Source organism: Pinus tabuliformis, chromosome 1_2 (genome assembly GCF_031772625.1).
Source record: "Pinus tabuliformis cultivar Carrire ecotype Pingquan chromosome 1_2, CPIR1, whole genome shotgun sequence".
In the NCBI taxonomy this organism is placed as follows: Eukaryota; Viridiplantae; Streptophyta; class Pinopsida; order Pinales; family Pinaceae; genus Pinus; species Pinus tabuliformis.
Window position 1 is genome coordinate 124562103 of NC_142298.1, and position 144179 is coordinate 124706281.

Consider the following 144179-nt stretch of genomic DNA (forward strand, 5'->3'; position numbering starts at 1 on the left):
ATAGACTTTGATCACTCACACTGTGATCACTCACACTTTCATCAAAAATAGAAGTCCATCTATTTTTCCCAACTTGATCAATCATCCATAAACATAGACATGATCCATATGTCTAAAAATAGACATAGTATAAAAATAGACTTGCGCCAAAAATAGCCTGCGGGCCCACTTAGTGAAGGCGACTCTTTTCACTAAGCTCCATCATCTTGTTGCAATCTCAACAAGAATTTCTTGTTGCACACTTTTCAACACTCCCTCTCAACAAGAAAGCCTTCCTCTCAAACCCGATCCTGTAACTCTGGAATGTTCTCCATGCAACACATCTGGCCGGTCCACTTGCTCTGTCATCAAAGTCTCTGACTGCTATTGCCTCTGTCGACTGAAAATCTTCATCTCTGTGCTCTTCAGTATCTGACTGCTCTAGCCTCTGTCACTTTGATCTCTGACTGCATCTGTGTTGCTGCTAGTTCTATCTCCTAGCATTGCATCCGCACTGCACCTCCCAACTGACCTCCCTGTTGGGATAGAAACATCCTCTGATGCTGAAGCTCTACCTGCTGCTGACAAGTGCTCCCTCTCTGACATCTGCGCTACTGCAACATCTCCATGCATCTCGCACCATTGCACACCTCTCTGTGCCACCTAGCACTGTGCAAAACACTTGTGCCTCTCGCATTGCTACAGCCTGCTAGCTATGCGCTGTCCTGGGATTCCCTACACTGTCGCTCTCTCTGCCGCTCCATCCGCATCTGTCTCTACCCAATCAGTCAGTTCCTGCTACTACAAATCGGGGCTCCCGTAGCAAGGTCTCATCCAAGAGGTTGGGTACCTCAAGGATCTTGCTCCTCCTCCTTGGGACAATCAATCCACATCACCCCACCTCCTACCTAGAGGTATGGCTGCATGCGATCCCTCAGCCCACCTGGCTTGAAGTTTCCCCCTACTGGAGGTCTCTGGATGAGTAGATGTCTCTACTCGATCTCCTCTCAGCTTCCCCTGTTGTGGCTCCTCCACAATCTCCTGAAGCTGCTGCACCAATCGTGGCTCCTCCACAATCGTCTGAGACTTCTTCTGGCTCTGAATGTTAAGAGGTAATATACACTCCCTCTCAACCACCAAGTCTCCATCAGTTGCCTCGCTCCTCAAGGCTTTGCATGCATCTTGAACCTCAAGAGCATACAGGTTCCTGACCCGTGAACCAATCTCATGACAACGAAAGAATCTCACCTTCGACTTGTCAACCTTCTTCCCATCATTGGAAGAACAAGATTCAGAAAGAGAAACCTTCCCCTTCCCCTTCTTCGCCTTACTCGCTAAGGCACAGTTCTCCTCATCCTACATGGATGAAGAACCGTCTCTAGTGCTCCGTCTAATCTCCTCTTGCACAAGATCTGACCACAGTCTTTCCCATCCTGGCAATTTCTCCCTTCCATTCACTGAGTCCTGGTAGCTATGCCAACTCTTAGGAAGGTCAAGGAGTCCTAGACTCACCATCCTCATCCGATAGTTACCCCCACACTTCCTAGCTCATCTCGGCATTGGGTGAACTTCGTGAGATACTGGGGCATACTGTCTCCATTCTCACACTGAATGTTTCTGTGTTTCACTCTTGCTTTGGAATTAAATTCGAATTCCACCAGCTCAAAACTCAACCGCTTCCGATCTAGAATTCGTGAGAACAAAGTATTTCTTGTACAGAGATCGACTGTATGGGCATTCACCGGATATCTCACCTTTCAAAAGAAGGATGAATCCAGAGGCTACCTGGCCCGATTACAGAGTCTGCCTGAAGAAATAAAATGTAAACACTTCCTGAATAGTAGATCTGATGATCAATCCTCGCTTGATATCCTGTAAAAATCTCTTCTACAAATCAAGTTGCTCCGATACCATGTAGAAACTTTTTCTACAAAGCATCTAGCTCTGATACCATGTAGAAATTTTGAATAATTTAACACATATTCACAGAGATTATCCTGATCATACAATTATAAGCAGAACATGTATAATACATAATCTCCTCTACGTTGATCATCAATTTACAAAAGCAGAAACATTCACAGGCACACATAGAAGCATCAATCAAACTCATAAACACAGTATGTATCCCGGGGAAAGCATCGCGCTAAAAACCCAAACTATCTGTATATTAATGATTGAGTCATGTAACATTACACAGCATAATACTTCTCACAAGTATCTCAACCTCTGTTACACACAATACAGCTCAGATCTGATCTCCAAATCTCTTCCACTGCTTGCCTGCCTCCACTGCTCAATACCTGCTCAAGAACTGATGAGAATGGCTTCCCAAACTCGTTTTTCACCTGCAAAATAGTCACTCACTCTTTGTGGACGTGAGAAAAGGCTAAAATGTGGGCCAAATACGTGAGCAAACTCATTGGCATACTCAATCACTTGATTGTGCAAGATCTGATGCACAACTATAGTCACAACTGATAACAATCTGATTCTCTACCACTTGTCCCTGTTGAACTGAACATGCACTGACATGCAACTGAGTTAACTGATGTATTCTTTAGTTGTATTATGAGTTAATAATTAGTTTAACAACTCATCATTAGTCTATCTGCAGTTAGACTAACTACAACTAGTTTAACTAAGTCAAACTGAACACAACTCCATCAACTGTACCTCCAGTCCACTAAACTCAACTCACTTGAGTTCTAACTGAAGTCATGCATGCAACAACTCAACTGACTCATCAGAAAAGCGTATTTCCTTCTGACAGATGCATGTGCCACCTCTGTAGCTCAAACTGAAGTGCTCCAAGAGAATAAGATCAAGTTTATAGTCCAAATATTATTGTGAGATAATAATATTTGACTTTTCTATTTTTGACAGCCAGTCTAAAAATAGACTTTGATCACTCACACTGTGATCACTCACACTGTGATCACTCACACTTTCATCAAAAATAGAAGTCCATCTATTTTTCCCAACTTGATCAATCATCCATAAACATAGACATGATCCATATGTCTAAAAATAGACATAGTCTAAAAATAGACTTGCGCCAAAAATAGCCTGCGGGCCCACTTAGTGAAGGCGACTCTTTTCACTAAGCTCCATCATCTTGTTGCAATCTCAACAAGAATTTCTTGTTGCACACTTTTCAACATTGCATACTAAAAAATACCCCTAATTTGACTACATATTAGAAAATATCTCTAAAATTCACATTATTTAACCCCCTAACAATACAACCCAATACACCTTCCCAATTCAAAATACCCCTACTTTCACTAGATATTGTAGGGATCCATTTTTTCATTAACATTTTTTATACTCGTTTATATTTTTTCATTAGCTTTGAGCTCCATTTTTTGTACCTACCAATATAAAAGCCCTTTACCCCCTATTATATGCCTAATGTATTATGTCAAATTTCCCTCAATATATATCCCCCAATATGAATGCACGTGGTATGGTATTTCTTTCCCAGTTAAGCCCCCGTGATTCTAATTTACTCTATTTTTATACTTCTTTAACCTAATATTTTTTTTTTTGTAAGCTTGGCAGGACCTTTTCATTCATTCATTTTCATCAAAAGTAGGTTACAAACATAGTCAAGACGTTCAGTGGCCTCAACCTCCCCATTGAGTAACAAGGTCTATTGGCCACCGAACAACATTAAATTTCATCCAAAAAAAAAATATTTTAAGGTTGTCTAACATTGCCTTGTAGGACTGAATGTTTGGAAACCATCTACATCCCAAATATCTATAACATAGAAACCTGATCGACATATACACCATAGAATATTAAACAAAAATAAGTGTAGCCATAAACAAGCAAACTCCTAATCATCAGAGGACTCCACAAGAGTTGGGTCCTTTGCACTTGAACCTAGTAATTCATACTAAGGAATACATGGAATGATTTTTTCAATGTAGCTGAGACGAACATTCTGCTATTGAATTTGGAATTATATGAGTTGAAATTCTTTCTAAATTTCCTGAAAACCTGGATCATATTTGAAAGATCCTTGGCCACAATACTTTTCATCAATGAGTAGAGGTGAACAATTTTCTTCTATTGGGTGGTGTAGCCTCTGGAATGTCCTGGGTCCATAACTAAATCACGCCAGTCTTCCACCTAAACTTTTTCTTCTGCACGCTAGTTGAATTCAGCTTCCCAATTTGAAATCAATTTCCAAACTTCACTTAGAGTACCTGCTTGATAAGAGTGGGTTGCATCTCAGGTGATATGAGTAGCTGATTTATAGCCACATCTTCGTGCTTGATGGTTCGAGGATGGGTTGTTACCTCCTTGCTTCCCCGATATCCTTCCCCAACCACGACCACCTCTGCCCGAAGAACTGAAACCAGGGTTTGTAAATCCATATGTGTTTTCCACCAAATGACAGAGACACCAAAATCCTTAAGCCACATAGAGCAAACCAAAAACCTAGGCCAACCTGTCCGCTTGGAGTCGAGGTACTTACAGTGGCTGTGATGACCTGACACAATAACATAACATAGAAGCAGGGTGCATCTTACGTTAGGCTCAAGCCTACCAAATACCCTGAGGGTCGAATGGGATTGCCAACTTCAACATAAGATACAAAATTAAGGCTCCCCAAGCCCAAGTGAAACCATATATAGAGGCAAGAAAAGGTGGATCTGTCACCCAGGAAAGAAGGCTCCACAGATTGGCTTCCCGAGCCCAATTTAAGAAAAAACCACAAGATAAGTGCAATGAATCAAATACAAGAGGTTCAGGATCCTTCCTATTATCAGAATCAACAATTCAATGAAATATCGAGCATCAATGAATAGACATGCACCAACCAGATAATTCCAAACTCGAGAGATATAATACATTCCTGTGCGGGATAAAATAATTCCAAAGTGGACAGATATAGTCACAGAAAAAGAAGACATCACATAGGACAAGACAACGAAAATTTTCCAATTTTCTAGACAATGGTTCCATTTTCTTCCAAATATCATATTGCAGGACATGCCTTTTAAGATCCGAGAGACAGCAGAGTAATTTTCAGACCACAGTAGGAGAGGAGGAATAAAGAGAATTACATACCCGATAGAAGATGTCATTAAACTGAGGAAACCAACTGTGTCTGATAAATTAACCCACCTGACCTTTCTTTCAAACGAGGATACACTTAACAAGAACCTTTGACCACCACAAAGAACCAAAACCCAACACAAAATTGTTAAACACATAGAGTTGCGAGCCCTTACCACCTCGAGGGAAATATCACATCAGCTCATCGCCTCGCCATTAATAATTACCATGCACACTACCACCCAACACTGATAACCAAGCATCTGAGGGCATGGGTAGAGAAACCCTCCTACCCTTTCATCAATTGACTTACTCATGACAAGGATCCCGAGAATATCCATTAGCTGCATCACACCTCGATCAGGGATTTAACTTAATAATTTAATTTAGTAACATTATTTTAGTTCTTTAATATAAGTTATTAATCCTCATCTCTTTTGTATCAATTTGAACATCCACTAATTTATTATTTATAATATATATAATTAACCCATATATCATTAATACTAATATTAGTATGACCAAAATCTATTATTATTATTATTATTGTCCTTTAGGATGGGTGAAGTGTTGCCCAAAACATGAGACACCTCAATGAGTCTACACAATATTCTAGAAGTTCTCAACATAATAAAAATAAAAGTAAAAAAAAAAATAAAAAAAATTAATAATTATAATTAATAATTATTAATATTATCAATAATTAAATCAACCTAGATCCATATTAACTCTGGGTCTACCAAGCACCGATATAGATCAAATCTCTTTTCACTCTAGAATAGTTTTGTGCCTTAAGAGATTTGATCCCTCTTGACACTTGGTAGATCGAGAGTTAAGATTGATCTAAGTTGGTGTATTATAGAAATGATACTTTATCACTATGTTATAATATGTATTATTATATATTATATAAAACATTTTGTTTTTCTTTTGAGTAAATATTTGTATTACTTTCTAAAAAAGAAATCACATGAAAGAGTTGAAGGTCTTAGATTAGCTAGTCACTAGGGAAATCTGACCATGTCAAAAAATGTATCCATTTAAGAGAGGCAAAAGATAAAAAAAAATCCTAGAGATTCAAAATAAACCATACATATGCTAATATATGGCCCTCCAAGGCCATGAGAGAAAGACAAATAAATAGGAAAGTGAAAAACTAAAAAATAATAACAAAGGAAAAAATGAAGAGGGGTCCAAATCTATTGCTATGACCTGGATCGACTACTTGTTGCTACCTAGTGACAAATGGGTAGTATGCGGGGTGCCCGCTGAAAAATATATGGCATCAATAGATTCGTGATTTCTCTACTTTGATAATTGCTTGTGAGTGTCTTTTTACTTCTTGATTATGATCTTCTCCTTCTTATGTTATTATTGTTTTCTTTTCATAAAGACAAATACCAATGCCTGAACAATAAAGAGACAAGAGACATAATATATAGGCTGCCATCTAGGGCTAAAACCTCTCACTCTTTGAGAGGAAAACCAAAAAAAATATTCTTATAGAAGCTTCAACTGACGAATACAAAGAGCATTGTAAAGACCCTTGACACTAGAGCCCTTCCAAGACCAAGTCACAAGCCTCCTCTTCACACTTAGGTCAATGCTTCTCTTCTTCTTCCTATTCTCGGCTTCCTTCATAATTTCGACCTCTTCTTGTAGGTCTGCAATTTTTTTCTTCACAATAGAAACCCTATATCAACTTTTGATCCTTGAACAATCTCCTTTTAGAGGGAGACTCTTTTCTCTTCTACTCGGCTTCCCTTCAGCGAAGTCTTCACCCAATCTAGATCACCCTTATATGACTGCAATCTTTGGCCTCCCTTTGCAAACTTTAGATCTGTAATATTCACACATGTGAGGGTAGACTAGCCCAAAACAATCCCACAATGATGCCACTATCGTCACTATCCTTTCCTCTTCCTTCGTTGATGTTAAGGCTCCTTCGAAGATGATTTTTCCACTTGGTTATTTCAGACATGCTTGACTGAATTGTTCTCTTCCAAATGAGGTCGAGAAATGCTATATATAGTGGGTTGTCCATGATTATTAGGCTAACATGATCACTGAAATAGGCCGACATCATCTTTCTAGTATTATCCCTTTCATTGTAGGACGACTTGAGTGAGGACTAGTGACAAGGTCTTGGAGGGTGAATTACAAAAAAAAATTGACTTTTAAAATGTGTAACATGCCTTCAATACATGACAATGACTCTTTAGACTTTTATGACTAGATGAAAAAATCCCTAAGGGCTCACAATGGGAGCCTTAACTAAAAATAAAATATCTTTCTCATGAAACCCATGAGGCAAGCATTACAATAATTTTATTTTCTTTCTTCTTTACATCTTTTACATAAAATCACAATTACATGTCATTATGAAGACCAGACCTAGTTACACTTTTCAACACTCCCTCTTAACTAGGGAGGTATTTGGTCATTCTCAATCTGAATAATTTCTCATAAGAAGAATCAGATTAGTAACCCATCTATATAGCATCATATCAACCATCATTGTCACATAGCAAAGCCTTGACTAACAACTCTATCTCTCCACAAGATCTGAGCTCAATGCTGGCGAGACCAATGATTCATAAACACTCTCATCATTGTCTCTCCTAGAACATACGCCACTCGAGTTTTCAGGGTGCGTTCCACCAGGAATATTCTTACCATGGATTCCCTATCTCATCCTCAAAGAGCATCGGATGCGAAATGTTTACCCAATCCTCCATTCTTTCTTCCCATTGAAGACAAGAATGACGTGTCTATATCTCCCTCTCAATTAGGGAGGATAATTTGCTTCCATGTTTCTATCAAGTAATAAAAATTGTTTCCAGGCTCCCTCTAGCTAGGGACCTACAATAGCTTGAAGAGCTCGTTCCTTCGATGTCATGAATTTCTTATTTGTTATGGAGTATTAATATTTTGGGAATTTTTCATCGGGCACAGATTATGCATAAATTTCATCCACGAGTCAGTCATGTCATCATTCCTTTAATCAAATAGTGATCCATCAATCTACATATGGCCTTGCTTCATGTCATTCTACCTTCTTTATGTTCTGTTCTTCGGAAGGATATTACATCATTCTACCTTCTTTATGTTCTGTTCTTTGGATATTACATCATTCTACATTGTTCTCTTGGAGGACATTCACAGTTCTTCCCTTGGAAATCTTGCATAAGATCATCTAGATATGTGTTAAAAAATAACCAATGAACACTTAAATCAAAATTACCTTTGTGATGGTCCTTCATCATGACATATTCTTGATGGCATCAACATCCTAAATATAAGTTGACACATTTCCCAAAGATGTATATTGTCAAGGGTCTCTATCTTTTTCATACTTCCATCAGAGTCTTCATATCTTTCGAGATATGTCATAGTTGAATCTTTCAGTTCCCGAATGTTGATTTCCTTCTTCCATGGTTGCATAGTCTCCAATCTGTTAATCACATCATATTCCATATGAGGACATATTATGTTGATTTCATCTAGTGTGACCCATGTCTTTCTACATCCTTATATAGAAGAAGATACTTTCCCTTTGATCATGCTTCTCAAGATAGAGAAGTGATCCATGTTACCTGCAACCATTCGACATGACTTTATAATATTGAATACACGCATACATACCTCATTTTCCCTTTAGGCCATCTAGGCTTCTTTCAACAACTTCCACGATTTAAAAGAGCTTAAATCCTTGATAAAATTCATCTCTTATGTCATCATATAATCATCCCATTAATTCTACAAGCTAGAGTTCCTGATGAAATACTTGTTTCCTTTCTAGATTGGTGAATCTTCCGATGAATATTTCATCAAAGAATCTTGAGGATCTTGCATATCCCTATCCAAAAAATGTTACCTTTTGAGTGATGTATGATGAGAATTGTCCTGGATGACTTCTTCCTTTTTCCCATAAGTGTCACTTGAGCTTTCAATGAGTTTCCCAAGAGCTATATCCTTCATATTTAACTACCATAGATTTTATGTCAGACATCCTTCATGTTTCATATGGTGATGTCACAAGCTCTTACTTCTAATGTTTCTACCATGATGCCATCTTTTGATATGATGCATCCTATCATATTTACAATGCTTCCTATCTAGATAGATATTATTTACACAACTGAAGAGTACTTAGTGGAGGAGATTATCTCATTCATAGTAGAGATCTCTGACTTCCTCCTTCTTAAGCTTCTTCTTCTTATGTTCTTCCACTTCTTTGGTAATATGGGCTTCTTCCTTATTTCTCTTGTTATTGTCATTCTTAAGTTTAGGCCAAACTCTTTTGTAGCACCCATATTCTTGACATACATAGCACTGAACCTTTTCCATGTTCTTATTTTTCTTTTGGGGACCAAAGTTTCCAAATTTTCCCTTTCTCTTTGCCATAGCAACAAATGCTTGGTTTTGTTCATTTGATCCCACATTAAATTTTTCTTTAATCTGGTTTCTACAATTTTGCAGAGAGACCATAGATCATGGAAAGGATTGGCTTCTTTCTTCCCATAAATACTTGAATTTAGGTTTCCCCATTCCTTTGGTAGTGCATCTAATACTATAGTGTTCATTTATCCTCCAGACATTATTTCACCCAGATCTTGAATTTGATCTCTTATTTCAGAAATCCTCATGATGTATGAGGGTATTCCTTCTTCCTTTGAAATCTTCAATTTGTAGATTTCTTGTCTTAGAGATATAAAATCTCCTATATTACTCACATAAAATAACTCTACCAATTTTATATATATATATATCTTTTGAAGTACTTAATTTTGATACATATGGGATGAGGGAGTCCTTGATGGATTCTATGAGAATCCTTTGATCCCTCACTTCCCATTTCATGAACGTAGCAAGTGCTTGAGAATATTATTTTATAGGTTTGGTGATTTAGCCCTTGATGTGTTCCATGACTTGATTCTCAATAAGGTTTAGATCCATTCTTTTCTTCCATGCAAGAAATTTTGAAGCCCCAACCAATTTGTTGCTCTCCTTGCAAAAAGACATTTTGATAGATTGAGAAGAAGTCATAGATATACTTACTTGAGTAGCATATGCTTTCTCCAATTTCTTCCTCCTTTAATTTGATAGTGATATAGATAGTAGAAGGCTACTTCTTGATATATTTCTTCTTCAAGAGTAATACTTTATCCCTTTGGGAGAGAGATCTGTTGGGTGTGGAGCTTGATTATCTTCTTTATTCATAGGTATCACCGCGTTGGACACCAGTTCATAATGGGGCGACAGTGCCACCCTTCATTTAATCACCATTAGGGGGGTCCAGGGTGGGGCGATGACCATTTTATGATCCCCCTGCTAGCAGGGGTTCGGGGTCAATGCCCCCGAAGCTAAAAATAGATGTAAAATTGCCTTGTAAAATGTTGTAATTTCGTAGTCAATCTGAGCCTTTCATTAGGAAGATGATCTAACGGTATAAGTTATGTTTAATTTAGGGTTTTTTACCCTAGAAGGCAACCCCTCACTATATATGAGGGAATTGTATTACAACTGTGTATATGTGTATTCTGAGCGAGAAAGAGAGAGGATATTGTGTGAGAGAGAAGAGGAAATTACAATGGATCTACTATAGGTTGTATCTCTTCATTTTGTTGGATAATATAAAAGGAAGGACTCACTATTTCTCCATGGATGTAGCCCAAATTGGGTGAACCACGTATATCTATGTCTCTCTTGTTTTATGCATTTTCTGTGTTTGTGTTTCTGCAATATTTTATGTGTTCCATTTCTTTGTAATATATAATTTCCTAACAACTGGTATTAGATCCAAAGGTATATTTGGATGATAAACTCATAGGAGAGAAGGGTTCCTAGTTTGAGTGGGAGAAATGGCAAAAGACGGTAGGTTTAGGGTCAAAAAATTTGACGACAGAAATAACCAGCTATGGAAGATGCAGATGGAAGATTATCTGTATTAGAAATATCTATACCTACCATTGAGCAGAAAGACAAAGAAGCTGATGAGTATGACATACACAAAATGGGATATTCTCTATAGAAAGACACTTGGAACAATACGGTTGTGCCTAGCAGCGTTAGAAGCCTTTAATATTTAAAAGGAAACAACAACATAGGGTCTAATGTCAACATTGGCCAAATTATATGAAAAACCCTTGGCCTCAAATAAGGTATTTCTTATGAAATGTCTATTTAATATGAAGATGTGAAAAGGTGGATTTGTTGCTGATCATTTAAATGAATTTAATACAGTTACTAGCCAATTAAGTTATGTAGGGGTAACTTTTGATGATGAAGTTAGGGCTCTGGTATTTCTGTGCTCATTTCCATAAAGTTGGAATGGTTTATTTATGTCCATTAGTAACTCTATCTCTAGATCTAGTACTTTAAAGTTTAATGATGTTGTCGGTGCAATCCTTAGAGAGGAAATGCGACGGAAAATCTGTGGTGAGACATGAGGTAATTCTTTCACTGCAAAAACTAGGGGAAGAAAAATGGAAAGAGGAAAGAGCCCAGAATACCATAGTGTTGTTGGGAAAAGTATCCAATAGGGAATGACCCTATCCCACTCTAAGGGTGATAGTACCTCAGCAACAACCGAAAGCAAAGCTATTCAAGATTACTTCTTTATGAGATGTAAGAGAGGGGAGAAAGAGATCCACTAACCGTTGTCTTCCGCTAATGTTTGATCCAATCTTCTCTCCTTACTGCTTGCTCCCAGCTCCTTGCTCTTTCACTGGCCCAGCTACACAAAGATCCTGCAAAAGCACAAGAAAGGGAAACTACAAGAAGCATACATCCATAATTGATTCAAGGATTAGAATAAATCAAATATACAAGCATCAATACGCCACAGAGACACATGCATATAGAAGAATCTCAAATGCTTTATTAATGGAAGAAGTAAAGTTTTGAGAGTGTTACAACCATAAAAGGCCCAATCCAGCAACACCTCCCAGCAGAAAGAAATCTCCTCTTCACCTCCTTCAAAGCAATCACCCAATAGTTCTATACTCAAACCAACAGCACTTCCTTACATTCACAAGATTCCAGCCTCCCTAGACCTCTTGAGAGAGCTCTATATATAAGAGATTTGGAGAAAGGATGAGTCAGCTTGAGGCTGGCATGAAGCTGACTAGTGTCCTCTCCCACTTCAGTTATACTTCAGTTCTTGAGTCCACTTGGATTTTCTTGCTTCCATTTGGAGATCTAGATTCTCTTACTCATCACAAGGCGAATTCCCTGATCCAAGTGTCATTTTGGAAGCTTCCTGGGCATTTGACACCTTGCAGAATGACTGTGCCACTTGGCCAATCTCGCCCAGCGCAGGTAGCCTTCATTAGAGTTGACATTCAGCGCAGGTACAGAGTGGAGCAGTTGACATTCAGCGCAGATGCTCAGTGGAGTAGTTGACATGATCCAGAATCAGCTTGTTTTTGAGTGTTTTCAGGTGGAGAACTGATTTTCAGTGTTGTGGTTTGCTGACCTTGTTCCTCTAGGGGTAGGAACAACATGTTTAGGGACTTTGGATCCCTCATATTATCGACATTTCATGCTTCATGCTGTAAGGCACAAAAGTGTCCATAACAGTTGCCCCCAAAAGTATGAGGTCGTTTATCGGGTGAAATGCTTTATCAGGAGGATCCGAATTTCATTCAATTGCTGAGAGGTGCCCTGTAATAAAATACAATACAATACATTATTTTTCATTCTTCTTTCATGATCTAGCTGAGGCGGGCATTCCCATGCTCAGCTTTATAAATTCATTTTGGTACATAGAACAAACGATCGTCTGATGGTAGACTGATAATTCTCTGCTGAAATTATCATCCTTTGAGTAGGATGATCGTCTGCTGCAATGATGTACATATCAAATGTCTTTATATCCTGAATATATATCGTAGCCCAGATGGATGAAACTAGATCCGGGGTCTTCAAACTCGTTCGATCTTCACTCTAAGTACAAGTTGATCCATGTGAGAATTGCGCTGAAGTCGAACATGGAAAGACATCGCTTGATTACCGGTCAATAATGTAAACCGTTAACAAGCGCGAGAGGAATCACCAATAATGACAATGACCCTCAAGGTACTGCAGTACAATTCACGTGGTGTGAATAAAGGACTTGGCGTCGAACACCACGTAAAATCTTCTGGTCGAAGGTCATTAATGTATACCTGTCGCCGAAAGTGAGAAACTTGCCATTGAGGCATGCAAGCTTCAAAGTACTGGGGGGTTTGTTCCTAGATCAACTTCTTGGATAATGAGCTGAAGTCGACAAGAAGCGATCCGTCAAAGGAGGGCCTTAATGAATCCCACATCAGTGACACGGAACGAAGCTAATGATTTTAGTGGAGGTGAAAACAATCTGTGAGATATGATTCAGGGTGGCAATCATGGGTGGATGAAGGATAATGTATGGCAGTGGATGGGACACGGTTGACTCTTTCTGAACACGTCTCTTGAACATATAACGACACTGATGTGATGGATCGGTAGCATTACCCCAAATGTGGATGGTTTGGCGAGGACCATGGTGATGAGACCAGTGAATGAAACAACCCAACCCGATGTGATACGGAGGACAAAGTGTCATGTTCAAGAGCGACTTGCTACCATTAAAGCTTTGAGGTTCTCCCAATTTTTCCCCAGTCATTTCTGACCAGTACCTCTTTATTTTTGTCAAGCTTGAGGAGGATAACATATGCTTGTTCTATAACCTGCCCTTCGGGCAAGCCCATCGCTATGTTTTAACGAGCCTAGCGATAGGGAAACTCATTCTCGTCTAAAGACAAGTTTGTCACTATTTAATCATTTTAACGAGTCTAACGACAAGGAAAACTCGGTCCTTTTCATTTTTAGAGAGTCTGAAAAGGTACAGAAAGTTAACTCCAAAATTCCTTTTTCGTCATCTAACCCCTTAAGTCCAAAAAAATATAAAACAATACAGAAGGGATGAGTTTTCGATTACTTTAACGAGCCGAATAAAACAAGCGCTCGACCTTTTTGTGTAATAATCCCTCAGGTCCAAAAAGATTAAAATCTAGAGGAGGGATAGCTCTTCCGGTCCTTTTAACGAGCTGGAAGGCCAAAACTCGGCAAACTTTTCATATTTTACGAGTCAGATGAAAAGAGCTCAAAGAAGACTCGTCTTTTGAGGAACGAGTGATAAACATGGATAGCAGCAGATTCCAGGTACAGGTTGGAATTTTCCAATCACGGCAGTGTCACAAGGATGGCTAAATGAAATCACTCTTCGCAGCTGTTCCTCAAAATGGGTAAACAATCATATGCGGGTGAACGATCGGCCAAATGGAATGGAGGTGGCAAGTGCAAACATGACCAAGGCTTTTTATGGCTAATAAATTTACGATCACAATGGTTATTTACCGGGATAGGTTCATTTTTTAAATGAGCTTAAACTCTGGAGGAAACTCTTGCTCACGCTTTTCTATTTTTTAACGAGCATAAATTCCACGGTAAAACTGCTCGATCTTATGTTTATTTTTTAACGAGCATGAACTACGTATAAAACTGCTCGGATCTCGCTTTTCTATTTTTTAACGAGCATAAATTCCGCGGTAAAACTGCTCGATATACCAGTCATAAGATAAGAAATGTCTCCTGCAAGATTCCAATTTTTATAGAGCTTGCACCTCACATAAGCTATGCTCCTTCTCATCCTTTCTTTATGCAAGTTCGGAAACGGCTAATCCCAAAAACAGATAAATAACCGCTCCTAGCTTGCACTCCAAAAGGTTTGCATGCCCCCAGGTATAAAGTACAATTTCAAGGCTGCCCCTACTTATCCGATAAAACATTTGTTTTAAAGGGTGAGGCTTGCCTCTTCCTGGTTACCCAAAGATTGTTTTGTTAACACCATCAAACGAAAACACTTCCTCGGCACTGTCTACCGAAGTAGACAATGGTGAATGACCTTTGTTAGACAAGTAACCTTATCAAAAGAATCCTGTTCTAGAACAACCCCTCTTCCTTCCACGGACGGGGTATGGACTAGTCATATTCCTTCGCGGAAATTCTACTTTATACCCAAGGTTTCCTCTGCCCGAAGCAGACCAGGATGCATGCCCCCTAGGCTCCAGTCCCATCTTTCCGAATCACTCGCACTCATCGGGAAGGAGGACTAGGGGGGGAGACATTTCTTGGGTGAAAAGACCATTCAGGGTTGGTATTTGACTATTTGCGATGCGTGATCCTGGAAATGAAAGTTGGTCTACGAGCTTGACCATTCTTCCTTCGTGTGGAAAACACATTACTCTAAAGAGTGAGGAGACTATAGCTCCCATGCAATATATATAGTCTCGTCCAAGGAGTAGGTTATAATCCAAGGGTCCTTGAACGACCATCACGTTCATTTGAACGGTCTTCCCTTTCAATGTAGCAGGCACATTGGGGAGGATCCCTAATGGTCGACTGGTTCCTTTATCAAAACCCGAGAGATTTCTCATCTCAGGCAAAAGCGCCGGGGAACCTAGTGCTTTCCAAGCAATAGAGGAAAGGATACTCACAAATGCCCCTTCATCAATGATAGTTCCAGCCATTACCATTCTATAAATTTGGACTATGATTCTGAATGGTATACTGGCTGGTAACCGAGGTCTGCCTAGTTGGCTCCAATCAAAGGACACAACCAGGTTGCTCGGTGGTGGGACCGAATATACGGCCGGATATGACCCTGACGATGTTCTTTCCTGCGATAAAGGAATGGGCGCATTGCCCTTATGCTCATCAGAGTCGGTGTTGATGAAAAGAATCTGGATGGTGTCATCCTTATTCTCTTCTGTGAGGGTGTCATTTGAAGATGAAACCTCTGAAGGAAGAACCGGGTCAACTGCCGTATCAACCTTTAGACTTTCGTCTGGTCTAGATTCAGTAGGTTCATTTTCAATGACTGACGCTTCAGCTGACCACTTGAGCGGGCCAGCTGTATTTTCAACCAACGAAGGACTTGGCACGAGTTTTTTGTATCCAGGAGGAAGTCTCAATGGTGAAACCGGGCGATCTTCCAAAACTCTCTTCGCTTCGTCTAAGAAGGGACAACGGTGGATGGCGTGATCGCCTTTACACAGTTTGCAGGGGGATCTTATTCCCCCTCTTTGTCTTGAACCTTCACTTTCGCTGGTTGACGGTAAGGATTCAACATGGCTATCAGAGGTTGATGCTCCCGAATTATGCAAACGAGGTGACCAGTCCCTTAGTATCCGGGGAATACAGGGACAATCTCTATGGAAGTGGTCTCCTCTACATATGACACATGGCGATTTAGGCCCGGTCTGTGCTATGTGTGGATTTTTGTCAGATGTCTTTTGCTTGCCCCCAGTCGCCTTAGGCTCCTTCTTCTTCTTCTCCTTCTTCTTCCTCTCCTTCTTCTCCATGGGAGCTTGGCTTTTGCCGGCTCTACTTTGCGAAGATGAAGGATTGGAGGAAGAGTTATAGGAAGTTGAAGGCTGGTGGGCAGCTCTAGACTCATCTAACTGTTGACTCGACTGTTCAGGAACCATGGTGGTCTGAACTACATTAGTTGAGAATAGCCAAATAGGCAGGCCAATTGTCAGTCCTGGAAGCGACAATGTGGCCATGTGGGGCGCACCAACTTCTCCCCAAGAGGAGAATGGACTAGGATTTCCATCATGTGGAATTCCTTGGTTGGGGCGTTCCATGTTCTCAACCTACAGATCAACGCGGGAATAGAAGGTGATTATGTTCCATTTAAAATAAATTTTATAACGACGCTTTAGACACAACTTGCTTTTTCACTTTTTAAGAGTTGAGAAAAAGCTAAAGATGACTCTAGTCTCCTTCGATGTTTTAACGAGCCCGAAGTGACAAATGCTCGGATGGACTTTTTCAGTTATAGAGTTTGAAAAAGGCCAAAAGAAACTGCTCTGGAGTTCTAGGCAGAGGGTGTGCCAAACTTTTCGCAAAACCACAGAATACGTTTTACGGTACGAGTGGTCGATCTTCGTGAATGCTGTGTTCACTGCATTGTGATCAGTAGGGCGGCCGACACGGTTTCCTATTGGATAAAGGCTTTGTTCCTATAGGGGTCTCCCAATATATACGCGACGGTACGTGGGATAACAAGTCCGTATTGATACTTATTGCTTCACCGTGGAGGAATCACCCAACCACTCAACGCTAAGATATCACGTTTAACGACGCCGGAACACGTCTCTAGCTTAGACCTCTATGTGTTTGTGTTATGTTTCAATGCGTTGTTATGTAAATTCAATTTATTTTAAGGTTGATCTTGTTTAGCAGTTTGCCTTTATGGATCACCACGAGATGTATGATAACACTCCTAAATGCAGTCTAAGATGATAAGCAAGCTTTTCAATCTTTCAACTTTGAAAATCTTAACTACTGAGGGAAAAGAAAGATAACATCTTTTCACACAGATCATAGAGCACACACTAATGCACTTTTTCCTAAATCAACATGCAAGCTGTCATAATGCACATGCACAATGCAAGTATTTCTTTTCTCTTTCTTAATGTTTGTGCGACACAAAAAGAAAGCTGTTGTATAACTTTGAATTGAATTTCAAGTGAAAGCAAACAAGCTTGTCCAAAATCAAAAGACACCTTAAGATTTACTTGTTTCGACACTAGAAAGATATAAATTCAAACCATATGACGAAAGAGAAAGCTCAATCAGCTATGAACAGCAAACAAACTAACTCTTAAGATCAAAACGACACTTTATCACAGGTCTAGATCTAAGAGGTCACAGCAAGACTAGTTCACTTTCGTTATAGGAAACTGTAAATGATGTAAGAAATACACAAAGAACAAATACAGTTTCTTCATACAACCGAGGCGGAATAGTGGCAAGGAAAGTTGGTTTCAGATAGGCACATTGACTGGTAACAGGCAGCAAAAACAAGGGTGAAAACAGGGCAAGAAACAGCAGGAAACCCCAGTAGCACAAGGCAAGACTGGTCCAGCGCAGGTGGGACACTGTCTGTTTGACCTTCAGCACAGGTAGCCCCTTCGGGAACTGCGCTGAAATGCAGACAGCCTTCACAGCAGTTGCACTGAAGAACGAAACTTTCGTTTCTCTTGGTTTCCGGGTCACAGATTGCTCAAAAATTCACAGTTTTTGGCCAAATCAGAAGCTATCAGTCAAGGACACACTAAGGGATGACAAGGAGGATGAAAAGCTATCATTAAGAGCTTATTAGAGTCCTTGTGGATTAGCTCTTCAAATCATAAACTTGCCCAGAAACTGAGCTAGAGTAGCTGCCCTCTACTTTGCATTTGAAAGATTCAAATACAGTTCGATTCGGTACTCCCTTTGTTTATGAAATGAATAGCAAAAACACAAACAACCAACAAGATACGATCCCCAGCGGAGTCGCCAATTTGTTGTTGGGAAAAGTATCCAATACGGAATGACCCTATCCCACTCTAAGGGTGATAGTACCTCAGCAACAACCGAAAGCAAAGCTATTCAAGATTACTTCTTTATGAGATGTAAGAGAGGGGAGAAAGAGATCCACTAACCGTTGTCTTCCGCTAATGTTTGATCCAATCTTCTCTCCTTACTGCTTTCTCCCAGCTCCTTGCTCTTTCACTGGCCCAGCTACACAAAGATCCTGCAAAAGCACAAGAAAGGGAAACTACAAGAAGCATACATCCATAATTGATTCAAGGATTAGAATAAATCAAATATACAAGCATCAATACGCCACAAAGACACATGCATATAGAAGAATCTCAAATGCTTTATTAATGGAAGAAGTAAAGTTCTGAGAGTGTTACAACCATAAAAGGCCCAATCCAGCAACACCTCCCAGCAGAAAGAAATCTCCTCTTCACCTCCTTCAAAGCAATCACCCAATAGTTCTATACTCAAACCAACAGCACTTCCTTACATTCACAAGATTCCAGCCTCCGTAGACCTCTTGAGAGAGCTCTATATATAGGAGATTTGGAGAAAGGATGAGTCAGCTTGAGGCTGGCATGAAGCTGACTAGTGTCCTCTCCCACTTCAGTTATACTTCAGTTCTTGAGTCCACTTGGAGTTTCTTGCTTCCACTTGGAGATCTAGATTCTCTTACTCATCACAAGGCGAATTCCCTGATCCAAGTGTCATTTTGGAAGCTTCCTGGGCATTTGACACCTTGCAGAATGACTGTGCCACTTGGCCAATCTCGCCCAGCGTAGGTAGCCTTCATTAGAGTTGACATTCAGCGCAGGTATAGAGTGGAGCAGTTGACATTCAGCGCAGATGCTCAGTGGAGTAGTTGACATGATCCAGAATCAGCTTGTTTTTGAGTGTTTTCAGGTGGAGAACTGATTTTCAGTGCTGTGGTCTGCTGACCTTGTTCCTCTAGGGGTAGGAACAACATGTTTAGGGACTTTGGATCCCTCAGATTATCGACATTTCATGCTTCATGCTGTAAGGCACAAAAATGTCCATAACACATAGTAATTCAAGGAAAGGGAGATCCAAGTCCAGATCGGGGATAGTGTGATGGAAATGCAGGAAGAAAGGACACATGAAGAAAGACTGTAAGTCTAGGAAGGGAAAATAAGGAGACGCACAACAAGAAAACAATGATCAAGTGAATTTCATAGGCGATATGTTGCAATATGCTTTGATTATTTCATTAGAAAATATTATTGATGTCTATGTGGTAGATTCAGGGGCCTCATTCCATGCCACACCTGATAGGAAACGTTTTCACGATTATGTTCAAGGATGTTTTGGACAGGTTCATTTGGGTGATGATAAACCCTGTAAAATCATTGGAATGGGTGAAGTTTTCATAAAATCGCAAAATGAAAACAAATGACTATTGAAAGAGATAAGGCATATTCTAGATCTGAATACAAATCTAACTTCAATAGGGTAGTTGGGAGGTTAAGGATGTGTAACTACTTTTACAGATAAAAAATTGAAGGTCACTAAAGGAGCCCTAGTAATAGCAAACGGAGAAAAGGTTGGTACATTGTATTTATGTAATGATATTTCTAATTATGTTAATTCTTTAACCTCTACAGGAGAAGATACAACATTGTGGAATTATAGGCTCAAGTACATGAGTGATAAGGGGATGCAGATTCTTCACTCAAGAAAATTGTCACCTGGTTTGAAGCATGTTGATATGGAATTATGTGAGAATTGTGTTTATGGAAAACATAAGAGAGTCATATTCCTCAGAGTTGGGAAAGAAAAAAAGAATGAAAAATTAGAGCTTGTGCATACAGATGTATGGGGACATGCTTAGGTAGCATCTCTCCGTGGTTCTCGTTATTATGTTACTTTTATAGATGATGCAACCAAAAAAACCTATATTTATTGTATTCGAAACAAATATGATGTATTTGATACTTTCAAGAAATGGAAAGCTTTGGTTGAGAGTGAGATAGGGAAAAGGTTGAAGTGTCTGAGATCAGATAATGGAGGTGAATATTGCAACAAATAGTTTGATAACTATTGTTCAGAGCATGGGATTCACACAGAGAAGACAGTTCCAGGAACACCACAAGGAAATGGTGTGTCAGAAAGGATGAACATGACAATCATGGAGTGTGCAAGGTGCATGAGATTGCATGCAGGATTACCTTTACAATTTTGGCCAGATGTTGTATATACTATTATTTATCTACTAAACAAAAGGGCTTCAAGTTCCTTGGATGGAGGTATTCCAGAAGAGGCATGAATAGGTAAAATGTAAACTACTCATTTTTAAAGACTATTGGTTGTGAAGCCTTCATCCACATTAATGAAGAAAATAGAACAAATCTTGAGGAAAAATCAAAGAAATGTACCTTTATTAGATATGGTGTTAATGATTTTGGTTATCGCTTATATGATTTTGAAAAGCAAAGATGTCACATTCAATGAAAAGGTTTTGTATAAGGATCAGATATAGGAAAATAAATAGGAAAAAGAAAAAAAGGAATACAGAGCGCTTGATGAGATCACAAAAAAAGTAAAGGTGCCTAAAAATCATCAACAACCAAAACAACAACATGCACCTCAAACATGTGAAAGTGGTGTTAGAATTTCTACCAGGATAAGTAGACACCCGAAATGATACTCTCCTTCATTATATTATGTATTTTTTATTGATTCTGGTGAACCAGAATATTATGAAGAAGCAGTGTAGGTACAAACCAGGAAGAAGTGGGAGCTATCCATGAAATAAGAGATGGAATCCTTGGTACATAACTAGACTTGGGACTTCGTCAGATTGCCAGTAGGTAAAAAAACATTGTACAATAAATGGGTTTACAGGTTGAAGGAAGAATATGGAGGTAGAAAAAGGTATAAAGCTAGACTCGTGGTGAAGGGGTTTTCATAGAAAAAAGGTATACACTTTGATGAGATATTTTCTCTTGTTGTTAAAATGAATTCAATCAGAACTATTTTAAGTCTAGTAGCAACAAAAGATTTTCATCTCTAGCAATTATATGTAAATACGACCTTTCTCCATGGGGATTTGGAGGAAGGCATATATATGCAGAAACCACAAGGATATGAGGTCAGTGGGAAGGAGAAATTATTGTGAAGGTTGAAGAAGAGCTTGTATGGCTTAAAAAAGGATCCAAGGTAGTGGTATCTAAAATTTGACAGGTTTATGTCTGAACAAGGTTATACTAAATGTCACTCTAATCATTTTGTTTATCTCAAAAGGAAAAATGATGGAAAATATATTATATTTTTATTGTATGTAGATGACATTCTTGTTGCAAGTTCTAACATGCAGGAAATAAATGTGTTCAAAGGAAAATTGGTAAATTCATTTGCAATGAAGGATTTGGGTGTTGCAAAACAAATCCTTGGTATGAGAATAACTAGAGACAGGAAAAATCACAAATTAACATTGTCTGAGAGTGAGTACATACAAAAGGTGTTGAAAAGATTAAATACGCATAATGCAAAACCAATTACTACGCCTTTGGCTAGTCATTTCAAACTAAGTAAGGAGATGTGTCCCAAGGCTCAGGAAGAGATGGCTTATATGTCTAAAGTTCCATATGCATCAGCAGTTGAAAGCTTAATGTATGCAATGGTCTGCAAAAGGCCTAATATTGCACATGCAGTGGGAGTTGTAATTAGGTACATGAAAAATCCTGGAAAAGAACATTGGATGGTAGTGAATTAGATTCTCAAGTATTTGAGAGGTATCACATATCAAGCATTATACTTTAGTGGTTCAAACATTGCTCTATAGGGATATGTTGATGCAGATATGGAAGGTGATAGACATAACAGAAGGAGTACCACAGGGTATGTGTTTACTGTAGTTGGAACAACTGTCAGTTGGGTTTCAAAATTTCAAAGTGTCATTGCACTCTCAACTACGGAAGCAAAGTATGTTTCTACTATAGAGGCTAGTAAAGAAATGATTTGGTTACAAAGGTTTATGGATGAATTGGGTAAGAAGCATGAATTGGGGAGGTTATACAGTGATAGCCAGAGTTCCATACGCCTTGCAAATAACTCAACATTTCATTATAAGAATAAACATATACAACTTAAGAACCATTTCATGCGGTAAGTTTTGGAAGAAGGACATTTGAAGCTCAAAAAGATACACACTAGCCAGAATCCTACAGATATGTTAACAAAAGTTGTAACCTGGGAGAAATTGAGATTCTGCTAATTTTCAATTGGTCTTAAAGTATGATGATGAAGATAAGAAACATCCAAGTACAAAGTGGATGCATTTTCTATCAAATGAATAAGTGGTGGAGTTTCTATCATCAGTCTCCAAGTGGGAGATTGTTAGGTTTAGAGCCTAATTATCTTCTTTATTCAGAGCTATTTTCACATTGGATCCCATTTCGTAATGGGGTGACAACGTCACCTATACTTTCATACCCATTAGCGGGGTGATGGAAAATTTACGAGCTCCCCCTTGGAAGGGGCTTGGGGGTAGCGTTGCCGAAGCTAAAAATAGATCTAAAATTGCCTTTTAAAATCTTGTAATTTCGTAGTCAATCTGAGCCGTTCATTAGGCTTATGATCTGAAGGTAGAATTTATGTTTAATTTAGGGTTTTTTTCCCTAGAAGGAAACCCCTCACTATATATGAGGGAATTGTATTGTAGTTTTGTATATGGGTATTCTGAGTGAGAAAGAGAGAGGAAATTGTGTGAGAGCGAAGAGGAAATTACAACGGATCTGTTGTAGGTTGTATCTCTTCATTTTGCTAGATAATATAGAAGGAAGGACTAGTTGTTTCTCCATGGACGTGACCCAAATTGGGTGAACCACATATATCTGTGTCTCTCTTGCTTTGTGCATTTTCTGTTTTTTTTTCTGCAATATTTTATGTGTTCCATTGGTCTGTAATATATGATTTCCTAACAAGATCACTTTGATGGAGTTATTCAAAGGTTAAAGCTTTGCTTTAATGAGAGAGAGCTTGCTTGACAACCCCTTTTGAGGATGATGACAATGTTCTTTGATATAGCCTTATTTAGTCTTTGAAAAATCTTCTACTCCTTCAATGATGGTTTAGTGATGATCTTGAAAATGCTTCTAGGGTTCTTGGTCTTCCTTTCAGCTTCCTCCTTGACAATGATCTCGAGACTTTCACTAAAGTAGATTTCTTCAATATAGGGGTTTGGTATAATGTAGATCTTTGAACTTTCATTTTTCTATTCTTCGACTGTATTTGATCCCTTTCTTGAAACTCGATACTTGTGTGTCTCTTTGATTAGATTCCCCTTCTTGACTCTATTGCCTTACTTCCAAAACCATGTTTAAAAATATAGGGCATCAATAGTTAGGTGATTTCTCTAATTTGATAATTTCTTGTGAGTGCCCTTTTACTTATTGATTATGATCTTCTCTTTCTTATTTTATTATTGTGCTCTTTTCATTAAGACAATTACCAATGCATGAACAATAAAGAGGCAAGAGACACAATATATAGGTTGTCAACCACGGCCAAAACCTCTCACTCTTTGAGTCTAGGAAAACCCAAACAAATTCTTCTTATAGAAACTTCAATTGACAAATACCAAGACCATGACAAAGACCATTGACACTAGAGCCCTTCCAAGTCCAAGTCACAAGCCTCCTCTTCACCCTTAGGTCAACATTGATCTTCTTCTTCCTCTTCTTGGCTTCTTGCAGAATTTTTTCCTCTTATTTAAGGTCTGCAACTTTTTTCTTCACAACAGAAACCCTAGATCAACTTTTGATCCTTGAATAGTCTCCTTTTAGAGGGAGTCTCTTTTCACTTCTACTCGACTTCCCTTCAACGAAGTCTTCACACAATCTAGATCACCCTTATATGACTGCAATCTTTGGCCTCCCTTTGCAAACTTTGGATCTGCAATCTTCGCACGTGTGAGGGTAGACTAGCCCAAAAATAGTCCCACAATGATTTCACTATCTTCACTATCCCTTCCTCTTCCTTCACTGATGTTAAGGCTCCTTCTAAGATGATTTTCACACTTGATTATTTTAGACTTGCTTGACCAAATTGTTCTCTTCCAAATGAGGCTGAGCACTACTATATATAGTGGTTTTTCCATGATTATTAGGTCTACATGATCCCTAGAATAGGCCAACATCATCTTTCTAGTATTATCCCTTTCATTGTAGGCTGAATTGAGTGAGGACTAGTGACAAGGTTTTGGAGGGTGAATTTAAAAAAGAAAATTGACTTTTACAATGTGTAAGATGCCTTCAATACATGACAATGACTCTTTAGACTTTTATGACTAGATCAAAAAATCCCTAAGGGCTCACAATGGGAGCCTTAACTAAGAATAAAATATTTTTCTCATGAAACCCATGAGGCAAGCATTACAATAATTTTAGTTTTTTCTTCTTTACATATTTTACATAAAATCACAATTACATGTCATTATGAAGACTGAATCTAGTTACACTTTTCAACGCTGCCTCTTAACTAGGGAGTTATTCATAATGGTACTTGGTCATTCTCAATCTAAATAATTTCTCATAAGAATGATCAGATTGGTGACCCATCTGTATAACATCATATCAACTATAATTTTCACATAGAAATGCCTTGAATAAAAACTCTATCTCTCCACAAGATCTGAGCTCAATGTTGGAAAGACTAATGATTCATAGATACTCTCATCATTGTCTCTCTTGGAACATACCCCACCCAAGTTCTCAGGGTGTGTTCCACTAGCACTTTAGTTATCATGGATTCCCAATCCTCAAATATTATCTATCCTCTACAACTAATCTTGTCTTGAATTCCCTATCTCTTCCTCTAAGAGAATAAGATGCTAGATGTTTACCCAATCCTCCATTCTTTCTTCCAAGTGAAGACAAGAATGATGTGTCTATTTTTGGACAGTTGGCATTGTTTGGATAGTCAGTGGCCTAGTGAAGGCATCTGCAAGTGTGTTGGAGTTAATGTCAAACTCATGCTCAGGAGATGTGTTGGGAAGTTGGCATTGCCTAATTATTGGCAAGAGTGTTGGCCTTGATGTCAACCACACTAGCTCAAATGCTTGGTGCAACAAATGTTGGTAGTGGTGGCCCAGGAGGAATCTCATCGTTGTTGTAGGCTTTACGAACAGAGTCATCATAGTGGTAGGCTTATTGGAGAATCCATAAAATGGTGATTAAAGTGATTGATGAGGAGGAAGTCCATGGTAGCTGCAAGATTCATGTAGAGGATCACCTTTGTGGTTGTGATTTCAGCTATCTAGAGAGTCAAGGCACAGAAAAATGGCAGAGATTTTGGAGCCATCTTAGAGGTAGATGATGGGATCAAAGCATACAATGGATCCCATCCATTGGAAAGTGTTTTGTAATATATTTCCAATGATATGTGGAAGTCAAAAAATGGATTCCTGGTTCAAATGTTATGGCTTGTCAATGATCAAGGACTTGAAGTCCTAAGAAGGCTGGAATATACAAGGTCTAGCATATCGAAGATCAAAAGATTGACACATCAACATATCAATGTATCAGTTATTGGAGGTCAGTATATCAATGCATCGGTGATCAAAGGCCATCATATTGGCGGATCTATGATTGAAGGTCAATGTATCGGTGCATCAGGAGATCAAAACCATGGATATTGGTGTATCGACATGACACATTGGAATGTTAGAGGTCAGCATATCAGTGAAATCAAAATATCGGAGGTCATTGGAGTAAACTGTGTCATAGTTTGGAAGATATAGAAATCTTGGAGATTGGCTTATCAGAACATCGACATATCAGAGATCGCAATATCAGAAATATGTCAAGTGAGGAACCTTTAAAAATTTGTGATATTGATAAGTGCCAATAAGCCTTTAAAAATGACAAGGAATGTCAAAAGAAAATTAACAAAGGATTTTGGTGTAAAACCAAGGTTGGTGGGTCCTCCTCTCTCTCCTCTAGCATGACACATGGAAGGATGCGATTGGCTCTGATAAGGACACATGGAAGCATGTGATTGGCTCTGAGAAGGACAAATGGTAGGATCTGATTGGCTCTGATAAGGGACAAGTGACAGTTGATGTCAGCATGACATGGCAGTGCAACACGACACGTGGCAAGCATAATCAACCTTATTATGTAGGCTAATGGGCCAGAACCTGGTCACACATTTCACCACTAAGGACTTGCCATGTGGAGTGATGACATCAGATTAGATGTTAGTGATCAGAGGTTGAAGAAATTGAAACTCTATAATAGTTTGAGTATCGAAAACTTACGATATAGAACGATTTTGATATTTGGCTAGCACATGGCCACAAGAGTTTAAAGAAGCAAGGGTGTAGATCATTTCACAAAGGGAGAATGGCCACTGGAAGGACGCTAAAAGTTTAGCACCTTAATGCTAAGCAGAAGGTCATAGGAAGTGGTCCTATGGTGAGAAGTGAATTGTGAGGCTAAGCAAAATGAGATAAGAAATCAGAGGATTATGATATCAGAACTTCAGAACAGTTGGTTATTGAAAATTTTCTAATAGAGGGAGCTTCCGATATTAGGTAGGCTCTTGATCATGTAAATCCATAGAGCCAAGCGCATAGAGTGGTAGAAAAGGAATATTAGCCCCCAATAGGAACATTACACTACTGTGAAGTTGTGATGTGGAATTTATCTAATAGCACAGTACAGAGAGATAAAGGCGTATGGGTCGAAAACTGTGAGTTGAATGCAAAAATAAAGGAGTTGGTCTCACGAGTAATGTGACTATCAAAGATCACTGGGTCAAGGAATTAAGGACCATGATCTTTGGGAAGGAGTGTTGGGTCTACCTTGAGGTCATCTGAGAATTAATTTCTCAGCATAGAGCTCCATGCACTCAAGCGATGAAGCATTGCAAGGTCGATCATTGTTTTTGCACTTGTGACAAGAAACAAACAAGAGATGCAACAATGACAAGGAAGGCCATGCCTAAGTATAGTTGAGAAGCCATGTAAAAGGAAAATAAAGCCATGTGAAACCATGAATAAGCATGGAGAGCCTCAGTGATAGGAGATCTATTCACAGAGAGGATTGTTCCTAGTGGAGTGCACAGGTGGACTGAGAATTCATTCTCGGTATGGAGAAACTGTCAAGTTCCCTCTCTCATGGTTAATACAGAGGTAGAGGCAAAGTCATATGCAACAACATAATGGTAGAGCCATGCCAAGGTACACTCACATAGTTTGAATACATGACAGAGTGGCAACATCAATCAGGGGGAAGTAGAGGAACAAAACCCAAGAGCTCATATGTGCAAAGGGGGGGAAGCAACATATTTGCTAGAGAGATAAGCATAAAATATCTGAGTGTGTGCACTATTGTGTAAGGCTGAGTGAAATCCTATTCTGCAGAGAGAGGCCAAGAGTGCCTATGTAGAGGTAAGAGGCCCCGAGAGTTGCATTGTTGTGAGAAAGGTGGAAGTTGCATGTGTGGTGTGTTAGGCAGAAGTTGCATGTGCACTCTATGTAAGGCGAAAGTTGTCTATGCAATGTGTGAGAAAGGCCAAAGTTTCTTGTGTTGTGTGAACAAGGTCATAGTTTCCTATGCTATATGAGAAAGGTCGAAGGTTCCTGTGTAGTAAAATAAGGTTGAGAGTTGTGTGTGTGCTATGGAGAGAAAGAGGTCAAGAGCTAAGTGCATGTTGATGAAGAGAAGAGACAAAGCTTCATGGAGAGGATGAGTGACTGTTGTTGAGAAGATTAGTGGGCTACTGTAGAGTGAGAAGAGTGACTAGATAACGAAGTTGTTATCAGGTAGACTAGCTACCAAATTACATAGAAAATTCAATTCCTATTTGAGTGTGGGTTGGTTCCGGCTTATAGGAAGTTGGTGCCTCCATCTCTGATGGGTTCTTGAGAAAGCTTCGGGGTTGGTGCCTGTTGGATAGTGGAGGCTTCGCGTAATGGTTTTTGGGCTTAAAGCCTATAAATTAGGGAAATAATATTGTAAATATCCAAAATACGTGGAGCATGAAATGTAATAGGTAGATTCAAATGGTTGTCTGCCCAAAAATAATATAGAATAATAAGAAGTAAGTCAGCCTGCCCATGGTCTGCGGACCATGGGAATGTATAAATAGAACAAGGTCCTAAGGATAGAAGGCAGTTAGCTTTTGGAAGAGATCTGATGTGTCATGGTTTTATGCGAGTAGTTGTGCTCTGAGTCTGTATGTCCGAGTCGAAGGTGTAGGGGTAGAGGCTCTGCAGCTGTGTGCACGGAGACCAAATAGTGTCTGCAGCTATGTACGCAGACCCCTGTAGCTGTGTGCGGAGGGTTGGAAGCGAATTGTACTGATCAAGAATATCAATAAAGATAAGTTGGTTCCAAAATACTGTGTTGATTCTGAAACATTGTGGATTTGTTTGCATGGGTTTTGTAAATTTATGACTGTTTTAAAGAGTTATGTTTGAGTACTCTGGGTCTTATTATTAAATGTTTACTTACAGACTATAACAAGAAGATCAGTTCTGTAATAATCGCATTAATAAGAATGTGTGTCTATGAGGATCTACGTGGAAGCCCGATAGTAGTACAGAGTGGCACAAGGTTGCATACGGTTCACAACCCCACCAGACTACATCCAGACATCCCAAGGGTGCATAAACCTTGTTCCAGCACCCTCCCATACTACCTCGAGTGAGACTTCAGTCCGCGCTCTGTGGACTATTGCCGAAAGGGCCAGTAGTGTGGGATTTGTTGTGCTAATACACTTCTAAAATCTGGGTCACACCCCAACAAGCCAACAAATGGTTCCATTGCCGGGACTGGGATCTGCCTGAGGGATGTCTGATGTCGGAAGTTTTAGAGCCTACGAGGAAAGAAATTGAGGATTTGTTGGGTCAAAAGCGGTACAAGTTCATAGCAGGCCCTAGCACACCCGCGCATAGCCCAAAGGTTAAACATGATGAATGTGATTGAGTTACCAGTATTCAAAGGAATAGGGAGCGAAGATCCATAAAAGTTTTGGTTCGCAATAAGGGTAGTATGGGAAGTGCACAGAGATACTGATGATAAAATCAAAAAGGCTACTCTGGTTAGCGCACTGCAGGACTCCGCATTGACATAGTATATAAAGTACTCAAGCAATCATCTGAATGCGGGAACAGTAGAGATCTGGGATGCATTGAAAAAATATTTTAGCCATCCAGAATTAGAAATGCAGTTGATCATCGGGTTCAAGGAAATCGCAATATTTCCTATTGAAACTCTATGGGCTTTGGATCAGAGATTGAAGAGTACAATATGCGAGGCTAACATGACGCTGACGGATGCACAACACTACGCATGGTTTGTGGCATCATTGACACCATATATGAGGACAACACTGTCACAACAAAAGATCTCAACCCAAGATGAAGCATTGGAAACAACGATGAGGTTGCATGAAACTCTAATACAGGATACGAGGTTGGGAGTTCGTCAAATCCATGTGAAAATACAAAACATGTGTTTAGAAATGCATAGTTTAAGACAAGAAAAGGAACCCTAGCCAGAAGCACAGGAGGAAGTGTGGTGTATAATATGTAGAAGCCAGGGTCACGATAAGGATCACTATTCAATCTTTGTGAACTATGTGGCAATGGGGGCACCAACACTGTTGCGACCAGAGGCACAAACAGGGCCAAGCACAGCACCCTCGCTCTGGTGCACAATCTGTCAGGTGGGAGGAAAGCACAACATGGACAACTGTCACCTACTACCAAAATTTACTCTGACCCCCAGCAACTATTTTGTACTTTTTGCAAATCGGTGGGCCACAAGGAATGAGACTACCGTAGTTATGAATTATTGATGGGACGATAACCTGCCTATATGATGCAGAATGAAGCGCGAGGTCAGGATGCAACCATGACAATAATGCGGGGTGATTTCCAGGGACATGGACGAGGATGGGGAGGAATGGGGCCATGGAGGGGTCACTGGCAGCTAATCTGTTACAACTACGGAGGACCAAGGCACTATGTGCGTGATTGTACGAACCCAACTAGAATCTTGTGCCCCTACTACAAGTAGTTTGATCATGAGATGATAGATTCCCCATACTGATAGCACAGATACGTGAGAAAAGGGAAGCACAACCCATAGTGATGTAGAATGTCCAAATGATGAGGGTTGAACCATGTGAAGAGGACCCCAATATAAACATTGTATTGAGGAGTGGCACAACTACAAGGGAAGATAAGGGGAAATTAACTGAGGTAGGCCCTGGGGTTCACAAAACCCCTACAAAGCAGCATGAGTTCGAGCAGGGGAAGGAGACTTCTAAGGAAGCTCAAGAGAGCTTCACAGAAGTCTCTACTCCAGGTAGTAGGAATCCAATTGAGCCAGGGATGGACCCCTCTATGCTTACTACCTTTTTAGAGACATGTATGAAGTTGCTATGTGACAATAGAGCAGTTAAAGAACTGCAAGAACTAATCACGAGGTGTGCAGGATCATGGGAGCCACGCGTTGTCCACAAACTGGGAAAACATGCTCTGTGCACTCGGCGGGAGATGCGAATGACAGTGAAAATCGGTGAGTATGAGATGGATCAGGTCATTCTAGATTTGGGGTCGGATGCAAATGTGTTGCCTAAGCAGATGTGGGAATGCATGGGCAGGCCCACACTACAGTGGTCTCCTATTCAACTCTAGATGGCTAATCAACAAAATATCTTACCAATGGGAAGACTGCGAGGGGTGACAGTGGATATTGAAGGCATCAGCACATAGACAGACTTTGAAGTAATAGCAATTTTCGATGACAAAAATCCATACCCTGCATTATTATGGATACACTGGGCCATGGATATGAATGGGGTCATCAATCTAAAGAACCAAAAGATGATATTTGAGAAGAATTCCCTACGCATAGTCATTCCGTTAGACCCGAATGAAGGAGTGCACTACACTAAACCCATTTGCGACGAGGAAATTGACGAAGAATTGGACCATATCTACAAGAAAACAACGGGAGATCAGGATTGGGTCAATCCAACCGCAGAAGAAAGAATATCGTGGGAGCGTTAAGGCCTGAATTTCAGATTTAGATGAAGAATATGAACGATGGCATAACCAGTTGAACGCAGTGACCACATTAAATTGCAATATGATGAAAAAGTCATTGTGTTGTGTAAAAGCTTAGGATCGAGAACTGCTGATGTATGATGGATTGGCTGAGGTAGACGAATTCCTAATCAAGTTTGAGTGTGCGGTACTAGAACACTAGCGGTTTGATGCATTAAAATGGGCATTGCTTGCAATGCCTACACGGTTTTGGGGAACACATGAAGGAACCTTTGGAGATTGGCGCAACTGCAGGTGGATGATGCAGATAAGATTTCGGAAGCTGGAATTACGACTAATTGAGAAATACGATGGATGTGAAAACCTGCACATGCACCTCACCAAATGGACTAAAGCCTATGGGGAAGAGCCCCAGCCAGAGTGGGTACACTTATTTTATCATACCCTGGATGTCATCCTGAGGAATTGGTATACTGAGATAGAACTTTGACATGGCACAGGCGAATGGGATATCTTGTGTGAAGGGTTTTTGTTAACGTTCCTCTTTGAAGATCAATGGATGGATACTATGGACGACGCGTTGTAGGTCGTGAAGGCCACTATTTTCAAAATACCACTGGAACCAAAAGAAATAGTGCAGCCAGAGTGGTCGCGACAGTTGAGCCAGGCCTTGGAATGTTACAATGTACAGGTAGAAGATGATGAAGACAACCCTAGAAACATAAATATTACGGAAACAGAGGGTTGTCGCGAGGTTTTCGGACCAACAATGAGGATCCAGACATCATCACGCCACTAAAAATGAAACATGTAAACACTAGAATGGAGGAAGATTCAAAGTATGCAATGCTTGGGGACTATTGGGACGATGCCACGGTGGAAAAGGTCATCGAATTACTTCGAGAATATCAAGACTTATTCCCGACTAAACTCACGAAGTTAAAAGGAATCCTCATCGACCTCGGAATGATGAAGATAACCCTGAAACTAGATGCGAAGCCAGTCAATCAGCGGCCTTATCAACTGAATCCAAAATACAAAGAAAAGGTCCACGAAGAGTTGGAAAAAATGCTTGTAGCAGGAATAATTGAACCAGTGGAGGAATCCAACTGGGTAAGTCCTATGGTTGTGCAGGAGAAAAAATAGAAAGGTGAAATTCACATCTACGTGGATCTCAAGAAGCTTAATGATGCATGTGTTAATGATCTGTTTCCAATGCCATTTACAGAAGAGGTACTGGAAAATGTAGGTGGACAGGAAGCCTACTCCTTCACAGACAGTTTCTCGGGGTACCACCAGATCAAGATCACACCAGAGGACAGGAGTAAAACAACTTTCGCCACTAAATGGGGTTGTTTTCAGTACACGATGATGCCCTTTGGACTGAAGAATGCATCGGTGATATTCTCGCGCATCATGGTAGCTGCATTCAAGTAATTTATACATAAGTTCTTGGAAGTATATCTTGATGACTAGACATTTTTAGGGTTAGTCAAGAAACATATCGTGAGCTTACGGCTAATGTTGGATACTTGTCGACGACACCAAATTGAGTTGAATCTCAAAAAGTGTACTTTCCTTGTCCCCTTCGAGAACTTGCTCGGCCATATGGTCTGTAAGCAAGGCCTTACGGTGGATCCGTTGAAGATTGTTGTCATACTCAATCTGCAAGCGCCGTGAAGTGTCAAACAACTGTGTGCTATGCTAGGACACACTGGTTATTATCGGAAGTTCATAGAAAGCTATGGATAGATCACGGAACCAATGGAACATTTGTTGAAAAAGGATGCTACTTATTGTTGGAATGAGGAATGCATCAAAAGTCTGGAAACGCTCAAGGAAAAGATGGCATCAGCTCCCATACTGGTCTTCCCAAAATGGGACATCAAATTTCATGTGCACAATTATTCGTCATGTATCGTGTTCGGCGTGGTACTCACACAGGAAGGAACAGAGGGATTCAATCACTCGATCGCGTTCGCAAGTTGACGATTGTCAAAATCTGAGAAGAACTACTCCACTACTCAGCGTGAAGGATTAGCGATGGTATACGCACTCCAAAAGTATTTTCACTACCTGCTCAGAGGACACTTTAACATGTATATTGATCACTCGGTGCTCAAACACTTAGTGAATAAGCTTGTGTTGGGGGGGCGTATTTTTTGGTGGCTGCTATTGTTTCAAGAATATGATTTTGAAGTGATCGTAAAGCCTGAACATCTAAATGCAGGCCTAGATCACCTGTCCAGAATTGAGAACGGCGAAGAACCCACAAAATTAGAGGAAGGACTACCTGATGCACAACTCTATCTAGTGCGCATCGCAGACGGCCACTTTGAGGATATAATCCACTTCTTAACCACAGGAACTATGCTGCAGGATATTTCGTTCAACAGAAGAAAGAATTGGTGATATGTGCAACAAACTTTACTGTTATTGGAGGGCATCTCTACAAAATGGGCAATGACGAAATACTACGCAGATATGTACTTGAATTCGAGCGAGGCCAAATCCTAGCCGAAGCACATGGGGGGGGTTGCTAGAGGACATTATGCGGGCCGTACCACAGCACAAAAGATTCTTCATGCCGGATTATGGTGGCTAACTCTCCATCAAGACTCGAAAGCATACTATCGGGTCTATGACATATGTCAATGGACTGGGAAACCATCGCGGAGGGATGAAATTCCACTCAAGCCACATATGACGCTCCAACCATTTGAGAAATGGGTGATCGATTTTGTGGGGCCTATAACACCTCCAGGAAAAACGGGGGTGCACTATATCATCACCGCGATAGAATACCAAACCCGATGTGTGAAAGCACAGCCAGTCAAAGACTGCACGGCCGCTACAGTTGCGAAATTCTTGTTAGAGAATGTGTTAACACGATTTTGATGTTCGAAAATTCTAATGAGCAACCATGGAACGCATTTCCTAAATGAGACTATCAGCGTGCTTACTGAGGAATTTCATATATACCATCAATAGAGCATGTCATACCATCCACAAGAAAATGGGACTGTTGAAGTGTTCAACAAAATTTTGGAGACTGCATTGACAAAGGTATGTAATGTGTAGTGAAACGATTGGGATTTCGCATCTCTGTTGTGCTATGGGAATACTGAAAAACATACAAGAAGTTGATAGGCCAAACACCTTTCCGGTTAATTTACGACAAGGAAGTTGTCATGCCAATGGAATACATTGTACCTAGTTTACGAATAGCAGTGGCGATAAGCATGGCAGACCTTGGAGCTTTGGAAGAAAGGATCACGCAACTAGAGGAACTTGATGAGGAGTGGTTTCTAGAAGGATTCCATTTGCAAGTACAGAAGCAACAGGAAAAATCTTGGCATGATCACCATATCAAGATGCGCACATTCAAAGAAAATTATCTAGTATTACTATATGACAGCAAGTTTGAGAAATTCCCTGGAAAATTTCGAATGGATTGGTTGGGACCCTCTGCAGTCAAAGAAGTCACAGATGGAGGCGTGGTCCAGCTTTCCAAGTTGAATGGGGAGCATTTCCCAGGTAGAATAAATGGCAGTCACCTGGTGCTCTACATGAGTGGGCCAACTGCCTGACTAACCGACCATAGGACAGTCTCACCTCTCCAGGTAGTTGAAAGAGAGGGCAGGATGTTAAAGCAGTCTGTGGGGGAGTTGCGTGACAATCAGGGGCCACGCAGAATTGGTATGAGGTTGAAGTTGCACATAAGGGGCCGCATTGTTGCATGGACAAGCAGAGAGGTGAGCGTTGCTGACACTATTCATGACAAGGTGTCAGAGTTATGGCAAAAGGGAGCGGGCGGCAGGAAATTAAGAGACGGGGTACAAGCCGGATCTGGAATGCTCTACTGCAGGCTTAACGTTATGGCACCAGAAAAGGAGGGAATTGATGAATTGGAATTTCGAAATGCTTAGAAATCATAGGGGGGCATCCGCCCAATGACCTGCGCTTTTGAGAAAAGTAAGCTATTGTGCTGTCCCGCCGCTATGGAATTGTTCATTATCTATGCTCAAGGAGTAAGCCCGAGGGTTGTGATATGGTCAATAAAGATGCAGGAATTTCTGAATAGTATGGTGCTGACGGCTGCGAGCACCACGCAAAGTTTAGCACCGACAGTAGGAGATGTGCCGGAAATTCTTAGACATGAAGCAGAACTAGTCCAGATGCTTCTACCTAACCCATGGGATGGCCGGCGAACCATAAAAGATATAGGAAAGACTGTAAAAACAGAGACAAGTGGTGGAATTGTAGTTAACAATTCGTCGTTGATGCATTTTGAGGATTGTGATATCGTGGACAGCAAGCACGAATCTTACAAAATTGAAACACAAGTTGCAGCAGACAGTGCATATAGCAGACAAGAAATTAGAAATTTGCTGCGTTGGCACAAAGAGTCCCCGTATGCGGCAATCCAGCTTGAGCTAAAATCCTATGCGGGGGTGCTCTGTGTTAACCGAGCAGAGCAAAATGAGCATCATAAGTTGGGTGACTTACAGGATTCAATGACGCGGGAGCTAGAATAAGGGCTATAGGAGACAAAGAGGGAGCAGCAGAATGACGTGCATCACTCACAGGGATGGTGGACCGGGAAGCCTAGGCAGCGTGTATCGTCGCACCAATGAGTGACTCAAGACGAGTCATGATGATTGTGTTGGGGGCCTATTGGGTGGAGCACGAAATATATTAGGTAGAGTCAAAGGTTTGTCTGCCCAAAAATAATATAGAATAATAGGAAGTAAGTCGACCTACCCATGGTCCGCGGACCATGGGAATGTATAAATAGAACAAGGCCCTAAGGATAGAAGGAAATTATTTTTTGGAAGAGATCTGATGTGTCAAGGGTTTGTGCAAGTAGTTGTGCTCTGAGTCTGTACATCAAGGTTAAAAGTGTAGTGGTAGAGGCTTCGTAGCTGTGTGTGCAGAGGCCGGATAGAGTTTGCAACTGTGTGCGCGGACCCCTGCAGCTGTGTGCGGAAGGATGGAAGCGAATTGTACTGATCAAGAATATTAATAAAGATAAGTTGGTTCTGAAATACTGTGTTGATTCTGAAACATTGTGGATTTGTTTTCATTCTGGTTTACGCATAGGTTTTATAAATTTATGATTGTTTTAAAGAGTTATGGTTGCATACTCTGGGTCTTATTATTAAATGTTTGCTTAAATACTGTAACAAGAAGATCAATTCTATAATAATCTCATTAATAAGAAAGTGCGTCTGCGCAGATCTACATGGAAGACCGATAGCAGTACAGAGTGGCACGAGGCCACATACGGTTCGCGACCCCTCCAGACCACATCCAGACATCCCAAGGGTGCGGAAACCTAGTTCCAGCACCCTCCCATACTACCTCAGGTGAGACTTCAGTCCGCGCTCCACGGACTGTTGCCGAAAGGGCTAGTAGTGTGGGATTTGTTTGGCTAATACACTTCTAAAACCTGGGTCAAGCCCCAACAAGCCAACAGTGCCTCCTGCAAGTTGGCTTGCAAAAACTGAAGAATTTTCAAGTTGGTTCTTGCAAAAAATCCATGAGGTCGGTGCCTCACATGGTGCTTCTAGTAAGCTCAACAAGTGTCTACAAAAATAGGGAGTTTGTGCTTCCTACTAGTTGGTGCTAGAAAACAATCAAAGGGAGTTGGTGCTTCCTGTGAGTGGGTTCTCACAAAACATATTGATGTAATAGAGTAAGTTCTCTTATTTACATTAATAACAACAACAAGATTTGGTGGTTTTTTCCCGAAATGGTTTCCATGTAAAACCTTGTATCTCATTTATATGATGCTCATGGTGTGTGCTTGATTGTTGATTTCATATTAATGCTCATTATATGGATGGTTTCTAAGTTTGAATCAAAAAAGTAAATTGGCATAAAAAGGCTAAAATTAGCCTTAATACTGATTCGCCCCCCCTCTCAGTATTATCATTTGTTTCCAACATCTATCTCTCCCTCTCAATTAGGGAGAATATATTGCTTCCAAGTTTCTATCAAGAAATAAAACTTGTTTCTAGGCTCCCTCTTAGCTAGGGACATGCAACATCTCCTCATGTCGAGATGATGGTACAACCAGCTTCTTGAAGAGCTCCTTCCTTCGATGTCATGAATTTCTTCTTTATTATGGAGTCTTCATCTTTTGGGAATTTTTCATTGGGCAAAGACCATCCATCACTTTCATCCCTGAGTTAATCATTTCATCATTCCTTTCATCAGAAAGCGATCCGTTAGTCTACCTATGGCCCTTCTTCATGCCATTCAACCTTCTTTATGTTCTGTTCTTCGAAACGATTTTACATCATTCTACATGGTTCTCTTGGAGGACATTCACAGTTCTTCCCTTGTCATTATTGCATAAGCTCATCTAGATATTTGTTCAAAAATAAGAAATGAGAACTTAAATCAAAATTAGCTTTGTGATGGTCCTTAATTATGACATCTTCTTGATGGCATCAATATCTTGCATATAAGTTGACACATTTCCCAAAGATGTATATTGTAGAGGGTCTCTATATTTTTCAGACTTCCATCAAAGTCTTCATATCTTTTGGCGATATGTCATAGTAAAATATTTCAGTTCCGAAATTTTGATTTCCTTCTTCCATGGTTGCATAGTCTACGATATCTTCCTTCCTTTCTTCACATGCTTCATTCCCGGGAGCTTCCAATTAGAGTTACTCTAGCTACTGTTAATCACCTCATATTCCATATGAGGACATATTATCTAGATTTCATCTAGTGTGACCCATGCCTTGCTAAATCCTTATATAGAAGAAGATCCTTTCAATTTTATCATTCTACTCAAGATAGAACAATGATTCATGTTACCTACAACCATTCAACATGACTTTATAATATTGAATACATGCATACATACCTCATTTTTCCTTTAGGTCATCTAGGCTTCTTTCAGCAGATTCCTTGGTTGAAAAGAGCTTCAATCCTTGATCTTCTTCATCTCTTATGTCATCATATCATCATTCCATTAATTCTACAAGTTCGAGTTCCTAATGAAACGTTTGTTTCCTTTCTAGATTGGTGAATCTTCCAATGAAGATTTCATCATAGAATCTTGAGGATCTTGCATATCCCTATCCAACAGATGTTACCTTTTGACTTATGTATGATGAGCATTGTCCTGGATGACTTCTTCCTTTTTCCCATAACTGCCACTTGATATTTCAATGAGGTTCCCAAGAGCTATATCCTTCATAGTTGACTGCCATAGATTTTATGTCAAACATCCTTCATGTTTCCTATGGTGATGTCACGAGCTCTCACATATAATTCTTCTACAATGATGTCATCTTCTAATATGATGCATCTTATCATATTTACAATGCTTCCTATCTAGATAAATATTATTTACACAAGTGAAGAATACTTAGTGGAGGAGATTATCTCATTGAGAGTAGATATCTCTCACTTCCTCCTTCTTAAGCTTCTTCTTCTCAGATTCTTCCACTTCTGCGGTAATATGGTATTATTCCTTATTTCTCTTCTTATTGTCCTTCTTAAGTTTAGCAAAATCTCTTCTATATTGCCCATATTCTTGACATTCATAGTACTGAACCTTTGCCATGTATCTTATATTTCTTTTGGCGACCAAACTTTCCAAATTTTCCCTTTCTCTTTGCCATAGCAGCATATGCTTGGTTCTGTTCATTTGATCCAACATCAAATTTTTCCTTCAATCTGGTTTCTTCAATTTTGTAGAGAGACCATAGATCATGGAAAGAAGTGGCTTCTTTCTTCCCATAAATACTTGAAGTGAAGTTTCCTCATTCATATGGTGATGCATTTAATACTACAGTGGTCATTTCTCTATCACACATTTTTTCACCCAGATCATGAAGTTGATCTATTATTTGAGAAATCCTCATCAAGTATGAGGTTATTCCTTCTTCCTTTGAAATATTCAATTTGTAGAGTTCTTTCCTTAGAGAGATAACTTCTCCTATAGTACTCACAAAAAACAACTCTACCATTTTTTTATATATATCTTTTGAAGTGCTTAATTTTGATACATATGGGATAAGGGAGTCCTTGATGGATTATATGAGAATCCTCTGAGCCCTCACTTCCCCTTTCATGTACCTAACAAGTACTTGAGCATCTTCTTTAATAGGTTTGGTGATTGAAAACGTGATGTGTTCCATGACTTGATTCTCAGTAAGGTTTGTATCTGTTCTTTTCTTCCATGCAAGAAAATTTGAATCCCCAACCAATTTGTTTCTCTCCTTGCAAAAATACATTTTGATAGATTAAGTTGAAGTCATAGATATACTTACTTGAGTAGATTATGCTTTCTCCACTTGCATCCTCCTTTAATTTTACAATGATATGTATAGTAGAAGACTACTTCTTGATAGATTTCTTCTTCAAGAGTAATCCTTGATCCCTTTGGGAGATATATCACTTTGATGGAGTTCTTCAAAGGTTAAAGCTTTGCTTTAATGAGAGAGAGCTTGTCTCACAAACCCTTTTGAGAATCATGACAATGTTCTTCAATGTATCCTTCTTCAGTCTTTGAAAAATCTTCTTCTCCTTAAATTATGGTTGACTAATGATCTTGGAAATGCTTTGAGGGTTTTTGGTCTTTCTTTCTCCTTCCTCCATGATGATCCCAAGAATTTTGATGAAGTAGATTTATTTGATCTAGGGTTTTGGTATGATGTAGATATTTGAACTTTCACTTTGGTATGCTTCAATTGCTTTGATCCTTTTCTTGAAACTCGATCCTTGTGTGTCTCTTTGATTAGATACCCCTTCTTGATGTTGTCACCTTAGCTCCAATACCATGTTGAAAAATCTAGGGCATCAATAGATAGGTGATTTCTCTATTTTGATAGTTTCTTGTGAGTTCCTTTTTACTTCTTGATTATGATCTTCTCTTTCTTATGTTATTATTGTATTATTTTCATGAATAAAATTTCAAATACATGAACAATAAAGAGACAAGAGACACAGTATATAAGTTGTCAACCAAGGCCAAAACCTCTCACTCTTTGAGAGGAAAACCCAAATAAATTCTTTTTATAGAAACTTCAATTGACAAATACCAAGACCATGACAAATAACCTTGACACTAGAGCTCTTCCAAGACCAAGTCATAAGCCTCCTTTTCATCCTTAGGTCAACGGTACTCTTCATCTTCCTCTTCTTGGATTGCTTCAAAATTTCGGTCTCTTCTTGTAGGTCTGCAACTTTTTGCTTCATAGAAACCTTAGATCAAATTTTGATCCTTGAATAGTCTTATTTTAGAGGGAGACTTTTTTCACTTCTACTTGTCTTCCCTTCAACGAAGTCTTCACCCAATCTAGATCTCCCTTATATGTCTGCAATCTTTGACTTCTCTTTGCAAACATCAGATCTGCAATCTTGACATGTGTGATGGTAGACTAGCCCAAAAATAGTCCCACAATGATGTCACTATCTTCACTATCCCTTCATCTTCCTTAATTGATGTTAAGGCTCCTTCTAAGATGATTTTCACACTTGGTTATCTCAGACTTGCTTGATCGAATTATTCTCTTCGAAATGAGGCCAAGCACTGCTATATATAGTTGTTTGTCCATGATTATTAGGATGACATGATCACTGGAATAGGCCGACATCATCTTTCTAGTATTATCCCTTTCATTATAAGGTAACTTGAGTGAGGACTACTGACAAGATCTTTGAGGGTGAATTACAAAAACAAAATTTACTTTCACAATGTGTAGCATGCCTTCAATACATGACAATGACTCTTTATACTTTTATGACTAGATGAAAAAATCCCTAAGGGCTCACAATGGGAGCCTTAACTAAAAATAAAATCTCTTGCTCATGAAACCCATGAGGCAAGCATTACAATAATTTTATTTTTTTCTTCTTTACATATTTTACATAAAATCAAATTTACATGTCATTATGAAGACCAGAGCTAGTTACACTTTTCAACACTCCCTCTTAACTAGGGAGGTATTTGAACATTCTCAATCTGAAGTGATTTGGACCTGAAATCCCTTCTTGTTCTCAGGCTTAAACGTATGGTGAAAGGGTTGGAATTAGGTACAAAGAGTGTGATATAAAGTTCATTTATGAGACCTAAACACTATTTTATTAACATGTTTTTTATCTACATGATTTGGGATGTAATGATGTTTTAGAATGCATGGGTCTATCAAGCAATACAAAGATGTATGGATTAGTTGGGGTCGCAGAAAATTGTCATCTCTATCACATATATAAAGTGAAATGGTGGGGAGGTACGTGTACCACCTTATCATGGGGAAGGGGTAAATGACCTTTGTTTGAAGGCATGTGCCCTTAAATGGAAGGGGCTCAAGAATTTTGATCGAAGAATATATGAGATGTTGGATGGAATATACATAATAGTAGCAAAAGTGTACAACGATATAGTGTCAATTCCACTTTTTTCTGAGGAATGGATTACACAAAGGAAGAGGACGACAATAAAATTTCTTGTTTGTAGGCTATAGAGAGAAAAATTGACAAGGATGGGGCTAGGGATACATTTAGTCAGGTTATTTATCAGTTTTTTTGTTTTTTTGGGGGAGAAAAACCTATGTAACACCAATCCCATTTCATCTTTCATCATGAAACCTGTCTCATGTTTCAGGATGCGAGGAAGGCCAACTAACATGATATATAGTTATTGCATTACTTTGTTCAGTAGTAAGAGACATTCCCTCTACATATTTACGAGGCGTGTTAACAATGCCTAAATTTTAATTTTTGTCTTTATGCTTTTGGAGATATTTGGGCACCAGACACCTGAAGGGATCTACTAACCATCTAATTAGATAAAATAATTTTAGAGTTTTCTGTTAAAAATTTCTTGTTTTTGGTTAAATAATTAGAAACTAGAAATATTTATCATGTTCATGAATGTGTAAACTAGCTAAACTTATTATTCAAGGGAAATTTTTGGTGTACTCAATCTCAGCGAATGAATGCTCAGTGTCACTACCTTTTTTCCTTTATACAAATACTCATTGAAAAACTGACTGATTGGTTCGTATGTTTCCCTATGCCATCTGTAAGTAAGCTTTGTTGTCAATTCACCGTTGTCCTTATTTATTCACCATCATGCTTGATGATGTCCACAACATATCTATATACACTTTCACCCAGTGAGTTGGCCTTTCAGTTGAATTCAATCAAAAGAAAATACCCAAATCATGACACTGGCTCTTTTCAAAAACCAAGGGCCACCTACGACAATAGACAAAAACTTTTAACAGGAATAAAATTTATAGTTTCCAACATTACAATTAATAGTCAATAATTCCAAGGCTACATGCCATGGACATGTACAAGAGAGAGGAAATTAAAATTCGGGACAAGGATCGAGGCCATAGTTACAAAACTCTATATCCCTTTTGGAAAAATAGCTAAAGTCCTAGTTCATGGAGAGAAAATACAACATTCTAGTGGTGGCATTAAAAACATTCACAATATGGGGAGGATTTGGGGCCTATAAGAAAACTGACAACAAAAAACACAATCAAACCACCTTTGAGAGAGGGAACCAGGAAAATCTTAGATGAGATTTAATTCTAGAGTTGCGAGGGGGATTTGGTGAATGTTGTACTTGCAACCGCATAGAAACCCGATTTTAGTGTCATGGATAAGCACTAGAGAAAGGTTACGGTATGAATAAATTATAAATTTTACCTAAGAAATTATTACCGCTCTCTGCCATCTTATCCCTTGTCATTCGGTGCAGGGTTATTACCATAATTGAGCCAAACTCTAAAGAAAAAAAAAAAGTGAATTCTGAAATGATGGATCTTACCTTGCTATGGCTGAGTTCTACAAGAATATAGGTCTTGCACAGCTAGAGTGAAGAAGACAACTAGACTAAAAACAAGGTAAACATGTGAATAGTGTCAAAGGGGTCGTCATTGTAGGGAACAGAATGACGAAGTACAATGAACCAATGTAAGAATAGTGTAACCTGACAGAGGTAAGCCGATGAAGGAGTGTTTTTGAAGAGGTATTTTGTTCTATTGGTTGCAGAGACCAGACAGGCTGGGAGGCTAGGTTGGAATGAGTTGTAAGGTGGCAAGGTAGCACTTCTACTGCGCCACCACTTTCTAGTTTCCAAGATGAATTTTCCGCAGTGAGCTGGAGGGATGCAAAGGTGTCATGTTGTGACCAAATTTTCAGCCTTACCAGTGCGCATGACCCTCACCATGTGACCCTCACCTTTTCTCTGACAGGTCTATTTTGGTTTGTGCCTTACCAGCGCGCAACCCTATCCTTTTTTCTCACATGCTGGTTTGAGTTTGTGCTCCAGAACTCAGTGCCCTTCGGATGGTATGAAGACTAAGACAATGGACAAAGTGAATTTTCTAGTTGCTTTGATTGCATGCCAAATACAGTAGGAAAATATGAAACCTTTCTAATCGTCTAACATATATGATCTATGGTCTACAAATTGACACAGTAGCAGCTGGGGGAGTTGTTTTCAAAGAGGAATGCCTTACGTGTAATTATTATTTTGGATTGATAATAAATGTGGGATTGAACTACTTCCTGGTGCCATGATCTTATTATCTCTTTAAAATTATTTTTCGAATGTTTTCTCAAACATACACAAAATTTATGTAGTGATTCATTCTTAGTGTTGTTCTGCAACATTTTGTCACTAACTCAATGTGATTGGATTTGTTATAATGTTTTGGTGTAGCCGAAGTCTTATCATTTAACCACACTCTTAATGATAAACATCCTTTAAAATATAAAGTGACCATAGCTAATTTATAAACAACCTTTAAAATATAAAGTGACCATTGTTAATTTATATTATTATATTATAAATTTAAATTTTTTTTATTGAGATGTTTTTTCGGTTATGTCATAATGTTTATAAAACATTTTAATTTACATGTATTATTATTGCACCGAGAGGCACTTATGGAAGAGATGTTGTAATTTCTTATCCGGTTAAGTTATGTTATCTAAATATTTTGACCTAGTCAAATAAAATTAACATTAACATTAACATTAAATTAAAAATTTGATAATTATAACTATTAATGTTTAAATTAAATTACATTAAATTAAAAAATTTAATAATTATAATTATTAATTAAAACATTTTGACTCGATAAAATTTTATAATAGTACTTTAATATAAAAAATAACCTCCTATTCCTTATATGTATGTGTGTGTATGTGTGTGTGTGTGTGTGTGCGCGTGTGCATGTGCGCGTGTGCCCGCATGTGTGCATGTGCGTGTGCATGCATGTGCGCATGCACATGCGCATGTTCGTGTGCGTGTGCGTGTGCCTGTGCGTGTGCCTGTGCGTGTGCCTGCGTGTGTGCGTGTGCCTGTGCGTGTGAATTTTACCAAGTCTATTATTTAATTTTTCATTATTTTAATTTAATTTAATCATTCTTTGCCATTAACCCCTACCTAAATTCTTTTAATTTTATTAACTAATTTTAAACTTTATTAATCTATTTTTATATTGTTTTTACTTTTTCTTAATATGTAATTCTAATTTACTCTATTTCTATACTTCTTTAACCTAATAATTTAATTTAGTAACATTAATTTAGTTCTTTAATATAAATTATCAATCCTCATATCTTTAGTATCAATTTGACCATCCTCTAATTTATTATTTTTAATATATATAATTAACCCCTATCTCATTAATACTAATATTAGTTTGACCAACATCTATTATTATTATTTAATTTCTTATTCCACTTTACCTATTTTTCTGAAATTCCTTTAATTCATATCATTAAAATAATAATTATTAATAAACGTTCTCATTCTCTTCATGCCACCTAATGCTCATATCCTTTATATATTCTTGGTCTAGCACTCTTCACCATATTTTTGTCCCTAAACATGGGTGAGGTGTTCCTCAAAATATCGAACACCTCAATGAGTCTACACAATATTCTAGAAAAAGTTCTCAACATAATAAAAACAAAAGTAAAATTATGAGTTATAATTATAATTATTAATATTATCAATAATTAAACCAACCTAGATCGATATTAACTCTAGGTCTACCAAGCACCAAGAGAAATCAAATCTCTTTTCACTCTAAAATAGTTTTGTGCATTAATAGATTTGATCCCTCTCGACACTTGGTGGATCCAGAGTTAAGATGGATCTAGGTTGGTGTATTATACAAATGATACTTTATCACTATGTTATAATATGTATTTAATATATTATATAAAACATTTTCTTTTCCTTTTGAGTAAATATTTGTAATACTTTCTAAACAAGAGATCACATGAAAGAGTTGAAGGCCTTAGATTAGCCAGTCACTTGGGAAATCTGACCATGTCAAAAAATGTATTCATTTAAGAGAGGCAAAAGACAAGGCGTTTCTTAGAGATTCAAAATACACCATAAATATGCTAATATGTGGGCCTCTAAGGCCATGAAAGAAAGACAAATAAATAGGAAACTGAAAAACTAAAAAATAATATGGGTGAGGAAAAAAGGAAGAGGGGTCCAAATCTGTTTCTACAACCTGGATCATCTACTTGTTGATGCTTGATGAACAATGAGTGGTATGGGGGGCTCCAAGGTGCTTCTCGATTGGCTCTAGTCCTTGTTTTAGGTTTGTCATGTGTCTATGCAGGTGTTCCATGGAGAGGAGGAGGTCCATTGTGTTCTCATGTCAATCTAGTAAAACTTTGCTAAGAAGGAATTTCATGTGCTAGTATAGGTCTAGTATGTGTGCCAATGTGTTTTCCTTGTATCAAGCACCTAATCAACCAAATCTGACATTACCTTTGTGTTTGAAAGAAGGTGCCTCTAGTTATTCCCTTCCCTTTCGGCACGAGAGAGTTCTTCCTGAATAGGAGGTGGGGTGAGTTCTCGAAAGTGAGTTGCTACTTCCTCCACTTTGAGTTGTGTCTGTGTAGTTCCTCCATTTTTGCACCCTTCATAGTACACTACACCTTTGTAAACATGTTCTCTCTGGCATGGTAGGGTAGCTACATAAGGAGGAGAGAAAGGCCAAAGAACGGGCGTTGGAGAAGAGATGAAAATGGATAGGAGTAAATAATGTTTGACGAAAGCAAAGAAAGGTCTGGTCCCTGAACAAAGTTAAGTAGTCAAGCACAAGCCAGAGTGGTTGAGAGTGTTAGCAAAGGATATATCTAATGAGAAGGATCTTTGTGAAGAGCCTAGAGCCAAGAGAGAGTGGGGGCTTCCACAAAAGTGCGGTGATAGGAGTAAGAAGCCAATTCTCTGGTAGGAGTTAAAGGCAAGACAAGAACTCCAATGGAAGAGGAAGCAAGAAAAAGCCACGAGGTGGAAATGATTAACTTTCCAAGGAAAATTGCCTCCCTACTATCGGTATACAACTTCACAACTACAAGATGCTCAAGATGGTTCTAGGAAGTTGGATAGGTTGTTTTCTTGTTGATGTTGTTGCAGGATGATTCGATCTGCCAATCAATATTAAGAAGGGAAATCTCTAGGTTGATGGAGCAAAGCTCGCTAATGAGCTAGCACTCCCTTCCTTGAATTTTTCTTGGAAGGATAGAAGAGTTGGAGCACTGCAAACATGGCTTAAAGGAATGGGAAATATTAAATTGACCATCAAAAGCTTGGCTCAATCGCTCAGGGGAAAATTGAATTTTCAGAGCACTTGAATTAGCTATTTGAAATGCTCAGTCTTGCCTAATATCCTTTTGGAAAGGGTTGTTGTTGGTCATGGAGCAGTGAATAACATTGAGTTCCATACTTGCCGATAGTAGATTTCACTCAGTTCCTATCAAATCTGCTTTACTTGGAAAATAATCTTATTGTTTTTACTTTTTCTTAATATGTAATTCTAATTTACTCTATTTCTATAATTCTTTAACCTAATAATTTAATTTAGTAACATTAATTTAGTTCTTTAATATAAATTATCAATCCTCATATCTTTAGAATCAATTTGACCATCCTCTAATTTATTATTGCTAATATATATAATTAACGCTACCTCATTAATAGTAATATTAGTTTGACCAACATCTATTATTATTATTATTTAATTTCTTATTCCACTTTACCTATTTTTCTGAAATTCCTTTAATTCATATCATTAAATTAATAATTATTAATAAATTTTTTCATTCTCTTCATGCCGCCTAATGGTCATATCATTTATATATTCTTGGTCTAGCACTCTTCACCATCTTTTTGTCCCTAAGGATGGGTGAGGTGTTCCTCAAAATATCGGACACCTCAATGAGTCTACACAATATTCTAGAAAAAGTTCTCAACATAATAAAAACAAAAGTAAAATAAAAAAATAAAATTATTAATTATAATTATAATTATTAATATTATCAATAATTAAACCAACCTAGATCCATATTAACTCTAGGTCTACCAAGCACCGAGAGAAATCCAATCTCTTTTCACTCTAAAATAGTTTTGTGCATTAATAGATTTGGTCCCTCTCGACACTTGGTGGATCCAAAGTTAAGATAGATCTAGGTTGGTGTATTGTAAAAATGATACGTTATCACTATGTTATAATATGTATTTAATATATTATATAAAACATTTTCTTTTCCTTTTGAGTAAATATTTGTAATACTTTCTAAACAAGAGATCACATGAAAGAGTTGAAAGCCTTAGATTAGCCAGTCACTTGGAAAATCTAACCATGCCAAAAAATATATTCATTTAAGAGAGGCAAAAGACAAGGTGTTGCTTAGAGATTCAAGATACACCATAAATATGTTAATATGTGGGCCTCTAAGACCATGGAAGAAAGACAAATAAAGAGGAAACTAAAAAAATAAAAGTAATAAGGGTGACGAAAAAAGGAAGAGGGATCCAAATCTGTTTCTACAACCTGGATCGTCTACTTGTTGTTGCTTGATGAGAAATGAGTTGTATGGGGGGTTCCAAGGTGCTTCTTGATTGGCTCTAGTCCTTGTTTTAGGTTTGTCATGTGTCTATGCAGGTCTTCCATGGAGAGGAGGAGGTCCTCTGTGTTCTCATGTCAATCTAGTAAAACTTTGCTAAGAAGGAATTTCATGTGCCAGTATAGGTCCAGTATGTGCATAGGCTGATTAAAATGCGAACGTGCTTTCCTTTTATCGAGCACCTTGTCAACCAAATCTAGCATTACCTTTGGGTTTGAAAGAAGGTGCCTCTAGTTATTTCCTTCCCTTTCAACACGAGAGAGTTCTTCCTGAATAGGAGGTGGGGTGAGTTCTTGAAAGTGAGCTGCTACTTCCTCCACTTTGAGTTGTGTTTGTGCACTTCCCCAATTTTCACACCCTTGATAGTACACTACACCTTTGAAAACATGTTCTCTCTGGCATGGTAGGTTAGCTACATAAGGAGGAGAGAAAGGCCAAAGAACGGGCGTTGGAGAAGAGATGAAAATGGATAGGAGTAAATAATGTTTGATGAAAGAAAAGAAAGGTCTGGTCCCTGAACAAAGGTAAGTAGTCAAGCACAAGCCAGAGTGGTTGAGAGTGTTAGCAAAGGATATATCTAATGAGAAGGATCTTTGTGAAGAGCCTAGAGCCAAGAGAGAGCGGGGGCTTCCACAAATGTGCAGTGGCTTAGTGACCAATAGATAGGAGTAAGAAGCCAATTCTCTGGTAGGAGTTAAAGTCAAGATAAGAACTCCAATGGAAGAGGAAGCAAGAAAAATCCAGGAGGTGGAAATGATTAACTTTCCAAGGAAAATTGTCTGCCTGCTATCGGTATACAACTTCACAACTACAAGATGCTCAAGATGGTTCCAGGAAGTTGGATAGGTTGTTTTCTTGTTGATGTTGTTGCAGGATGATTCGAGTTGCCAATCAATATTAAGAAGGGAAATCGCTAGGTTGATGGAGCAAAGATCGCTAATGAGCTAGCACTCCCTTCCTTGAATTTTTCTTAGAAAGATAGAAGAGTTGGAGCACTGCAAACATGGCTTAAAAGAATGGGAAATATTAAATTAACCATCAAAAGCTTGGCTCAATCGCTTAGGGGAAAATTGAATTTTCAGAGCACTCGAATTAGTTATTTGAAAAGCTCAGTCTTGCCTAATATCCTTTTGGCAAGGGTTGTTGTTGGTAGTGGCGCAGTGAATAACATTGAGTTCCATACTTGTCGGTAGTAGATTTCACTGAGTCGCATGAAGCGAGGAGGTAAGGCAATCAAACATTAAGACTATTTTCCAAGCGAAGCAGATTTGATAGGGGTTTGGAGAATCAACGTGGTGCTCCATTTGCATGGTGTCATACATCATATGTGTAGCATTCCTCGTGCCAAGGTCAATTTGTGTGGAACACCCCATCCAAGGATATACATCATTATTTTAGATCACACACCCACCCTCTGAGATGTGAAACACCCCATCCAAAGATATAAAATAATCATTAATTCCCTAAATAATCTATATGTTAAAGAAATTTCATATATCAATTTAATTTAATATATATTAAATTATTATTTATTGTTAACCATGTTTAACACATTTTAATTAATTTAACTAATTATATTTAACCTATTATTAAATCTTACGTAAACTTCAACTAACTAAACCCCACACATTTATGTATTTATATAAATATAGTAATGGGTCCACCAATTGTAATATAAATATAAATGAATTTTATATTTAGTAATGGGTCGACCACCAGGACCAACCACACCATGTATATCTCTTGCTTCACCTAAATATAAGGAGGGGGTTGAGTACGGAATTAGTATAAATATTTATCTTAATATTCCAGATATTTAATATATAAATATTATTTAAATAATTTGATAATTGTCTATATATATTTATTAGTCAATTAATTTTTATATAGTTATACTAATAAAAAAAAATTAAGTAACACAAGTAATACTTCTCTCTTTTTTCGGTGGCAACATTTGTCTTACCAATACTTCCATCACTGGTTGTTACTCACCCATGATTATTTATTATCAAATTGTTGTGTATGATTATGGATTCATTTTTTATTAATAATAAAATTATAGTAAAAAATGTTATTAATAGAGAATAGTTTAATAATTATTATTATTATTTTTTATTGCAATTTTTTTAATAAATTTTTTTTAATTTTAATGGTTTACTTTATGAAACAAAAATATAATTAATTTGTTAAAAATATCTATAAATTTATTTAATTTATATTCATATAGTTTATTTATATTAATTTTGGTTTTGAGTATTTGAAAGTATGTTGTTTTCTTAAATAAGTTTTATATGAAAAGACCATTAGCAAGAAAGAAGCACAATTTTGTTATTTAGACAAGTTTAGATGAATTTTGGAATCCCAAGGAGCATAATTTTAAATAGGGGCACAAGATTTCTAAGTGCATTTTGGACTACATTGTGGGAGAAGATGGACATTAAGTTGAATGCCTATAGAATTCCATCTGCAAATAGATGGGAAAGCAGACAAAGTCAAGATGGCTTTGATACATATTTTGAGGGGTTACAATCAAAAGCATTCAAAGACTTGGGATGAAAATATTGTATACATACAATACTATGATAATAGAGCAGTTCACACTTCTACTAGTAAGTCCCCATTTGAAACTTATTTTGGATATGTTTTGCCTTCACTTTTGGATATTGCATATGGATAGAAAGGAGGAGTGCGGGATTTTCTTAAAATGGATGTCTTAAGGGTAGAAAAAAATGTTGATAATATTAAGAAAATAAATATGCATGCATAGGAGACAAAATAGAAGTCACAAGAAAAAGGTAAGGCTAGGCATGATCAACACAGAACATAGAAGTCATTCGAGCTGGGAGATAAAGTACTGCTACAGTTGAATATGGAGAGGCTACAAGGTCCTAGTAAGAAAATAAAGGCTCTGTGAATGGTCCCTTTGAGATACTTGAAAAGGGAGGGATATGATACCTACAAAATCAATCTACCTCCATACATGTCCATTTACTCAATGGTGAATGTAGAAAACATAAAACTCTATGAGCCTTCTATGCTAGTTTAGGAAGAGGTATTGGTCCTACCTTTTGTAAAGGATTTTATGCCAAAAACTGAAAATGAGGATCTTTGATACCAAAAGGCTCACTAAATTGGGAGGCATGATCTAGATTGGATCACTATATTATTTTTCATCCCTCTCAGTGCTTCAAAGTGGAAAAGTTAGAGAAATTAGCTCATGGTTCTATTTTTAGTGGCAAGTCCTAGTTTGACAGATTTCATGAATGATTTTGGGATCCAAAAGCTCTCATTCACATATACCCTCTGGCATTGTTCTACACTTAGATACATTTCCAATGTCACAAGAAATAACTTAGGTGGAGTTTGTATGCAAAAGATATGCCACCTAGAAGTTGACCTTCCTATTTTGACCATCATGATTTGTGAGTTTGCCACATCAACCTATTACTCATGGAATAGGGGCCAGACACATGAACCTGATGAATACTCTCAAAGGGTATATATTGTAACTCTAGTTGTGAGTTAAGGGAGTCAAACCTAACCACTGGTAAGTTATCGAGTTGTGTTATAACAAAGCCACTAGGTGTTAAAGAAGTTTCAATCTATTTGAGTGCATTTCGCTCCATAGATGAGCAGAGTAGTTGAGAGTGGAAATAGAGAAAGAAAACAAAGAGGGTTTATGTTCTATAAAAGTACATGGGCTAGGGGTCTCAGTCCTTTGTACTTGCATCCATCTCCATTTTGTGAAAGAGAGAGCTGAGTTACGACACCTTCTAGCTAGGTTTTGTCTTGAAAGGGTTTCCTGGGTCATACATTGTGTTATTGTAGTTTTTTGAGTAATTTTATATTTGTTGTCTATTTTATGCATATTTACATTTTTCATGTAGTTGTAGTAAATAGTAACTTAATAATTCCATAAATGTAAGGAAAAATTAACACTCATAATATATATTTCAAATTTCAATAAATTTCTTTATCATATCTATTGTGATGAACTATTTAGTTAAATATCCAAGACAATTAATAAATCAAGATGAATAATGTTCAAAATGTGTTGTGTGGTTCTCCTATAAAGGAATTCATCAAGAAGTGGTTGAGGAGAGAGTTAAAAGGATACAAATGTGGCACACTAGGGTTGAACATAATGATAATATTTTTATGATAAATATAACCCTATATTATGAACATTTTCTTAGGTGTATCATTTACAAGTGGAAGGTAAGGTTAATGGTCCCAAGGAAAATAAGGAAGCTTTTGATTGAAAAATCATCTCCATTGGGGTTCTTAAATGGAGCCTGATAAACACTTTAGTATTTTGATATTACTAGTGGAAAATTTATTTTATTTTATTTCTTAAAATTAATTTCATTGAATTCAAAAAACGTTTTGGTCTAAAAATAAACCATTTTAATTAGTTTTCTAAAATTAATAATTTTGAAATGAATTCATCTTATGAATTTACATTACTCACAATATCATCAAATCAGTTGAAATTAGTCTCCAGGATTTTCCAATATATTTAATATACACATATGATTAGAAAACCCAACACAATAGTTGATGGGCTCTATAAGGATTATGATTAGGTTGATCTTAGATGATTCATTAAATTGAGTCCTATGGCAAACTAAACAACTACTTTTTTTTTAAGGTTTTAGTCAATGGTGTCTGATGTTATCCTTTGATATACTTTTTGGTTTATAATAGTGTTGTTGGGAAAAGTATCCAATACAGAATGACCCTATCCCACTCTAAGGGTGATAGTACCTCAGCAACAACCGAATGCAAAACTATTCAAGATTACTTCTTTATGAGATGTAAGAGAGGGGAGAAAGAGATCCACTAACCGTTGTCTTCCGCTAATGTTTGATCCAATCTTCTCTCCTTGCTGCTTGCTCCCAGCTCCTTGCTCTTTCACTGGCCCAGCTACACAAAGATCCTGCAAAAGCACAAGAAAGGGAAACTACAAGAAGCATACATCCATAATTTATTCAAGGATTAGAATAAATCAAATATACAAGCATCAATACGCCACAGAGACACATGCATATAGAAGAACCTCAAATGCTTTATTAATGGAAGAAGTAAAGTTCTGAGAGTGTTACAACCATAAGAGGCCCAATCCAACAACACCTCCCAGAAAAAAGAAATCTCCTCTTCACCTCCTTCAAAGCAATCACCCAATAGTTCTATACTCAAACCAACAGCACTTCCTTACATTCACAAGATTCCCGCCTCCCTAGACCTCATGAGAGAGCTCTATATATAGGAGATTTGGAGAAAGGATGAGTCAGCTTGAGGTTGGCATGAAGCTGACTAGTGTCCTCTCCCACTTCAGTTATACTTCAGTTCTTGAGTCCACTTGGAGTTTCTTGCTTCCACTTGGAGATCTAGATCCTCTTACTCATCACAAGGCGAATTCCCTGATCCAAGTGTCATTTTGGAAGCTTCCTGGGCATTTGACACCTTGCAGAATGACTATGCCACTTGGCCAATCTCGCCCAGCGCAGGTAGCCTTCATTGCTTTTGACATTCAGCGCAGGTATAGAGTGGAGAAATTGACATTCAGCGCAGATGCTCAGTGGAGCAGCTGACATGATCCAGAAATAGCTTGTTTTTGAGTGTTTTCAGGTGGAGAACTGATTTTCAGTGCTGTGGTTTGCTGACCTTGTTCCTCTAGGGGTAGGAACAACATGTTTAGGGACTTTGGATCCCTCAGATTATTGACATTTCATGCTTCATGCTGTAAGGCACAAAAATGTCTATAACAAATAGTAAATGTAATTGTCTTATGTAAAAGTAAGGATAAATTTCAATAGTAAGACCAAAATTTTAAATGAACTTAGTTTTGAAACCGTTTTGTATAAATGTAGATTTTGTATATTTTAAATAATTACAAATAGAACGAGCATGAAAAATGGATATTTTGAACTATTTTTGGGACAAGTAATGAAGGAACCTTTAAAAAAATTAATTATCCATTTAACTATGCTTATGAATCACATTTTTCTTCTTTAGCAGAGAAAAAATACCACCACTTTAAGACAATTAGGAATAATTGCTTGCTTGATAGTTATGTACATAAGTCACAATTTCATTTAGTATATTTACCGTGAAAGGATTGTGCACCTAAGTGATTGATCCCATCTCTAATTTGCATTGTAGCTTTATTTATAAAAATATTTAGTATTATTGTGATGTCATTCTTCTTTATAAATTATTATTTTGGATTGATAATAAAGGTAGGATTGAACTACTTCATGGTGCCATGATCTTGTTATCTCTTTAAAATTATTTTTCCATTGTTTTCTCAAACTTACACGAATCTTATGCAGTAATTCACTATTAACATTGTTCTGCCAAGTTATAATGTCTTAGTGTGGCCAAAGTTGTATCATTTAGCTACTCTCTTAAGGATAAACAACCTTTAAAATATAAAGCGAGTATGGTTAATCTATATTATCATATTATAAATTTAAATAATTTTTCTTGAGATATTTTACTACTATGTTATAATATTTTAAAATATTTTAATTTACATGTATTATTATTGTGTTGAGAAGTGTTGTATGAAAGAGAGGTTGTAATGTCTTATGTTGTTAAGTTATGTTATTGAAATATTTGGCATAATCAAATTACATAAAAAATAAAAATTAAATTAAATTAAATTAAAATAAAAAATTAATAATTATAATCGTTAATTAAAACATTATGACACAATAAAATTATATAAGTATATTTTAACACAAACAATTAACTATTTTCTCTCATATATATATGACCAAATCTATTATCTTATCTTCATTATTTAATTTAATTTAATCCTTTTTTAAGACTAACCCTTCCCCAAATTCTCTTGATTAATTTTATCAAGTAGTTTTACACTTTCTTAACCCATTTTTATGTTGTTTTAACTCTTTCTTATTGTGATTATAACTTACTCTATTTTTATACCTTTTTAACCTAATAATTTAATTTAATAACATCATTTTAATTTTTTAATATAAATTATTAACCCTCCTCTCTTTAGTATCAACTTCTTCATCGTCATATATATATATATATATATATATATATATATATATATATATATATATATATATATAGCCATATCTGATTAATATTAATATTAGTTTGACCAAAATCTATTATTATTTAATTTCTCATTTCATTTTACCTGTCCTTCTCAAATTCTTTTAACTAATCTCATTAAATTAATAATTATTAATGAACATTCTCATCCTCTTCGCATTCCGTAATGGTCATATCCTTTTTCTTCATATTCTTAGTCTAGCACTATTTGCAACATCAATATGATTTTTTTGTCCCTAAAGATGGGTGAAGTGTTCACCCAAAACATGAGACACCTCAATGAGTCTACACAATATTTTAGAAGAATTTTTCAACATAATAACAATAAAAATAAAATTATTAATTATAATTATTTTTTTTGTAAACTTGGTAGTACTTTTTTTATTTATATTAACTGGCCAAAATCAAGTTTTTCAATTTTTTCCAGCTGGCCTCAACATGCCCCAAGGAAACCAGGTTGGCCACCTGTCAACGTTAAAAGTTGTCCAAAATTTGTATAAGTCTTTCTCTATCAACTTAACAACATTGTCTATATTATCTATGCTGCAAATTAACTTTGAAAAATAAAAGCTAATCATCATGAAACAGAAACAAAATTTATTTGGGTTGTTGTTTTACTCCTCATGCGAGGAAATCACAGGGGTTGGGGCTTTGGCACTTGAACCTAGCATCTCGCTTCTCTTCATATATTATAGATTTTGTTCAATCCTTCCCAGTTCTAGGTTTTTTTGATATGTTTGTATCTGAATTGTCGTTATCTCCCTGAGTAGTTCTGCTCTTATGGGATCTTTCTCTTTAGTGTCCTCCTATGCCTCCAAACCTTTTCTTGCTACCTGTTCTTTGTTGAGAGTCATGGCCCAGGCCACAAAATTCTTCATGACCCAATACTGCTCGATCATTTGTCTGAAAAGGGTGTGTTGTTCACGGGTGTTTCCCGGGTTTTGAACCATATCTTCCCATTCTTCCATGGGAATATCTTGGTTGGTAATATTGTCATTTAATTCTCACTCACAACCCGCTATTTGAGCTCTAACCTCAGGTGGGTTCTGTGCCATGTACGCATCAATGAGGGTCTTCATATGCTCCCATCTTGTCTTTCTCCCTCTCTTACATTGTTCGCTGTTGGAGCTTCCCACCCCCCTCCCCCCCCCCCCCGACTATATTTTTACATGTTCCTATATTTCCCTTCTTGGTCACTTCTTTTCCATCTGGTCCCATTTTATCGTTGTAGCTATTGTTGTTGGATTCTCCCCATTCGTTTTCCTTCACACTATACTAGACGCAGATTATAATTAAACCTATAACATAACCATGAAGAGTATCAGTGTTCTGTTGGTATAACACCCAATCAATTTTACAATTAATTGAGCCTTGTTTGGTGTCCTGCTCAAGACCATACGGCCTGAGTTTTCTTAGAATTTTGTTAGGCCCCTATACTACTGGTGTAACCCCTTATTTTTATTAGTACAACCCCCTTATTATATTGTTGTACCCATATAGTCCGCATATTGTTACTATTGTGCCCCATAGAAGCCCATTATTGTTATCATTGTTTCCTTACATCATTACTGTTATGTCGCTCTGATTATGTTATGACCCCTTAGACTCCTAGATATAGAATGGAGGTCTTGTCATTTGTATCATCCAAGAAATGTTCATTTCTGTAATGTAAAGGAGGTTTCCCCCTCGAAGAGGCTTATTTCTAAGGCATTGATCTATCTTTTCTATCCTTTTGTGAGCTGGATTCATAACATTTGGTATCAGAGCTTTGGATTCTAGGGTTTTTGCTGCTCCAAACAAGTCATCGTGGAATTTTCGCTATAACTTTTGTTTTGTGACTTTTTAGAATCTAAAAAGAAAACCCATTTGAGACGAAATCTCACTAAACCTCAGGGCCAAATTTTAGAGCTTTTCTCGCTATATTTTCGGAGATATGATCTGAGGATGGTATAGTTTTTGGAAGCTCTAGAATTTCATCTAAAATAGGTCATCGTGGAATTTTTGCTATAACGTTTTTTCTACGAAGTTTCAGAGGCTAAACCAAAGATCCATTTGAGAAGAAATCGCTCTAAACCTCAGGTCTGAATTTAAAATCTTGTCTCGCTATATTTTTTGATATATGATATGAGGACGTTAGGGTCTTTGCAGACTCCTGAATTACATATTAAACAGGTGACCTTGGGAAAATGATCATAACTTTCTCTCTGAGCATTAGATTGACATTTCATAAGACGTTACAAAAAGAGGACGGACTGTAATTTTTTTTGTGTATTTTCAGATCCGGAGGTCAAAAAAGTGACATGTGGCACATCATACAATTTCTCTATGTTGAAAAGGTGTATAATTAGGTCATCTAGGGAGATTGTGCATAACTCTTTCTTGACAAATCCAATTTTGATCATATTGGTGGCATTAGAAAGAGGACGTAGAGGACTACTGTAGGTCACAATTTCAAAACTGGAAGATCCGAAATTATAGAGTTACAAGCATTTCAAGATCGAGCTCCTAAAATAGAAAAAAATGAGATGAGGAAGTTTGATGGCAAGGATCTGGTAAATTAGATACTACAGATAGAGAAATATTTTGATCTACATGGTGTACCACTGTTACAAAAGGTATGTATTGCATCTAATTATTTAGATCCGAATCGATTTTTATGGTATAAAGGACTTTTTTCTCATAAACCACTTGTCACATGGTCAATTTTCACAGAGGAAATAATAACACATTATGAGGATACAAAGAGAAACACCTTCTTTAGCCAATTGATAAATCTCAACAAAAGTGTCCAATGGCAGAGCACATTGAGGGTTTTAAAAAATTAAATATAAGGGAAAATTATATTCCAGAGAAGCAGAGGATTGATGTCTCCATAGGGACTTTAAAGGATAACATTCAACAATGAGGTTCATCTTTGGGAACCTGATTCATTGGAGAAGGCGTTCAGGTTGGCAAGAAAAGTGGAAAGAAAAATTATGGAAACAAGGAATTCTACCCCTCACAACTATAAACATGGAAGTGTTATTTCTCCTAGCCTTCCACAACCTACAAGGGTGACACCACAACAATTGGAAAAAAAAAAAGAGAGAGAGAGAAAGGGCTTTGTTACAATTGTGATAACAAATGCACTAAAGGTCATAAGTGTGCTAAGAAGAAATTGGTTTACATAGATTATGAAGAGGAGGAAGAAAAGGATCAAGAAACATCAAAATAAGAGGATATACACCAGGAACCAACCCCAGAGAAAGAGGAAATGAATCCGTCCATATCTTGTAAATCATTGGCAAGAACTACCACTCCTCAAACTCTCAAGATAGAAGGACATATCAAGAAGAAAAAGGTTCAAGAAGTGAAAGATCACATCAAGAAAGAAGAAATGAATCCAACCATATCTTGTAATGCATTGGCCGAAATTACCACTCCTCAAACTATCAAGATATAAGGACATATCAAGAAGAAAAATGTTCAAGAAGTGAAAGATCACATCGAGCATCAAGAAATGAATCTGACCATATCTTGTAAAGCATTGGAAGAAATTACCACTCCTCAAACCCTAAAGATAGAAGGACATATCAAGAAGAAAAAGTTTCAAGCAGTGAAAGATCACATCGAGCATTAACAACAATTTCTCCAACTTTTAAAGGATAACACCACTTTGGTGCAGAATCAAATAAAACAACAAGTAGATCAACATCGCAGTGAAAAACGTTTTGATGTAGGTGATTGGGTATTTTTAGAGCTACATCTCAAGCAAGCTATTTATGAGAAGGAAATGTTGGAAATACTACATGCACTTAAGAAATGGCAACCTTACCCAATGGGAAGACACTTCAAGGTAATTATGGATCATGATAGTCTTAAATACTTTTTAGAACAAATATTATCTTTAGAAGAATAGAAAAAATGGGTCACAAATATGTGGTGTTATGACTTTCACATCATTTATAGAAAAGGGAAGCAAAATTTTGTTCCAGATGCACTCTCAAGAAAGGATGAGGATGTGGAAGCATTGTTTTATGCTATTTCTGTTATCCAACCAGATTGGGTAAATGAAGCAAGGTGCAAATGGAAGAAGGAAGAAGAAGTGTGGCCACTCATTCAAAAGTTGCAAAAGATCTCAATTCAAACAATATTTCCAGAGCTTGAAGAGGAAGGAAAAATCATATTGGAACCTAGAGCAGTCACAGAAACAAGAACCTGACAGCTATGAAATCGATCAATTTCAGAGTATCTCATCAAGTGGAAGAACTTACCCGCTAAACATTTTGTATAGCTCACTTGGTGCAAAGCTAATTTATGAGAGTAGAGTTCTTGGGTTCAAGTCTCCATTTTTTGGGGGCGGATTTTTCATTTCCACACATTCTCGCATTTTGTCGGCGACTTCATCAAATTTTCTTCAAAAAGCCATAACTTCTTCATCCGGAAGCCGTTTTCAGAACCGTTTTTTTTTAAATAGCCTAATTTTTCAAGATATTTCCATTGAAACACTTAGTTTCAGCATCTATAGCTTCATTTTTTTTTAAAATGGAAATTCCATGCCAAGTTATTCTTGACAGCACCAACTACTTCCAATGGTGGTCCTACATTGTGGATTTACTTAGAAGTAAAGGTCTTTACAGAATAGGCATAGACCAAGAGACCAAACCGAAAGATGAAGACAAGGCAACTAAATGGGAAAATAGGCAAGACCAAGCACGTGGGTTGATAGGGATGTCTATTTCTCAAGATCTTAGATTCCATATTGCAGAACATGATACTCCTAATGAAGCAATGAAACAGATTACTAAAGTCTTTGGAATTAAAAATGAACTTAAAGCCCATCAACTTGAAAATGAATTGCTTACATTGGACCCCAATAATTTTTCTTGCATTGAAGATTTTTTGTCCAAGTTCAAGACCCTTAGACTTCTCTTGGAAGGTGTTAAGGTTAAGAAAGAAGATCGTAGCCTTATCTACTCCATTCTTACTAAGTTGCGACCAACCTATTCTGTGTTTGTTTCCACCTTCCATTCTACAAGTGAAGCCTTCATTTCTCAAGGACAATCCTACAAGTCCCCTTCCTTTGATTCCTTTTGTGATTCTTTAATAACAGAACAAGAAAAACTCTTACACCTTGGTCTTCTTCATCTTGGAAACTCTTCGAAGAAAGCGTTAGCCGCCCAGTAGCAACCAAATTCAAAGAATCCTAAGAAGTCGTATCCTAAAAGGAATGTTCCTAAACCAAACAAGGGTCCTAAGCAATTTCCGCCTCAAAATGAAAAATCATTTCAACAAAATGATAAGACAAATAAAAAAAAAATTGAAGAAGACTGATAGACATTGCAACTTTTGTAATCGAGATGGCCACTTAGAATCCAAATTCTTTAAGAATATGGAAGCCTTGGAAGCAGCAATGAAGAAGCATAACATCCATTTGGAGCAATCTTCAACTTCAACTTCATCTTCAGGAATGGCACTTTCTGCATGTGGTTGTCAAGCATCTCGGTCTGGCTATGCACTAAATGTATCTTCTTCTTCTCATTCTCATGAGTGGCTCATTGATTCTGGAGCTTCTTATCACATGGCCAAAAACAAAGCCATGTTTTCTTCTTTAAATGATTGTAACACCAAAAATATATATGTTGGTGATGATAGATCTCTTAGTGTTGTAGGGACTGGAACTGTTCATCTAGACAATGGTCAGTTTAATGATGTATTATGTGTTCCAACCTTATCCTGCAACCTTCTATCTGTATATCAAATAACCCATTCAGGTGAAGGTAAAATCGTTGAATTTTCACCTCACGATGTTGTAATTAAGGACCTAAGAGATCCTAGACAAATTTTAGCTACTGGCATTGCTGATGATTCTACAAGGTTGTATAAGTTTCACAACTTTGGGTCATCAAATCTTCCCTCAGTATTTGTTGCTCATAATGATGAAGTGAGCAAACTTTGGCATGAGCGATTTGGTCACTTAAACTATCGCTCTCTTCAGAATCTATGTAAAGAAAATATGGTGACAGGTCTTCCAATGGTATCTTGCAGAGATGGTGTTTGTTCCGGATGTGTACTCGGAAAACATCACCGGGATAGTTTTGAAAAACGTGCCTCTTGGCACGCCTCAGCCCCTTTACAGCTCGTGCATAGTGATTTATGTGGTCCACTTCCAGTTGCTTCATTCTCTGGCTACAAGTATTTCTTAACTTTCATTGATGATTTCTCCAGACGCACTTGGGTATACTTCTTAAAACTCAAGAGTGAAGTATTTAACATGTTCTTGGCCTTTAAGGCCTTTGTTGAAAAACAATCTGGACATCAAATTCTTAAGCTAAGATCTGATAATGGTGGAGAATATGTTAAAAACACATTCATCAACTTTTTCACTGAGAATGGAATTCAAATGCAACATATTGTTCCATATACTCCACAACAAAATGGAGTAGCTGAAAGGAAGAATTGCACCTTAAAGGAAATGGCTAACTGTATGCTTCAATCTAAAGGACTTAGTCTTAATTATTGGGCAGAAGCAATTAACTCTACAAATTACATAATAATCGCACTCGTACTAAGGTTTTAAAGAATATCACTCCAGAAGAAGCATGTTGCTCAATCAAACTAGATGTAAGTCACTTTCGTGTTTTTGGAAGTGAAGCATGGGCCCATATTCTAGATGAGAAACATAAAGCTTTAGAACCTAAGAGTGAAAAATGTATTTTTTGTTGGATATTTTGAAGATGTCAAAGGATATAGACTTATTCCACTTAAGTCCAAAAGTGTTATCATTAGAAGAGATGTAAAGTTTGCTGAAAATATATCAGCCTGCGAGCCTAGTTCGGCGGATGTGCCACCTCTCCCTATCTCTTCTACTTTTGAAAATATTTCTTCTTCAGATGATGAAAGCGAGGACAAAAATCCTCCCCCACCTTCTCAGGATCCTCCTTCAGCTCCTCAGCTTCCAAAATGGGTCCGTGCTACTCAGGATGCAGCAGGTGATCTTACCGGTGATCCTACAGATCAACGATGTACACGTTCTCAGTTCGAGAGAGCCTCTTCTTTACTGGCTCAAGCTTCAGTGAATTATGATCCTAACACCTTTGCAGAAGCTTCAGGCCATCCAGATTGGGAAGCAGCTATGAATGAAGAATATCGTTCATTATTAGCAAATGATACATGGGATCTTGTTCCTCTACTAAAGGGACGAAAACTTGTTAGATGCAAATGGGTTTACAAAACCAAGTATGGACCAGATGGGAAAGTTGATAAACATAAAGCTCGTCTTTTTGCTAAGGGTTTTTCACAAGTTGAAGGAATTGACTATACTAAAACCTTCTCCCCTGTTGCCAAAATGAACTCTATCCGCCTTGTTCTTTCCCTTGCTGCCTCTTTCAAATGGGAGGTCCATCAGATGGATGTTAAATCAGCCTTCTTGCATGGGGACTTGCATGAAGAAATCTATATGGAACAACCTATTGGCTTTATACAAACAGACTCTAGCCTTGTATGTCGGCTTAAGAAATCCCTTTATGGTCTCAAGCAAGCTCCTCGAGCTTGGTATTCCAAAATGGATAACTTTCTTTTAGAAAATGGCTTTTCTAGGTGTCATTCTGACAATATTGTCTACGCCAAGAAAGTGGGCAAGTCTCTTATCATTCTTGTTCTTTATCTTGATGATCTTATCCTGACTGGTAGTGATCCTGATCTAGGTGGATATTGGTGGCCACCCGCTAATTCCACTTGGATCCCCTCTAATGCTTCTTACAATTTTTTTCAACTTCCTTAACTATAGCACATTTTACTATTTTTAGCAGTTTTTCGGGTCCTAAACTTCCGGAGCCGTTTTGAGGCCCTAAACGACGTTTTTTGGGAAATCCACAGCCAATGATTATTCTGATAAAAATCGTCCTTTCCATCGTAGTCGTCAGAGAGATCTTTCCAACGGGCTATCATGCACGTCAAACGGAGATAGTACGACCAATTCGCGACCCCGGGAAGTTGATGTACCAACTTACTCAAAAAACGGGGCCCACAATTTGGCGTTTCATCTTCTAGGGTTAGGTTTTGGAATGTGAAGGGTTTTCCATTGCTTCTCAACAATAAATAGGCCTTCGAGCCTCATTGTAAGATAGTTCAGAGGCATGTAGCCACCACATCTCTTCTCAGAGATAAGCTACCATCGCCCTAGCTGGTTTATTTCCATTTCTATTTGTAAGCATATTTCAGTATTTTACAGTAATGAATTGAGGTATTATTTCTGCTGCATATCTGTCTTTATGGTTATCTCTGTATTTTATTGCGTTCCTGTCTAAATCCGGATCAGTGGTATCAGAGAGGTCTGCTTTTCTTCTCTGTTTTTCTTTGCATGTCCCCAATGAGGTCGGGATATAAGGAGTTAAGGCTTGAACTGGTCGAACCTTTGCAAGACCAGCCTCGCAAATCCCGACGGCCTCCCATGGCGGATGAAAAGAAAGACGAGGGGGCAGGAGATCCTATCAAAATCTTGCTCGAAGAAGCCCTCGAGCGACAAAGGAACACGATGATGGACAACTTTGCCCAAATCCTTCAGCGGCTACCCAGGGGCGACGCATCGGCTTCCAACAGCAACTCTGGAAACGCCACACCATTTAAGGTACAAGTTAATTTTTAAATCCCCATATTCAAGGGTCAGATAGACACATATGCCGTCGATAAATGGTTAAATGTGCTAGAGGGTTATTTTTCTGTTCATGATTTTTCCAGTCGGGAAAAGATTATTTTCGCTCTTCTCAAAGCAGCCCCCCACGTCAAGGATTGGTGGGAAACCTACTGCGAATAGAAAGATGAAAGTACAGGATCACTATTTTCAGTCGCACCGACTTGGGATTCATTTCGAGATGCCATCAAGGAGCAGTACTACCCTGTCGGAAGCTATGAGGATCAATACATAAAGTGGACCACGCTACGGTAGGGAAGGGACCAAGACGTACCAGAGTTTACCAATATTTTCCATACCCTTCACACAAAGTTGGGTATCAAGGATACAGAGCAGCATTTGGTACTAAAATACCGTGGCTTCCTGCACAAGTACATCCAAGAAGAAATAGAATTTCTGAACATCTCCTCGCTCGGCATGGCATACAGATATGCCGTCAAGGTCGAGCAAAAGTTTAAACAGAAGAAGCGAGACTTTGGATCTGCGAATCCGAAACAAGGGAAAGGTGCCCCCAAACCACAGAACAAAGGACAAAGCCAAGGTGGGGCAGCCCAAGACAACCCGCCAAAGCTGCAAGCAAAGAACAGCGCCGCGAAGCCGAAAAAGGACACGGGAAAGTGGTGTGAGTTCCATAAGAGCTCCACTCACAACACAAGTGAGTGTCGGGCCAAGCAGTCACTGGTGGCCGAGCTAAAGGTTTCAGAATCAGATGCATTTTCTGACTCTGAGTCAGAACTCGATAAGGGGAATGACAAAGGGAAGCAGATTATCGATGCGGAGCCCAACACCACTGTTGCCACCACGAAGATCCAGAAGGAGGAACCTGAAGATCCAGAGGAGGAGGAGCGCCCCTTCCACTCCCAGATGTCGGTAAAGGGCTCTCCGCTACAGTTCATTGTCGACAGCGGGAGCCAAAAGAACCTCATTTCGGCAGAGGTCGTGAAATGGCTGGGCTTATCGACCACAGTGCATCCACAACCATACACCATTGGGTGGCTGCACCAAGGACGGGATCTTCGCGTGAGCCAACAGTGTCGCCTCCCATACAACATCAAGCCCTTCACGGATGAGGTATTGTGTGACATTTCACCCCTTGAAGTTTGTGATGTGTTATTAGGACAACCATACTTGTGGAAGCGACATGCTGTGTATGAGTCAAGACCCCGTGTTGTTATTGTTACTTTGGGAAATAAGTTGTACAGGATACCAGAGGTAGCACCGCCTACCGCCATCTCTTTGGTTACTGCAAAACAATGCAGTAAGCTCATTTCCAAAACCAGGAAGTTTGTTTTCCTGATGATATGCCCTCAAGAAAAGAAGAAGACGGTGGCCACGACCTCTAGACAGGGCCCCTCCGCACGACAACTACAGATAGACAAGGTCGTGGAGGAGTATGAGGACATCTTCACCTCCCCCACAGGGGTTCCTCTGCACTGTCAGGTCAAGCACTCCATTGATCTAACCCCAGGTTCGTCGCTACCCAATGGACCAATCTATCGGCGCTCTGTTCTGGAGAACGATGAAATCAAGAGGCAGATTTAGGAGCTGCTGCAAAAAGGTCACATCCGTCCGAGTTCATCGCCCTGTGGGAGCCCGATCGTGCTGGTACAAAAGAAGGATGGGACTTGGAGACTCTGTATTGACTATCGGGCGCTGAACAAGATCACTGTCTGTAATAGGTACCCAATCCCACGGATTGATGACCTCCTGGACCAACTAAAGGGGGCAAAATATTTCAGCAAGATCGATTTGAAGTCAGGATATCACCAGGTACCAATCAAACCCTTCGATGTGTGGAAGACTGCCTTCAAAGCCAAGGAGGGCCTTTTCGAATGGTTGGTTATGCCTTTCGGATTGACGAATGCTCCTGCAACCTTCATGAGGCTAATGGACGACATATTGCAGCCATTCACCAACTCATTTGTAGTGGTATACTTGGATGACATCTTGATCTTTAGCAAGACTTGGGAAGAGCACCTCCACCACATCCGACAAGTTCTCCAAACACTGCGACAACACAAGTTATATGCCAATTTGGAGAAATGCACTTTTGGCATGACCCAGGTTCAGTATCTGGGATACATTATTGATGAACGGGGGGTGCATGTGGATCCAGCCAAGATCCAAGTCATTCGGGATTGGCCATCTCCAACAACTCTGACAGAGCTTCGCAGCTTTCTAGGCCTTGCCAACTTCTACCGCAGGTTCGTGTTGGGATTTTCTCATATCACTTGGCCCTTGAGTCAGGTCACCAAGGGAGGAGCGAAAGCAAAAAAAATTTGGTCCGAATCTCAACAGAAGGCATTCACAGAGTTGAAAGATCGACTCTGCACAGCACCAGTTCTTGCATTACCAGACTTGCAACAACCATTTGAGGTCGAGACAGATGCCTCTGACTATGCTATTGGGGCAGTCCTTACTCAACACGGGCATCCAGTGGCATATCACAGTGAGACACTTTCAGACACAGTCCGGAAGCATCCCACTTATGACAAAGAGATGTATTCCATTGTTCAGGCCTGTCGACAATGGAAGCATTACATTTTGGGGAAGGAAACGGTCATCCACATAGACCACCGACCCCTGCAGTTCATACAGACCCAAGGGAAATTGCAGAATGATCGCCATCAGAAGTGGTCCACATACCTGCAACAGTTCCATTTGAATATCAAGTATAAGAAGGGCAGCACCAATAATGTCGCAGATTGCCTCAGTCGACCACCGATCATGGCATTAACCACCGTGCTCAACTCTTGTGGGCACGAGACTTCTGATTGGCCACTGCTCTACAAAAGCGACCCGGAGTTCGGCCACACATACCAGACACTCTTGGAGGGTCAACATGTTCAAGATTTTCACCTCCAGGACGACCTGTTATGCCACCTGGGTCACCTTTGTGTTCCTTCAAGCGAGCGTGCCAAGATGATCTGGGAAGCACACTACAGTCGGGCCGTTGGGCATTTTGGGGTTGAAAAAATGGTGGTTGTACTGCAGAAATATTTCTATTGGCCGAATCTTCGACAGGATGTCGGGAAGTACATCAGATCATGCACTGCTTGCGCCATTGCCAAACTGACCATCAAGAAGCAAGGCCTCTATACCCCGCTGCCTACCCCTAGTCGACCTTGGGAATCCATCTCCATGGATTACATGTCAGGCCTCCCTTCCACTAGGCATGGAAATGACTGTGTTTTTGTGGTCGTCGACAGGTTCTCGAAGATGGCCATTATGGCAGCCTGCAAGAAGAATATCACACCAGAAGCCACTGCTAAACTCTTTTTTGAACGAGTATGGGTACACTTTGGGATCCCACAGTCTATCATTTCGGATCGAGACAGCAGGTTCCTCAATACATTTTGGTCTAGCCTCTGGTCGATGCTGGACACCAAACTCACTAAGTCCACAGCCTTCCATCCTCAAACTGATGGCCAGACTGAGGTCATCAACAGGATGATCGTACACATTCTACGCATGTACAACTCAAAGCATCCACGCACATGGGACGAGAGCCTCCCCTATGTTCAGCACAGCTACAACCGGGCTCTCCACAGCTCGATTGGCCACAGCCCTTTTCAGGTGGGATTGGGATTCCAGCCACTATGTCCCATCGATGTGGCCATGCCATTTGCAGCTACTCACGCAGATTCTGCTCATGTCCAGTCTGAAACAGATAAGGCAAACAGCTTCATTGAGCACATCCAACATATTCGCCAGTAGGTCCATGACATTCTGGAGAAATCAAATGCCAAGTACAAGCAGCGACATGATCAACATCGGGTGCTGCATAAGTTTCGAGTGGGCGACAAAGTCTGGTTGCATTTGCAAAAGGAACGCCTTACCGGAGCCTATCGGAAACTCAGACCACTCTGATATGGCCCTTACACCATTACCAAGGCTGTGGGAGAGAATGCATTTGAGGTCAGCATTCCCCCATTCCTTGGCCTGCACCCGGTGTTCAATGTCGACCGCCTTCGGCCATACTTTCCACCATTACTAGACACATCCGACATTGCAGAACAACTCACACCCACAGAGTTAAATCCAGCTTGCATGGAACAAGCTGCAACTGATCGGATCATGGACACAAAGATCAAGCACACTCGCCAGCAGAATATCCAATTGTATCGAGTTGTCAAAGCAGGACAACTCCTTCACCAGGGCAAGTGGCTCACCAAGGACCAAGTGCAGCAGAAGTTCCCTCATCTCATGGAGGAACTCAACGCAATGGGGACCATTGCTTCCTAAGGGGGGAGGAAGGATCCAGGTGGATATTGGTGGCCACCCGCTAATTCCACTTGGATCCCCTCTAATGCTTCTTACAATTTTTTTCAGCTTCCTTAACTATAGCACAGTTTACTATTTTTAGCAGTTTTTCGGGTCCTAAACTTCCGGAGCTGTTTTGAGGCCCTAAACGACGTTTTTTGGGAAATCCACCGCCAACGATTTTCCTGATAAAAATTGTCTTTTCCGTCGTAGTCCTCGGAGAGATCTTTCCAACGGGATATCATGCACGTCAAACGGAGATAGTACGACCAATTCGCGACCCCGGGAAGTTGATGTACCAACTTACCCAAAAAACGGGGCCCACAATTTGGCGTTTCATCTTCTAGGGTTAGGTTTTGGAATGTGAAGGGTTTTCCATTGTTTCTCAACAATAAATAGGCCTTCGAGCCTCATTCTAAGACAGTTCAGAGGCATGTAGCCACCACATCTCTTCTCAGAGATAAGCTACCATCGCCCTAGCTGGTTTATTTCCATTTCTATTTGTAAGCATATTTCAGTATTTTACAGTAATGAATTGAGGTATTATTTCCGATGCATATCTGTCTTTATGGTTATCTCTGTATTTTATTGCGTTCCTGTCTAAATCCGGATCAGATCCCAACCTTATAAACCATGTGAAGTCTAGCCTTAAAAGGAAGTTTGAAATGACAGACTTAGGACACTTACATTATTTTCTTGGTCTTCAAGTCTTGCAATCCAAGGAAGGTATTTCCCTTTCCCAATCCAAGTATGCCTGTGATATTCTACGCCATTTTCACATGGAAGACTGTAAGCCAACCCCTTCTCCCTTTCAGTCTGGAGTCAAACTTTCAGTCACTTATACTTCTCCTGAAGTTGATGCTACCTTATACCGTCAACCTGTAGGAAAACTTTTGTACCTAACCCGTACTCGTCCTGACCTTTCCTTTGTTGTTGGCCTTGTTGCTCGGTTTATGCAAAACCCACGTGAAAGTCATTGGAAAGCAGCTAAAAGAATACTTCGTTATGTTCGAGGTACAGTTTAGTTTGGGATTCATTACAGTACCGAAGCATCTCCTCTATTGGTTGGTTTCACTGATTCCGATTGGGCCGGTGACCCTAATGATTGGAAGTCTACTGCAGGTTATGTGTTCACTCTTGGTTCAGGACCTATTACATGGGCTTGCAAGAAACAAGGTGCCATTTCTCTTTCTTCAACAGAAGCAGAGTATCGTGGTGTTGTAGAAGCTAGTAAGGAAGCCTTGTGGCTTCGTCAGATCCTGTCAAAGTTTGGCTTTCAGCAGCAGCATCCGACTACACTTTGGTGTGATAATCAAAGTGCCATTCAATTGTGCAAAGATCCAGTCCAACATCAGCGCAGCAAACACATTGAACTACACATGCACTTCATCGGAAAGCTCATTCATGACCATGTTCTTGAAGTGCAATATTGTTCAACAGATGATCAAGTTGCAGACATCTTTACAAAGGCTCTCACATAGGCGAAGTTCACTAAACTTCGATTCATGGTTGGATTTCAGGAAGTTGTCACTAAGGGGGGATAGGCTCTAGTGCCTCCTTCCTTCTCCTATTGTGTCATATTTGTAAATTCTTCAATCCTATCCCAAGTTGTTCTTAAGGGGGGATGTTAGGATATTCTGACACATATCAAATAGTTAAGTACAACTTGGTCTAGTATAGGGTTAGGTATAGATTTAGTTAAAGTGTGTTTCTTTACTATGTACATTTTGTAACTTACAATCGACGGTCACGATATGTAGTGATTCGGCGGTTCATTCTCTCCTCGGTATTACTGACACTTGATCCATGGCTTAACACCCGATTGGTCCATGATCTCTATTTAAATAGCATGGAGGGTCATTTGTAGGTTAACCGTTCATGAGAGAAGCTTATGTAAATTTTCATTCTTTTATTAATAAATTGCCTGAAGTGGCCACGTTGGCTCAAGCCATGGATTGTTTCCCTCTTTGAGGGTTTTAACCACGTCAAAAGTACTGGTGTATTGATCTGCGATATGTTTGTGAGCGGTGTCCTTTGGTGTTCTGTCTAAGGAACTTACCCTGTAAATTCCTACACCTTTCTTGTTGTCTTCGATTCTGAGCTTTCCTTTTGGTGTCATAGGAATGTCATACTTCCTCTCCCATATCTGTTTCCATAGGTATACCACTCCGTGGATCCATCTCCTCCATAACTTTTCCTCCATGACCTGATTCATTATATAGGGATCTCAGAGTCCTAATCCTCCTTATTTTAGGGGTTTGTTGAGCTAGTTCCATGATAGAAGAGCCCATTTTTTTCCGTTTGGGAGTCACTTGACTAGTGAGTTGGTATATCGAGATAGATTGTAATATTGATCTTAGTAATATTATGTGACTTGGCATATTCAGTGTCCTAAATTTCCAGTTCTACATCTTTCTTTGGATTTTACCCAACAGGGGTTTCCAGTTTGCCACTCTGTTTTGCTATCATTTAGCTGGACTCCTAAGTATTTCAAGGGGAAATTTCCTATTCTAAATCCCATTACTCTTGTTAAGAAGGCTTGTGTGGGTGTTGTTGTGTTGAAGAAAAATATATTAGACTTATCTTTGTTTATCTCTGTCCCTGAAGCACTAGTGAAGTATGTTAAAATTTCATAATTTTCCTGGCTTCCTTGAGCAATGTCCGTCCATACATCATTATGTCATCTACAAATTGCTGGTGAGTCAATGGTAGATCATTCCCCCATAGTCTCACGCCAGTGTACTGTTCACTTCGAACTTTCTCCTTTATTTACCTTCCAGGGGTTTCCGTTGCTAGGATAAACAAGAACGGGGACAATAGGTCACCATGCCTAAGCCCTTGGGTTGCGTAAAATGCCTTTGTGGGAGAACCATTGAGTAGAATTGACAAAACTAGAGTTGTTCAACTTATCCATCTTGCATCAAAGCTAAATTCTTTCAATATTCCTTGTAAATAATCCCAATTCAGACGATCATAGGCTTTTTCCAAATCCAATTTAACCTGCATTCCTTTGGTTTTTGTTTTTTCTAATGAATGAAATTCCTCTTGTGCCACCACTATGTTTTTTGTTATCTGTCTTCCTTTGACAAACCTTGTTTGTTGTTGAGATATCAACCCAGGTAGTATAGGTTTTAAATAATTAACCATAATTGTAGCCATAATTTTGTATATGACATTACAAAGTTCTATTGGTTTGAACCCTTGTGGTTCTTTCGAATGCTCTGTCTTCGAGATGAGGGCCAGAAATGTGGAGTTCAGGGCCAGGTGCATTCTTTTGGTGCACCTGGACTCCACTAATTTCACTATGTCTTCGCCTAAGAATGGCCATGTCACCTGGAAGAATTCAGCTGTGAATCCATCTGGCCCTAGAGCTTTGTTTCTCGCCATATTCCTAATGACTTCTTCTACCTCTATTTTGGATATTTCTATTAATAGGGCCATGTTCTGGTCTCTACTCACCAGGTTAGGAATGTGTTGTATGATTTTGTTTATGTTCTCCTCCCTTCTTATGTTTGGTTCTGTTAGAAACCCTTTGAAGTAATGTACTAGCAGATTGTCCATGTCTTCCTTTTTTGTAAGACGATTGCCTTGCTGGTCTACTAGGGAGAAGATCCCATTCTGCTACCTATGATAGATCATTGCTTTGTGAAAAAACCTTGTGTTTCTTTCTCCTCCCTTTAACCATTGGATTCTTGACTTATGTTTCCATAATATTTCTTCTTGTTGTCTTCTTTCCTCCATTTTATTAATCAATTACCCTTCCTCCTCTGCTAGCCCTTCACTTCTACCTTCATTGGTTATTTGTTGTTGTGCTTCCTTCATCTTTGTTTGGATTAAATCTTGTTCCTTTTGTATGTTTCCGAATTCTTCCTTATTCCATTTCTTTATTTTTCCTTTTAGAAATTTAAGTCTGAGTTGAAAGGTGAGCATCAGGTTTCTCCCTACTATCTCACTCTCATTCCACCACTCCTTCATTTTATCTACTAGGGTCGTTTCTCTTAGCCAAAATGCCTCAAACCTAAAGGGTCTATTTTGGTTTCCTTGATTCATTTCTACTTCGGGTTTAATAAGCCAGTGGTTCGACCCTAGACACTGAAGAATTGATGCTTCATAGAATATATCTTTGCTAATGAAGTGTTTTGTTGCCAAGAATCTGTCCAGTTGAGAGGCTATTTGTCTGCTCCCTCCCCTTCTATTATTCCACGTATATTTTCCATTTATGCTTGGGATGTCCACCAATTTTAGTTCTTCTTGTAAATCTCTAAATTTCTCCATTTCCAGCACTTCTCTTCATAGTCCCCCTTTTTTCTCCTCTATTGTTGTTATTAAATTGAAGTCCCCTGCTACCAGCCAAAGTTTTTCATTGTGTAGTTGGCTAAGCTTCTTTATTTGTTGGAGGAAATTTTCCTTTTCCATTGGAATGTGAGGGCCATATACTGCAGGGACTAGGAACCGCTCTCTATTTCCTATCAAGAAAAACCATCCCATGAGGATTCTCTTCATACATATCCAGTAGTCGACTATTATCTCTATTGGGTTCCACATTATTGCTATTCCACCCGTGCTACCTCTCACATCTATGGTCATGCATTCATACGTTCATTTATTTTACTTAATATATTTTCCATTTTCCCTCCTGTAATTTTTGTTTCTTGTAACAACATGAGTTGAGGTTTCTCTTTTCTTAGTCTGTTATTTAAATGTCTCTGTATGCCTCTACTATTCATGCCTTTTATATTCCAGGATGTAATTATCATAGTAGTACCACCCTGCCTGTATTCTCCAACATTTCTCCCATAATCTGTATAGATTCCTGTAGGTTTCTTCGACCTCTTTTTGTAGCTTTTAACCCCGCACATAAATTACCTGCATACAAATTCTGAAACACAGAAAATAAACAATGCGAGAGAATAACACATAAAACACATATACATAGTGATTTTCCCTAGATCCCAAAACCGGGACTACCAGCTTGATTTTTTATTATATTCCTTTCAATGTTAAAATACATATTTATACATGCTGAAGCATCTAATACCATGGACCAAAAACCATAGGTAGGTTCACACAACCTAATATAGGGTCCAAAAAAAAAAATCCCAGGGTGTTGCCCCAGACCCCATAGATGGGGGCTACCCACCCCCCTCAAACCCCCCTGTGATCCCCCCACTGTGCAATCAGCGCAACGAAGGGGGGGCTTCACGCCACCTCTAACCCCCCGTTCACTACGTAGGTTAGTCATGGAAAGAATATAACACAACCCAACATTCTCCCACTTGTTGTTTTCTTTCCACAGGGGGCCACAGGAGAGCATAGTCATTTTTTCAGCCCTGAAATGCCCATTGTTTCTCTACACCAGGAGAAGTTCTCAGAGCTCACATATTTTGTCAATGCATCTGCAGTATTCTTCAAAGTGTCCACCTTTACCAGCAACACCCTTTTGTCTTCTATCATATCCCTCACAAAGTGATACTGAACATCAATGTGCTTTGTCTTTGAATGGTAAGTAGGGTTCTTTGCCAAGAAAATTGCACTTTGGCTGTCACAGTCTATCCTTATAGCTCCCAATACTAACCCCATACATGAAAACAGTCTCTGCAGCCAAACTACTTCCTTGCTTGCATGAGTGGCTGCCATGTATTTTTCCTCTGTAGTTGATAGTGCCACTACAGATTGTTTCTTACTCATCCAACTGATTACACCTCCAAATAGGTTAAACACATACCCACTTGTATATCTTCTCTGATCCAAATCTCCAACCCAGTATGCATCAAAAAAGCCATGAATATCCAACACTCTATCCAATCTTGGTCTTCCTTGGTAGCACAAACCATAATCACTAGTGCCATGCAAATACCTGAAAACCCGCTTCACTGCTGTCTAGTTCTCCTTCCCTGGTTTTGACATAAACTTGCTCAATAATCCCACTACATGTGCAATGTCTATTCTAGTACAGACCATTGCATACATCAAGCTACCGACTACACTTGCATATGGAACACGGGACACATCCTTTTCCTCTTCTTGTGTCTTGGGACACTTTTCAGCAGATAAGTTTACACCTACGGGAATAAGAACCTTCACTGGTTTATTATCCTGCATATTAAACCTCTGCAATATTGTCTCAACATACTTCCTATGGTTTAACCAAAGCTTCCTCTTTGCCCGATCTCTTTTAATTTCCATGCCCAAAATATAGTTTGCAGCACCAGGATCTTTCATGTCGAATTTGGACGACAATTGGGTCTTGAAATCCTAGATAATTTCTTTGTCATTTCCAACCAACAACATATCATCCACATACAAGACTAGATAAATAACGCGGTCACCAATTAATTTAAAATACACATAGTGATCTGCTTTGCTTCTGGTGAAGCCAAGTCCCAATATAAATGTATCAAATTTCTGATGCCACATCCTTGGTGACTATTTTAACCCATACAAAGACTTATTTAATTTTCATACCAGTTCTTTCTTACCCTTCACCGCAAAGCCTTCATGTATATCTCCTCTTCTAGATCCCCGTGAAGAAATGTTGTCTTCACATCCATCTGCTCTACCTCAAAATCAAAATCAGCAGCAACAGATAAAAGTAACCTAATAGAAGTTACCTTGGAAACAGGAGAAAAAATATCACCAAAATCAATTCCCGGCACCTGGGAATAACCTTTTGCTGCCTACCGAGATTTTTATTTCTCCACCTTTCCTTCTGAATTTTTCTTCTTCTTGAACACCCATTTGCTGCCAATGGGTCTCCTTCCAGCTAAAAACTCCACCAAATCCCAAGCCTCATTTTTGTGCAAAGATGTCATTTCATCAACCATGGCCTCTTTCCAGAGTTTTCCATCCTTTGAATCTACTGCTTCCTTCACAGTTCTAGGATCATCATCAGTAACAGATAAAGCAAAATTTGAACAGAAAGTAGATGGACTATACCTTTCTGGCTACCTTCTTTTTCGAACTAATCTTCTTACACCCAGAGTTTGTGGCTCTTCATCTTCTCATTCCTCCTTTGTTGTAGAGCCTGATTCTTCCTCCTTTACATCAAACTCTATCTTCTCAGGTTCCTTTGGTTGGACTTCATGTTTAGTAACATCTTTCACCTCTCTGAACATCAAATCTTAGTTTTACAAAACCTTCCTTGTTGTTGGGTTCCAAAGCTTATAACCCTTTAAACCATCCTTATACCCAATAAAGATGCAATTTTTAGATTTATTATCCAACTTGGTTCGTTTCTCCTTTGGAACATGTACATATGCATCACATCCAAATACCCTCAGATGTGAAATAGAGGGTTTCTTACCAGTCCATACCTCTTGTGGAGTCTTATCCTCCAACGCTGATGAAGGTGATCTGTTGGCCAAGTAATATCTTGTCTCCACCACCTCCGCCAAAAATTCCTATCCTAACCCGGCACCACTGAGCATGCTTCTTGCCCTTTCCATCAACGTCTTGTTCATTCTTTCTGCAACTCCATTTTGCTAAGGTGTATATGGAGTAGACTTCTGCCATGCTATACCACACTTATTACAAAATTCTTCAAATTCCTTACTGCAAAACTCTCCACCGTTATCTATCCTCAGCACCTTTATCTTCTTCTCTGTCTGGTTTTCCACCATAGCCTTAAATTCTTTAAACCTATCAAAGACTTCAGATTTCTTATTAAGAAAATATATCCATGTATTCCTTGAGAAGTCATCTATAAATGATACATATTACACAGACTTACCCAGTGATGGAACCTTCACAGGTCCAAACACATCACTGTGCACAAGCTCTAATATTTGTTTTGCCCTCTTACCACCAGAGGGGAAACTCACCCAATTATGCTTCACGTATACATAATTTTCATAGAAATCAAAATCCAGAGAGCTATTAATCATACCTTCTACCACACCTTTACCGTGAAGTATTCGAAGGCCTTTCTCTCCAATATGTCCAAGCCTTTGATACCACAGCATGGTCTTCTCTCAGAGACCACTAGATTTCTGCTCCACTTTTAGGAACCACAGAACTGTTTCACCCATCAACAACAGTGCTACTTTGCAGATTGTACAGAGTTCCAGTCCGAACTCCCTGCATCAATACCAGTGCTCCCCGAACCATCTTACAGGTATCATTCTTGAACACTGTTTTTACACCTACATCATCTAGCTTGCTTACATAAATCAGATTTCTAGCTAATGCAGGAATATGCAGAACACCTGGAAGTGTTCTAACCCTTCCACCTTGCAACTTCAACTTTACTTTTCCACGACCAACAATTCTAGCCTTCCTATCATCCCCTAAGAAGACATCACCACCATCGTGTTTATCATACTCGCAAAACCACTCTCTATGGGGAGTGAAGTGAAAGGATGCACCTGAGTCAATCAACCATGCCTCATGATCTACATGTGTACTTTAAGAAGCCAAGTACACATCCCCACCTTCATATGAGGTGGTTTTCGCCTCTGTAGAAGAAGCATTATTAGATCCATTTCCTTTTTCAGGAGCTTTAGATTTATAGTCCCTTTTGTAGTGCCCTTCCTTTCCACATTTCCAGCACACCACCTTTACAGTTTTTCCTGGAGATTTAGATCTCCCTCTAGATTTAGATCTCCCACTCGATGACTTATTTTTGTTTATATTCTGGGACCGTCCTCGTACAAACAAGGCATCACCATTCTGGTTCTCCATATTTTTCCGTCTCATCTCCTCCACTAGCAAGGATGAGAATATTTCATCAAACTGCATGGCAGTTGCATTACTACCTATTGCAATAACTAGACTATCCCACAAATCTAGTAGAGAACACAACAAACTGATGCCCTTATCTTCATCTGAAATTTTAATATCAACATACGATAACTGACTTACCACAGTATTAAACACATTCAGATGCTCTATTACTGAGTCTCCATCTTTCATCCGCAGGTTATACAGCTTTTTCCGTAGGAACAATTTATTCACTAGAGACTTAGATTGGTATAAAGTCCCTAACTTGTTCCACAAAGCCTTCATCGTAGATTCCCCTGATACATTCAACAATACTGAATCTGAGACACATAATCGTATTGTGCTCTTTGCCTTCTGATCCAACTTCTTCCATTCTTCATCGAACACTCTCGTTGGTATACTACCTAGATCTACCGCGATCCACTGATCTTTATCCACCAACACATCCTCCATATTGACTTTCCATAACTCAAAACTCTGACCATTAAATTTCTCGATCTCTATCTTTCCACTGCTTGCCATCTTCTTTCACCACCAGAATCGATCCCGCAGATCTCCCACTGAACAGGGTCTACCACACGCCCAGGCGAAACCCCTCAACAACATAGGCATCCTCTTGTAGCCAAAACAGCTCTTATACCAAATTTAGGTTTTAACCTCGTACAGAAATTACCTATATACGAATTCTAAAACACAGAGAATAAACAATGCGAGAGCATAACACATAAAACACATATACATAGAAAGTTTCCCTTGGATCCCAAAACCGAGACTACCAGCTTGAGTTTTCATTATATTCCTTTCAATGTTACAATACATATTTATACATGTTGAATCATCCAATACCATGGACCAAAAACCATAGGTAGGTTCGCCCATCCTAATATAGGGTCCAAAAAAAATTCTTCCTGGGGCGCTACCCCGGACCCCATAGAGGATGCCTACCCACCCCCCTCAAACCCCCCTGTGACACCCCCACCCGCTGGGCAATCGGCGCAACGAAGGGGGGGCTTTGCCCCCCCTCGAACCCCCCGATTCACTACGTAGGTTAGTAATGGAAAGAATATAACACAACCCAACACTTTTCATTCCTCCTTTCATTTTATTTGAGTATTCTTGGGAGTTGTCCTGATGCATCCCCAATTGTTTTGCCATCTCCACCTGTCCCTGCCCCTATTTAGCTTGATACTGTTGGAATGTTTCTTTGTATAGTCTTTTTTGGTCTTCTAGTATAAATAGTTCATCTAGGTGTCTCCATTCATTCAACAGTTTCTTCAACACCCCTTCTTCCATGCTTAATTCCTCTCCCTTGCTTGGGTCAATTTCCATTGTGGTGTTTTCCATCCTCTCCCTGTCTTCCTTCTCCTGTTTCTCTTCCAACTCCCTTTAGGCTTTCCTTTTGGGGTTTGGCTTGCCTTGACTCAAACTTCTCTCCTTTCCTTTTTCCTGATAGTCCATACTTTGGGCCTCATTTTCTTCTTCTTCTTCTTCTTCCTGCAATTCTTCAAAGCTATTTTTTCTACGCTTGATATTATTTCTTCCCTGCGTTGGGGTTTTCTTTTGCTTGTCTTCTCTTAATTTTCACTTCTTGAAACCCTTTCTTATCTTCTTGATGTTTCCTCTGTTGCTTGTCCCCGTACTCTCCCTCCTCTACGTTCATTGGACACTCCTTAAAAATGTGTCCATACTCATGACATCTACAACATCTGAACATGATGTGTTCGTAGTCTAGAGTTTGTTGTCATACCTCTTCATGGTATTCTAGTTCCACTCATTTTGGTATAGGTTAAGCTACGTTCATGTATACGCATATTATTGCATATGAAGTATATCTTCCTTTTTTTTATCGTTTCTGTGATTTTGACAAATCTGCCTATCGTATTTCCAATTCCCTTTAATTTTTTTGGGTCCTAGAAACCTTACCCATACCATGGCTGCCAGAAATTTTTCCTTATCTTTGTAATAGCATTCTTCCTAGTACCTCATAAACAAACAAACATTATAATGAAATTAAGTACCATTTTCAAATACTTTTTCTTTGTCTTGCAAGTTCGAGAATATTACCGTGAAGAAACCTCTAGCTCCCAGCTTGAGCTCGATATGACCTTTGGACTGCCATATTGTTGTATCCAGTTGGTGAGGTCCTTTTCCGTTAGCCAAACTTCGATGACCTTACATATTAGTGCATGGTCTTTCATGTAACTTTTTTATCGCTCTGGTTTTTCAATCGAAATGATGAATCTTGGTTTCTCCATCGCACATGGTAAACATTTTCCTCTATAGCCTACTTTCCATCATGCCTTGAGGACAAGTCCTAACATTTTTTTGGTGTCTCCTGTTTGTTTCAGATTACTTGTATTCTCACAGGAATCCCCAACCACCACATCTCAGTAGGTGGTGATCTCTCACCCCCCCTTCCTCTGTCATTCCGACCTTGTTCTCAGCCTCCTAGTTTGCAGCTTTACAGATGTTGTGATGTTTTTTGGGATCGTGGTTTCCTCTCCATTAGGGTTGCAGAGCTACCAAGAAAAAACCTATCTCGAAGAAACATTAATTAATTATAATTATTAATTATTAGTATTATCAATAATTAAACAAACTGAGATCCGTATTAACTCCAGATCTACCTAGAACCTAGAGAGTTCAAATATCTTTCACTCTAAGAAAAATTTGTAGCTTAAGAGGATTGATCCTTCTCGACACTTGGTAGATTTAGAGTTAAGATGGATCTAGGCTGGTGTATTATACAAACGATACTTTATGACTATGTTATAATATGTATTATTGGTTATTATATAAAATGTTTTCTTTTTCATCTGAGTAAATATATGTATTACGTTCTAAACAAGGGATTACATGAGAGAGTTGAAGATTTTAGATTGCTTAATCACTAGGGAAATATGACCATGTCAAGAAATGTACCCATTTTTGAGATTCGAAAGAAAAAAAGTTTCCTAGAGATTCAAAATTCCCCATACATATGCCAATATGTAGGCCTCGAAAGAGAAAGACAAATAAATAGGAAACTAAAAAACTAAAGACATAATAAGAACTAGCAAAATAGGAAGAGGAGTGAAAATATATAACTGTAACCTAGATGGACTCCCTTTTGCTACCTGGTGAACAACGAGTAGTAGGGGAGATGCCAAGATGCTTCTTGATCCACTCTAGTTCCTGTTCTAGGTCCGTCATGTGTCTATGCAGGTGTTTCATGGAGAGGAGGAGGTCCTATTTGTTCTCATGTCAGTCTAGTAAAACCTTGCCAGGTAGCAATTTCATGTTCTAGTATAGGTCCACTGTGTGCATATATTGGTTAAAATGCGCACGTGTTTTCCCTGTATCAAGCACCTAGTCAACCAAATCTGTTATTACCTTTGTGTCTGAAAGATGGTGCATCGTGTTATTTCCTTCCCTTTCAGCATGAGAGAGTTCTTCCTGAATAGGGGGTGGGGTGAGTTCTCGAAAGTGAGCTACTACTTCCTCCACTTTGAGTTGTGCTTATGCACTCCCTTGATTTTCACACTCTTGATAGTACACTACACCTTTGCAGACATGTGCTCTCTAGCATGGTGAAGTAGCTACACAGGGAGGAGAGTAAGGCCAAAGAATGGGTTTTGGAGAAGAGATGAAAATGGATAGGAGTAAATAAAGTTTGACTAAAGGAAAGAAATATATGCTCCCATAACAAAGGTAAGTAGTCAAAAGTGGGATAGAGTGGTTGAGAGTTTCAGCAAAGGATATATCTAATGAGAAGGAGCTTTACGAAGAGCCTAGAGCCAAGAGAGAATGGGGCTTCCATAGAAGTGCAGTGGCTTAGTGACCAATAGATAGGAGTAAGAATCAAAGTCTCTGCTAGGAGTTAAAGTCAAGACAAGAACGCCAATGGAAGAGGAGGCAAGAAAAAACTAAGAGATGAAAAGGATTAACTTTCCATGGAAAAAGGCCTCATTGTATCGGTATACCACTTCACAACTATAAGATGTTTTAGATGATTCCACGAAGCTAAATAGTTTATTTTGTAATAAATGTTATTGTAAGACGATTCGAGTTGTGAACAAATTTAATTTAAATTAGTCTCTAGGTGTTTCCAATATACTAAATATACACATATCTTTAAAAAATCCAACACAATAGTTGATGGGCTCTATAAGGATCGTTAATAGGTTGATGTTGGATAAGTCATGAATGGAGTCCTATCAAAAACTAAACAACCAAATTTTTAAAGGTTTTAGTCAATGGTGTCAGATGTTATCTTTGATATACTTTTTGGTTTTATAATAACGAATATAATGGGTAAGCATAAAGTTCGACCAAAATTTTAAAATGAGATTAGTTTTGAAACATTTATGTAGGGGTATATCTTTTATATTTTAAATTATCACAAATGGAAGTGAGATCCAATCCGAGTATGAAAAATGACTATTTTGAAAACTCTATGGGACAAGTAATGAAGGCACCTTAAAAAAAGAAAAAAGTAATGATCCATTTAACTATGCATATGAATCACATATTTCTTCTTTGCGAGAGAAAAAATATCGTCACTTTAAGAAAATTAGGCATCATTACTTTCTTGATAGTTATGTATAATGTGACATAAGTCACAATTTCATTCACTATATTTATGGTCAAGGGATTGTGCACGTAAGTGATTGATCCCATCTATTAGTCGCAATGTACCTTTATTCATAAAAATACTTAGTGTTATTATGCTGTCATTATTGTTTATAAACTAGCATTTTCACCGGATGTTGCAAAGGAAACGTCGTAAGTCGGTAACATATGGAAGAAGATCATAGATGAAGAGACATTGGATGTGTTATTGTGATCTAAACGTTTCCCAATTTGGAATTGTTTCCTTTGTAATATAAATTACTGCCTCTACACATGGAAATGTCGAGTGATAAATAAATACTAACTTTACAATAGGTTTACGAGGGCCTCCATAAACTTACATAAACATTTTTAATTTGGCCCTTTTGTAACTCTCATGTCTTATCAAGGTGTACTCGTCAAGTCATACTGACAAACCACTTGGATTTGCAACCATGAATATGATTTTCTTAATGCAATGAGTCCAAACTTTTGGCCATGAGTTCAACTCAAACAGGCTACCTTTGGAAGAAATTTTACTATATGCATTCCCAAAAATTCGAGTCTTTCTTGTTATTAAATACTTGAGAAGCCTATCTTGTAACACCTAAAGAGTTATTTTTTTTGGTAATCATTCCTAAAAAATCGAGTCTTTCTTGTTAATGAATACTAGAGAAGCATATCTTGTAACACCTAAAAAGTTATTTTGTTTAGGCATTTCGAAAGGAACTGCAATCTATGATATACATATATATGAGAGCCACAAGTGTGACAATTAGAATTATGTTTATTTTTATCCTTCTTCTTTTCATATTTCCATAAGCTTGCAATTGGAAAAAAATTCACTTATAGTAGAAATGCATTTGGCCAATACTCCACAACATACAATCAGTGACTGGGTTTATCTAGTAAGTTGAAGTGACAAAGTTGTAATCACAAACTGATGGATGTATTGAACATCCTCACTACAAAAAAGAACTGAAAGTACCTACTTGTATTATACATTTATGAAAGAATGTTTTTATATTTGGAAAGATAACCATCATGTTTTTCAAGAATTAGGTGAATTCATCAAATTTTTTATTTTGAATTGGCGGTTTAAAAAGTTCCCTTGGTAGAGAGAATTTGAGTGCTTTTATAATGCTAAGAATAATAGCTTTCCCCAATTATTTGAAGACCAATGACAAATCTTCTGATTTTAAGGCATGTGGGGAGATTTGAGAGATTTTAAGCATATGTAAATTCAAGTATATATTTAGTGAGTTCAGAAAGTCACCAACTAATGTTGAATAATTGTCATAATTTTTGGGCCTCTGATAATTCTTTTTTGTTGTCAACTGGAAGTTGAGGATCATAATCTGTCTGTTGTCAGGTCAGGTTCAAAGGATGATGTATAGTATTGATACAATTTATGTTAGAATGTCAATTGTGAATGGGATTTATGTAATGTTTTTGTTTGTGAGCAGTATATTTGTTAATCTTTTTGACAAGGTAGCCTCTCTAGATGTAAACTAGAAGGTAGAATTCAATGAGCTTTGAAATACTAATTATTCAAGAATACTAATTCTCCTGTTCACTTGAATGGAAAATTGATATTTTCCTATTAGTTTTAATTTTGTATGCATGCATGCTGAAGGTTTTATGGATACTACAATTTTTTTTTTCTAAAAAGCTGAAAATGTTTCTCTACATTGTTTTCTAACAATACCACAGGAGAAAATGTGCTGAACATGCTTACTTTTTGTCTACAACTAGAGAACCAACCCAACTGTGTAAACAAATAGTGCAAAAATTTTGTTCTCATCATTAGCTTCTTACCATACTTATGTTCCTTACACTTATCATGATATAGAAGAGATTTTTCAAATACATTTTTATTTTCTTTTTATTGAGTTAGGGGTTGTGAGTGAATTAGATAAAGAGATTGATAATTCAAATCCTACTCCCACTAATGTTACAGATCAGTGTCAAGAAAGTACAATTCAACATATGTTAACAAAAATGATATCAGATGGTGGGTTCTAACATTTCATGTCTCTGTGTGGCCTTACATTTGTCATATGGCCATTTGATCTTTTTAATTTTTATTTTTCTGGTCCACTTATTTTCCATGGTTTTGCAATTATACAGTTGAATCATCCCGGGGAAATTATTTTCTCTTTGTATAATATGAATTCTTTTGATTTGGAATTTATGCCTTGTGTGTATAAGGGTCACAGGAGAGAATGAAAGAAGTTGCAACATGAACAAGAGGAATTAGAAAGGCCTCTAAGAGAAGTTTGAATTTTAGAATATTTGAGTTTATAGACTTTGATTCATCTTGTGGCGTGGTGTTGTTTTTTACATTGATTAATTTCCATCAAAGAAATCAAGGCTTCAAGCAGATCCAAAAGCTGTAGAATTTGCTCATATGCAAGTTGAAGTAGAAGTTGCGGTTGAAGGTAAATGGAAATTGGAGATTGAGTGTGAAGATGCAAGCCTCGAATTGCAACAAGTTTTGAGTCCTTTCTATTTCATTTATTATCTTTTCTTGTTATCATGATTTCTACCTTGCAAGCTTCAAGTAGCAAGAGCCCAACAAACAAGAGAAATCAAAATTGATGAGTTTGTTACTCTTGCATTCTAAATACATGATAGATGGCAAAAACTATTGAGATTTATCAAAACACCCAATTGCTCAAGGACCTGGAGATGCTGAGATATTCTCAACTTGATCACATTCTCATTTATGTGGATGAGACATGTCTTCTTCATTCGGAAGATGGACTGACACCCTTTCTGCTGCAGGGGGAAAATAAAACTGGAGCAGTTTGGTTTGTTCACAGGAAATGAAGATAAATAGCAAGAAGAGGCTAATTCTAGCGGAATAAATGTTGGAAATGGTTATGCAGAGGAGGGGAAATAACTTAGTGTAGCAGGACGTATGTTATTTTATTTATTTATTCTTTTGTGAGAGGGTGAAGTGATTTGGACTTGAAGTCCCTTCTTGTTTTGAGGCTTAAAAGTATTGTGAAAGAGTTAGAAGCAGGTACAAAGAGGGTGATATAAAGTTCAGGTACGAGGCCTAAACTCTATTTTGTTACCATGTTTTTTTTACATGATTGGGGCTGTAAGGATCGTCTTGAATTCATGGGTCTATCAAGCAATACAAAGATGTATGGACTAGTTGGGGTCACAAGAGATCATCATCTTTATCACCATCTATAAGGTGCAATGGTGGGGAGTTACATGTACCACCTTATCATCGGGAAGGGGTAAATTCCCTTTCTTTGAAGGCATATGCCCTTAAATGGAAGGGGAGTCTCAAGAATTTTGATCGAAGAAATAAGAATATATGAGATGTTGGATGGACTATACATAACAGGAGAAAAAGTGTAGAACGATATAGTTTCAATTCCACTTATTTCTCAGGAATGGATTACACAAAGGATGAGGATGACAATAAAATTTCTAGATTGTAGGCTACATAGAGAGAAATTGACGAGGATGGGGTTGGGGACACATTCAGTGAGGTAATTTCTCAGTTTTTTGTTTTGTTTGGGGAAAAACCCTATGTAACACCAATCCCATTTCATGTTTCATCATGAAAACTATCTCATGCTTCAGTATGAGAGGAAGGCCCACTAACATTATATATACTTCTTGCATTACTTTGTTCAACATCAAGATACATTCCCTCTACATATTTACGAGGCATGTTAACAATGCCTAAATTTTAATTTATGTCGTTATACTTTTGGAGATATTTGGGCACCAGACACCTGAAGGGATATACTAACATTTCTCATTTTTGGTTAAATAATTAGAAACTAGAAATATTCATCATGTTCATGAATGTGTAAACTGGCTAAATCTATTATTCAAGGCCAATTTTTTGTGTACTCAATCTTAGCGAATGAATGTTGGGTGTCACAACCTTTTTGCCTTTATACAAAGATTCATTGAAAAACTTCCTGATTGGTTCGTATGTTTTCCTGTGCCATTTGTAAGTAAGCTCTATTGTCAATTCACCGTTGTCCTTATTTATTCACCATCTTGCTTGATGATGTCCACAACATATCTATATACACTTTCACACAGAGAGTCAGCCTTTCAGTTGAATTCAATCAAAAGAAAAATACCCAAATCATGGCACTCTCTTTTGAAAAACCAAGGGCCACCTACGACAACAGACACAATCTTTTAGCAGGAATAAAATTTATAGTTTCCAACATTACAATTAATAGTCAATAATTCCAAGGCTACATGCCATGGACATGTACAAGAGAGAAGAAATTAAAATTCGGGACAAGGATCGAGGCCAAAGTTACAAAACTCTATATCCCTTTTGGAAAAATAACTAAACTCCTAGTTCATGTAGAGAAAAGACAACATGCCAGTGGTGGCATTAAAAATGTTCACAACATCGGGAGGATTTGGGGCGTTTAAGAAAACTGACAACCAAAATCACAATCAAACCACATTTGAGAGAGGGAACCTAGAAAATCTTAGATGAGAGTTAAGTCTAGAGATGCGAGGGGGAGTTGGTGAACATTGTACCTGCAACCAAATTGAAAGCCAGTTTTAGTTTCATGGATAAGCACTAGAGAAAAGGTAGGGTACGAAAAAATTATAAATTTTACCTAAGAAATTGTTACCGCTCTATGCCATCTTATCTCTTGTCATTCGGTGCAGGGTTATTGCCATAATGAGCCGAACTCTAAAGAAAAAACACTGAATTATGAAATGAGGGATCTTACCTTGCTATGGCCGGGTTCTACAAGAATATAGGTTTTGAATAGCTAGAGTGAAGAAGACAGCCAAACTGAAAACAAAGTAAACATGTGAATAATGTCAAAGGGGTTGTCATTGTAGGGAACAAAATGACGAAGTAAAGTGAACCAATGTAAGAATAGTGTTACTTGACAGAGGTAAGCCGACGAAGGAGTGTTTCCAAAGAGGGTTTTTGTTCTATTGGTTGTAGAGGGTGGACGCACTGGGAGTCTCGGTTGGAATGAGCGGTAAGGTGCCAAGGTAGCCATTTAGCTGTGCCACAACTTTCTAATTTCCAAGATGAATTTCCCACAATGGGCTGGAGGGATGCAAAGGTGTTGTGCTATGACCAAATTTTCAGCCTTACTAGTGCACATGACCCTAGTTGTCTGACCCTGGCCTTTTCTCTGACATGTCTGTTTTGGTTTGCACCTTACCAGTGCGTGACCCTAACCTTTTTTTCTGGCATGCCAGTTTGAGTTTGCGCTCCAAAACTCTATGCCCTTGGGCTAGTCTGAAGACTAAGATGACTGACAAAGTGAATTTAGCAGTTGCTTTGATCGCATGCCAAACCCAGTAGGCAAATATGAACCCTTTTGAGATTAGTTATAGGTGTGGTGATTTGTAACAACCTTCCACTGCAACATTCTCCATCGCCTATGATGATCCAGTGATAGAAAATCTTCTAATTGTCTAACATATAGGATCTATGGTCTACAAATTGACACAGTAGCCTTATTTTCAAAGAGGAATGCCTTACGCATAATTATTATTTTGGATTGATAATAAATGTAGGATTGAACTACTTCGTGGTGCCATGATCTTATTATCTATTTAAAATTATTTTTCCACTGTTTTCTCAAACATACACAAATTTTATGTAGTGATTCATTCTTAGTGTTGTTTTGCCACATTTTGTCACTAACTCAATGTGATTGGATTTTCTATATTGTTTTGGTGTAGCCGAAGTCTTATCATCTAACCACACTCTTAATGATAAATATCCTTTAAAATATAAAGTGACCATATTTAATTTATAAACAACCTTTAAAATATAAAGTGACCATAGCTAATTTATATTATTATATTATAAATTTAAATTGTTTTGATTGAGATGCTTTTCTGTTATTTCATAATGTTTATAAAATATTTTAATTTATATGTATTATTATTGCACCGAGAGCCACTTTATGGAAGAGATGTTGTAATTTCATATCTGGTTAAGTTATGTTATCTAAATATTTTGCCTTAGTCAAATTACATAAAAATAAAAATTAAATTAAGTTACATTAAATTAAAATTTTAATAATATAAAAAATTGCCTCGTATTTCTTATATATATATATATATATATATATATATATATATATATATATATATATATATATATATATATATATATATATATATATATATATATATATATATATGAATTTGATCAAATCTATTTTACATATAAATATATATATTTATATATGAATTTGACCAAATCTATTTAATCATTCTTTGCCATTAACACTTACCTAAATTCTTTTAATTAATTTTATTAACTAATTTTACACTTTCTTAATCTATCTATATTGTTTCTACAATTTCTTAATATGTAATTCTAATTTACTCTTTTTCTATACTTCTTTAACCTAATAAATTAATTTAGTAACATTAATTAAGTTGTTTAATATAAATTATCAATCCTCATATCTTTAGTATGAATTTTACCATCCTCTAATTATTATTTTTAATATATATATATATATATATAATTATTAATATTAATAATAATTAAACCAACCTAGATCCATATTAACTCCGGGTCTACCAAGCACTGAGAGAAACCAAATCTCCTTTCACTCTAAAATAGTTTTGTATATTAAGATATTTGATCCCTCTTGACAGTTGGTGGATCCAAAGTTAAGATGGATCTAGGTTGGTGTATTATAGAAATGATACTTTATCACTATGTTATAATATGTATTTAATATATTATATAAAACATTTTATTTTCCTTTTGAGTAAATATTTGTAATACTTTGTAAACAAGAGATCACATGAAAGATTTGAAAGCCTTAGATTAGTTAGTCGCTTGGGAAATCTTACCACGTCAAAAAATGTATTCATTAAAGAGAGGCAAAAGACAAGGAGTTGCTTGGAGATTAAAATACACCATACATATGCTAATATCTGGGCCTCTAAGGCCATGAAAGAAATACAAATAAATAGGAAACTAAACAACTAAAAAATAGTAATGCTGAGGAAAAAAGGAGGAGGGGTCCAAATCTGTTGCTACAACCTGGATCAGCTACTTGTTGTCGCCTGATGAATAGTGAGTAGTATGGGGGGTTCAAATGTGCTTCTCTATCGACTCTAGTTCTTGTTTTAGGTTTGTCATGTGTCTATGCAAGTGTTACATGGATAGGAGGAGGTCCTCTGTGTTCTCATCTCAATCTAGTAAAGCTTTTCTAAGAAGGAATTTCATGTGCCAGTATAGGTCCAGTATGTGCATAGACTAATTAAACTGCCAACGTGTTTTCCTTGTATCAAGCACCTAGTCAGCCAAATTTGGCATTACTTTGTGTTTGGAAGAAGGTGCCTCTAGTTATTTCCTCCCCTTTCTGCACGAGAAAATTCTTCCTGAATAGGAGGTGGGGTGAGTTCTCCAAAGTGAGTTGCTACTTCATCCACTTTGAGTTGTGTCTGTGCACTTCATACATTTTCGCACCCTTGATAGTACACTACACCTTTGCAAACATGTTCTCTCTGGCGTGGTAGGGTAGCTACATAAGGAGGAGAGAAAGGCCAAAGAACGAAAGTTGGAGAAGAGATGAAAATGGATAGGAGTAAATAATGTTTGAGGAAAGAAAAGAAAGGTTTGGTCCCTGAACAAAGGTAAGTAGTCAAGCACAAGCCAGAGTGGTTGAGAGTGTCAGCAAAGGATATATCTAATGAGAAGGATCTTTGTGAAGATCCTAGAGCCAAGAGAGAGGGGGCTTCCACAAAATTTTGGTGGCTTAGTGACCAATAGATACGAGTAAGAAGCCAATTCTCTTCTAGGAGTTAAAGTCAAGACAAGAACTCCAATGGAAGAGGAAGCAAGAAAAATCCAGGAGGTGGAAATGATTAACTTTCCAAGATAAAATGTCTCCCTGCTATCGGTATACATCTTCACAACTACAAGATGCTCAAGATGGTTCGAATAATTTGGATAGGTTTTTTTCTTGTTGATGTTATTGCAGGATGATTCGAGTTGCCAATCAATATTAAGAAGGGAAATCACTAGGTTAATGGAGCAAAGCTCGCTAATGAGCTAGCATTCCCTTCCTTTAATTTTTCTTAGAAAGATAGCAAAGTTGGAGCACTACATACATGGCTTAGAGGAATGGGAAATATTAAATTGACCATCAGAAACTTGGCTGAATTTCTTAGGGGAAAATTGAATTTTCAGAGCACTCAAATTAGCTATTTGAAATGCCGAGTATTTCCTAATATCCTTTTGGCCAGGGTTGTTGTTGGTAGTGGAGCAGTGAATAACATTGAATTCCATAATTGCTGGTAGTAGATTTCGCTGAGTCGCATGAAGTGAGGAGGTAAGAAAATCAAACATTAAGATTATTTCCAAGCAAAGCAGATTTGACATGGGTTTGAAGAATCAACGTGGTGGTCTATTTGCATGGTTTCATACATCATATGTGTAGCATTCCCCGTGCCAAGGTCAGTTTGCGTGGAAAAATAGTTAAAAGGGAGATCATGGTGGCAACCTCCACTCCACCCTCTCAGATGTAAAACACCCCATCCAAAGATATACATCATTGTTTTAGATCACACACCCACCCTCTGAGATGTGAAACACCCCATCCAAAGATATAAAATAATCATTATTTTAGAACATATATTAAGGAGATTTCTTATTCCCTAAATCATTTATATGTTAAAGAAATTTCATATATCAATTTAGTTTAATATATATTAAATTATTATTTATTATTAACAATGTTTAACCCATTTTAATTAATTTAACTGATTATCTTTAACCTATTATTAAATCTTACATACAACTTCAAATAACTAAACCCCGCAAATTTATATATTTATATAAATATATTTAGTAATGGGTCCACCAAATAGTAATATAAATATAAATAAATTTTATATTTAGGAATGGGTCGACCAACAGGACCAACCATACCATCTATATCTCTTGCTTCACCTAAATATAAGGAGGGGGTTGACTACAGAATTAGTATAAATACCCACTCATCACTCATAGAATACAAATAATTTGGTTTCAAGGATCGTTCACTTCTGATTATTTTTTCTCCTTTGCATGTTACAACCAACAAACATCTCAGGTGATCGTAGGCTTTCGATTGAAGGACGCTCCATCTCACTTCTCCACCCAAATCAGATGGCCCCTACTAAAAGGAATGCATCTAGTATTCCAGTTCTAGATTCATCTTGAGAGAGAAGCTCTGCCCACAGCTCCAAAAGAGTGAAGATTACAACCACAAAACCTAACACAGAAGAGGAAATGAAGCAAGAGGCGCCCAGCAGGAGCCTGAGAGTTGAAGTGCCCCATGCCTGCAAAGAAAGGTTAGACGGTGCTACTAGAGCTTTGAATTTGAAAACTATAGGATCCACTGTGGTTTATTTATTACCTACAACCGAGGGAGCCAAAGTCATCGCAGAGGTCACCATATCTTTGGGCTACGACAATGGAGGGAAAACCATCGATTGGTTACTGGAAACGGTCTGAACCCAACAGTCCGTGGACATCCAGAATGCATGCAAACAGCTGGATTAGTTGTTGCCAATTCAAAAAGGGTGCTTGCTAGAGCTGACCAGTGAACGCACAGGCCATCAAACTAGGTACTTTTACGCCCCCTAATCAACTAGGAGGAGGCACTAGTCCCAAACCCTCACCCATTCAAAGCAACACATTTTCTACAAACAATGGGTCAGATCTGTAGGTATCTCTGATCACTCCCTTATCTTCTTGGAAATCACAGGTCCTCCAAAAAATCCCAAAGCACCATACAAATTCAACTTGACCTGGCTGCTGGACATGACCTATACCAAATTAATCATTGATTATTTGCTGGAAAACCCTCCCACAAGGGGACGCACCCCGGCTGAAGGATTCTGCTACAACCTCTCTCAGCTCAAGAGATTATATATACAATGGGAAAAGGAAAAAACCCTAAAGGATGACAACACCCTCACCACAGTCGAGTCATCATTTGTTGTTCTACTGGACGACCAGAATAGGCGCTTCATAACTGCAGAAGAAAAGACCCACCTTATTGAATTTGAAAATCAATGATCCAAAATCCTAAAGGAAAGGAAGGAGTCATGGCACCTCAAGAGCAGAGTGCCCTGGTTAAAAGCTGGAGACGGGAATACAAAGTTCTTTGAGAATTCTTCCAAGGGGCGAAAAGTCTCAAACACTATCTGGAATATGCCCACGCATGATGGAGGTATTGCTAATACATTCAGCCAGCTTTCAAATCTAGGGAACTCTCACTTTCAAGAACTCTACAAAGCACCACCAGCTACAAATCTTGTAGAAATTATTTGTTTTGCATGACATTTCCCTAGTTTTGTTGATATGGACATAGCAGAAGAGTTAATTGCCCCAGTCTCCTCTTCAGAAATTGAAGGGACACTAAAATGGTTCAAAAAAGATAAAAGCCCTGGACCAGACGGATGGTCTATTAAATTCTATCTGGCTTTTTATAATCTTATAGGACATGATCTCCTCAAAGTAGTCAAAGAATGCAGGATTACAAGAAAAATGTATGATGCCATAAACTCTAATTTTATTGCCTTGATCCCTAAATCTGACTCCCCATCATCATTCAATGACTTCCACCAAGATCATCACAAATAGGCTTTGTCCCATCCTCTCCCGCCATATTTTCCCTGAGCAACTTTCCTTCCTATAGAACCGACAGATCCACGAGGCCATTGGAATGGCTCAGGAGGCTTTAGACTCTATCAAAGTCAAAAATTTGAAAGGTATTATCCTAAAATATTAATCTTGCAAAGGCATTCAACCAAGTCAGTTGGCTCTATATAAAGATGATACTTATCCACCTAGGTTTCCCATCAACATTCACAGATTGGATCATGTGCTGCATCTCATCGGCATCCTTCAGTGTCCTCATAAATGTATCAGCCTCACATTTCTTTCATGCAGAATGGGGACTTCGACAAGGATTCCCTCTATCTCCCCTTCTCTTCCTGATTGTGATGGAGGGCCTCAGTAGGCTCATTGCTACAACAAAAAGGGAAGGTAGACTAAAAGGAATGAAAATGAGCGATCTTTGTTATCTCACTCACCGCCTTTTTGTCGACGATGTCCTTATCTTTCTTGATGGAAGCATCTAAGACTCCACCACCTTCCATGAAATCTTAACACTCTTTGCACATCCCAATGGCATGGTTACTAATCAAGCCAAGTCCACTATCACTCTGTCACATACCTCCACTTAGGAAGACAGAGCTTCCCATCATTTATTCCCTTATCAACTTCACCCTCTAGCAAATGACCTAAAATATTTGGGGTTTTGGATCAAACCGCATAGCTACCGGATTACAGATTGGATCTAGTTGGTGATCAAAATAGAGAAGAGACTGAAAAATTGGAACCATAGATTCCTTTCCAGAGTCGGGCACCTTGTCCTCATCAAATCTATTCCTGAAGCCACACCTGTGTACTAGATGTCACTGGCCTGGATCCCTCAGGGAATTCTTACTCGTATCCAGAGGATATGTTGCAAATACCTCTAAAACAGAAAAAAATAAGGAAAAATATTTGCTAGGATATGTTGGAAAAAAATTTCTTTACCAAAAAAATGGGGCAGATGGGGATTGAAGGATCTGACTATCTTTGCACAATATTTAGCAGCAAATATGGGTTGGAATCTCCTCGCAACATAGAATCTCTGGACCACTGTCACATACAAATATGTCTGGCCACAGGAACTCATGGATTGGGTCCGATTTCCAATTTCGTCACGTACTGGCATTTCTATTGTTTGGAAGGCAATTCTGCAAACTATGCCTTTTATCAGAGCTGGCCTGGCTAGGAGGATAAATGATGGAAATCAACTGCACATTTGTATAGATCCATGGATTGGGGGATGAAATAGATATCAGCTCCCTCCCAACCTGATACACCACCTACATCAAAGGGACATCATGGTGGTTGCACAGCTAGCAGACAGGGAACGCTGCACTTTATTAAAGCAAGCATGGTTGGCAGCCAACAATATTGGCATCCCTGTACAATGGCATCAATCTTGGGAAGGATACTTAACTGCTCTGTCTGAGGCGCATGTTCGTATTAAATAAGGACGAGATAAACTTGTTTGAACTCCAGCTGAACATGGCAAATACACCTCGAAAATTGGCTACCTCTCTCTCCTCTCAGATCGCAAACCAGTGGCAATATAGGAATGGTGGCGCCACCTATGGAAATTGAAAGCACGTTGTCAGGCCCATCTGTTTATGTGGAGTGTGCTCATCAATAAAACAACCATGGGAGATTTCCTCATTCGCAGATCTATCTACAGGCCGCATTGGTGTGTTATGTGTAAACAAGACTCTAAAACAAATGAGCATTTGTTCCTACACTGTCCTACTATTGCTCAGTTGTGGCAATCGATTGCACAGTCTCTTTCCGTACGGGAAAGTTGGCAGGGACCCACTATCTCACAAGTTTGGAACTCTTGGTTTGATGCGCACCATGGCACTAAAAAACTATGCTTACCCCTTCTCCTGTGCTGGACTATTTGGCTTACCCGAAATAATATTATATTCAATGAAGTTGTGGCTCATTGGCCTCTAGGATGGTGTATTAGATTTAGAGTTAATATGGATCTAGGCTGGTGTATTATACAAACGATACTTTATGACTATGTTATAATATGTATTATTATATATTATATAAAATGTTTTCTTTTTCATGTGAGTAAATATCTGTATTACATTCTAAACAAGAGATTACATCAAAGAGTTGAAGGTTTTAGATTGGTCAGTCACTAGGGAAATATGACGATATCAAGAAATGTACCCATTTAGGAGAGGCAAAAGACAAAAAGTTGCTTGGAGATTCAAAATGCCCCATACATATACTAATATGTAGGCCTCGAAGCCCATGAGAGAAAGAAAAATAAACAGGAAACTGAAAAAATAAAGACATAATAAGAATTAGCAAAATAGGAAGAGGGGTCCAAATCTATTCCTATAACTTGGATCGACTCCTTGTTTCTACCTTGTGAACAACGAGTACTAGGGGGGATGCCAAGGTGCTTCTTGATCCATTCTAGTTCCTATTCTAGGTCTGTCATGTGTCTATGCAGGTGTTCCATGGAGAGGAGGTCCTATTTGTTCTCATGTCATTCTAGTAAAACCTCGCCAAGTAGGAATTTCATGTTCCAATATAGGTCCAGTGTGTGCATATATTGAGTGAAATATTCATGTGTTTTCCCTGTATCAAGCACCTAATCAACCGAATATGTTATTACCTTTGTGTCTGAGAGATGGTGCATCATGTTATTTCCTTCCGTTTCAGCATGAGAGAGGTCTTCTTGAATAGGCAGTGGGGTGAGTTCTCAAAAGTGAGCTACTAATTCCTCCACTTTGAGTTGTTCTTATGCACTCCCTCGATTTTCACACTCTTGATAGTACACTACACCTTTGCAAACATGTGCTCTATAGGATGGCGAAGTAGCTACACAATGAGGAGTGTAAGGCGAAAGAATGGGTTTTGGAGAAGAGATTAAAATGGATAGGAGTAAATAAAGTTTGATTAAAGGAAAGAAAGATATGCTCCCATAACAAAGGTAAGTAGTCAAAAGCGGGCTAGAGTGGTTGAGAGTTTCAACAAAGGATATATCTAATGAGAAGGAGCTTTATGAAGAGCCTAGAGCCAAGAGAGAGTGGGGCTTCCACAGAAGTGCAGTGGCTTAGCGGCCAATAGATAGGAGTAAGAAGAAAAGTCTCTGCTAGGAGTTAAAGTCAAATCAAGAATTCCAATGGAAGAGGAACCAAGAAAAAACCAGGAGGTGAAAAGGATTAACTTTCCATGGAAAAAGGCCTCATTGCTATCAATATACCACTTCACAACTACAAGATGTTATAGATGATTCCATGAAGCTAAATAGGTTATTTTCTAATAAATTTTATTGGAATATGATTCGAGTTGCGAAGAAAGTTAATATAAATTAGTCTCTAGGTTTTTCCAATATATTAAATATACACATATCTTTAAAAAATCCAACACAATAGTTGATGGGATTTATAAGGATTAGTAGGTTGATGTTGGATGATTCATGAATGGAGTCTTACCAAAAACTAAACAGCCAATTTTTTGAAGGTTTAAGTCATTGGTGTCAAAGGTTACCTTTGATATATTTTTTGGCTTTATAATAATGAATATAATGGGTAAGCATAAAGTTTGATAGTTGGACCAAAATTAAAAATGAGATTAGTTTTGAAATGTTTGTATAGGGGTAGATTTTTTATATTTTAAATTATCACAAATGGAAGTGAGATCTGATCCGAGAATGAAAAATGACTACTTTGAAAACTCTTTGGGACAAGTAATGAAGCAACCTTAAAAGAGAAAAAAGTAATGATCCATTTAACTATGCATATGAATCACATATTTCTTCTTTGCGAGAGAAAAAATATCGTCACTTTAAGAAAATTAGGCATCATTACTTTCTTGATAGTTATGTACAATGTGACATAAGTCACAATTTCATCCACTATATTTATGGTTAAGGGATTGTGCACCTAAGTGATTGATCCCATCTCTAATTTGCAATGTACCTTCATTCATAAAAATACTTAGTGTTATTATGATGTCATTATTGTTTATAAACTAGAATTTGCACTGGATGTTGCAAAGGAAACATCGTAAGTCGGTAACATATGGAAGAAGAGCATAGATGAAGAGATATGTGGTGTTATTGTGATCAAAATGTTCCCCAATTTGGAATTGTTTCCTTTGTAATATAAATTACTGCCTCTACACTTGGAAATGTTGAGTGATAAATAAATACCAAATTTAAAATAGGTTTACTAGGGCCTCCATAAAGTTACATAAACTTTTTTAATTTGGCCCTTTAGTAACTCTCTAGTCTAATCAAGGCATACTCTTCAAGTCATATTGACAAACCACTTGGATTTTCAGCCATGAATATGATATGCTTAATGCCTTGAGTCCAAACTTTTGGCCATGACTTCAACTCAGAGAGGCTAGCTTTGGAAGAAATGTTCCTCTATGCATTCCAAAAAATTCGAGTCTTTCTTGTCAATGAATACTTGAGAAGCCTATCTTGTAACATCTAAAGAGTTATTTTGTTTGGGCATCATTCCTAAAAAATTGAGTGTTTCTTGTTAATGAATACCAGAGAAGCATATCTTGTAACACCTAAAAAGTTATTTTGTTTAGGCATTTCGAAAGGAACTGCAATCTATGATATACATCCATATGAGAGCCACAAGTGTGACAATTAGAATTATGTTTATTTTTATCCTTCTTCTTTTCATATTCCCATAAGCTTGCAATTGAAAAAAAATTCACTTATAGCAGAAATGCATTTGGTCATTGCTCCACAACATACAATCAATATCTGCATTTTCATTGACTGGGTTTATCTAATAAGTTGAAGTGACAAAGTTGTAATCACAAACTGATGGATGTATTGAACATCCTCACTACAAAAAAGAATTGAAAGTGCCTACTTGTATTATACATTTATGAAAGAATGTGTTTATATTTGGAAAGATAACCATCATGTTTTTCATGAATTAGGTGAAGTCGTCAAAGTTTTTATTTTGAATTGGTGATTTTAAAAAACTCCTTGGTATAGAGGATTTGAGTGCTTTTATAATGTTGAGAATAATAGTTTTCCCAAATTATTTGAAGACCAGTGAAAAATTTTCTGATTTTAAGGCATGTGGGGAGATTTGAGCGATTTTAAACATCTGTAAATTCAAGTATATATTTAGTGAGTTCAAAGAGTCTCCAACCAATGTTGAATAATTGTCAACATTTTGGGGCCTCTAATAATGCTTTTCTATTGTCAAGTGGAAGTTGAGGATCATAATCTATGTGCTGTGAGGTCATGTTCAAAGGATGATGTATAGTATGGAGTCAAGTTATGTTAGAATGTCAATTATGAATGGGATTTATGTAATGTTTTTGTTTGTGAGTAGTATATTTCTTAGTCTTCTTGACAAGGTAGCCTCTCTGGATGTAGACTAGAAGGTAGAATTCAATGAGATTTGAAATATTAGTTATTCAAGAATACTAATTCACCTGTTCACCTGAATGGAAAATTGATATTTTCTTATTGGTTTTTCTTTTGTATGCATGCATGCTGAAGATTTTATGGATTACTATATTTTTTTCTAAAAAGCTGAAAATGTTTCTCTACATTGTTTTCTAAGAAAATGTGTTGAATGTGCTTAGTTGTTGTCTACCATTAGAGAACCAACCCAAGTCTAGAAACAAATAGTGCAAAAAGTGTGTTCTCATCATTAGGTTCTTACCATACTTATGTGTTTTACTCTTATCATGATACAAAAGAGATTTTTCAACTGCATTTTTATTTTGTTTTTATTGAGATAGGGGTTGTGAGTGAATTAGATAAAGAGATTTATAATTCAAAGCCTACTCCCGCTAATGTTGTAGATTGTAGGTTTTAACCCCCTACATAAATTACCTGCATACGAATTCTAAAACACAGAAAATAAACAATGCGAGAGCATAACACATAAACATATACACAAAGATTTTCCCTTGGATCCCAAAACCAGGACTACCAGGTTGATTTTTCATTATGTTCCTTCCAATGTGACAATACATATTTATACATGCTAAAGCATCCAATACCATGGACCGAAAACCATTGCATCCAGAACCATGGACCGAAAGCCATGCACAAAACCATAGGTAGGTCCGCCCAACCTAAATAGGGTCCAAAAAACAAAATTTTCCGAGGCACTGCCCCGGACACCATAGGGAGGTGTTACCTGCAGCCCTCAAACCCCCTGTGATCCCCACGCTACGTAATCGATGCAATTAAGGGGGGGATTTGCGCCCCACCTCTAACCCCTCGGTTAACTACGTGGGCTAGTTGTGGAAAGAATATAACACAACCCAACATTATCCCATTTATTATTTTATTTCCACAGGGGGGCACAAGAGAGCTTAGTCATTTGTCCAGCCTTGCAACGCCCATTGTTTCTCTACACCAAGAGAACTTCTCAAAGCTCATAGATTTTGTCAATGTATCTACAGTATTCTTCAAAGTGTCCACCTTTACCAGCAACACCTTTTTGTCTTCTATCATAACCCTCACAAAGTGATATTGAACATAAATGTGCTTTGTCTTTGAATGATATGCAAGGTTCTTTGCCAATAAAATTACACTTTGGTTGTCACAATTTATCCTTACAGCTCCCTATACTAACCCCATTGTTACAGATCCATTTGGGCACATCAAACCCCAACATCTAGATCAGTGTTTTAGGGCTCATCAAACCCTAATTTTAGTTGCTTCATGCACTAAACAAGTCACCCCTTTGAATGCCTCCTTCCCAGACAGTTTCATGACTTGAAGACATCCAGAAACAAACTCTAGAAGGAGAAGCGCAAGTAATCCCTTATGAAGGTGTGTTTCAGAGTAGTTCAGTCCACTACCAGGGTGCTCTACAAAGCACTTAGGCTTCCTTTCACCTGCGCTGGGTGAGAATGAGTGAAATTCACATAGGGTTTGGGGAATATTCTTATCTTTTGGAGTCATCTAGAAGTTTCCCTATATTATCAACTCCTATGAGCTCAAAAATGGATGAGGAATGAGTTAAGGTGCATCCCATCCTCTCATCCCTTCCTCCATGGAACTAATTCTAAGTATGGAAGGCCATTCAATGCCACCATTAATGACAAAACCTCCCTCATCTTCCTATAAATTGACCACTCATCTAAGTGATCAAGGGCTAGATTATGTTGAATTGTAAGGAGATAATGTTGCTATGAGATTTGGCTTTGGAGCAAATATTGTGATGCTACAAGTTTGTGATGCTTTTGATGTGATGTGGATGGGATCCAATCTGGAGGAATCGCTTTGAATCATACACTGATGGTCGTAATTCCTTCTTCTATCTAATAAAGTGTTTGAACCTTTTTCCATATATTTGTATTCTTTCATAATGCTTATGTGTGTGAATTGTTTCTGATTCCTTTCACTTATATTCAATAGATCATATGCTTTGATCGGTTTTTGTCTTCTATTGTGTTTACAGGGTACTTCTCAAGCGGATTAAGTACGGGGAGGAGCGATAGAATCGATACAAGGGAAACGAGAGGAAAGCGGAACTACAGGTAGGCCTTCTATCTTCTCTTCTTATCTATTTCTTATAATAAAAGTCTAAAACTCTTTAAACTGTTGTTCTAGATATAGCTACTTATCTAGTGAATTAGTATTTATCTGTAGATGCTAAAATCTCCAAAACAAATTGGCGACTCCACTGGGGAAGTATCACCTTTCCTAGTAGCTTATTCACCTTCTAAGACATTCTTATAGACCCTACTTGTGTTCATTGACTGTATTTCATCTCTTTTGCATTGAATTTTGGTAAAAAATTGAGGTTAGATGACACTTGAGTGACCTCTCAGAAATCATCGCAGGGTTGGTCAGGGGACAATGCTCTGCAGAGCACCCTTGAGTGAGAGAAAGTGCTTTGTAGTGTAGTTAGGCCCTCTTTGACCTACGCTGATCAACCTTAGGTCTAATTCCCACCTTTGGAAAGTGTTTTCGCCAACTTTTCTTTGCTTGTTTGCTTGTCGATTGATCAATGAATGTCATGTCTCAGAGAACAAGTTTTTATCTCCTTTGCCAGCCCTACTTTGATTTGATTGATTAATGTTTCTTTAATGTTTTCTTTTTCATTATCATTCTGTAGTCAAAGTTAAGATATAGTTGATTAATCTTCATTCGAAAGAAAGTGTCGTAAAGTCTTCATTTCCTTCGAAACAGAACTGTCGTAAAAGTCTTCGTTCTTGTTTAAGACTGATTAATTGTATGTGCATATTTCCTTTTTGTTCATCATAAGATTAAGGGATTTGAAAAGAAAAACTTTCATCGTTCATATTGTATTTTTTGAATGCTTGAAAGGAATAGCTAGGGAAATTGCATTAAATATGATCTTTGCTCTTTGTCAAAGATCTGATTGCTCTATCCCTACTAGCTAAGGTTTTCATTATTCAATTGAAAGAGAATAATGCTTATGATATTAGTTTCATTTTAGGAATTGCAAACATACATCACGTGGTGATCCTTGAAAGGAAAATTCTAAAGAAGATCAACTTAAAATTTATCTAAATTTACCTAATGGAGCATTTTCACCTAACAAAAAACATTTAGAGGTCTAGGTTAGAGACGTCTTCCAACATCGTAAAACAAAGTAGTTGTTGCTAACATGTCTGCAATACATCCTGAGTGTGACACCTCATTCCACGTACATGAGTATATCGTAGCTCATCCACGTACCTTCAGGTATATAGGGCGGCCTTACAATACGTGAAGTATATGGGAATGCTCTCACTGTGCAGTTTTTCATTAGGCAACGCTTATACGGATTGGGCCTCCACGTGCTTTCGGGTATATATGGGAGGACAACACTAGGTTGTTATCCATCCTTAGGTAACTAAGTTAGACACCTTATACACTGTGATACACCAAAGACAGCATTCGAGGAGATTGCCTGCCCATACTTCTTGGTTCCTCAGGAGGTATTCTACAGTTCACAGTTTCTTGGTAAACCTTTTGCCTAGATTATCCCTCTTTTGTTTTGTTATGTTACTTTGATTAAAATACAATTAATTGATCATAGATAACATCCTCCATGCTCGCTCCTTAATTTATCTTAGGTTGAAACATATGGCGACAAATCCAGAGTCCACCGATCAAGGAATTCCTTTTGATGGCAATCCTAGTCCTTTTTCTCCTTTTGGAAATATTGGTGCTCCATATATGGCTACATTGTCCCTTCTAGGATTGACCATTGGCTTGCTAGTATGGTTGTTTTCAACCTCCTTGGTTCAAAATGTCGTGATTTCTCCGCAATCGAGTACACCTCCAACTAGACAAAATCAACCTCCATTTGATCCAAAAGTTGACCACTTTCCTTCTTCCTCGGTTGTTTCTTCCTCTTCACCTGGTGAAAGTATTGGTACTAGTGACCAGGTGGCTAAGAAGAAGAAGAAAGGGAAGAAGAAGAAGAAGAAGAAGAAGAAGCAAATTCAGCAGAGGGGAAACCAAGCAACCATTGCTTTGAATGTAACATCTGATGATAAACCATCCATCAAGCCTCACAAAGTTCGATGTCCATGCAAAATTTGTACGGGAGACCATCTTCTTCGAAATTTTCCTAATATTCCTCAGATCTTAGAAGAATGGTCTTCTCGTTCACAACATCCCATGTCATCAACTTCTTGAGATCATGTTGGTGACACACCATCAACTAGTGTTATTAAAGTTCACAAAAAGAAGGGTAAAGTTAAGTTTCCCTGTAGGTTATGTGAAGGGAATCACCCCATTCACCTTTGTCCCTATCTGGATGAAGCCAAAAAGGTGTTGGATAATCGTCCTGCTTCACCACAACAATTTCCATTTGGTTACAGGAAACTCTCCCGAAATCCTTCACTCGCTGATGAATTGACTAACCAAAATCAACCGTCGGTCAAACCCACCCTCTCTGAAAGTGAATCCTATGAGTCTATACCCGACAGAAATCAACAGGTCGAGGTAACAGTCGACCCAATTTCACCTTCAGCTATTCATACCTTTCTCGAAGAGAGTGAATATGATATCACTCAGGTTCTTTTTGTTTCTTCAGATTCTAATGAGCTTGGGGGCATTCCTCATGTTCCATCAATATAGGAGGAAAATCCTCCCACTCTTGTAACACAAGGGGTTAATTCTCCCATTTCTACGGTACCCCCTGCAAGTAGTCTAGTCACTTCCTTTGATTGGAATCAACTGGCAGGATTATGTCTTCCTTCTTATATGCCTTTCCAGATCATAGTACAGGTTTGTAGTATGATTGTATCTGGCACTATTATAGATGAGGGTGCATTAGTGGGTATCCTTTCCTCAATTGCTTGGCAAGCACTCGGTTTGCCATTGCTTGTGCCTGTTACCCAAAATCTATTGGCTTTTAATAGAGGAACCAACAATGTAAACTTTGAAACGAGAACTATAAACTCAAAACGGGAACTCTGGCAAAAAAAAACCTCGAAAAAACATCAAAAACAGTGTTAAAAACTAAAAGTGTTGATGCTGGAATAACATCTTTTTTTTCTTGGGTAAATTTTCAACATGTTTTAAAAATGGCGGTGAAAACAAATTTTTTGAGCGAAAATTGTCCAAAAAACACCCTCAAAACGAAAAGTGTTAACGTTGGGAAAACACTTTTTTTTTAAAAAGAAAAATTTCAACTTTTCGAAATAATGGATATTTTATCATGACCCTGAAAAACATTTAAATTTAAAAGAAATAATGAAAACATAAAATTAAATTAAAATAAAATTAAAATTAAAACAATGAAAAGACACAAAACAAAAAAAAAAGGTAAAAATAAAATAAAAAAATAAAACATAAATTAAAATATATACTAAAAACAAAACATTAAAAAAAAAAAAATCAATCATAAAAATGTAAAAAAAAAAAAACAAAATTAATGATAAGAATTAAAAAAAAAAAAAAAAAAAAAAAAAACCCATTATAAACAAATAAATAGTAAAAAAATTGTTTTAAAAAAATGTTAAAAAAAAAAAATATATATATATATATATATATAAGTAAAAAAATGAGAAATTAAAAAAAAAAGCCATTAGCAAAAACTAGAAAAAATTAAATTAAATTAAAAACAAGCTTATATATATATATATATATATAACAAAAAAAAAAAAAAAAAAAAAAAAAACTAGTAAAATTAAAAAAAAAACAAAAAAAAAAATTATCTCAAATTATTAAAAAAAACCAAAAAAATATGAGAATTATTTAAAAAAAAAACAAAAACAAAAAACAAAAAAAAAAACCAAAAATATTTTGACATTTAATTTTTTTTTAAACAATTTTTCTTATATATATATATATATATATAAACTTTTTTTTTAAGAAATTTTGATAATTTTTTTTTTAAATCGTTAAAAAAAATTTAATTTTTTTTAAATAAATTAAAATTTTTATTTTAAAATTTAAAAAAAAATAATTTAAAATTTTAAAATTTATAATTATTATTAAAAAAATATTTATACGATTAAAAAAATTTAATTTAAAATTTAATAATTTAAAAATTATTATTTAAAAAAATATAATTAAAATTTTTTAAATTCATATAATTATTATTCAAAAAAAAAAAAGTTAAAAATTGAATTTCCCACCCGCCAACCGCCCGTGGTGGCGCACAGGACCTCCACCCACCGCCGCGCCACCACGACCAGCCGGGGGGCGAGCGTCCGATTCTGGGAATCGGACGCCCGCCCCCGGCCGCCCGTGGTGGCGCAACGGGGGCCGAAGGGACCTACGCGCGTCCCTCCGCCCCCCGTCGCGCCACCACGGGCAGCCGGGGGCGGGAAATTCAATTTTTTTTAATAATAATTATATGAGTTTAAAAAGGTGTGATAAAAGAAGGTCTAGCTGCTGCGACCCAGCCTCTGCGAGATCCGCATCCGGCGGATCTTGGGCCCTGAGCCCGTGCCCGCCTCGGCTCCCCTCGGTTTCTTGCAGACCCCCCCAACCCTGCACTCCTGCGAGCTGGGTCGCTGTGTTTCCTCTTCCTCAGGCTGCGAGTTCTGTGTCATTCGCCTGGTACCTGGCCGCAACCGGCTAGGTTTGGATCTTCCTCATGGAGGATCCGGACCCCCCTCTTGGGCCTTCCTCCCCCCCCCCCCCCTCCATCTGCCGCTGAAGCCTTCAAAGCTTTGCTGGCTTCTCTGCCCAAGAAGAAAGCCGTGGAAGCCGCCAAATTCGTGAAAAGACTGGAGGACATTCCCGAGATCGCTCTACCTCCTGAAGGGCCGATTCAAGTAGCTTTGTCGCTGGCAGATCGTGCACTGGTCGGGCAATTTACAGGACTCTGGCCCTCCCCAAAAACAACAGAGAGCTGGGTAGCCAGAAACTGGGCTCCCCTGATCCAGAATAAGGTAACGTCTTACTTCCTCGGTCGAGGATACTTCCTATTTGAGTTCTCAGATAAAGAAGATAAGGATCTAATCTTCAGAAACGGCCCGTACTTCATGGGACCTCAAGGGCTATATCTGAATAAATGGACACCGGATTTCGATCCGGCGGTAGACGTGCCATCAGCAGTCCCGGTTTGGGTAAGGCTCCCCAACCTCCCGGTCCATTGCTGGAACTGGGATTCTCTGAAGCACATCGGAAACACCCTTGGGAAATTCATAGACAAGGCCAACAGCAAGGACCAGTACGACTGCGCCAGAATCTGCGTGGAGGTTGATCTGGAGATCGGACTACCAGAAGCCATCAAAATAAGGGTTGGTCCCTGGACGCATGTACAGAAATTGGACTACGAGCAGCTGCCGTTCAAATGTCGGAGGTGTCAAGTGTATGGACACTTCGCCAGAGATTGCCCGTCCAAAGGGGTAGAGGAAAAAGGGAAAGAAGAAGGATGGAACCAGGCTAAAAGATCCAAAACGGCGCACAGGAAAACTGCAAGTACTAATCCCAGAGCCACCCAACCGGGCCCTGCTCAGCACACACCCTTAGAGAGCCAAGGAAATAAATTTGAGATCCTGGGATCTGAAACCATGATCACCCAGGAAACCGAAGTTGAGAAAGAAGTTTCCCCGCTCAAATCTAAAAGCGAACCAGAGAAAGCTAAAGGGAAGGCATCGGAAGACGAGGAGGAAACCCAAGAGTCCGAGGGCTCAGAGGAAGAAGGGGAAATAGGAGAGTCCCAGTCCACCCCCAGAAGGTCTACAAGAGGTCGAATGTCATCCAAAGAAAAAAGGGAGCAAGAAACATACAAGGAAAAGCTCCAGGGCAGCCAGCCAACGCTAGAAAAACTTCTAGCTAAAACCCCGAAGACGAAGAAGAATCATACTTTGAGCTCCAAAGGAGCTCACCACAGCAAAAGTAAATGATGAAGATAGTCTCCTGGAATTGTAGGGGAATGGGTTCCAAAGCTAAAGAAGAAGCAATGAATAGCCTAATAAGGCTGGAAGCCCCGGACATTCTCCTCATCCAGGAGACAAAGCTGGAGGAGACAGCCTTCCTCCAAGCAAGCAGAAAGTTTTGGAAAAAAGATGGAGCGCATGCAACCTCCGCCCGTGGAGCATCTGGAGGACTTGGATCACTCTGGAATTCAAATAAGTTCTCCCTTATCTCTGAATCCCTGAATACTCACTGGATTCTTTTAAAGCTGCAACATCTAGAAACTAAGGAAATTATTAGTCTGGTCAATGTATATGCCCCTAACAATGCAGGTGAAAAGCAAACATGCTGGGACTCCATCAAAGGCCTGGCTGAGCAGGAAAATCTGGAAAACGTCATCATAGCCGGGGACCTCAACCTTACCCTCCTCTCGTCGGAAAAAAGAGGAGGCAGTATAGTCAGAGATCCGGCCAGAGAAACAGTAGAAGATCTCATGCAAAATTGGGACCTGATAGATATCAAACCAACTGTCGGCAAATACACATGGACAAACAAGAGGGTAGGGTCGGGGCATATAGCAGCTAGATTGGACAGATTCCTAGTGCAAAGCTCCTTTCTTCTCCTTGGTCTAGAAGCCAGATCGCGTATCCTCCACAGCAGCATATCAGATCATAAACCCATCAGCCTTGAACTAATGACTACTAAGGATTTGGGACCTATACCCTTCAAATTCAGCCCCCTATGGATCAAAGAAAAAGACTTCATGGAAAAAATCAGAGAGTGCTGGAAGAAGCCAGTCAATGGATCGCCTTTTTTTGTATGGGAGGAAAAACTCAGAAGAGTCAAAATCATGCTAAAAGCTTGGGCCAAAACCCTGCCAAATCCGGCAGAGGAAAGGAAAAAAATCCAAAATGAGCTAGAAATCCAGCATCAGCACTTTGAAACAGCAGAAATTACTAAGGCTGATTTAGAAAAGGAGGCCAAGCTTCAGCAAAGTCTCCATAAAGCCTGTTTGGCAGAGGAAGAATTCTGGAGGCTCAAATCTAGGAGCCTCTGGCTCAAATCTGGAGACAGAAATTCCTCATTCTTCCATAAGCAAGCCCAAGCCAGGAAAGGTCGCAACTCCATCAGCGAGATAAAGGAAGCCAATCAAGTTCTGAAAGATTTTACCAGCATAAAAAAGGCAGCAACAGCCCACTTTGAGCAGCTGTACAAAGAAGATGTTGGTACCAATGTCAACGCAGCCTGGTTAGATGCTGTCCCTCCCATGATCTCCTCCAAAATGAACAAGTCTCTAGAAGAAAAAATCACAATAAAGGAAGTAAATGAAGCCCTGTTCTCAATGGACCCGGACAAAGCTCCAGGTCCTGATGGTTTCACGCCCAGGTTCCTCCAGGTTTGTTGGCAGATCGTAGAAAAAGACCTGATTAAAATGATACAGAAATCTCAGGATTGCCAAAAGATAGGTGGCAGTACAAACTCAGCCTTTCTCGCTCTCATCCCCAAAGAGAAGGGAGCAAATACATTCAGCAGATTTCGCCCCATTTCTTTGTGCAATATTGGATATAAAGTCATAACTAAAGTGATAGCCAATAGGCTGAAAAGGATCCTCCCCAAAATCATCCCCGATAATCAAGGCGGTTTTATTCAAGGCAGGCAATTGGTGGACAACTTTGTGCTGGTCCAAGAGGCGATCCACTCCAGTCTACACCGCAAGGAGAAAGGTATGGTTATCAAACTCGATCTTGCAAATGCTTTTGACCGAGTTAGGCACAGTTTTTTGTTTGATGTTATGCAAAAAATGGGGTTCGGCCCAAGCTTTATCAAATGGGTTAGAGCCTGTATATCGGAGCCATGGATTGCCCCCCTGGTAAATGGAAGGGCAGCTGACTTTTTCAAAGCCTCTAGAGGACTGAGACAGGGGTGCCCCCTGTCCCCTCTTCTCTTTGTGCTTCAAGCCTCTGTGTTCAGCTTCTACCTTCAACGCAAACAACAGGATCATGAGCTAGCCGGACTATGCATAGCTAGAGGGGCCAAAAACATCAATCATGCGCTTTTTGCGGATGACACCATTTTACTGGGGGCAGCAACAATGCATTCAGCATCCAAGTTCAAAGAAGTCCTGGATGAATACTGTAAGATTTCAGGCAGCGCTCTAAATGAATCCAAATGTCACATATACAGCTGGAACATTCCCGTCTCTACTGCAAGATATATTGCTCGCTGCATGGGATTTGCAATCTCGGTTTCATGGTCATCGTTCAAGTACTTGGGCTTGCCCATCTTTCACTCAAGGGCATTGGGCAAAGACTGGCTGCCTCTGTTAGATAAATTTAAACAAAAACTTCAGGCTTGGGGGTCCTCCTGGCTAAACTTAGCAGGGAAGGCGGTTCTCATAAAATCCGTCCTCAGCAGTTTACCTCTTTTCACTTTCTCAGTCCTGTTGGCACCCGCAGGAATTATAAATAAGATGGAGGAGTTAATCAAAACATTTTTATGGAAGGGAGGGAAGCAAAATGAGAAAAGATTTTCGCTGATAAATTGGGAGACTGTCTCTAGACCATTCCAGGAGGGAGGTTTGAAATTAAAAGACCTCAAAGCTCAGAATGTTGCCATGGGCGCCAAAGTAATTTGGAGGATCATTGCTCCAAATCCTGGCTGGGTCCAAATTGCATTATGGAGAAAATATTACAGAGGACCAAGAATGCGGTGTTTAGACCAGCCCAAGAATAAATTCAATACTCCATTCAGTAAATTTCTATTCAAAACCAGCTCTCTGATCCGCGACAACGCCTTCTGGGTTCCAGGCAATGGGAAATGCATTCAAATATGGAACGACAACATCCTCAATAATCCTCCGCTGGCTGAAGTCCTGCGCAAGCCTGAGCTACAGCGTTGGATGACAGATTCGAATTTAATAACGCTGTGGGATATGTCGACTTGGGAGGGGAACGCGTGGGCCGGTTGGAAGACTCCCGCGGTTCCTATCCACCTCCGCCCAGACCTCAGCGAGCTATACACGCACCTGCACGGGCTAGCTCCCACATTAAAAAACAGTCACGATGTGAGAGGCTGGGGCGTTAAGCGTTCAGGCTACTCTGTCTCTCAGGGCTATGTTAAATGCCTAGAGAAGCCTCATGTGCCACCCAATCCAGCTCCCTGGAACGGTATATGGAAAACCCCTTCAATCCCAAAGGTGGACCACTTCTGCTGGCTCCTTTGCCACCAGAAAATATTGACTGAAGACAGGCTGCAGATAAGGGGATTTCATGGGCCGTCTAGATGCTCCTTATGCAAGGAAAATTCTGAAACTGCCCTCCATATCATGATTAATTGCAGATTCGTTACCTCAGTCTGGCAGGAGCTCCTAGCCCTGTGGAATTACAAGTTCAACTTCCCCTCATCAGTCCCTGATCTATTTGCAAGTTGGATGAACAATTATCCTGGTCACCCTCCAAAAAATAAAACAATCAGATTTGCATGGAGCGCTTTGCCTAAATTTGTCAGCTGGCAAGTATGGCTGGAGAGGAACCGCAGGATTTTTAGAAATAAAGAGCAGGATTACAGGTTGGTGGTCAATGCAGTAAAAGGACAGCTTGCAGAATGGCTGGAAGACAAAGGGGATGATGCCAATTTAAGCCAACAGGACATAGAGCTTGGTTTGGCTCTTAACTTCAAATTCCGGAAAATAACCAGCTCTCCCCCTCCCCCCAAGGACTGGCAAATTAGGAAAAATGAACAAGAATTCCAATCCTGGCTGTCCAACCAAACACTACCATCGCTCTTCTTTGACGGGGCTGCTAAAGGGAACCCAGGTATTGCGGGAGCCGGAGGTATCATTTTAAATCCAGGAGGAGCTGTTGTCCACCGCTTTGCCTGGGGATTAGGCCACTCTACAAGCATCCAAGCAGAAGCAATGGCACTTTATCAAGGATCCAAATTCCTCAAAGAGCTGGGCTATAAGGAGGCAAATGTATTTGGAGACTCCCAGGTAATTATCCAAGCGCTGGCAAACAATTCCATCTCAACGGATCTACAACTTGCAAGAATAATCTCAAGGATCAAAGGCTTGACAAAAACTATGAATTTGAATTTTTTTCATGTCTTGAGATCAAACAACAGTGAAGCAGACAGCGAGGCAAATAAGGCAGCCCTGATGGACATTGGCTCCCTCCTCAGAGATAATACAGCCCTTTGGGACCCAATACCCTAAAGTGAAATGTTTTTCCGTCTCCTTCTTCACCAGTTTGTATGTATCTTCCATCTGGGGAAATTAGCAGCAGAAGCACACTTTACTAAGTGCAAAAAGAAGAATCTGACTAGAGTAGAGGGCAGGGTCTGTTGGCTGAAAAGCCAAACAGAAAATACACCAGCCTTTTGTAACCGATTTCATGGCTTCAGGCCGCCCAATGAATGAAGGATCATACCCGTTTCTGTTAAAAAAAATTATATGAGTTAAAAAAAAAAAAAAATTAAAAATTTTTAATTGTATTTTTTTAAAATAATGATTATTAAATTTTTAAATTTTAAATTAAAATTTTTTAATCGTATAATTTTTTTTTAATAATAATTATAAATTTTTAATTTTTAATTTTTTTTTTTTAATAATTTTTTAAAATTTTTAAACTTTAAATTAAAAATTTTAATTTGTTTAAAAAAAATTTAAAAAAAATTTAATGATTTTTTTTTTAAACAAGAAACAAAATTTGTTAAAAAAAAAGGGTTAATAATAATAATTTTTTTTAAGTAAAAAATAATAATAATAATAATAATAATAAAATTTGTTTTAAAAAAAATAAATGTTAAAATTTTTTTGGTTTTATTTATATTTTAATATTTTTTGGTTTTTTTTAATAATTTTGATATTTTTTTGGTTTTTTTTAACAATTTCAGTTAACTTTTTCTTTTTTTAATATTAATTTTACTAGTTTTTTATTTCTTTTTTCATTAATTTTTTTTTCTAAATAAGCTTGTTTTTAATTTTAATTTTTTTTTTTTTGTTTCTGCTAATGTTTTGTTTTTTAATTTCTCTATTTTGTACTTATTTAATTATATATATATATATATATATATATATATATATTCCAAATTCTTTTATGTTTTGTGAGATAATTTTTTTTTAACATTTTTTATTTTTCATTTTTGTCTTTTTTATATATATTTTTATATATGTTTTTTAAAGACAATTATTTCATGTGGATTGAAAATTTAATTAACGATATATAAATATGTAGAATATCAAAAATGCAAAATATCAACCTTCTTTTTTAAATATGCAAAACAATAAAAACCCCAGTACAAAAAATATAAAAATAAAAATAAAAACAAGAAAATATGAAGAATAAGACCACTTCCAACGTTATTAAATTTACAAAATAATTATTTACATTTCATACATTATAAAATTAAAAGTAAAAAAAAAAAAAAAGACTTTTAAAAAAAGGGCATGGTGTAGAATTACCACTTTTTTAAATCAACATCAAAATCACTACCATTCTAAAATGCAATGTACATAAAAAAATTTATAGTGTCAAAAACTATGCTTTAAAAAAAACATGTGTGTTCTGCATCACCCCTTTTCAAAATCAGGTCACTTTCTTGCTATCTCTACAAAATGGGTAACAGTATCAGTTCCTATTTCAAAGTTTACATTGTTAACCAGTCAAGCATTAGGGATACTCCCTCAGTTACCTATTACTTTGGGAGAAAAAATCATTTATCTAAATATGATGGTAGTCCTAGGCCCTTTAGCCTACAATTTACTTCTTGGGCGTGACTAATTTTATGACATGGGAGCTATTGTTTCAACACTCTTTCGAGTGATTTGTTTCCCTCATGAAGGTTGAATTGTCACCGTTGACCAGCTTTCATTTATTGGTCCAAATATGGTTTCCAATCAACCATCTTCCCTAAATGGTCCTTTTGTACCAATGTTATCATCCCCACCACAGGTTAATTATGTGGCAACCCATTCCATACCTACATCAACTAACGATCAATTCAGTGATGTTGTACATCATGTACTGGGGGAATTGGAACCAGATCTCTCCTTCATGACCTATTATGAGTCATGATCGAGGAAGATGAGGAAACTTCCTTGTCTTGTGTCAACCTCGTTAAAAAATGAAACAAGGAGTCTGAGGATAGTTCCATTGTCTTGTGTCAACCTCGTTAAAAAATGAAACCAAGTACGATGATAGTTCATTGTCTTGTGTCAACCTCATTAAAAAATGAAACAAGGAATACGAGGATAGTTCATTGTCTTGTGTCAACCTCGTTAAAAAATGAAACAAGGAATACGAGGACAGTTCCTTTTCTTCTGTCAACCTCGTTAAAAATGAAACAAGGGAATATGAGGATAGTTCCTGGACTTGTGTCAACCTCGTTAAAAAATGAAACAAGGAGTATGAGCATAGTTCCTTGTCTTGTGTCAAGCTCGTTAAAAATGAAACAAGGAATATGAGCATAGTTCCTTGTCTTGTGTCAAGCTCGTTAAAAAATGAAACAAGGACCCCTGGAGAAAAATTCTAATTCGAGTCTTTGATTAGATCTCGTAAAATCCCGGTCGAGTCTTTCACCTGATCTTGTAAATGAACCTTCATTCCATCCACCTGATAGCCACGAGTAGTCTATTAGGTGAATGTAATGAAGCTTGGGGAGCATGTACCTAGTGGTAAAGTTAAGTTTCCTTGCAGGTTATGTGAAGGGAATCATCCCATTCACCTTTGTCCCTATCTGGATGAAGCCACAAAAAGTTGTTGTATAACTGTCCTGCTTCACCGCAGTGACTTCCATCTGCTTACAAGAGACTCTCCCTTTCATCATGTTGGGGGCATGTAAACCAATCTCAAGCATAGTTCTTCGTTTCAAGCTTGTGTAAAAATGAAACTGAATCCAGGCATAGTTTCTCGTTTCAAGCTTGTGTAAACATGAAACTGAATCCAAGCATAGTTTGTCATTTCAAGCTTGTGTAAACATGAAAATGAATCCAAGCATAGTTCCATGTGGCTCAATCTTGTGTAAAAATGAGACCACTTCCATTTTTAACCCTCATGATTGCCACTCTATTAGCCTATTTCATCAGATGAGCCTTGGTTGTTTTCATCCCATCACCACCATCCCTTTGGTCAATCATACGCTTTCACTTGGTTGTTTTACCCTTTTCGAGGAACAATTGCAATGAGTGGTATTATTAGCTAGCCTTTTCACATAAATCAACATGTTTTGAGAACTTCCAACATCACCGGAACTAGTTGCTACCCTAAATACCACTCGTTCCTCAAAACGGAGTCCTCTTTTAAGCTCTTTTCAGACTCTTTAAATATTAAAAGATTTTCGAGTGCTTGTCCTTTCCATCTCGTTAACGGATTGGAAACAATATCTCTCTTGTATTGTTTTACGCTTTTTCGGGCTTAAGAGATTAATTTACGAAAAAGAATGTGTGGAGTTTTCTTTTTGTTCCTTTTCAAACTCTCTAAACATGAAAAGGATTGAGTTATCTTTGTCATTAAACTCGTTAAAACATCAAATAGTGACAAACTTGTCCATCCAATCAAGACCGAGTTTCAATTTTGCTAGACTCGTTAAAACATCAAATAGTGATGGATTCACCCGAAGGGTGAATTTATACAACAAGCATATGTTTCCTCCTCAAGCTTGATAAAAATTAAGATGTACTGGTCAGCAATGACTAGGGAAAATAGGAAAAGGGGAAAACCACTTTATGGTAGTAGGTCACTCTTAAACATGACACTTTCACTCCATCACCGTGACTATCTGAATTGGGTTATTAGCTTGATGGTTATCACACCATTGGTTTATCATACCATCCATCACTTTGTTTTCAGTCAATGCTAACAACTCACTTTAATGTCAGCGACATGTTCAAGAGAAGTCATCCAGTCAAAATCCATCTTTTGCAATACCATAAACCTTCATTTCATGACCGCCATTCCTCAACCTTGTGTCGTCAGTAAAATTCCATCGCTAAAATCACTACACTCATTTCATGTCATTTATGTGGGATACATCAATGCCCTCCTATGATGAATCGCTTCTTCTTGACATCAGTTCATTATCCAAGAAGTTGACTTAGAAACACCCATTCAGTAGCTTGAGGCTTGCGTGCATTAATGGCAAGTTTCTCACTTTCAGCGATAGGCATAGATCAATGGCCTTCAACAAAAAGACTTTGTATGGTGTTCGACATCAAATCATCCATTCACACCATGCAGAATGTATTGTAGTACCTTGAGGATCATTATCATTATCGGTGATTTCTCTCACATTTGTTAACAGCTTACATCATTAGCCTTTAATCAAATGGTGTCTTCCCATGTTCGACTTTAGATCATATATTCACATGGTTAGACTCGTACTTGAGCGAATGGTTGAACAAGATTGAAGACCCTGGATCTAATTTCATCCATCCACGCTGCGATTTTAGGAGTACTAAATCATATGTACAATGGCTTTACATCGATGGTAATTTTGATCATGGGTCTATATCTGTAGAGAACTGTTTATGTACATGAAATGAAAGTTTATAAGATGAGCATGGGTATACCTTCCCTCAGTGATTCATGTAAAATCAAAATATCATGATATATGTATTATAATTGATGCAGGTCACCTTCAACTTTGATACCTCCTCATCACATCGTAAAGCATTTCATTCGACATTGGCATCTTTATGACTTCATGCTTTATGGGGCAGCTGTTACAGATCCATTTGGGCACATCAAATCCCAACATCCAGATCAGAGTTTTAGGGCTCATCAAACCCTAATTTTAGTTCCATCATCCCCGAAACAACCACCCCTTTGAATGCCTCCTTCCGAGACAATTTCATGACTTGAAGACATCCATAAACAACCTCTAGAAGGACCAATGCAGGTAAGCCCTTATGAAGGTGCGCTGCAGAGCAGTTAAGTCCACTGCCAAGGTGCTCTGCAGAGCACTTAGGCTTCCTTTCACCTGTGCTGGCCGAGAATAATAGAAATTCACATAGGGTTTGGGGAATATTCTTATCTTCTGGAGTCATCTAGAAGTTTCCCTGTCTTATCAACTCCTATGAGCTCGAAAATGGATGAGGAATGAGTTAAGGTGCATCCTATCCTCTCATTCCTTCCTCCATGGAACTAATTCTAAGTATGGAAGGCCATTCAATGCCACCATTAATGACAAAACCTCCTTCATCTTCCTATAAATTGACCACTCATCTAAGTGATCAGGGGCTGGATTATGTTGAATTGTAAGGAGATAATGCTGCCATGAGATTTTTCTTTGGAACAAATATTGTGATGCTACAATTTTGTGATGATTTTGATCTGATGTGGATGGGATCCAAGCTGGAGGAATGGCTTTGAATTAGACACTGATGGTTGTAGTTCCTTCTTCTATCTAGTAAAGTGTTTGAACCTTTTTCCATATGTTTGTATTCTTTGATCATGCTTATGTGTGTGAATTGTTTCTAATTCCTTTCACTTATATTCAATAGATCATATGCTTTGATCAGTTTTTGTCTTCTATTGTGTTTACAGGGTACTTCTGTAGTGGATTAAGTACGGGGAGGAGCGACGGAATCGATACAAGGGAGACGAAAGGAAATCAGAACTACACCACTTGTAGATCTTCTCTGATCTAGATCTCCAGCCCAGTCTGCATCTACAAAGCCACGAATATCCAACACTCTGTCCAATCCTGGTCTTCCTTGGTAGCACAAACCATAATCACTAATGCCACTCAAATACCTAGAAGCCCACTTCACTATTGTCCAGTGCTCCTTCCTTGGTTTTGACATAAACCTGCTCAATACTCCCACTGAATGTGTAATGTCTGATCTAGTACAGACCATTGCATACATCAGGCTACCAATTGCACTTTCTTATGGAACACGGGACATTCCCTCTTCCTCTTCTTGTATCTTAAGACATTGTTCAACAGATAACCTCACACCTACAAGAATAGGAACCTTCTCCGTTTTATTATCCTACATATTAAACCTCTGTAATATTGTCTCAACATACTTCCTCTGGTTTAACCAGAGCTTCCTCTTTTCTCGATCTCTTTTAATTTCCATGCCCAAAATATAGCTTGCAACATCAAGATCTTCCATGTCGAATTTGTAGGACAATTGGGTCTTCAAACCCTGGATAATTTCTTTGCCATTTCCAACTAGAAACATATCATCCACATACAAGACAAGATAAATAACACGGTCACCAATTAATTTAAAATACACACAGTGATCTGCTTTGCTTCTGGTGAAGCCAGGTCCCATATAAATTTATAAAATTTTTGATACCACATCCTTGGGGACTATTTTAACCCATATAGAGACTTATTTAACTTGCATACCATTTCTTTCTTACCCTTCACCGCAAAACATCCAGGTTTCTTCATGTAGATCTCCTCTTCTAAATCCCCGTGAAGAAATGTTGTCTTAACATCCATCTATTCTACCTCAAAATAAAAAGCAACAGCAACATATAAAAGTAATCTAATAGAAGCTACCTTGGCAACAGGAGAAAAAATATCACCAAAATCAATTCCTGGCACGTGGGAATAACCTTTTGCTACCAACCGAGCTTTGTATTTCTCCACCTATCCTTCTGCATTTGTCTACTTCTTAAACACCCATTTGCTGCCAATGGGTTTCCTTCCAGCCGAAAAATCCACCAGATCCCAAGCCTCATTTTTGTGCAAAGATGTCATTTCATCAACCATGGCCTCTTTCCATAGTTTTCCATCCTTTGCATCTATTGCTTCCTTCACAATTCTTGGATCATCATTAATAACAAATAAAGCAAAATTTGAACACAAAGTAGATGGACTATACCTTTCCGGTTGCCTTCTTTCTCGAACTGATCTTCTCACACCCGGAGTTTGTGGCTCTTCATATTTTGATTCCTCCTCTGTTGTAGATTCTGATTCTTCTTCCTTAAGCTAAAACTCTATCTCCTCAGGCTCCTTTGATTGGACTTCGTGTTTAATAAATTCTTTCACCTTCCTGAACACCACGTCTCAGTTGTACACAACCTTCCTTGTTACTGGGTTCCAAAGCTTATAACCCTTTAAACCATCCTTATACCCAATAAAGATGCACTTTTCAAATTTACTATCCAACTTGGTTCTTTTCTCCTTTGGAACATGTACATATGCATCACATCCAAATACCTTCAAATATGAAAGAGAGGGTTTCTTACCAATCCATACCTCTTATGGAGTCTTATCCTCTAGCACTGATGAAGGTGATCTATTGACCTGGTAACATGTTGTCTCCACCACCTCTGCCCAGAATTTTTGTCCTAACTCGGCACCACTGAGCATGCTTCTTGACCTTTCCATCAACATCTTGTTCATTCTTTCTACAACTCCATTTTTCTCAAGTGTGTATGGAGTAGTCTTATGTTGTGCTATACCACACTTCTTATAGAATTCTTCAAATTCCTTGTTGCAAAACTCTCGACCATTATCTGTCCTCAACACCTTTATCTTCGTATCTGTCTGGCATTCCACTAGAGCCGTAAATTCCTTAAACCTATCAAAGACTTTATATTTCTTCTTAAGGAAATATATCCATGTATTCCTTGAGAAGTAATCTATAAATGATACATAGTACACAGACTTACCCAGTGATGGAACCTTCACAGGTCCAAACACATCACTGTGCACAAGTTCTAATATATGTTTCACCCTCTTACTACCAGAGGGGAAACTCACCCAATTCTGCTTCCCATATACACAATTTTCACAGAAATCAAAATCCACAGAGCTATTACTCATACCTTCAACCATACCTTTACCATGAAGTATTCGAAGTGTTGATGCATGTGTTGTACTTGATGGCAACCCACTTGTAGAAGACCAACTCACTTATATATAACTAGATGAATCTACAGAAGAGATATCAGATGTGACAGAATACATGAGATGCAGGATAGCTCAAAGGAATCAAATGACAGTTCTCAGTACGACAAGTTAGCTTTGCCATCAAGTCCAAAGGGGGAGATTGTTGGCATACAAGTGTTGTCCTTGATGGCAACTCACACAAATGACAGATCATAGTGCAGCAGGTCAGTAGCAAAGAGTTTATGATCAATCTACAAAGAATGGAAGAAAATTACATATACGCAGGTTCCTATTCACAAAGTCGCGTACATACGCAGGTGTACCGATCGAAAGATGCGTACATATACGCAGGTGTACCAATCGAAAGATGCGTACATATACGCAGGTGTAGTGATCAAAAAGTCACGTACATATGCAGCTGTATCGATCAAAAGGTGCGTACATATCCATAGGTGTACCGATCAAAAGGTGCGTACGTATCGTACACGCACTTTCATGCAGAGAAAAGCGCGCACGTGGGAAATATTATGGTTGGTCCATGGTATTTAGTCCAACATTTTTGAACCTATGGTTTTGGTCCGTGGTTTTGCATCTAAAGTATTGAACCCAGGTATTGGGTCCCTAGTATTCGATCTCTATGGTTTTGGACCATGGTTTGAGTAAGTCCTAGACTATAAAAAGGAAATGATATCATTTGGCTTTGGTGGTGGACTGAGGTGCTGAATATCTTGAGAAGAGCAAGATCTAAAATACTGGTGATCGGTTGGTGAGTTATAGTTGGACCTGAATCAAGGAGGAGCCTGAGCATTCCAAGATGGTTAAGATCTACTGATGGGTCGAGATCTCTTTGGCACATGATCAGATCCGTAAATCTGATAATTTGGGGTATAATTGAAGTCTGATTAAGAAAATAGATAAATTATCTATACCCCCAGGACCGACACAGTGGAGGCGCGTATACTCGCAGGTTCAACACAGCGGAGGCGTGGATATATGCGGGTTTGACACAGCGTAGGTGCATATTCCACAGGATCGACACAACAGAGGCGCGGATACCCGCAGGTTCGACACAGCGGAGGTGTGGATACCCGCAGGTTAAGGAAGTGAATACTGCGTATACACACAAGTTCGCTTTGACATATCTATGTATGTACGCAGGTTTCTATTGGTGAAGTAACGTACCTTTCCTGAAATATGTTTTAGCTGCTTTTGTTTATTACTGCAGTGTTCTGGGTTCTAAATTGGTGTCTGGTTACTGGTACTGTGTTCTGAGAAGTTATTGGTTGATTCAATATTTGTACAAGGAAGTTGGTTGATTGTAGATATACTTGATGTTTGATTGATATTCATGGATCTAGTTTGAAAATTTATGAAACGTGGTCCCTTGAAGAAAAGAGAAGGTTGAAGCCTTCTGTAGGTTAGCACCTATGTACTAGTACCTCAGCTAGTACAAGAGCTAAGGGGGTTGTAGCTCCCTTCCAGGAGAGTCTGGAGAACTAGAGAAGGTTTTAGCCTTCTACAAGTTAAAGCCTGCGTGCTAGTATAAGACTGCACCAGTACAGAATCAATTGTAAAAAGAAGTTTCTAATAGAAAAAAGATAGAGACATATTGCAGCAGGTGGTTTTCACCCACATTGGGTTTCCACCTTACATGATGGTGTTCATGTGTGCTTCTTGTGTGTGATGATATGTTCTATTTTACTGCTCCTGTTTACTATTCATATTGTTAATGATGTTCTGATGCACTCATTAAGGATCAAATAACTGAATCATAAGTTTACTGGATATACGGTTGTTGCATTACACAGAGTTGCGAATACACATGGTTTGCCTTAACTGAAGTAGCGTATATGAATCTTAATATGGAAATGAAAAAGTTATTTTGATTTGATAATATTGATTCACCCCCCCCCCCTCAGTATTATTTCCAACAATTGGTATCAGAGCAGGTCCTTTGGTAGAAGCTTGATTGCTTAAAGGAGATCCGTAGATCAATGGGAAAGAAGCTTAAGAAGAAAGTGACTAGGAAGAAGAAGACATCTCAGAAGTGCTATGATAGTGGAAGAATCAATTGGGGAATATGTGGAAGAAGCACTTCAGAATGAAGATGAGCAAGCAAAAGAACTAGAAGGTATGAATTTGTTATACTCTGGTGATACATTTATCTATCCTTTTGAAGATGATGAAAGTGATAGCGAAACAACTGAATTTTCTCTTATGGGTGAGCAAGAAAGATATCAAATAGAGGTAGAATTTAAAAGGCTTACAGACAAAATTAGACATCAACAAGATCTATTGAACAAAAGGGACTGTGCCTTCAAAGAAGAAGCTACCAAACTAAAAGCTCAACTAGAGGAAGGAAACAAGGTAAGGAAGTTATTCAAGGATAAGGAAGATCAATTTCAAAAGTTGCAGGATGAAGTGACATCATTAAGAAATGAAGTCAATGAAAGGAACACAACAATCAAGAAACTCAGAGACAGATCCAGTTACTATGAAAGTCTTGAAGCTACGATTCTCTCGCTAAAAGAAGATCTTGAAGAATCAAAAAGGCAGAATAAAGAACTACTCCAAGCTCTTGAAAAACAAAAAAACGAAGTTCTTGAACTAAGACATCAGTTGGAAGAAGGAACAAAAGCTGAAGAAAACGTGAAGAAGCAATATCATGAAAAGGAGGAGCAACATCAGGTTGAGGTAAATATTCTTAAAGATAACTTAGAAGAAAAGGATAAGCTCTTACAATTTCAAGATAGTAATAAGATCTTGGATGATATTATTAGTAGTCAAAGGTCCCCTGCTATCAAAACTGGTCTTGGTTTTCATGAATATGAATGTAGTTGACAAAATAAGACAAGGAACTTTAATGCAGAATGTGAAATACTCAACAAGGAGATGAGAGGTCAATCCCATCAACAACCAAGGAAAGAAATTCTTCAAAGAAAATCTTTTACTCCTCCAATGAATAATGTTGAATGTTATGTATGTCATAATCTTGGACATGTTGCAGCCAGATGCAGAAGGAGAATGTTTCAAGACCATCACACAGAAATATCATCACGTTCCAGGTACTTTAAGGGATATTTCTTTGCTTGCAATATGTTTGGTCACAGAGTTGTTGATTGCTATAGAAGGAACATGAAACATGTAAGATGTTATGCATGTAACAAGCTTGGACATACAACAAAGGAATGCAAGAACAAAGTACGGGCACCATACCAAAAGGAGAAAATAGCATCACACTTGAAGATATGGAAGAAGAAGGAAGTACAGTCAGAAAGATGTGGCACATCACAATATACAGACATAATAGACTCAGAGGGAGCTGAAAGTGTAAAACTTCAGTGTCTTAAATCTCATACGCAAGTTTCATAAAGGGAAGTTGCGTATATACGCGAGTTAGTTACTACACAGTTGCATATATGTTAGTTTGAGGAAAAGCAGTAGGGACAGGCTCAGGAAAAGGGTCTGATATGATTCAGTCCATTATTTGCTCTATTTGATAATGGTTACAATCTACTGATGATGTGTGGAAATATCTTGACACTTGTAAGATGTTTAAAAGTGTTTTGATCCTAAATTAATGATGATGATGCCTTAATACTTCTTGCTGATATATGCATGATCAAATCTGACAGAGAACAGATGGCACAGGTTCAGGGGGAGCATATGCCTTTAATAATGCATTGTTGGCATTATGGTTAGTATTTCTTGGTAATGATGCTTATATGGCTAAATGATATATCTTGCTATGATATGGTTATGAGTTGTCCATGACAAAATCTCATATGATTCTTGGGGATACATAGTTGTTGTTCAGATCAGATTTGTAGTTGTTTCTCTGATGATGCATATATGGTGCTTACATGGTTATCTTCATAACGATAAGGAGAAGTGCAAAGCTTGAATACACATCTTCATTACTTGATGATGAGTCACTCATATGCTGCTATCGTCATATGCATAAAGATCATATAATACAGTTATGATGCAGAATTCCTATAGTTCTTGGTGCTCATGTGGATGTGGATTGTTGTTGTTGATGATATCAAGAAGTCTTGACAAATGATCTTGAGCTCAAGATACATAGTGCTAGATACATGAATGATTACTCAAAGTTGCATTGGTGGAGACATGATGATGATGAGTTCTTACCTATATGATGATAGGTTGATACTTACATATGTTGATTGATGCTGATGCTCCCAAGTGATGATATTTGGATCATGCAGATCTTGATGTTGATGAGATGGCTATGGTGTTTTTCACATATGATATAATGTGAATGATTCTATATATCATATGCAGAATTTTATTCAAAAGGATGAGTTGATGAAGACCAACCCTGTTGATAACTTATACACTAATGAACATATATAGGTTGTAGGTCTAGATACTTATGTCATATGATTATGGAGCAGATCATACATTGTGTATGATAGTTGTTGATGACTATCATGATGTTTGGTCTCTATTATAAATATCATGTAAAGGTCATATCAAGACCCATGATGTAATAATTTGTCTCTATATATTGTAGGAATTTGATGAATCCCTTTTGGTCATATGATTTGTACCCCCACTATGCATGGGAAGGATGATGTAATATTTCAGTCATGTACAAACATTTGGTATTTGGTGTATCCCCACTTGGTTGGGTGGATGAGTCAATATTGGTATATCCCCACTTGGTTGGGAAATGGTTGTATGTATGAGTCTTTGGTGATAGGAAGGTCATGTATGATGTATAAAGTCATGTAGAACATCTTTTTGCAGACCTTGCTTACAGTCTGGGGGAGCATGAATAGCACACTTCAGCTGAGCAGATATTTCAGCATGTACTCAGAGGGAGCATGGATAGATTGGTACAACCTGGCATATACAAAGGGGGAGCTCAATCAGATATTTCAGCAGGTACTTAGGGGGAGTATGGATAGCAGAATTTTTATCAAGGAAAGAAAATATCTTGGTCCGCCCTTTGCCCTTGATGTCAAAGGGGGAGAGTGATTTGGTGTTGTTGCCATCAAGTCCAAAGGGGGAGATTGTTGATGCATGTGTTGTACTTGATGGCAACCCACTCGTAGAAGACCAACTCACTTATATATAACTAGATGAATCTATAGAAGAGATATCAGATGTGAAAGAATACATGAGATGCAGGATAGCTCAAAGGAATCAGATGGCAGTTCTTAGTATGACAAGTTAGCTTTGCCATCAAGTCCAAAGGGGGAGATTTTTGGCATACAAGTGTTGTCCTTGATGGCAACTCACAGAGATGACATATCATAGTGTAGCAGGTCAGTAGCAAAGAGTTGATGATCAGTCTACAGTGAATGGAAGAAAATTACATATACACAGGTTCTTGTTCACAAAGTCGCGTATATACGCAGGTGTATCGATCAAAAGATGCGTACATATACATAGGTGTACCGATCGAAAGATGCGTACATATACGTAGATGTAGCGATCAAAACGTCATGTACATACGTAGGTGTACCAATCAAAAGGTGCGTACACATACACAGGTGTACTGATCAAAAGGTGCGTATGTACAATACACGCACTTTCATGCAGAGAAAAGCGCTCACTTGGGAAATCTTATGGGTGGTCCATGGTATTTAGTCCAACATTTTTGAACCTATGGTTTTGGTCCATGGTTTTGCATCTAAAGTATTGAACCCAGGTATTGGGTCCCTAGTATTGGATCTCTATGGTTTTGGACCATGGTTTGAGTAAGGCCTAGACTATAAAAAGGAAAGGAGATCATTTGGCTTTGGTGGTGGACTGAGGTGTTGAATATCTTGAGAAGAGAAAGATCTGAAATACTAGTGATCGGTTGGTGAGTTATAGCTGGACCTGAATCAAGGAGGAACCTGAGCATTACAAGATGGTTAAGATCTACTGATGGGTCGAGATCTCTTTGGCGCATGATTAGATCTATAAATCTGATAATCTGGGGTATAATTGAAGTCTGATTAAGAAAAGGGATAAATTATCTATACCCGCAGGTCCGACACAGTGGAGGCGCGTATACCCGCAGGTTCGACACAGCGGAGGCGTGGATATACACGGGTTTGACACAACGCAGATGCGTATTCCACAGGATCGACACAGCAGAGGCGCGGATACCCGTAGGTTCGACACAGCGGAGGCGCAGATACCCACAGGTTAAGGAAGTGAATACTGCGTATACACGTAGGTTCGCTTTGACATATCTGCGTATGTACACAGGTTTCTATTGGTGAAGTAGCATACCTTTCTTGAAATATGTTTTAGCTGCTTCTATTTATTATTGCAGTGTTCTGGGTTCTGAATTGGTGTCTGGTTACTGGTACTGTGTTCTGAGAAGTTATTGGTTGATTCAGCATTTGTACAAGGAAGTTGGTTGATTGTAGATCTACTTGATGTTTGATTGATATTCATGGATCCAGTCTGAAAATTTATGAAACGTGGTCCCTTGAAGAAAAGAGAAGGTTGAAGCCTTATGTAGGTCAGCACCTACATACTAGTACCTCAGCTAGTACAAGATCTAAGGGGGTTGTAGCTCCCTTCAAGGAGAGTCTGGAGAATGAGAGAAGGTTGTAGCCTTCTGCAAGTTAAAGCCTACGTGCTGGTATAAGACTGCACTAGTACATAATCAATTGTAAAAAAAAGTTTCTAATAGAAAGAAGATAGAGACATATTGTAGCAGGTGGTTTTCACCCACTTTGGGTTTCCACCTTACATAATGGTGTTCATGTGTGCTTCTTGTGTGTGATGATCTGTTCTATTTTACTACTCTTGTTTACTGTTCATATGGTTAATGATGTTCTGATGCACTCATTAAGGATCAACTAACTGAATCATAAGTTTACTGGATATACGGTTGTTTCATTACACACAATTGTGAATACACGCGGTTTGCCTTAACTGAAGTAACGTATATGAATCTTAATATGGAAATGAAAAATTTATATTGATTTGATAATACTGATTCACCCCCCCCCTCTCAGTATTATTTCCAACACGAAGGCCCTTCTCTCCAATATGTCAAAGCCTTTGATGCCACATCATGGTCTTCTCTCCAGAGACCACTAGATTTTATGCTCCACTTTCAGGAACCATAGAACTGTTGCACCCATCTATTAGAGCCTATATTTGTCTCAGGCTGAAAAGACAAGGTTCTAGGTCCACATCAAACCATGCTCAGCCTCGTAGCTAGCCCTACGAGGACAAGAGAGGGCTCTCTCTGGGTCAGTCTCGGAAAAAGGTAATCAATAAGGCTCGAGATGACTAAATTTGAAACTGATATTAGGCTAGGTATTAAGTGCAGGGATTTGATTTGGTTTTTTGAGGGTTTTGTTGAAAAAATGGGAAAGGAAAATTTGGGCTCGGGGATGAGGCAAAGTTTCTGTAGAGTTTCAATTGGGGTAAGGAAGGAAATCACTATGATGCTTTAAAGTGAGTGAATGGATAGATAATACCACTGAGGAGCTAAGGAGAGCAATAGATTCTCAAGAATTCTCCTTAAACAGATGAAAACATGAAAATTTAAACAAATTCAAAGGCAAAGCATAGCAGTTATGGATTCTACCTTAATCACTCATTTGTTCAAACTCAAAAGAAGAAGCAAGAAAATGATACACATAACACTAATTAACTTACAATTACTTAAAGAAGCACACCATCAAAACACAAAGCCACATGAATCCCAAATAGTGCTACAAAACCCTCGTCTTTCCTCAGCCAAAAATGCAGAGATAGAATGTACAATAGAGTGCCAAGCGTTTCCCAAGAGTCCAACCATAAAAATGACTTATAAATTACATAATATAGACTAGCCCAACCCATTACCTTGCCTCTAGGGGTCGAGTTCATCATTCTAGGAGTTGTTTCAACCAATTCTAAACAAAGCACTAAAATCTAGGCAATCAAAACAACTTGCCTCTATAAGGTAGGAAACTGATTCATTCATTAAATTTTCACTCTTTGGTGAATGAATCCTCTAGAACAAGTAACTATGTGCCAAAATTACATCATGTCCAATTACATCAAGATAGGTCAAAAATAACATCACAAAGCAAAACTAGTCGAACTGGCCAAATTTCTGAGTTGGAAGGTGAAAAATTGGGCAAAAAAACTTCTGTGCGCCGCGCCAATTTCTGTGTGCATCGCACCACTTTGATGCTGATTTTGAGGCACTTTCTGAAGTCCAAATTGAGCCCAAGTGTGCGTGTTGGAAAGCCTTACTTGTCTACTTTCCAACCCAGTGGAATTTATGAATTTGGTGCCTATTTGCCCCTCCAAAACCTCAATCTCCGAAGACTGCTTCCTGTGTGTCAAATTAGGGGCAGAGAGGTCATTTTTAGGGTGTTTTTGACCTCCTAAGGACTCAAAACTTGCCCAAACTTCTTGACCATGCTCCAACAGTCATGATTTTTCATGAAAAATCAAAATCTATAAACTTTTTTTCATTTCGAGCCTCCAATCATAAGCGCGCGCCACGTGGTGCAGCGCACGGGGAGAAAAACCCTGTTTTTTGGACAAAAATTTGCAAAAATGTCAAAAATGCCCCAAATTTCCTGAAATTTGGGCTGGAGCTTCTTCATTAAGTGTTATGCTGGGCTAAAGAGGCTTTGACCAATATCTGAAGACGATCGAGCTCCCTTTGTCTCTTTTGCTTCCTTATTGCCTTCCTCAATTTTGACTTCAAATTCCTGATTCGGGCCTTGCACACTTTGTTTCGTGCCATGTAGTGGAAAGCCATGTGTCTCAGTAATGCATGGTATTTGTCAACCTTGTCCAACAGCCTCTCTAGGTGCATGTTAACTCTCTCGAAATTGGCCTCCCGATCCTCATTAATTTCTTGCTCCAAAGACGTGAGCTCAACTCTTCTCCTTTGTGCAGCTTGGCGATGCTCACGAATGTTTTGTAGCTCCATGATTGCCTGATGATCTTCAAGCTGTTTTTTCCTCTGCTCCAAGTATTTCGTGGTCCACTTAGCCCTCTCCAAGTCAAGGGATAAGGCTTCGATCTCTGTTTGCTGCTCCTAGATGATATCTCTAAGTTTGGCGCTTTGTGGACCCATATATGTATCATCATCATGAAGGAGAATGAAGTTAGTCTCTCATTCACCTGATGGCCCCTCATCCTGCATTGGCCTCTTGCCTTTGTCTTGTACCTGTGATGCTGAAGGATGAAGCAAGGCCCCTTCCACCCCGGTGGAGATAACACTCGCTTTGCCACTGCAAACAAATGTTTGGTGCCTCTCTGATATGTGATGAATACCGGCACACTAGCCGTCTCATGGTGCTCATACTGATGAGAAGGTTCACCTTCATGCTTAACCTTTGATAATCTGCATGAAGCTCTAAAGAAGTCACGAGAGATGAAATCATCCCATGTGATGCCCTGATCCAAGCTGATGAACCACCAAAATCTTAATAAGAGAAAAATGATAGACACTGTTAAGTTGCTGCTGAGGGGTTTTATGTTGTATAAAGGTGTCATCCTCTCTATATTCTGGCAAATGAAATACGGAATGTTCATCATCCGTACCCTGGTGAAATGCATAAGCAACCTAATGTGATAAGCATAGAGACGAGAGAACCGCCCCTCACAGCTGAAATATTTCATAATCAATCGCATTAGTGGAGCATATTCATCTTTCAGATATCGGAACGGGAATACTCTCTTGAGCTACCTCAAGAAACTGGTTTTAATGTATGGCTCATAATGCTGCCGATCAATCTTTTGTTTCATGTGCCACGGTTCACCAATGTTCGATATACCGGTTGCTAATGAGACAGATTTTGGTGTAAGCCTAAAGGTGACACCGGCTAAGGTAGCTTGATCTCCATGTAAGTGTAGCACGAACAGACGAGCTAGCTCATGATGAAATTGGACACTAGCCACCTTTTGACAAAACTCATAGCATGACTGATGCTGAAAACACTGCATAGAAAGAGGGCAGGCCTGCAATTCTATGAGGGTGATTGGTTCTTCCCTAACATGTCTGCCACCTTTATGTGGCCTCCGGGGTGCCTGTTCTTCCAAGGGTGAGTCACTTTGGGTTTCTACTTCATAGTCCGATGAATGTTCGGATGCCATGACTGCTGTGCAAAATGCCTTGAAGATGCTGCTGTATATGAACTGTGCTTGGACTGCTCTTTAATGATGTATAAAACTGCTGTGTTGAAATGCAATAGTTGGATTCTGCCACCAAGGGGAAAAACAAATGCAACCAGGGAATGTTAGGAAGGGGAAAACAGTAGGGGATTAGGGAATATTGAAATAAATGTTATTAGGGAGAGGAGGGGGATTTTATGTATGGGAATAGGGTTTAGGGTTTGGAATTGTTGTATAGGGTTGGGAGATTTGTATAAGGGCTAGGTTTTTTGGGGTTTTGGGATTTGAATGTAGGAAAGAAAATGTAGGATTGATGAGCTTAGTGGGGGAGGGGTAGGAAATGATGAAACAAGGGAGAAATGGGGAAGGAGGAGAGCCCTTGGTGACAAATCAAAGATTCAAGAACCCACAACAAATTTCCTTTGAAGGCACTTTAGATGTAGGGTTTAAATTTTTTGTTTCAACCTTTCTCACCCATAAACCACCAACATTTATCACAAAATTTGATGCAACATCAAGATAGCAAGCCTACCTGGAAAATCCACACAAGTTATGAGCCAATTAGTGAAATTTGAAACAATTTCAGGCTTGGGACTATATGCGCCGTGCCCAGAACCCAGTGCACCACACCCGTTCAGAATAACACTGGGCATAAACTCCCAATGTGCCGTGCGCTTCCAATGCGCCATGCCACCTGTTCTGTGCGCCGCGCCGGCTAGCTGCAAACAATTTCTCTCCAAAACACACACTGCTAAACCAAATTCGCTTTGAAATGCTTTTCTTCAACCTTGGTATGCAGAATGACATTCATCTTCATAAAAGAAGCTTATAAAGACATTGATTTGATTTTTGGTTCCTCAAAACCCATTTTTGTAATGTTTTGAAATTGGCACTTTTTGACAATTAATAGAACTCTGACTTTTTGTTTCCTCCTTGATTTTTTGGTTGAAATGATGAATTTCTTGGTGAATTTTTGCAGGAATAGCTGACATGGGATTTGGCAAAGGAGACCAGGGTTGCGTCTGAAGAATTCAGGAACTGAAAATTTTGGAAAATTATTACAAAAAACGAAATGTCGACTTGTCTTCAAAACTAAGTTTTGAAGAAAAGTCATAATCCATCCATATGACGATAAAAATATTTGAAATAACAACTTATCAAGAACCTCCCTCTGGTCTGTTGGCTTTATTAGACCTTGTGAAGACATAGCTTGACTAACCCTAGACCTAATGACTAAAATGACTGTTATGACCTAGAAACCGAAACAGGACTGCAAATGACTTTTAAGACTTGATTTTAATGGACAGACCTGAGCCAGCAGTGCAAAGCATGAGGGGTATGAATGAAAAATCCCTTCCGTCAAATTTATGGCATGCTCCTAACAGAATGCAACTGATCGAGTGAGATAGGAAACCTAAAAATGAAATGCAAAAAGAGTTTTGATCTCTGACGGAGGAATGACCAGACTGACTCTAACGTTGGCTCCAATGGGGATGGTGGCTCCTTGGAGGTGCCAAGAACAGTAGATCTCTGGGAGATCTAGACAGTGCCTTCGTCCATTGGGCTATGGAGTCATTATTTCGATAAACAACACAAGACTTTGACTCATTTATTTGACTGAAAATCTGACTAAATTTTGAAACTGAAATGACTGAAAGACTTGACTCAACAGACCAAACATAAATGACTTATGACTGACTTAAAACAAAAGCTTTTGAAAAAGGCAGCAGTCCATCAAGATTTGAAATCATGATGACAACCACCTGTGTTTCTTACAAAACAATATACCATCAAACTATATCAAAATGCCAATGTAACCAATCAAGCAGATGCCTTCTTGATTGATTCTCCTGATCAGATCTTCTGGTCAACAAAAGATACTGGTAACTAGGCATCCAAAAACATGATTGACCATGATCTCCTTCATCACTGAATACTGCAATAATCACCTTCACTATTGACTGAAACAAATCTGCCTTTAGATCTTGAAAAACATGAAGATTTACTTCCTGCTGGAAAAAAAAGGTATCTTTTTCTCTTGATTTTGATCTTCCTTCATCATGTACTTTAGTAAAAATATGTTCCTGGTCCTCAAAAAATTCTGAACAAGTAGATGAGCAGATCTCCTCTTGAAAGAACATTTCAAAACATGAGACATATGAAGAAGAATCGGAAAAGGAATCCTGAATGTTCTGATCTTCTATAGTCTGAATATATTTTTGATCATCTTGATATGATATGACAGCCAGATTCTCATTACATTCATCACATTCATCAATCATGAGAAAAGCAACTTCAGATGATTCTTGAAACCCAACACTAACATTTCTATCATCTACCATAAATTCATCTAGAGAAACCTTTTCACTTACTTGAGCGAAGACCTCATCTTGTTGTTCATGAACTGACTGGATTACCTCTTTATGAAGGCTTTGTTCTGATGACATGAGAACGTTTGGATTCATAACTCTGTCTACTTTATTCCAGCTGTTTTCAGCAGCAGATTTCTCCTTCGTGAGATTTAGCACAAGGTATTCTTGGTCATCACAATCTAAATCTGAAGGGGGTGACTTAACTTCATCACATTCTGAAATTGAAACTTGACTTACCGGCATGCTGTATTTTTCTATGGACAGATCTGAAATGACACTTTTTCTTTCATCATTTTCAGCCATATGGAAATATTCAACTTGTTTATTTTGATCCTACTGCAAATTTTCCTCTAAGAGTTATGTGTTCTGCTGAAACAGATTTTCATACAAGGCTTCCATGATCTCATCATCCATGAAATTATCATCTTCATAATATTTCTCAAGGCTTTCAATAAAACTATAAGCATGCTTGCAACAGTCCTGAACTAAATTTAATGATTGATAAGATTCTTTATACCTTTCAATGAACATGGCATGAAAATCCTTTAAACAGTAAATACAAGCAGGCGGCAAACTTTCATACCAAGATTGGGCTTCACCTTCCAAAGTGGCCAGGAATATCTTCATCAAGCAATCTTCAGGAAAATCAACCTTCAACTTGCGAATATGCATGTGAAATCTAATCAAATGTAAAGCAGCATCCTTCCTACCATCATCTTTAAATGTAGGAAAATTCCTTGACTAATCTACCTTCGGAATTTTATTTGGGAAGCCTGGAATGTGATCATGGCTCATGGGAGCATATCTTCTTGCAACCCGTTCCATCTTGAAAATCTCAAAGCTACTGATCTCTCTGCAGTGGGGTCACCATGAAGGATTGATTTCTGGATTTTTCAGTGAATGAAGTCACCAGGTGAATAATTTCAGCCTTCGTATGTCTGATCGTTGTTCACCATCAACAATCAAATCTGAACTTGATTCATGTACTGGGGCAGTTAACAAGTTAGATGTCACGTTTACAAGATAGACCGGAGATTGACTGAAGCAGCGTTTATCTACTTCTGCTAATGCAAAGTAAAAGCGTTTCGAAGGCTTCCTAGCATAACTTCAGGCTCCGTCTGTAGCTTAGAAAACCAATAACATCAACAAGAAAACCAATTTCTTCCCCAGTATGGTTGCCACTATATTAGAGCCTAGATTTGTCTCAGGCTGAAAAGACAAGGTTCTATGTCCACATCAAACCACACTCAGCCTCATAGCTAGCCCTACGAGGACAGGAGAGGGATCTCTCTGGGTCAGTCTCGGCAAAAGGTAATCAATAAGGCTCGAGATGACTAAATTTTTAACTGATCTTAGGCTAGGTATTAAGTGCAGGGATTTGATTTGGTTTTTTGAGGGTTTTATTGAAAAAATGGGAAAGGCAAATTTGGGCTCGGGGATGAGGCACAGTTTCTGCAAAGTTCCGATTGGGGCAAGGAAGGCAATCACTTTGATGCTTTAAGGTGATTGAATGGATAGATAAAACCGGTGAGGAGCTAAGGAGAGCAAGAGAGTCTGAAGAATTCTCCTTAAACAGATGAAAACATGAAAATTTAAACAAATTCAAAGGCAGAGTAAAGCAGTTATGGATTCTACCTTAATCACTCATTTGTTCAAATTCAAAAGAAGAAGCAAGAAAATGATACACATAACACTAATGAACTTAGAATTACTCAGAGAAGCACACCATCAAAACACAAAGCCACATGGATCCCAAACAGTGCTGCAAAACCCTAGTCTTTCCTTAGCCAAAAATGAAAAGATAGAATGTACAATAGAGTGCCAAGCTTTTCCCAAAAATCCAACCATGAAAATGACCTAGAAATTACATAATATAGACTAGCCCAACCCATTCCCTTGCCTGTAGGGGTCGAGCTCATCATTCTAGGAGCTGTTTCAACCAATTCTAAACAAAGCACTAAAATTAAGCAATCAAAACAACTTGCCTCTATAAGGTAGGAAAATGATTCATTCATTAAATTTTCACTCTTTGGTGAATGAATCCTCTAAAACAAGTAACTAAGTTCCAAAATTACATCATGTTTGTCCAATTACGTCAAGATAGGTAAAAAATAACATCACAAAGCAAAACTAGTCGAACTGGCCGAATTTCTGAGCTGGAAGGTGAAAAATTGGGTAGAAAACCTTTGTGCGCCGCGCCAATTTCTGTATGCATCGCGCCACGTTGGTGCTAATTTTGAGGCACCTTCTGAAGTCCAAATTGAGCCCAAGTGTGCTTGTTAGAAATCCCTGCATGTCTACTTTCCAACCCAAGTCGAATTTCTGAATTTGGTGCCCATTTTCCCCTCCAAAACCTCAATCTCCCAATACTGCTTCCTGTGTGTCAAATTAGGGGCAAAGAGGTCATTTTTAGGGTGTTTTTGACCTCCTGAGGACTCAAAACTTGCCCAAAATTCTTGGCCATGCACCAACAGTCATGATTTTTCATGAAAAATCCAAAACTATAAACTTTTTTTCATTTGGAGCCTCCAATCATAAGCGCGCACCACGTGGCGCGACGCACAGGGAGAAAAAGCCTGTTTTTTGGACAAAAAATTGCAAAAATGTCAAAAATGCCCCAAATTTCCTGAAATTTGGGTTTGGGGTTCTTCATTAAGTGTTATGATAGGCTAAATAGGCTTCAGCCAATATCTGAAGACGATCGAGCTCCCTTTTCCTCTTTTGCTTCCTTATTGCCTTCCTCAATTTTGCCTTCAAATTCTTGATTCGGGCCTTGCACACTTTGTTTCATGCCATGTAGTGGAAAGCCATGTGTCTCAGCAATGCATGGTCTTTGTTAGACTTGTCCAATAGCCTCTCTAGGTGCTTGTTAACTCTCTCAAGATTGGCCTCCCAATCCTCATTAATTTCTTGCTCCAAAGACGTGAGCTCAACTCTTCTCCTTTGTGCAGCTTGGCGATGCTCACGAATGTTTTGTAGCTCCATGATTGCCTATTGATCTTCAATCTATTTATTCCTCTGCTCCAAGTATTTCATGGTCCACTTAGCCCTCTCCAAGTCAAGGGATAAGGCTTCGATCTCTATTTGCTTCTCCTAGATGATCTCTCTAAGTTTGGCGCTTTGTGGACCCGTATCTGTATCATCATCATGAAGGAGAATGAAGTTGGTATCTCATTCACCTGATGGCCCCTCATCCTATATTGGCCTCTTGCCTTTTTCCTATACCTATGATGCTGATGGAGGAAGCGAGGCCCCTTCGACGCCGAGTGGAGATAACACTCGCTTTGCCACTGCAAACAAATGTCTGGTGCCTCTCTGATATGTGATTAATACCGACACACTAGCCGTCTCATGGTGCTCATACTGATGAGAAGGTTCACCTTCATGCTTAACCTTTGATAATCTGCGTGAAGCTCTGAAGAAGTCACGAGAGATGAAATCATCCCAAGTGATGCCCTGCAATCCAAGCTGATGAACCACCAAAATCTTAATAAGAGCAAAATGATAGACATTGTTAAGTTGCTGCTTAGGGGTTTTATGTTGTATAAAGGTGGTCATCCTCTCTATGTTCTGGAAAATGAAATACGGAATGTTCATCACCCGTACCTTGGTGAAATGCATGAGCAACCTGATGTGATAAGCATAGAGACAAGAGAACCGCCCCTCACAGCTGAAATATTTCATAATCAATCTCATTAATGGAGCATATTCATCTTTCAGATATCGAAACGGGAGTACTCTCTTGAGCTACATCAAGAAACTGGTTTTAATGTATGGCTCATAATGTTGCCGATCAATCTTTTGTTTCTTGTGCCATGGTTCACCAATGTTCAGTATACCGGTTGCTAATGAGACAGATTCTGGTGTAAGTGTGAAGGTGACACCGACTAAGGTAGCTTGATCTCCATGTAAGTGTAGCACGAACAGACGAGCTAGCTCATGATGAAATTGGACACTAGCCACCTTTTGACAAAACTCATAGCATGATTGATGCTGAAAACACTGTATAGCAAGAGTGCATGCCTGCAATTATGTGAGGGTGATTGGTTCTTCCCTAACATGTCTGCCACCTTTATGTGGCCTCCGGGGTGCCTGTTCTTTTAAGGGTGAGTCACTTTGGGTTTCTACTTCATAGTCTGATGAATGTTCGGATGCCATGACTACTATGCAAAATGCCTTGAAGATGCTATTGTATGTGAATTGTGCTTGGACTGCTTTTTAATTATGTATAAAACTGCTGTGTTGAAATGCAATAGTTGGATTCTGCCACCAAGGGGAAAAGAAAATGCAACTAGGGAATGTTAGGAAGGGGAAAACAGTAGGGGATTAGGGAATATTGAAATAAATGTTATTAGGGAGACGAGGGGGATTTTATGTATGGGAATAGGGTTTAGGGTTTGGAATTTTTGTATAGGGTTGGGAGATTTGTATAAGGGCTAGGTTTTTTTGGGGTTTTGGCATTTGAATGTAGGAAAGAAAATGTAGGATTGATGAGCTTAGTGGGGGAGGGGTAGGAAATGATGAAACAAGGGAGAAATGGGGAAGGAGGAGAGTCCTTGGTGACAAATCAAAGATTCAAGAACCCACAGCAAATTTCCTTTGAAGGCACTTTAGATGTAGGGTTTAAATTTTTTGTTTCAACCTTTCTCACCCATAAACCACCAACATTTATCACAAAATTTGATGCAACATCAAGATAGCAAGCCTACCTGGCAAATCCACGCAAGTTATGAGCCAATTGGTGAAATTTGAAACAATTTCGGGCTTGGGACTATATGCGTCGCGCCAAGAACCCAGTGCGTCGCGCGCTTCCTGTGCGTCGTGCCCATTCAGAATAACACTAGGCAGAAACTCCCAGTGCGCCGCGCGCTTCCAGTGCGTCGCGCCACCTGTTCTATGCGCCGCGTTGGCTAGCTGCAAATAATTTCTCTCCAAAACACGCACTGCTCACCCAAATTTGCTTTGAAATGATTTTCTTCGACCCTGGCATGCAGAATGAAATTCATATTCATAGCAAAATCTTATAAAGACGTTGATTTGATTTCCGGTTCCTCAAAACCCATTTTTGTAATGTTTTGAAATTGGCACTTTTTGACAATTAATAGAACTCTGACTTTTTGTTTCCTCCTTGATTTTTTGGTTGAAATGATGAATTTATTGGAAAATTTTTGCAGGAATAGCTGACATGGGATTTGGAAAAGGAGACCAGGGCAACACCTGAAGAATTCAAGAACTGAAATTTTGGAAAATTATTACAAAAAACGAAATGTCGACTTGTCTTCAAAACAAAGTTTTGAAGAAAAGTCATAATCCATCCATATGATGGTAAAAATCTTTGAAATAACAACTTATCAAGAGCCTCCCTCTGGCCTGCTAGCTTTATTAGACCTTGTGAAGACACAGCTTGACTAACCCTAGACCTAATGACTAAAATGACTGTTATGACCTGGAAACTGAAACAGGACTGCAAATGACTTTTAAGACTTGATTTTAATGGACAGACCTAAGCCAATAGTGCAAAGCATGAGGGGTATGAACGACAAAGCTGTTCCGTTAGATTTACGGCATGCTCCTAACAGAATGCAACTGATCGAGCAAGATGGGACACCTAAAAATGAAATGAAAAAAGAGTTGTGATCTCTGATGGAGGAATGGCCAGAGCGACTCTAACACCATCAAGAATATTGCTACCTTGCATCTTGTACAAAGTGCCACTTCAAACACCCTGCATCAATACCAGTGCCCCCTGAACCATCTTTCAGGTATCCTTCTCGAACATTGTTTTTACACCTGCATCATCCAGCTTGCTTATAGAAATCAGATTTCTGGCTAATGCAGGAATATGCAAAACCCCTGGGAGTGTTCTAACCCTTCCACTTTGCAACTTCAACTTTAATTTTCCGCGACCAACGATTACAGTCTTCCTGTCATCCCCCAAGAAGACATCACCACCATCATATTTCTCATACTCGCAGAACCACTCTCTATGGGGAGTGAAGTGAAAGGATGCACCTGAGTCAATCAACCATGCCTCATGATCTACATGTGTACTTGAAGAAGCCAAGTACACATCCCCACCTTCATCTGAGGTGGTTTTCGTCTCTATAGAAGGAGCATCATCAGATCCCTTTCCTTTGTCAAGAGCTTTGGATTAAAATCACTTTTGTAGTGCCCTTCTTTTCCGCATTTCTAGCACACCACCTTTATAGGTTTTTCTGGAGATTTATATCTCCCTCTAGATTTAGATCTCCCACTCGATGACTTAATTTCATTTATGTTTTGGGACCGTCCTCATAAAAACAAGGCATCACCATTCTGGCTCTCCATATTTTTCTGTCTCATCTCCTCCATCAACAAGAATGAGACTATTTCATCAAACTCCAAGGCAGTTGTATTGCTACCTATTGCAATAACCAAAGTATCCCATGAATCTGGTAGAGAACACAACAAATTGATGCACTTATCTTCATCTAAAATTTTATTATCAACAGATAATAATTGGCTTACCATAGTATTAAATGCCTTCAGATGTTCTGTCACCGAATCTCCATCGTCCATCCTCAGGTTATACAGCTTTTTCCGTAGGAATAGTTTATTCACCAGAGATTTAGATTTCTACAAAGTCCCTAACTTGTCCCACAAAGCCTTTGTCGTAGCTTCCCCTGATACATTCAGCAACACTGAATCTGAGACACACAATCGTATTGTGATCTTTTCCTTCCGATCCAACTTCTTCCATTCTTCATCAGACACTCCCGTTGGTTTAGTACCTAGATCTACCATGATCCACTGATCTTTATCCGCCAACAGATCCTCCATCTTGAGTTTCCACAACTCAAAAATCTGACCATTAAATTTCTTGATCTCTATCTTTCCACTACTCACCATCTTCTTTTACAACCAAAATCAATCTCACAAATCTCCCACTGAACAGGGTCTACCACAAGCCCGAGTGAAAACCCTCAGCAACAAAGGCATCTACTTGAAACCAAAATAGCTGTGCTACCAAATGTAGGTTTTAACCCTGTACAAAAATTACCGAAAATAAACAATGTGAGACCATAACCCATAAAACACATATACACAGAGATTTTCCCCTAGATCCAAAAACTGGGACTATCAGCTTGATTTTTCATTATGTTCCTTCCAATGTTACAATACATATTTATACATGCTAAAGCATCCAATACGATGTGAAGATAAATGTCGAAGCATCTAATACCATGGACTGAAAACCATTGGATCCAATACCATAGACCGAAAACCATCGCGTCCAAAATCATGGACCAAAAACCATGCACAAAACCATAGGTAGGTCCACCCAACCTAATATAGGGTCCAAAAAACAAAATTTTCTGGGGCACTATCCCGGACCCCATAGAGGGGGGTTACCTACACCCCTCAAACACCCTGTGACCCACTCGCTAAGGAATCGGCGCAACGAAGGGGGGGCTCTGCACCGCCCCCCTCTAACTCCTTGATCAACTACGTGGGCTAGTCGTGGAAAGAATATAACACAACCCAACATAGATCAATGTCATGAAAGTACAATTCAACATATGTTCACAAAATGGTATCACATGGTGGGTTTTAACATTTCATGTCTCTGTGTGACCTTACATTTGTAATATGGTGATTTGATCTTTTTAATTTTTATCTTTTTGGTCCACTTATTTTCCATGGTTTTTCAATTATACAGGTTGAGTCATCCTGGGGAAATTATTTTCTCTTTGTCTAATATGAATTCTTTTGAGTTGGCATTTATGCCTTGTGTGTATAAGGGTCACAAGAGAGAACGAAAGAAGTTGTAACATGAACGAGAGGAATTAGAAAGGCCTCTAAGAGAAGTTTGAAATTTAAAATATTTTAGTTTATAGGCTTTGATTCATCTTGTGGCATGGTGTTGTTTTTTACATTGATTAATTTCCATCAAAGAAATCAAGGTTTCAAGCAGAGCCAAAAGCTGTAGAATTTTCTCATATGCATGTTGAAGTAGAGGCTATGGTTGAAGGTAAATGGAATTTGGAGATTGAGTATGAAGATACAAGCTTTGAATTGCAACAAGTTTTAAGTCATTTCTATTTTATTTATTATATTTTCTTGTTATGATACTTTCTGCCTCGCAAGCTTCAAGTAGCAAGAGCCCAACAAACAAGGGAAATCAATATTGATGAGTTTGTTACCCTTGCATTATAAACACATGACAGATGGAGAAAATTGTTGAGATTGATGAAAACACCCAATTGCTCAAGGACCTAGAGATGCTAAGATCTTCTCAACCTGATCACATTCCCATTTATGTGGATGAGACATGTCTTGTTCATTATGAAGATGGACTGGCACCCTTTCTGTTTCAGGGAAAAAACAAAATTGGAGCAATTTGGTTTGTTCACAGGAAATGAAGATAAATAGGAGGAAGAGGCTAATGCTGGTGGAATAAATGTTGGAAATGGTTATGCAGAGGAGGGGAAATAACTTAGTGTAGCAGGATGTATATTATTTTATTTCTTTATTCTTTTGTGAGAGGGTTAAGTGATTTGGACCTAAAGTCCCTTCTTGTTTTGAGGCTTAAAAGTATTTTGAAAGAGTTGGAAGTAGGTACAAAGAGTGTGATATAAAGTTCAGGTATGAGGCCTAAACTCTATTTTATTAACATGTTTTTTTCTACATGATTGGGGCTGTAAGGATCTTCTTGAATGCATGGGTCTATCAAGCAATACAAATATGTATGGATTAGTTGGGGCCGCAGGAAATCATCATCTCTATCGCCATCTATAAAGTGAAATGGTGGGGAGGTACATGTACCACCTTGTCATGGGGAAGGGGTAAATTCCCTTTATTTGAAGGCATATGCCCTTAAATGGAAGGGGATTCTCAAGAATTTTGATCGAAGAAACAAGAATATATGAGATGTTGGATGGACTATACATAACAGGAGAAAAAGTGTAGAATGATATAGTGTCAATTCCACTTTTTTCTCAGGAATGGATTACACAAAGGAAGAGGATGACAATAAAATTTATGGTTTATAGGCTACAGAGAGAGAAATTGATGAGGATGGGGTTTGGGACACATTCAATCAGCTAATTTCTGAGTCTTTTGTTTTGTTTGGGGAAAAACCCTATGTAACACCAATCCCATTTCATGTTTCCTCGTGAAACCTATCTCATGTTTCAGTATGAGAGGAAGGCCCACTAACATGATATATATTTCTTGCATTACTTTGTTCAACAACAAGAGACATTCCCTCTACATATTTACGAGGTGTGTTGACAATGCCTATATTTTAATTTATGTCTTTATACTTTTGGAGATATTTGGGCACCAGACACCTCAAGGGATCTACTAAAATTTCTCGTTTCTTGTTAAATAATTAGAAACTAGAAATATTTATCATGTTCATGAATGTGTAAACTGGCTAAACTTATTATTCAAGACCAATTTTTTGTGTACTCAATCTTAGCGAATGAATGTTGGGTGTCACAACCTTTTTTCCTTTATACAAAGATTCATTGAAAAACTGCCTGATTGGTTCATATGTTTTCCTGTGCCATCTGTAAGTAAGCTCTATTGTCAATTTGTTGTTGTCCTTGTTTATTCACCATCTTGCTTGATGATGTCCACAACATATCTATATACAATTTCACCCAGAGAGTCGACCTTTTAGTTGAATTCAATCAAAAGAAAATACCCAAATCATGGCACTCTCTCTTTTCAAAAACCAAGGGCCACCTACAACAACAGACACAATCTTTTAACAAGAATAAATTTATAGTTTCCAACATTTCAATTAATAGTCAATAATTCCAAGGCTACATACCATGGAAATGTACAAGAGAGAAGAAATTAAAATTCGGGACAAGGATCGAGGCCAAAGTTACAAAACTCTATAGCCCTTTTGGAAAAGTAACTAAACTCCTAGTTCATGGGGAGAGAAGACAACATGCCAGTGGTGGCATTAAAAACGTTCACAACATCGGGAGAATTTGGGGTGTGTAAGAAAACCGACAACCAAAAGCACAATCAAACCACCTTTGAGAGAGGGAACCTGGAAAATCTTAGATGAGAGTTAAGTCTAGAGATGCGAGGGGGAGTTGGTGAACGTTGTACCTACAACCAAATCGAAAGCCAGTTTGAGTGTCATGGATAAGTGCGAGAGAAAAGGTAGGGTGCGAAAAAATTATAAATTTTACCTAAGAAATTGTTACCGCTCTATGCCATCTTATCTCCTTGGCATCCTTCAGTGTCCTCATAAATGGATCAGCCTCACATTTCTTTCATGTGGAATGAGGACTTTGACAATGATGCCCTCTATCTCCCCTTCTCTTCCTGATTGTGATGGAAGGCCTCAGCAGGCTCATTGCTACAACAAAAAGGGAAGGTAGACTAAAAGGACTGAAAATGAGCGATCTCTCTTATCTCACTCACCTCCTTTCTGTCGATGATGTCCTTATCTTTCTTGATGGAAGCATCCGGGACTCCACCACTTTCCATGAAATCTTAACACTCTTTGCACATGCCACTGGCATGGTTGCTAATCAAGCCAATTCCCATATCACTCTGTCACATACCTCCCCTCAAGAAGACAAAGTTGCCCATCATTTCTTCCCTTATCAACTGCACCATCTAGCAAATGGCCTAAAATATTTGGGGTTTTTGATCAATCCACATAGCTACCGGATTGCAAATTGGATCTGGTTGGTGATTAAATAAAGAAGAGACTGAAAAATTGGAACCATAGATTCCTTTCCAGAGCCGGGTGCCTTGTCCTCATCAAATATGTTCTGGAAGCCACACCTGTGTACTGGATGTTGCTGACATGGATCCCTCAGGGAATTCTTACCCGTATCTAGAGGATATGTTGTAGATACCTCTAGAACGAATAAAAAGAAGGAAAAATATTTGATTGGGTTAGTTGGAAAAAAATTTCTTTACCAAAAAAATGGGGCGGATGGGGATTCAAATATCTGGTTGTCTTTGCACAAGCTTTAGCAGCAAATATGGGTTGGAATCTCCTCACAGCACAGAATCTTTGGACCACTGTCAAATACCACAAATATGTCTGGCCACAACAACTCATGGATTGGGTCTGATTGCCAGTTTGGCCGCGTACTGGCATTTCTATTGTTTGGAAGGCAATTCTGCAAACTATGCCTTTTATCAGAGTTGGCCTGGCTTGGAGAATAAATGATGGCAATCAAGTGTGCATTGGTATGGATCCATGGATTGTGGGAGGCAATAGATATCAGCTCCCTCCTAACCTGATACACCGCCTACATAAAAGGGACATCAAGGTGGTTGCACAACTAGCAGATAGGGAACACTACACTTTATTCGAGCAAGCATGGTTGTCAGCCCACAATTTAGCATCCCTATACAATGGCATCAAACTTGGGAAGGATACTTAACTGCTCTGTCTGAGGCGCATGTTCATATTAAAGAAGGACCAGACCAACTTGTTTGTACTCGAGCTGAACATGGCAAATACACCCAGAAAATTGGCTACCTCTCTCTCCTCTCAGATCGCAAACCAGTGGCAGTACAGGAATGGTGGTGCCACCTATGGAAATTGAAAGCACCTCTTAGGGCCCATCTGTTTATGTGGAGTGTGCTCAGCAATAAAACACCCATGAGAGATTTCCTCATTCACAGATCTATCTATGGGCTGCGTTGGTGTGTTATGTGTAAACAGGACTCTGAAACAAATCAGCATTTGTTCCTACATTTCCCTATTGTTGCTCAACTATGGAAATCGATTGCACGGTCTCTTTCCATCCGGGGAAGGTGGTAGGGACCCACTATCTCACAAGTTTGGAACTCTTGGTTTGTTGCGCACCATGGCACTAAAAAACTATGCTTACCCCTTCTCCTGTGCTGGACTATTTGGCTTACCCGAAATAATATTATATTCAATGAAGTTGTGGCTCGTTGGCCTCTAGGATGGTGTATTAGATTTAGAGTTAAGATGGATCTAGGCTGGTGTATTATACAAATGATACTTTATGACTATGTTATAATATGTATTATTATATATTATATAAAATGTTTTCTTTTTCGTGTGAGTAAATATCTGTATTACATTCTAAACAAGAGATTACATGAAAGAGTTGAAGGTTTTAGATTGGTCAATCACTAGGTAAATATGACCATGTCAAGAAATGTACCCATTTAGGAGAGGCAAAAGACAAAAAGTTGCCTGGAGATTCAAAATGCCCCATACATATGCTAATATGTAGGCCTCGAAGGCCATGAGAGAAAGACAAATAAATAGGAAACTGAAAAAATAAAGACATAATAAGAATTAGAAAAATAGGAAGAGGGGTCCAAATCTATTCCTATAACTTGGATCGACTCCTTGTTGCTACCTGGTGAACAACGAGTAGTAGGGGGGATGCCAAGGTGCTTCTTGATCCACTCTAGTTCCTGTTCTAGTTCTGTCATGTGTCTATGCAAGTGTTCCAAGGAGAGGAGGAGGTCCTATTTCTTCTCATGTCAGTCTAGTAAAACCTCGCCAAGTAGGAATTTCATGTTCCAGTATAGGTCCACTGTGTGCATATATTGATTAAAATGTGCACGTGTTTTCCCTGTATCAAGCACCTAGTCAACCAAATCTGTTATTACCTTTGTGTCTGAAAGATGGTGCATCATGTTATTTCCTTCCCTTTCAGTGCAAGAGAGTTCTTCCTGAATATTGGGTGGGTTGAGTTCTCGAAAGTGAGCTACTACTTCCTCAACTTTGAGTTGTTCTTATGCACTCCCTCGATTTTCACACTCTTGATAGTACACTACACCTTTGCAGACATGTGCTCTCTAGCATGGCGAAGTAGCTACACAGGGAGGAGAGTAAGGCCAAAGAATGGGTTTTGGAGAAGAGATGAAAATGGATAGGAGTAAATAAAGTTTGATTAAAGGAAAGAAATATATGCTCCCATAACAAAGGTAAGTAGTCAAAACCAGGCTAGAGTGGTTGAGAGTTTCAGAAAAGGATATATCTAATGAGAATGAGCTTCACGAAGAGCCTAGAGCCAAGAGAGAGTGGGGCTTCCACAGAAGTGTAGTGGCTTAGCGGCCAATATATAGGAGTAAGAAGAAAAGTCTCTACTAGGAGTTAAAGTCAAGAGAAGAACGCCAATGGAAGTGGAAGCAAGAAAAAACCAGGAGGTGAAAAGGATTAACTTTCCATGGAAAAAGGCCTCATTACTATTGGTATACCGCTTCACAACTACAAAATGTTCAAGACGATTCCACGAAGCTAGGTAGTATATTTTCTAATAAATGTTATTGTAAGACGATTCGAGTTGTGAACAAAGTTAATTTAAATTAGTCTCTAGGTTTTTCCAATATATTAAATATACACATATCTTTAAAAATTCCAACACAATAGTTGATGGGCTCTATAAGGATCGTTAATAGGTTGATGTTGGATGAGTCATGAATGGAGTCCTATCAAAAACTAAACAACCAATTTTTTGAAGGTTTTAGTCAATGGTGTCAGATGTTACCTTTGATATACTTTTTGGCTTTATAATAATGAATATAATGGGTAAGCATAAAGTTCGATAGTTGGACCAAAATTTTAAAATTAGATTAGTTTTGAAACGTTTGTATAGGGGTAGATTTTTTATATTTTAAACTATCACAAATGGAAGTGAGATCCGATCCGAGTATGAAAAATGACTATTTTGAAAACTCTATGGGACAAGTAATGAAGGAACCTTAAAAAAAGAAAAAATTAATGATCCATTTAACTATGAATATGAATCACATATTTATTCCTTGCAAGACAAAAACTATCATCACTTTAAGAAAATTAGGCATCATTACTTTCTTGATAGTTATGTACAATGTGACATAAGTCACAATTTCATTCACTATATTTATGGTCAAGGGATTGTGCACCTAAGTGATTGATCCCATCTCTAATTTGCAATGTACCTTTATTCATAAAAATACTTAGTGTTATTATGATGTCATTATTGTTTATAAACTAGCATTTGCACCGGATGTTGCAAAGGAAATGTCATAAGTCGGTAACATATGGAAGAAGAGCATAGATGAAGAGATATGTGATGTGTTATTGTGATCTAAATGTTTCCCAATTTGGAATTGTTTCCTTTGTAATATAAATTACTACCTCTACACTTGGA

General features: G+C 38.4%; 1 protein-coding gene across 1 annotated transcript; it reads left to right on the forward strand.

Annotated features, from left to right (window-relative positions):
- The first annotated feature begins 35496 nt into the window (after positions 1-35496).
- Positions 35497-109916, forward strand: LOC149204823 (uncharacterized). Its single transcript, XM_089397221.1, has 4 exons — positions 35497-35909; positions 104373-104910; positions 104998-105467; positions 105719-109916. Exons 1-4 carry the CDS (start codon positions 35497-35499, stop codon positions 109914-109916), a joined length of 5619 nt encoding a protein of 1872 aa, XP_089253347.1.
- The last annotated feature ends 34263 nt before the right edge of the window (positions 109917-144179 follow it).

What these genes read in the sequence shown, in the direction of transcription:
- LOC149204823 (XM_089397221.1), top strand. Translation starts at nt 35,497, where the DNA reads ATGGAATTGTTCATTATCTATGCTCAAGGAGTAAGCCCGAGGGTTGTG. An exon ending in CATCAGCAGTCCCGGTTTGG is followed by an intron (nt 104,911 to 104,997) that starts GTAAGGCTCCCC and finishes TTCATAGACAAG; the next exon opens with GCCAACAGCAAGGACCAGTA. An exon ending in GACGAGGAGGAAACCCAAGA is followed by an intron (nt 105,468 to 105,718) that starts GTCCGAGGGCTC and finishes CTGGAATTGTAG; the next exon opens with GGGAATGGGTTCCAAAGCTA.